Here is a 144,179-nt window from a genome sequence, read left to right as displayed (position 1 = left end):
AAACATGTGAATGATTAAGTGACTCAGTATCGTAAATACGATAATTTCCGATTTTTCTTAAATGCAAAAATTACTCATACTATTTATAAAAATTTCAGTACATTCAGATTTCTTCTTAGAGTACCTCTTTCGAGTGTTCTTTTAAGATTCTGTGAGATATATAATCTTAGTCTGTTTATTGTTTAATGTCAGTTTATTTTTTCGACAAATATTTGGGTTTCCCTGAAAATACAAGAAAATTCTTTCTAGTACATAACACTATGAAGACTCTGAGAAATTTCTTTTGCTAGTGCTTCAGGATGTATTGTATACAAGACTTATAAATTCAATAAATCAGATTATAAATCATAACAAAAAAAATCTTTCAGCATTTTTTATAAAAATGTAAAAGCTTCACAATATAATTTTTGAATAAAAGTAATTATTACTGACCTATAAATGTAAATATGATTACGATTTAGTTATAATGAATTGAATTAACATATAAAGAATGAATAAGGATTATTAGTTTATAAGGATAAAGCAATCTTTAAATAGAAAGAAAAACATAAGTTGAGGTCAAAAAACGAAAATATTGCGTCATATTTAATTCTTAGATAAAATCGATATAGTAGGATGGGGTCACCAAATACGCAAGGTTGATATCTCGAACATTACAGCCCATAAGTCTGTATTCACATTCGTTTCAAATGATTACAATTCAGTGAGACATCAATGCACTTCAATTATACTAAATAATGAGCCTTATGCCCTAGACACACTAACGACTTAAGCCGAGAGACGACTTAGTGGAAAATGATGGAAATGTAGTTTAATCATTATTTCTAATATAATTACACTAAGCCGTCTCTCGGCTAATCCTCAAGTCTGTCAAGGCCTTTAGGATTAGTATTTTATAAGATGTTTCAAAAGCAATAAAAGAGGCTAGAAGTCCAAGTTCCTAAATAATGTATGTATTCCCCGGGTTTCTCGTGAGTTCTCCCCTCCAAATTGATGTTTTTTTAAATTCCAGCTGTAGTTAATATCATCTATAATTTTTTTTAACATATTTTATCAAAGAAAGAACATATTAGCAACATTACATAAAGTTTGTGGAGATCATTACTAAAAATTGTCATAAAAGGCATAAAATATGAACGCAAATATAATTGCTGGAGGGGAATTCTGTAGCAGTATGACAATGTCGTATGACAAATTTAAACTTTTTTTTTTTTGGGTAAATTCAGGAAAACTGCTCGAATATGCGATTTATATCATTCATTAAAAGCTTGATAGAGCTTTATTCGATGGGCATCAGTTCATTATTTAAATCATCATTTAAATATTGAAAAAAAATCAGGCATCATTTAAATATTGTCGTGCTTCAAAATTTCACCACGAAAATTTGTTATATGACATTCTCAGGCTGTTACAGAATTCCCCTACTGGACGCAAGAACTTCAAAACCCATAAAGATCCCTGAGCAAATCTGAATACATACAATTTAACAATCTACTTTGTATAATTATAGGGTAAGTGTACCAAATTCCGGCCAGCTTGCAATTCCGGCCACATATTTATTCTTCAAATTTCCATGAATTTTTAGTTTTTGCATATTATAGAGATTATACTATGCAATAAAATAACAAAAAATGTAACTTCGATAAACAAGAAGATGTTAAAAGAACTTTGGAAGGATTCCAGAAGGGCAAGGAACTATAAGAATGAAGGTGGCCGAAATAGGCCACCAAAGCTATGTCTACATTTTTATTAATTTTAAAATGGATTTAAAATGATTTTGGAGAAAATGAAGACGATAAACTGTCTACACGGTTCCAAGTAACACTCCTTAAAAAAATTAACAAAAAAATCAATTTATATGAAGAATGTTACCTTTTGAATTTGTGACTTTGGCGCTTACATGCAACTATGCCGAAATTTGGCACACTTACCCTATGTCGAAACAAAGATTTACAATTTAATTCAGACATTTCCCTCAAAGAAAACATTTTTCATTCACCATTTGGGGAATTAAAGGTCCAATCTAGGGGAACGATTTCAAGTTTCTTACACATTCTAATTTTGAACACTTCATATTTTTAATAGCTAGTCTTAAGACACACATTTTTTGAAAAAAATAGATCAGATTTATTAAAAGAATATGAGAAGAATATGAAGTTATATGGGGACACTTTCGGTAATCGCCAGTGGAAATTTATTTCACCTCAAGAAGAAAAACAAATTTTCTGTCTTGCCCAGAGCTTTCGGTCCGGATGTGGACCTTCTTGAGTGGTCGACTAGACTATGTTTTTTGATTTCCTGAATTTGTGCTGACAATCCGATTATCGGAAGTGTTCCCATAGAATATCCATCACGCCAGCTCATTATCCAACAAGAATATGAAGTTATCGAAGCCAGAATGTACGCAGAGCCTGGCAGTCTTTCCTGACTTCTTCTAATAAAAAAAATACTAAAGTACCAATGGTGAAGGCTTCTTTGTAGCTTCAAAGAAAGTTTCTAAATCAAGCATTTACCTTGTTATATAAAACCTTATCAAAAATTTATGTAAAAGTTATGTATTCAGCTTCATGTCATTAAATCACAAGTAAGTTTATTCTATTTTTAGAGTTATACCTCTAAACTCTCAACATTCACAATGTTTGCTTTCTTGAACGAGTGTGCAAAAACAGGATTACACGAACGGCCTTACACAATATTAGTTTTCAAAATATACCCTTTAGTACCCAAAATGTTAGGCAAATGTGTGACAAAATGCCAAAATGCCCAAAGGCGATAGATTACAATACACATTCTCTTGCTCTATCGCTAGAGCGAGTTAGTCATAAAATGTATTATAAATTTTTCTTGGGAGAAAAGTGAAAAATCCCATCAAAGCGGTCACTTTAATGTTTAGGCGGTAAATTTGCTGACAATTTAAACTCGATAAATCATTGTATTAGATTATTTTAGAGATAGGTAATAAAGTGGAAATGAACTGTTTTTATTTAATCTTTGGAGGTTATTTTATGTTGTTTCTTTTACATGGTCAATTAACTTTTGAAGCGCAAAGAAATATATTATGAAAAAAATATGGATATTTAATTAAAAGTTTAGAAAACATTAGCAATCATACATGGGTTTTGTTGCGGAAATTAATTTTTTGGCATTTAACCGAAGAGTTTTCGTGAATTGCTTCACCTTGATTAGATTTTTCATGTGAATAGAAATCAATTAATCAATTTCACTCTCTGTTGTAGAATTTAGCCAGTAAAAAAAACTTTTCAGAAAAAATTTTGGAGATAGAAATCAATGTTATTGGAAAATTGTGTTGAAGCCACTCTGCAATTGGATGCATAAAATTGCAGCACTTGTTTGATACATTCTTGTTGTAAAGTTTGTAATTAAAGATTCGATTGCAAAACGTGGGAACTTCTTCACATTTTCTAGTCGTATCTATATGCGTTATTTGTTAATATATATATTTCATGTTTATGTGAATTATTTTGTGTCTTCTCCCATGTAGAGGCAGTGTGTTGGAAGCTCTTTGCAAAAGCTTCTGCTCCTCTCACAAATCCTCCAATACTTTAGCACATTTTATTATTTATTGTATTTGAAAATACAATACATCAGCAAAAATTGTTGATATGTGAACAAGGTCGTACTTATGCACAATTTAATTATTTTAATTGTTGGTAGCAGTACCTAAAACTTAATTAGCATAAATCAGATAATGCCTATTCCACTACCAAATTTGCACAATACGTACTTTTCATCTCGCCCAGAATTCATCTCGGCCTTTTTTTGCACCTTTTCCCATTTGCCCAATGATTTATTTGGAAATTTATGCTTCTAACTTCTTGAAAGACCAAATGATTCAAGAAAAAAAACTATGGCACAAAAGGCCATTCACAAAATAAATTTTTTTTGCACCATTTCTGCTGCTTTGTATTGTAATATGGCAAGAATATATAATAAAATTGCAAAAGACGCACAACAAACACGGATCTACTAAAAGACCAAGAAAATATCAGATGAAAAAAAATGTGTTCAATTTGCTACAACTAATTAATTACTGTGTATTTAATTTAACATTAATCAATGGTATTTTCTTTGATTATATATGAAAATTATTTAATAACGACAAAATTACTTCCTCTGTTATTACACTTTTTTTCCCTCCCAAATAACAATCCATGGAAATGCAATTTTCCATGTCTCTTTGCATTAAGAAAGCAGATGAAATGAAAATAATTTCACTCTCTATTGTCGCTTTTTAAAATCCCCCAACTTCACTTGGTGAAGCAACTTTCATCTGGAGTGAAATATTTTCAAGGCAGTTGCAATCTTGTTTGCAAAACTATTTTTTTTTTTGTAAAAATGCCGTCCACATAGCAGATAAATATTTTATGTGCAATAGCCATAATTTTCACATTTGTCAAATGTTTAGTAGACAAATTAAATAGTCTAAATGGATATTTAATGCATCGATGCCTCGTACCATGCTTTTATTATATCTGCAGATTAAAATTAATTCCCATGACGGTAAACCACAAATTTTGAATTTGTATATCATATATCCCAAATAACATGTTCTACAATAATATTCATTATAAATAACCTATGCAGTTTCGTAATTGAAAGTTTAGCAGAATGAAAGACAAAAAAAAAGACAATGGCACTCCAACTGTAGCTCAACATTGCGCAAGAGTTCAGGAATCACCGCATTTCCATACCCAAGATCCATGAAACAATAATTCTCATTATTGATGCAAAAGTGTCACCAAAAATAATCCAAATAGCGTTAAAATTTCACTCAAAAAAAAAACAAATAATAAAATTGACTTATTGAAACACTAGAAACTCACCAAATTCCTTAATCGCATTGTGATTCCTTAATTGAATTTTAATCCAAAGAAAGTTGTGCTCTTTTCTCTCCTTTGTTATTCAACAATCACAATGAAACTCAATTTATTACCAAACGTGCTCCTTAGGATTATATTAATTTTTCTTTCTCTGTCTCTTAGGAAAATAATGAAGATTGAAAAAAAAGGGAGAAAAAGACGAAGAACTTAAACTGTGGACACCATGCACAATGGCCACTTCTTTTAAGTGTTAGATCTTGTACTTTTCTTAAACTTAACAAACAAAAAAAAACTAACACGAAACTCTTCGAACAACTCCTCTAAGCTCCACAACTCCACTATGAATGTGAACAATGGTAAGTTCTTTCGCAAAATGACTCGCATGACCTGTCTGCAGTCGCTATATAACATTTTCTCTCTAAAAGTTATAAAGTAAGATCAACTGTGTATTATCCACCTTCCACCAAAGTTTAAAGCGCGGTGAGTTGGTATTATAACGCGCGGTTGATGGTAGATGTGCTCTTTTCTTTCAGTGTATACACCAGACATAAGTAAAGTGGCGGAATTCGTAGTATTTTTCATCATTTTCAATTGTATTATTCACTTTAAAAAAGCCTAACAGCAATTTATACCTGTTAGGGACCACCAATTTTGTAAACAATATCTTAATCTTCTGGAGATAATTTAATACGTATTTAATGACTTTTAAGAAGATTGCGGACTCTAGCGTTGATATTCATAAAATATTGTTTGTTTATTGCAGTATTGCAAAAAAAAAAACAATTTGCATGGATAATAGGATTTAATAGGCCTTATAAATTTCTCTGCTTAACGAATTATAATTCCAAAGATTGAACATATGCGTTTTGGTTAGTTGGTAGTGATGGAGTTAAGAAGACATTGATACGCTGTCTGGATCATAATGTTGACTCAGACAGAAAGAAAGTAAAAGTGACTTGAAGATCAGTGATAAGATCAGTCGCTCAAAACTCTACAACTAATGATGTAGTAGTCTTCCGTAGATAAATGCACATTGGATGGGGATAGGGGAAGTATTTCATGCTACGTACATACTCTGCCTTCGAACACTTCATATTTTTTCCACTAATTCCACTAATACATCTGATCTATCTACGGTATTGTATTTTAATTGCTTGTTCTAAGTCACATATTTTCTGAAAAAATAGGTCAGATTCATTAAAGGAATGTAAAGTGCTTGAAGCTACAATATGTGCGAAGCCTGAAAGACTTCCCTATAAGTTATGGTCCATTTCACAGAAATCTTCGATTTTTTATCACTAAATAATTTAGAAAAACTATAGAATTGGCAATATTTTCTGTATTGTTTAAATCAAATGTCTTCACTATCAGCAGCCTTTCATGTCCATCTCCGGCTTAGCATATTAAGGAACCTATCCAGCAAAATACAAATACACCTCTATCAGAACATTCACAAGCAATGTTCAAATAGTTTCATACAATGTTTATAAATTTTCACTAAACTAAGAAACAAAATAAAAAAAAAATCGAGCTACAAATTAATTAAACCTTTCAAGGACGAGACACTTTTTACGGACTAAAAATTAACAATAAAAATGAAATCGATGAACAAAATCAATGAAATGTCTTATATAACCTTGTAAAGTCCAAAAGAGTTTCATTCGGTGTATTTTTTGCCTCTATAAACGATAGGAACAGAGATAGCCAAAAAATTTAAGTAATTTTTCTGACAATACCAATTATTCTCGCTTTAACACTAAATCTACCGAACGTTTTTGCTCGTTTTTCGGTCAAATGACAAACGGCGGTAGGGTAGGATACTCAACAAATTTGTCTCGGAAAAGAGCAAAAAATTAAAATTTAAACTCTTAAAAATATATTACATGCATATTTTAAGAAATTTATAAAGTTTGATAGCGACATTGTACCGTTTAAATATGTGTTAATTTTAAATCGGTCAATTTGACCGGGTTTTGGTAGGTTTAGTGTTAATGGAAAATATTACTAATGAGTACTGCATTTTTTATTTCCAAAAAGGTTTTGCTTAAAAAAATTTGAAGTATAAAAAATATATAAAATCAATTATGAATTTCAGATCTAGCACTAATTTACGCTAATTAACGATAATTAATAACGATAATTATCGTTCTGACCATTGTGATGTCCATCTCGTCCAATTGTGATTACAGTGTAGTGAAAATTTGTATTGACCCCCCTTTCCCACTAGTTACTTGCATACCTGAAGAAGGAGCCATAAAGTTCCGAAACGTAGTTTGTGTAGTAATAAAGGAGGATAAGACCAGGTCAAAATCCGTGTTTCCTTTGTCCAAAGTTCAACTCTTGACCGATTCTCAAACAACATTCTTACCAAAATATTGGAATTTATTTAATTGTAAATAAATATGGCGTTTTTTCATTAACTCATGTTTTTCGATAAGGATAAGTGTTCAAATTTCGTATTCCAAATGGTACAGAATAGGGTGTCAATAGGTCCTGACACGAGTTCTTAAAATGTCAATAGATGTTCCTTCGCCCTATTTCTAAATTTTACATACATTGTAAGCCTTATACTGATATATCCAATAAATAAATTAATTCAAAAATAATCTTTGAAGATTTTTTATTTATTTTGAAAGAAAATACTTCAATTTCCTGGAGAAATCCAACTCTGGCAAAAACCAATACGAAATTACAATCACATACAAGAAGTACAGCAAGCTCCCATCAGTATCCAAACGATAGTGAAACTGTAGCTGGTGTAAAGTCGAATCGATCGTCTTTCATGAATATCAAATCAAAAGAAACTGAATATTCTTGCTGATGGTCGATGGTGGAGTCTCACACATTGTTGTGCTTGCTCGAAAAGTGGATCAATTGAAAGCAATATTAAAGATCACAGAGATCTCATTACAATGAGCAATAAAAAAAATTGTATGTGTTGCTAGTGAATTTGTGAGATGAGAATTAAAAATTTTTCTTTTCTATTTTATTATTATTGTAAGATAATTTGTATGGAGTGAAGAGAAAATTATTACAAATTTAATTTTTTACAATTCACTTTGCATTTATTTTGTTGAACAAGTTTGGATATGAAAAAGCACTTCTTAATTTTGTGAGAGTCACATACGTGATTTTTATGGGTTACCAGAATAATTCCATTGTAAGAGCCATTGAGATTATAATTTCAATTATTTCTTTTTTTTCTCTTTTTTGTGGGTTAATACAATTGGAGTAAAAGTTGAAAATTCATCTCACGAAAAATCATTTATGTGGGTATATTTTAACAACGAAAATTAAATTAGATGCTCATTTTAGGAATGTTTTCTTAGATGAGTTAGGTGTGTTTATTTATTAAAGCCCAGCAACTATATGCTGAAATTCAGTCAATGATCCCTGATCAAACTCATATTCCCAAGGTAGATATTCTGAACTTCTCTAAAACTGATTTTACCTAGGGGAAAAGCTCATAATTTTGTTCAGTTTCTTATTTTGGACACTTTGGGGATAAAATTGTACACTAAAAATAAATTGATTAAAATTATGGATTTTTAATCCAATATTTGATGAATAATGAATTCTATCTAAATATTTGTTCTTTTTGGAAGATTTTAACACTAAATACGTTAAAATTTGACTATGATTTGAGTTAAAATGGCTTTGTTGAAAATTCAGTGTGAGCAATTGCTTACGAGAAATATGACAGAACTTCGTGATTACTTCAGTCTTATTTAGCTGTGATGAAGTACTAACAATGGTTCTTCGCTTTTTTGAGTGATATTATTGAATACTCATTGAATATTGTGTTGATTCACGTTAGTGGTGATTTGTACATTTGATCTGAAGAGAGATTTGCCTTGTGAATTAGATTTTTCGTGTGAAAATGGGAATTTTTTTAAGACACTTACCAGTGAGGTGATACTCCTTATTTTGGACATGTATTTTTCTCACGAAATTTCGTGAAGTTTTAGCTTTTGTGATGACTAGGTTGGACAAATGCCCGGAGAAACAAAGGAGCATCATCCCTACGAAAGAGATGTAGCGAGAAATGCTTTGAAAGGCTCCCGGAAAGGTCAGGGAATGAGCGAATCCGCACGTACTTGGAGTACCGAAGTCAACTCACTTTAATGAATGATATGGAAAGTTTTCGGGCTTCTTGTGGCATTCTAAGTTTCCCTTACATAGACGAGAAGAGGACTTGGTAAGATTGGTTTATGAAATGAAGAACAATGGGCATCCTGTTGAGGCGGATTAGGTGTCCATATTTACAGCCAAGTTGTCCAAATTAATAACAAAGTTGTCCAAAATAAGAGTCAAATTCACCTTTACATATCAATTCATTTTTAAACGTATTTAAACAAATTTTAGTAAAAATAATACGATAAATAGCTGGCTAAGTTTCTAAACAACCCTTCTGAAAGAGAGGAACAAAAAAAGTCAATTAGTATTGAAAATCGATGCTTATAAGCAGACTGGGCAAAATTATGAGCCCTTACCCTATTTTACATTCTTTTAATTCTTAATTTTTACTAAAAATTAAGTCTCTAAGGAAGAGTAAAAGAAAATTCTCATTATTCGGAGGCATATGAACATTCGAAGAGAGAGTACTTGCCTCTAGTTCGCCCATACTCGACTGAAACGTAAACTTTCCGTAAACGAAATTGCGAACTGTTAGTCGCCTATGCGACTTGGGAAAAGAATTATATGTAATATTTTTTGACCTGCAGAGAAGACCACTTCTAGAACATAATGTATGATAGCGTTACCACAGGTATGTACATAATTGTTATTAAACACGAGGCTCCGATGGGTGAATAAACCGTTTTGCAAATATAAGGACCATCCAACCTCACAGGAAAAAAAAATTTGTTTGTTCGTAAATGTTTGTGTACCCCTACTGGGGATTTACAAAATGCTCGTAAATTATATAACCCACTAAAAAGTTTGTAAAAGTTTGTACTTTTAGCAAACATTGTTTGTGACATTATCTCTTGACGAACATTTTTTTTATCTTTCGCAAATATATGTATGTACATGTGTTCGTACATTTTTATTTATCTGGCACAACTTCACCACAAATGACAAAATTTTACAAATGTTTCTCTGAGTGTTTACGAATATTTAAGTTTATGAGAAAATACAAACTTTTACAAACTTTTTAGTAAGGTTATACGATTTAGGAATATTTCGTAAGTCTCTAATGGGAATTCACAAACATTTACGAAAAATTTCATGAAATTCTTCTTTTCTGTGATTAGTAAGCTTCATTAAATTTTCTGTTCATCGGGAAAAATAATCATGAAAAATGTAAAGTTGCCTAAAACTGCCCCAACTTTCCCTATATGAGAATGTAACAAGACATTTTGGAAGTTTAATTGTAGCTTCATCCAATTTCATTCTGAATCGACAAGAATTATAGTTTATAAAAGCTAAGACAAGCTTATCATAAGCTTTCTAGTTCATTCAATTGTCAATGCTGATGTAAACATAGTTCATTGATTAAATAATGAAAATATGAAAATATTCATATATGCAATAATTAATATATTGTTGTTTTTGATTTTTTTCCGGTTTCGTAGCAATATCTTCGTGTATTATTGATGCATTAGGTATGTACATAAATTCCCAATAAAGCCAGCAATAATAATTGGTTTGCTTATGGTGCAAAATGGAAACTATATAGTGGATGGAATCACGACATCATATGCAGTAATTCACTAAAATCAGTCAGTATGTAGGCACTTCTGCACAATGTTTGTCCTACTGTTCATCCATGCATGCCCAAATACTAAGCATAAACCTCACCTGAGTGATTTGCCTGGAATCCATTGGACAATGCAGTTATTTCTGCACCAGAAAGTGATAATGAAACTCACCTCGTTACCTGTCTTCAGAGTGCATCCATTTAAATACCCATTGCGTAATGGAGCACGTTGTTGCATAAAGTTATTATGATTTTTTTCTTTTCCAGGAAATCTATACTATTGAAGTAAAACTCTCTGCTTCTTACATATTTTTCCATCACGTCAGAACACCATTTCTTTTTGCACCACTGACTTTTCTAATTTGAAACATCTCCATTAAATATTTTTGATGGCTTCTTTTACTACTTGTGAGTGCATTTTGCAACAGTAACTGTCACCAACGATCGCAATCCTTTTGGGCTTAACACGAATGCTCTTCAAACACCACGAGTGCCATTATAAACAATTTTAATGGATATATAATTGAATTTTATGCATGGTATGAATTAAAATTCCAAACACAGACATTATGCGTGATTTTGGGTGGGTGTCATTCTGGGGTATTCCTGGGAAAATTAGCTTTGCGCAGCATGGAAAATAGAACAGCAAACAGCAGCTGCTATTATTTGGCAATCTAACTACTGCAATGCCATAATTAATTAATGTAATTTAATTAAAATGAATGAAAAATGCAAAAAGTATAATAGTAATTCGTAAAAATGTGTAGGAAATTTTATATTGTGACTCATTGTTTATCCACTTCAGTAAACCTTTCCATTTTTTTTTCTGACCACGATAAAAGTTCAACATACAAAAGAAAATAAATCCATATCCAAATGGTTGAAGCTATGAAGCTTAATAGCTCCAAGACTCTCGGGTGGAGACATTAAAGTTTATATACGGTATTGACGCGTAAAGCGGTCTTGTGTGCAATGTATAATCTATTGTGAACAAGCAAATTTTCACTTTCATTTAGCCTTGTCCATTCATAAAATATGTACCTATAACAATAAATATGTATTAGTATCTCTCAGTCACTACCAAGAGTATAATTATCGACAATGTGGCTTTTTTATTAATCCAGAGCAGGGCAAATATATCCCATGTGCACTGCACTTTATTTCCAATTTGAACTTGAGGTTGAAAAGAAAATTATTCCTCTGACAAATGCAATTTATGTTTTGGTCAAAAAGTTAAAATATAACAAGACTAAATATTTAAAAACACTTACTGCTGTATCTTTGACTTATAAGCAACATATTTAAAAAAATAAACTTTTAAATATCCTGTTCAAAATTTGTATAGGGGGAAATGGGGCAACTTTGAATTGAAGTAGATTTGAAATTGAGTCTTTTCTCCTATTTTTAAATGGAATTGAGCCCACTTACCAAATTAGCAAATTTGATAAGTAGTAAAATATTAACGGTAAATGGAAAATCAAGAAGCCATGAATCGTTTTGATACTTACCAAAATGGATTTTTTATTTACCAAAATTGAATTATTTTACTTACCAAATTTACTACAGTGCCCGCTCTCTAATCCGGATCGCTATAATCCGGACGAGTTATCGACGGTTACATTTAATATAATTTTGAGGTTATATAAGAAAGTGTGTTCAGCAAGGAAAATGAATTATCCTGTGATGTTTTTGTTTAATAAATGAGGTATATAGCATAGAATTCTCTAATTATGTCTTTTTAATCTTTTTTAAAACTTTTATTATAATTCTACAAAAAAAAAGCTTGTGTTATATTTGCGAGACGTTGAACAAATTCAAAAAATCCATCCGGATTACGAAGCGGACATCTGTAATATTGTCTCCCAATCATCCGGATTACAAAGCGGGCACTGTAATTTACTTACCAAAAATGATTTATTCTTTTAAAAATAATACTTTAAAACAAATTGCGTTTATAACGGTTTGAAAGAATTCCAAAAAAAATAAATAAATAAATTTTGAATAGGTTTTAAGTACTTTATTTATTTCTTATTTATTTTTAGATTCGTCACCCAATTATAGATACAATATGGGACTCTACAAATTTATGTATTCATCGATAAATCTACATTAAAATTATTTATAGATCGATTGGCTAACAATGAAGTGTGGACCGTATAAAAATGTAGCCCTATAAAAATAAAAAAAGTTACAAAATTTTGAAAAGTGTTTGAATAAAGTATTTAGAGTAAGTGTGCCAAATTCTGGCCAGCTTGCAATTTCGGCCACCTTTTTTGTTCCTCTAATTTCCATGAATTTTTAGTTTTTACGTTTTTGCATACTCTAAAGATTATACAATGCAAAAGAGTAACAAAAAATGTAGATTCGACAAACGAGATGACGTGAAAAAGATATTGGAAGAATTCCCGAAGGGCAAGGAACTATGAGAATGAAGGTGGCCGAAATAGGGCACCAAAGCTATGTCTATATTTTTATTCATTTCAAAAAGTATTAAGAATGATTTTAGAGTAAATAAAGACGGTAAACTCTTTACAAGGTTCCAAGCGACACACTTTCAGAAGAAAGAATAAAAAAAATCAATATGTATTTAAAATATTACATTTAAAACTTGAGACTTTGACGCTATGCCGAAATATACGTTCAAAAGTAATTAATTAGTTCTAAAAATAAAAGCAGTATTTTGGCGGGAATATAGTGAATGTAAAGGAAGGTTAATAAAAGACATCACTAGGGACTGTTTACTTATAAAGGGATCACCTAAGAGCAGAATAGATGTCTCTTATATGGGTGTTAGGCCTAAGGTTTAGTCTGGTAAATCCTAAATCCCAAAAGCTAAAATTCAGAACGTCAAAATTCAAAATTTTCAAAATCCTAAAAGGGTAGAAATCACACGGAAGATAATGTGTGGAATAATTTTCCATTACACAGATAATTTTCCTTTGCCTCCAGAAGACACGAGTGCAATCGTGGGAGTACAGTAGACTCTCTCAAATTCGGGCATTTGGGACTGAAATGTCAACCGAATTACCCAGCGAGCACCAAATGCTAACCGAATGCAATTCAGCTGAAAACATATGTATTTTCAGCTGAATTCTGCTAACCTTGAAACAAAATTGGCGATTCAGTGCCATTTCCATATATTTGGTTAGCACTTTTTGTTCGACAACTGCTGATCAGTCAGCAAATTTTTGCTAGTCGATTCAGCAAAAATATGCTGAAAACGCTACTTTTTTCAGCTAAGTGTGCTCGCTGGGTAGAGAGAAATTCGGGCAGCAAATTGTTTGAAATGCAACGATTTTTTGTTCATCTGCATACTCATATTGAGTTAACATGCTAATTACTATTATAAATTTCATAAAAACCTATTAATAATGCAAAATCACATCAAAGCTATGACATATCATGGCAAATTTGAGCATATTTGCTTCATTTCATAAACATATGAACTTGAAAAATGTAAACAAACTTTTTTCGAATTAAACTGCCGCCCGAATTAAAAAGTAGCCCGATCTTAAAAGAGCCGAATTAGCGAGAGTCTACTGTAGTTACGACGCTTAAAAATTCGGGACACAACCCGATTGAGCCATATGGCTCAACTCCTCTAATTTCTAAATAAATCAGTTAAGAAATTCAGACTTATAAATTGAATATTAAGGGTAAATAATTTATTAAGTTAAGAGTCTCACCTAATATTGAGAAATCAAAAAAAATCTTTTTATGATTTAGAATTGTCCTAGAACCGGGCTAAATATCCAGTCTGAAACTCTTGTTATCGTTTGTACTCTAAGTGGTTGTCACATTTAATTTCTATTTAATTATTACTCCACTGAGAGAAATCCGAAAAAGTTAAAATAACATTCAGGAAAAGTTTATTTTACCTTGCAGTATTGATCCGAAATCGGTGTAAATATTATGATTTTTAGGTGTATTATGGGTTAAAGTTACCCTTTTTCATGTTAATTTTAACCTTAAAAAAGTATTAAATTTAAATAAAAAAATATTGATATATTTTTACACCTTAAAAGTGTTAAAGTTATGAGGAAAAAATGTTAATCACCACACCCCCATTTTTTTTCTCAGTGTCTATCTTTGAGTTAGAGCAGTAAAATTAATAAACTTCTTTTCAAACTTAGAATTACTGCCTAAAAATGTCAGTCTTTAGAATGTTGAATTCTTAAAGCTTATAATCTGTAAATACGAATTGCAGAAGGTTTATTATACCGAGAGTTTAGATTAGCAAAGATAAATTAAAAAAATCAAGTGATGAGAATGTTTTTATCCATCTGAGGGATGAAGCACTATTCTACTAGTTCCTTTGCAATGTGAGCTGTCAGAATTATATTTCATCAAAATTAATCAGCAGCATTACAAGTAGGGTAAATTTTGTTGGGAAAGCTTTTCAGGCTTCAAAATATGAAGTGTTAGAAGCCAGAGTATGTGCAAAGCCTGACAGACTTCTCCTATCTAGGAAACTTCTGGAGAACTTTTGTGAATCTCATTGAAAACTATGCATTTTCGTCAATTTTGCATATTTCAGCACTTATGGGCACTTGTTTTAAAATGAATTTAAATTAAATGGCAGATGAAATAACTCATTAGAATATTAGAAGAGAGCATCTACCCTAATCCTTTTCAAGAAAATGTCTATAGATTAATAATATATTTTATTAAAATTAATTATTATTTAATTTCCTTATTTTAATATACACAGAAAAAAATATTTTGTAAAAATGTTCGTAAATGTTTGTGAATTCCTATGGGGGAGTTACAAAATGCTCGAGAAACGTATAACCCACAAAGAAGTTCGTAAAAGTTTGTACTTTTTTCACAAACATTGTTCGTAAACGTTCGGAAACACACAAACAATGTTCGTAAAATTTTGTAATTTGTTCGTAAATGTTCGTAAATGTTCATAAAATGTTCGACAGTAAAACAAACATTTACGAACAAATGACAAAATTTTACGAACATTTTTTGTGTGTTTACGAACATTTACGAACAAATGTTTGTAAAAATACAAAAAATGCTCGCCAAGTGATCATGTTACGAACAATGTTTGTGAAATAAGTACAAGCTTTTACGAACATGTTTATGGGTTAACCGATTCACGAGCATTTCGTAACTCCCCCATAGAAATTCACAAACATTTACGAACATTTTTACAAAATATTTTTTTCTGTGTATGGTAAAATTTTTTGTTAATTGATTACTTATAAAAATAATTCAAAATCGAGTCCTCATCCTCACCCCAAGAGATATATTTTAGAGGAATTTTGAAATTCTGAAGATTAAGAAATATGTCCTGGTGTTTATCAGTCTCTCAGTTAATGACAGTGTCTGTTATCACTCCTGAAATCAAACAACATTCTCCACCGAATATTTTCCTTTTAAGCTGCTACAGGGTACCATATAGCACCTCCATCCTGCTCCTGCATTTTTTTTCGTTTTTGAATAAATTTTAGAGGTAGTCTAGCCCAACATTTTAGTCATGATAGGAAGATTAGTCATTTTTAATTCAAAATCACAATTAAAGCACTTGGTAGTTGATTTATTTCTCAGAAATAACCGTAAATGCGGGTGGTTTTAAGCAGTCTTCACACCAGAGTTTTAGCCAAGTTCTTAAAGGTCTCATAATTCTCAAATTGCTTTTTGAGAACCTAATGGGTCATTTATCTTAATTAATCGAATTCTAAGATAAATTTTAACTAAGAATAGTGATTCATAAGAAATTCAAACCGTTAATCGGTCTTCAGGCTAGAGGTTTTGCCCAGTTCCCGAAGTTCTCATAATCCTAAATAGCAATCAAATGTCTTGCTTTTTGAGAGCCTTAAGAGCCTAATAGGTCATTCATCTTTAATAATCCAATACTAAGTTAAATTTTTTCAAAAAATCATGATTGATAAAAGTAGAGCAGTTAAGCCATATGGTTAAGCCTTAGGTCAGAAGCCCGTTTTACGGTCCGGGGGTGACTTTGCCTCCTGCTGTGCATAAGTTTATCTTTAATTATAGCGCCCAAGAATTATCTTTACCACCTTTTCCCATTGTACATGGTAGATCAAAAATCACTGAAGACAAACCATCCTTAAGTGCCAGAATTAAAGAAAAGCTTACGAACAGCAAGGAGGCAATGTCGCCCACATCTACGGTACCTTTTTATTAAAAAAAAGTCGCATTATTAAGCAAAGCTAATTCTTAAATCAGTTTCACGAAATGGTTAGTAAAGAGTTTATTCCAATAATGAAACTCTTTCTAAATAGGAGATTAAGAGTATCTCATTTAATACTCATTAAAAAACTAAAAGCTTAATTATTTCATCACAGAAGTACTCGATTTGGTGCTATGTGCAACACTTTTGGCTTAAAGAAGTCCTCCAGTTCCCCCAACTGTGATGTCACAGACGCCACACACGTGGAGAAATTTGAAATTTTTTATATCAAATTTGACATGCATCATCAGTGAGAGTGAAGGATTTTGTATGCACTCAGTGATTTGTGTTTCATGCCAAACAATCAATTTAACACCATTATTATTCGCCAAAGCTCTTCACGTGCATTCCATAGACGTGCTCGTACATTTTCCCCCATAGAGAGAATGCAATTGATGCGATGATTGGTTGTATTATATAATTTAAAGGTATTTAATAAAAGTAAAGAAAAAAAGTGATATCTCATCGAGCAAGTGCTTTTGAAGAAATGATTATATAAGGGCCCCTCCAGCTTCGTATATGCTTGACCACGAAATTCGAAATGCGATCTACGACACTCTCTTTTTCCCAAACATGAAGACCAAATGCGGTTCAGATTGCGACAGTTTACCATCCAGTTTCAATTGCAATATGTATATATACATTTGATATGAATTTCCAACTGGGAGACCTACGAAGAAGGAAACTCAATATTTTAACACACATTCCACTTTGGGAATCCATCGCCAGATTGACATTTGCAGTATGGTGAAATTTACCAATGCATCAAATGTATTTACGCTTAAAAGGATTTCTAGGCAGCAAAATAGTTATTTATCCATATTATCTCATACATATTATGCACCTCTTCTCACAGTGGAAAAAACATAAGAAATTCACTTTTAACATGAACACCAACAATTTTGACCTACGAAGGAATTTACTCGGGAGAATTATATAAAATTGCCCTGTAGATAAGTTGACTTACAATTTTATAAATATTGTAACTTTCTACACTTGAAGATTTTTCTGCAATCCAACACATTCAAGGAGACACGGGGGCTTTAAAAACAAGATTGATTATGAAAATTGAGTTACTTTCCATTGCTGCATCATGTAAATCCCATATAGCGACATCTTTTTGGATTACCAGAGAGCTCAACTAGGTCGTTAATTGACATTTCTCGATGCCGTATTTATCACAAAAGACTCAACTTTTCATGCTGTTGATATTTAGGAATGTTAATTTAAATCACTTGACTGCATTAAATTCACTCATCATGAGTTGAATATACGGCAAAAAAATATATTGGTCCACAAAAAAATATTGATCTCTCTTACACTTAAAAAAAATCTTCTGAGAAAGAAGTGTTAAAACAACTCTTCAAGTAAACATATTTAATATTAGGGGAAACTAGGGCAATATAGAACACGGGGTAGCACCGAATTTTCTGATTTTTTAAAAATATTAGAGATCAGAGGACGATATCTGTATTGATTCATAAAAACTACAGAGATGTTTGTCCATTGAACAAATGATCATCATAGTAGAACTAAAAATCATCATTCGGTGCTACCCCACCATGTTCGGTGATAACCCAGTTTCTTTTACACCCAAATTCAGAACATTAAAGTTCGTGATTTCGAAACTTGGATTAAAATTTATGAGTATAATATGAGGTTTAAAACTACAGTTAGTATTAAAGTATAACTCTTTGAGTGTTGAAACAAGCCTTGTGGCCAATTTTAATTGTCAAATTAATTTTAGTCCTTCTTATTTTAATCATGTCAATTTTTAACTTTCGCTCTTTGATGCAAGTGACGTGACCATAGTTCAAAGCCCCTTTCGGTCACCAGAAAAAAATTATTATTTGATGCTTCGTAAGTCGATGAATTTAGATAAAAAGACTCGAATTTTGATCTGGATTCTTCTCCTCTTTAATACTAGTACAGTAGAGTCTTGCAAATTCAAATGCTCGGGGGGTATTTTTGTCATTTCTCACCTCCCAAATTCGAACGATTTTTTCAAAACTAACAGAATTTATGTGAGATTAAATTGTATTTTGAATCAAATTCCCGTACTTTCTCACAGGCCTTAATGGTATCATACTTCCTTTTCATTTTATACGATCACAATGTATGTAAACATTCAGGAAGAACCACGTAAATATGACTTTCATTCATCCAGAATACGAATTTTTTAACATAACCCCACAATTGACATTTTGAATCCAAACGTCGCGTCGTTCGAATTTGAGAGATTCAGATTTGAGAGACTCCACTGTACAACGTTTAGAAGTTTGTTTGTTGGACCTTGTACATCTGAGGGAAGAGCCATCGAGCTCCGAAGCGTTGCACTAGTAATAAAGGCGGAGAAGAATCTAGGTCAATATCTGTGTCTTTCTAACTGGTTTTATATACTTATTCTAGGTTATGCCATAGATACCAAGGGGTAGATAACTATGCCGCTCACGATTCACTCGAGTGCCGATCTGTCTATTTCTTCCAAAAATGGTGCAGATGTGCAACCCCTGGCCATATTGTACCGATCTATATATCTCTTAGCAAAATAGTGCCGATATTCCGATCTTTAGGTCCTAATTGGCACTATTTTGCCGATCGCCGCTCACGGTTTACTCTGAGAGTCATTTATTCACCCCTTGCTAAATCACTTACGACTTAAACCAAGAGACGACTTGATGGAAAATGATGAAAAAGAAGTTTGACCATTATGTCGAATATAATTACGCTAAGCCGACTCTCAGCTAATCTTCAAGTCTGTCAAGGTCAGGGGGTAGATAACTGTGTCGCTCACGGTTCCTTCGACTGCCGAATTTTGCCATGAACGTACCGATCTGTCGTTTTCGTAGAAAAATAGTGCCAATCTGTTTATTTTTAGCTCCAGGTTGCCGTTTACGGTTCACTCTAAGAGCCACTTATTCACCCCTTGGTCAAGGCCCTCACATTTAGACCTAAACAATGAATAGTAAAGGTGACCGCTGTCAGGCCTCTTTATTAGGCCCATTATGCAAAAGTATATGGTACATCATATGGTTTGAGATCAGTAACAAAGACAATCAGATCCAGTGCCCCATAGACCAGTTGGTGGAGCATTCGCCTAGACAGCGAAAAGCCCCCTGTTCAAGCCTGAGTAAAGGCAACAATTTTTATAATGTCTCTATTTGGGTGAAATTGCTGGAGTTGGGAATCACTGATTCTGATAGTCGCCTCTTTGTGCAAAAACATAAAAGCTCTTAGGCTTACGTACCAAGCGAGCAGAAGTCTGTTCAAAAACACTCACAATAAATGTATATCAACCAACTTTTTTCGAATTTAACTGCAGCCAGAATTAAAATGTAGCTCACTCTTAAAATGAAACCGAATTAGCGACAGTCTACTGTATTCTAGCCTAACTTTTAGACTTAGATCTATTCTTAGGTGTAACAATAAAACTCATGTAGTTTTACTGGTAAGCCTCATTTTTCTCAGTGTGGATATCAAGCAATAAAATGCAGATTTCTTCAATTAATACTGATGTTCAAATTTTTCAGAAAAATTAAAATATCAACTAATTTAAATTTGATTCTTATTTCAAGGTTCACGGAAAGAAGATGTTATCTTTTTCACATCTAATTATAATTTGTTATGAGACTTAAATTTTATAATAGTGTGAAGATGTTACATATCGAATATCTCATTCTTATACTATTCTTAGTTGATTTAAAACCATGTTACTCTAATAAATCTCACACTAACCCTTAAAGGGGAACCATTTTTGGTAAAGACATATTTTTAAATATTAAATATGTAGAGAAAATTAAATTAAATTTTAATTTGAGTAACATTTAATTTTTTTCTTATTCATTTTATTCTTACCGTATAAATTTACATTTTATTGGCCAAATTTTATCCCTCCTTAACCTTAACCTTAAACTTAACTCTAAAAAAAAGGCCAAGTCTTCACTTTGCTTATTAAATTTTCATCGTAAGACAATATCAACGTTCAAACTGACTATTTAAGGAGCCGAGAATACAACATTTGGGTATAAATCCCTGTTAAATTTACATTTACAAAAAAAATCATCTTGAGAACATCTCTCAAAATTCCCGGATAGTAGTGCTTCCTCCTCTCAAACGGGTTCTTTAGGTTTAAAGTACAAGCAATAAAATATGAATGAAACTATTTTCAACTTTTCAGAAAACTCCATGATATTAAATGATACTAATAACCCCATGAAAAGCTCTGTAGCAAACTTTACTAGATATAACTTTTCATAAAAGTTCCATATGGAAAACTTAGACTATGTGTTAAAATGTATATATCAAAATTTTGGATGTAACTTTGATATGCTACATAGGAAGAAGCCCCTTATGTCGTACATTTAATGCCATAAACGACAAGATGAAAGACTGGAGAAAGATTTTGGAATATATAAAGTCCTTAATGGGGAACGACTAGTGAATTACTAAGACTTGATCTGCATTGAAAGGATATTGAAGGAACGTACCGGCATTTTATTTCAATCTCAATTTCTTGTCACATTTGATAGCATGTAGTAAATCATTCCAATTTTGTGTGAATGGTTCTATAGAGACGAATAAATTGTTCACACTGAACCATTTCGGAGTTTGCAAAGTGCTGAGAGCCTATAAATGAACAGATTATGTAAATTGGTCCAATTGTAGTTAGAAGAATTCAAAGTATTTCAATTAAATCAAACGAATGTACTGCCAAAAATGAGTTGAAAATATCGGGAATGAAAGAAAGAGCAACATTGTACATATGTTTTGAAGGTTGGGAAATTTAAAATGAATGTTAACTGAATTCCCGTGATATACGCACAATCTTGTTGGTAAAAATAATTAGGTAATTAAATGGTTGAAAAATAACGAGCACGCAAAATTTATAATTTAGCTATTTAGCATAGTCATTAACATATTTTCTTTCTGAATTATTCTCAAGCAAGACCATAAAAAGTCTGAAAAAATTCCTTTAAGCAGTCATTTATGCAATTTGTCAGATGAAAATTGAAATTTATGAGCTGTTAATTGAAAACAATTTGTAAGTAAAATATTTCCAATATGGCAATTTTTACTTTTCTCTCAAAATCCAAAAAAAAACTATTATTGGAATATAGGAGAATAGTTATAATGACTTTGAATTTTTCATAAAATTTTAGCTCTGGGTATTGCAATGGAAACTAATTTATTTTCCCTATTAAAAATAAAAGTAGCTTAAAAAAATTAATATAATTAAATGGATCAGTCAAATAAAAAATTGCGTTAGTAAAAACCAAACTCAGTCAGGAAGAAATAATTCTCTTTGAATAAAATGTTAAAAATCAATTTCGATTTTCCGATTTTTTACAGAATTAGTTTTGGTAAATATACAACTAGTTTATAAATTTTTAATTTTTCCTTCATTAGTAATATTGCACTACTTACCAATTTTCATTTTTACTGACAATTTTTACCAAAATTCAGAATTCTGTCAGGGTGACACAAAATTAAAATTTCATTCAGTAAAAATATAAACTTTTGGTAAACTAAAGTTTTAGCAACAAAAAACCCTACAATAAAAATAATAATAATAACAATTTATTTAACCCTTGCTAACTTGTGCTTTGGGTAAAAAACCTTACAAGTAGTTCTTTAGAAAAAATTGATTTTTTGAGAAAACAAAATCATTATTACTTTAAATTTGGCAAAAATTTGTTTTATTATGCTACCCTTTTGAAAGTTCTAAAATAAGTACTACTCAAATTTGTTTTTCTACTGACTTTTTTAAATTATTTACTAACCATTAGGTTTTCAAATGACGACCAAATTTTTTACTTATCAAATTTCAATAAAAATCCTGACCTAAGTAAAGTGCTCATAATTTTGGACAGTTTGAGGTAAACTTGGACACTAAAAATAAAATGATTAAAATTATGGAATTTTCTTCTAAAATATTTGATGAATAATGTATTCTATCAAAATATTTGTCCTTTTTGGAAGATTTTAACACTAAATTCGTTAAATTTTGTACATGATTGGAGTTAAAATGCTTTATTGAAACTTCAGTGTGAGCAGTTGCATACGAGAAATATGACAGAACTTTATGTTTATACTTCAGTCTTATAGTGAAGTACTTACAATATTTCCTCTTTATTTTTAAGTGATATTGTTAAATATTCATTTACTATTATGTTGATTCATGTTAATAGTGATGTGTAAATTTGACCTGAAGTGCTATTTGCTTTGTGAATTAAGTCTTTCGTGTGAAAAGCGAAATTTTCTAACAGATTCAACAGATACTTTAAACAGGTTTTTTTCTTGAAATTTTGTAAAGTTTTAGCTTATATGATGACTAGTAGATTGTTGTCTATAGAAGTAAAGGAGCATTATCTCTACGAATGAGATGTAGTGAGAAAAGCCTTAAAAGGGTCCCGGATAAGCCAGGACTTGGAGTACCGAAGTCAACTCTCATAAATGAATGATATAAAAAGTTTCCAGACTTCTTATGACATTCTACAATTCCTTCTCGTTGAAAGAAAGAAAACTTGATAAGATAGGTTCTAGAAATGGCGAATAATGGGCATCCTATTCAGCCGGTTTCGCTGTCCAAAATTACAACCAGAGTGTCCAAAATTACAAGCAAGGTGTCTAAAATTAGAGTCAAATTTCTTCTCTGCATATCAAATCATTTTTAAATGCATTAGAACTAATTTTAGTAAAAACAAAGATGAAAAACAGCTTGTCAAGTTCCTAAACAAACCCTTCGTAAAACAGAGTATCAAAAAATTCAATTTGTATTGAAAATATTGCACATCAAACTTAGGACATGGATGCTTATAAGCACCCTATACAAAATTATGAGTACTTCCCTTGGCCATATATTCTGGCTCTTAATAAAGGACTTGCACCTCATGATTCGTCCAGATACGGTACTCTCCACTAACTGCAGGGTTCACTGGGCCAAACAACCGTCTCAGAATTCATCTCTCGAAGAGCAGTAGCTATTTCTCATCAGCTCGTATCATTCATTAGCTCTACCTCTAAACCCTTAGGTACAATGGACCTTTGCTATGTGCTTATATTATCATCTTTGATCACATAGAAACGTATTAAGAACGGAATATTGATGATTATTAGTAATTGTATCGGGATATATTTTTTACAATGTATAAAAAAATAAATAGAAAAATAATAAAATTAAGTGAAATGCCACTTTGGTAATCTGCATAGATCATTTAAAAGTAAAATTTTCGATAAATCATATTTATAACTCAAAGATTAATTCACCTTTTACCTAAAGACTGGTTAGACTTCTTCAAAAACTATTATTAAAACGTATGAAAGAAAAATTAATTTATTCCCAAGGGGAGATATTAGGGTCGGAAGTGGTGTACAGCTCGAAATGAAGTGCTTGGAAGTCTTTGGAAGTGGGAGTGCTCGAAAATAAAGTCTTTTTGGTTGAAAAAGTTTGTTGAGATTTAGCAAGTTCGGTTATGATAATGAAATAGAGTAAAAAATGCTAAAATTTATTATAACTTAAATTTGTGTTGTAATTTCTCCGAGGAAATATTCAGTTGACGGCTATAAATTTATTTATAAAGAAGAAAATTTATAGATAACAATTGAAGAGATTATTGATTTTGGAAAACAAAATTGAACTTTAGAAAAGCTTGGATGTGTTTAAAAACTCGATACATGGCTGCCACATTTTTTCACTGAAAAGAATAAGGGGAGCTGTAGGAACGGTATCAACTGTTTTACGGGATATTATGGTACTTTTTCGTGGTAATCCTTAACCAAGAACCTCTCTATCCAATTCCAGAGTACAGGATTTGTCGGATCCCGCGCCGTGGTTAAACGGGTATGATTGGGTTACCAGCAATGACCTTAAAAATATCTAACTTATCTAACCGCTATCCTGTCGTATGATCTATTTTTTAGAGTAACATTTTCAAATGTGACAAGAAACTTTTAGCCGATAAAAAAATCTTTTGGAAAATAAATATTTTTGATGCGATATTAAATTAATTTTTTTTTAAATGTATAAATAATATTTTGGATTACATGCCACTTATTTGCAAAAAAAAATCATTGTTACTACCTGGGGTGACATTATAGCTTCTTTTCGATAGTATCGACTGTCGATTCTAAAAAGTTTAAACGGTAGCTGTACTTTTTCTAGCTAATGCAAATATTTACAAACAGTTGCTTTCGATACTATCGGTACTATCGATTCGATAGTATCGAAAAATTAATCATTCCACCCCTAATTTCTCGAATATAACTTTGTCAAGAAATGTTTGGCCGACACTGTACTTTTGAAGTGCTAAATTATTTGTTGCACCCGTACTTTTGGTCTCTTTCAGACTTTTCAACGCAGTTTCAATAAATTAGAAAAGATAATACTTTTTTAGAGACTCTCTTTTCCAAAAGTAGCTTCACAGGTCTCTTGAAAAATCCATAGAAGGAATTCTTTTGGTACACCTTCGTAAAATACAGATAATAATAAAATTTGTTAATGCAAGAATATCTGTAGCTAGAAATTTAAAATATAAGCAAAATATTAAAAAGAAATATGCGTAAAAATAAATTTCTTGTGATCTTTTTAAGTTTACTTAATTAAATTTTTCATAATAATAAATAAATTTTATTGATCCCTAAGTATGTGAAGTGCATGAAGTGTAAGAAGTACTGGAAGTATTGCAGTATTTTCAGGAGTCTTCCGAAATGATGGAAGTGTAAAGGGCTCTTTCATATAAATTGTGGAAGTGTCTGAAATTGGTGTACACATTTTTACCCTAATATCTCCCCCTTGTTTATTCCTTAAATACATTTAGAAATTCTATCCAAATGAGTTCAAATAATTTCTTACCAAAAAAGTTGAAGAGCTCAAGAGCTTTTAAATGTATGACAAATGGAATATCAAAATCTTTAACGATTTCGTAGATACTTAAATCGCTGAAATTCGTAAGTACAACACTGAAAAGTTTGTAAAGAATCTCAGTTAAAAAAAAAATAAAAGAATCTGTATGGATGTGGAATCATTTACATTCAGTAAAGTAATTCCTTCTGTATTAATATGAAACCAATAGTTTTTAACTTTTGCTAAAATGACGCGAAAATTTACTCGAGAAAAGTTTTCGAATAAAATGCACAATTAGTAAAGTTGAGTCTTTCGAAGGAAGCATATTATACTACTTTTAAATACCTTCGTCTGAAACTCACTGATAAATTCTTCTATCGACTCACTAGAACTTTCCAAACTCGTCTCCAAATTCTCCCTTGAAGTTGAGCAGTGCGAAAAATTTTCTGAATATTAAACACAATGTAAAATTTCATATAATATTTGTGGCAAAGGAAAGCAGATAAAGTACGTGTGGTGATAAATGGGAAATCCTGAACAGACAACTTCGTTCTAGGAATTTATTGCAAAGCATTTTACCTTCCAGTAAATCACTATGTATCACATTAAATCGATTTTATTGAGTTCCATCTGGTTTCATGCTCAATTTCACATGAAACCCATAAAAATACTGAGAAGTGTTTGGAGAAAAAGAAGTTAATATAAGCGCTAAATGTCTGCAAATGACGAACCAATTACGACTAATTTCCACTTTCTGTGATCTTTACGCTTTCATGAAAAATTTTCCGGTCAATTATTAAAAGATGAGCTAAAACTGTGCGTAAATACCACAGTAACACCGAGGATCAGCCTATAGCTTTTGAGCTATGGGCAAAAGTTCTTCCAGAATTCTTTCATTATAGATGATTGAGGATGTGAAACAAAACAAAAAAAAGCAGGAAACATGAAAGAATGAAAAGGATGATACCAGGTGAAATATTTCTCAAATTAATTGGGCATTATATCAACGAAAATAAGTTACGAAGCACAATGAAAAGTTTTAGAAAATGAAAGCACCCAAGAAGAAGGTACGATACAAAATTCATTTGGAACTTCCTAGACGGAGCTTTTGCATAACTCTTCGCTTCTGTTTATTGAATTCGCTGCCTTTTTGCACACTCCCCATCGAGAGCTCTTGTTGGTGTTATAATAAATTTATCTCAATGTGGACTCTTTAATGCGGTTTAACAGCCAAAGAAGTGCCATCAAAGTGGCCCAACATACAAACGAAATAATCCACTTTCCTCTCATTTCGCACCTGCTCTTTCGAATTGTTTTTATATGAGTATATTTCTTAACTGCAAATTTTTCTTTCACATTTTTATCTTTCGTCAGTGATTTTATTGCTCCAACTGACTTTGTAGCCTCATAAAGAGCTCTGATTTTATTGAAATTTAATCGATTTTTCAATTAGTTACTCCTTAAATTTAGCTGTTTCTTTGGTTATCAAATCTTCTGAATAAGATGCTTAATAGGTAACAGGGGGAAGTGGAATACTTTTGAATTACAGAAGCTTTGAAATTGGGCTTTTTTCACCTATTTTTAAATGAAATTGAGCCTTATCATAATGTAATTTAGCTTCATAATTGGTTTGCGGAGCTAAATTATATCGTGATAAGGCCCAGTTCACTTAAAAGTATGATAAAATCCCAATTACAAAGCTGTCCCACTTACCCTATATCAGATAATGTAAGTCAAAAATGATCATGAATTCCACAGTGTAACTATTGATATATTTTGTTTAAAACAATTGTTTTCAAAAATTCGTATAAATTGATTTCTTCGTTTTTTGTTTGTTATTCAGGCATATTTTAAGCAGTTAGGTGTTTCGAATTCAAATATTTTTCTGGATTAAAAACTTAATGGCACCGTATCAATTGGAAATAAATAAATTAAAAAAAAAGGTAAACAAATCAGTTTGGTAAATAAAAATGTTAATTAAGTAAAAAAATTAATACAATGCAGCATAAAAAAACTAAAAAGCCGTAATAAAATTTAGATTTGGTCAGCAAAAAATTAAAATAGATCAGCAATTTTGTATTTTTCTATTTCACTGCGCTCAGCCGAAAACTAAGAAAAACATAAAACCAAAATTGACCAAATTGAATTTTTTACTCATTAAATTAAACTGATCAATAGGTATCTATTATGTTAATTTTTAATTTTTTACCATTTATATTTTTTTTTCTCAGTAAATTTAATTTTTTACTGATCAAGATTTCTTTTTACTGAGCATATTTTATATTTACAAAACCAAACTATTTGTTTTTACTAACCATTCCGAAATATTTTCTGTTCAACTTTAGTTTTCCGCTGACCATTTAGAATACGGTACTGTTTTTTTTTTTGCTAAATTTTTGTTACTTAAACTGAAAAAAATTTAAAATTAAATCAATTAAAAACAATAGACAAAAACTGTTTATTTTTATGCATTTTCATGTTGGGTTATTTATTAAATAATAAAAATATAATAAAATCACAATATAATACCCGGGACGTATGGAAAGAAGAAATGTTCTGATCAAAGAAACTTTTTTTTTTAATTTTCCACTAAAGCTTAAAAAATATGAAGGTTAAATAAATAAAAAAAATGAATTAACTCAAATACTGGTACATAATCGATTCATTACCGATTTGAAACTTATATGCAGCTGAGTTGGAAATTTCAATGACTTTCAAAGAAATTCAAATTGGACCAAATTGGTTCAGGAATAAGCCTTCTAGATTTCAACATTAGCCTTCACAACTTAAATTTCGAAATTATATTTGGGTTATATAAGGTCAAGTAAAAAGTCCTGAGCATTTTTCGCAGGGTTTCTTTAATGAGCAATTTGTCACGATATAAAAATCGCATCGGGTGATAATAAACGGTGTTATGAAGGTAATAATACCCTTAAAAAATTTCTTTGGCAATTTTTTGTTTGGTGAATCCAGTTGTATATATTAAAGCTTTAAAAAATTAAGATAAAGTAAGAGAAAATTCTATATGTTCTTCAATATAACAATAAAAAGGAGAAGGGAAGGATAAAAAATTGTGCTCTTAACCCATTCAGTCAATGTATCAGAAATACTTAAGATAGAATGTTCATATTTTGGAATTAATTTCCTACAGATTAATAGATGAGTTTTATGAAAAAAATGTATTTCCTTCTCTATCGGACTATTTTACCAAAGTAATTGAAGAACTAAAGTTATTAAAAATCCATTCCCGATAGCAATTCGGATAAAAATTGACCAGGAATAAATCATCTAAAATCACTCAATTTGCGTATGATGTATAATCCCATGGAAAGGAATGGGTTACAGTATCTACCCGTTATATATATACAGTACATACCCATTATATACGATACAGTATCTTCCCGTCAAGTAATTTCGTGAGATATCTTTAAGATTTCTGCAGAAAATATCTAGACCTCTGCCGAAAATCTGCCGATAAATCTGTAGATATTCCTACGAATTTTTGGGCTTGGGACAAAATTCGTCAGAAATTTTTGCAGATTTTCTGACGAATCCTGGTGCATACTCTGACAAATTTCTGTAGATTTTTTTCTACTTTCCAGACTTTCCAGAGATAGCTGTGTCTGAATAGATTGAATATTTTTCACTGAAGTTTGCAAAATTCAATAGAGTGATTCTTGGTGATTTCACAGTGTTTATATAAAATAAAGAATTCTGCGACGTCGTGTTATAAGTAGAGAATAGTGAAGTAAAAACTTTAAGTAAAGTGTCGACATAAATTTCGTGTTTTTGTATTATTCCATGGGCGATTTTTAAGAAATTAGTATTTTTGCTCGAATCTTTTTACTCATCTAAAATGTTTGATCGGTAATGCTTGTTAAGCAGAGCATACCATTTTCTTTCTATGCAGATTTCCTATGCAGAAATTCTGCCGAGAATCTGCAGATTTTTGGAAAAATTTCTACCGAAAATCTACAGATTTTCTCTGAATGTACTAGAATATACCGTTAGAATTCAAAAAACCTTCGAGTAAAATCGACAGGTAAAGCAATGATTTGACGGGTTATCAGTGTCACACAGATTGTCGAAAACAAACTTTACAATGCAATGTCGAAAAAGAACTTTTTGGGTCAAATTGATGTCTGCGATTCTTTGCTGAAATGTAACGAAATCGATCCATTTTGACTCATTTATCAGAAGAAAAATAGATACTTTATAAAAACAAAACTTCTATAAGTCTTTAATGCATATTTAAAAGGCTTATAACGAAAAAGATGAGAAATTTGTGTTCAAGTTCATGTAGAAGCTCATCCTTAAGCCCCTTAAGGTTGCGTCGTTCTTCTCTTAGTAGTCTCACAGTGACAGAACCAAGATCACTATAAGGAGAATATGAGAATTTCAGTTCTTTAACGACTAGACACACTTACGACTTAAGCCGAGAGTCTACTTAACATAATTATAATAAAATAATGATCAGTAGGGGTATTCCATAACAGTCTGACAATGTCATATGACAAATTCATTTTTTTTTATGTGGTAAATTCGGAAGAACTAATTAAAAATCCGACTTATATCAGTTACTGAGAGCTTCACAGAGCTGTTTACAGCGGTGGCAGCCAAAATCCCGAAAGCCAAAATCCCGAAAGCCAGGATCCCGAAAAGGCCAAAATCCCGAAAGCCAAAATCCCGAGAGCAAAAATGCCGAATGTTCAAAATCCTGATAGGGATGAGATTATGTGGAGAAAAATGTTTAGAATAATTTCCCAAGACACAGAAGATTTCCCTTTGCCTCCAGCAAGCGCGGGTACAATCGTTGGAGTAGCTATGATACTTTTAAGAATTCGGGATTTTGGCTTTCGGGATTTTGGCCCATTCAGGTTTTTGGCTTTCGGGATTTTGGCGTTCGGAATTTTGACCGGGACCTGTTTACAGTGGCCATTAAATTATCACTGGGTTTTAATAATGTCTTACTGAAGAATATACCATGAAAATTTGTAATGTGACATTGTCAGACTGTTACAGAATTCCTCTACAGATTACATTTCCATTACTTTCTGACTAATCCGTCTCTCGGATTAAGCCGAGAAACGGCTTAGGTAATGGGAAACTGATGGGAATTTAGTCAAATCATTATTTTGATTTTAATTACGTTAAGCTGTCTCTCGAGTTAAGTCGTGAATGTATAAAGGATATTACTTGGGAAATTCTAGAAGGCTTTATTTAAAAAAAATGCTTCTTGGGTATGTTTTTCCATTTAACTTCTATTTAGGTAACAAATTGGCTAGTTTTCAGAATAATTGCTTTCTCTTTGAACTCAAGTAATAAAATGAGGCGTGGCCTATTTTGTATTGGGCTGGGTGTTTCAAACTACTCCTTAATTATTAAAATGTTGTGCTTCAGTGATGTATAAATATCGAACTATTAAATATACATAATTTTAAAAATAAAAAGTTTAATTAACTGTAATGTACTGGGCGTGGTCTAAAGTTATTCATAAACTGAAACAGACTAGGAAGAGTAAATAACAAATCCATGTAGAAAAAAATGCTCTATTTCAGTTATTTTGAAAATTATTATGTTGCATTAATATCTAAAATAAATAGTAGTAAACTTTAAAATCAATCAGAATTGAATTATCTTTTCTTGTGTTTTACAATTAAGTAACTGCAATAGTCGAACAATGTAAGAAGAGCATTCACACTTGCGCCAGCTATTTGTCTCGCAAAATGCCACTCGCAATTGAATTTGCCTCATTAGCAGTACTTGTTACATGAATGAAAAGTGCGTGTCTCAAATTAATTTTTGCCGCAAGAAAATGCACATTGAGGGAAAGAAGTTATAGAGAGGAAAAAAAAGCTCGGAGGAGAACAATCAACAAGCCAAAAATATCCAGCATGAATACCTAAAGAGGGATTATATAACATCAAATTGATAATAATTACAGAGGGAGGAAATGTTACAAGAATACCACACTTTAATACGGAACCACTTTACATTTATTTTTAATTTGAACGAAATTAAATTCAAGTAAATTTTCTACTTCCACTCTGTGTCACGGAGAAAAGTGCCAAGGAAGAATATATAAAAAAAGAGAGTATGTGCTGGAGGGGAAAAAGCTTTCCTAACGATTTTTCACTCCAATATTCGTCTCTGATGACGATGCTTTCGTGTCGTTCTCCACCAGACATAATCGTAATTTTCTCTGGATTAAATTAAAATAAGGAACTCCCTCATTTAATGAGATGATTGCGATAAGTAATTCTTTTTTTTTTTGTGCATACTCATCTCACCTGCTCACCTATTTCTTTATTTATTTTTTTAATACTTTTTTTTGGTTACTGTCTGGGAAAATTTTGAGCATTTCGGAGTTTCTCCCTTGGCAGCAATTAATTTGCTAAATATCTCTTAATTATTCATAAGCATGCAAAAATTGCATCGTCATATTCTCTTCCATTACTGTCGTAAATTCATGCTGGGAAAGACAATCTGTCTCTAAGGTTACATTGCACCACAACATTGTGACATTTAAGTTCACACGTAAATAAACAGTAAAAAAGAGAAATATTACTTATTCCATTCACAAAGTTCATTTCTATTTCCAGCATTGTCCGTTACTTTCCCATAAATTTTAAACTGTCCGTTGCTCTAAAAAACCACATTTTTTTTTAAAATGAATTTTGGCGCTAGTGTCGCCCAAATGTCAAAATAAATGTCAAATGTCAGTGAGAAAAATATTTTTCCTGTCGCAGCATCGCACTCCAAAAAACTTTCATTTTATTCACATTTCTCCCCAATCATTTAAGTTTTTTCCACTGTAAAGTGCTAAAATACCGTCCAATGTTCCTTTTTCATATGTTTTTCGCATAAATTCTTAGCGTTTTATATGTGTAAAGTGCAAATATATATTTGTAGAAATTTCGCGAGATGAAAATGTACGACTGAACCTAACACATGCGTCGAAATTCCAATTGAGAGTGGCGCGTAAATTGAATTGGTTGATTTTTCCGTTCAAGTTCTCGTAGAATTCAGTAGTGTTTGTGACCGCCTGGCGATTTGTTTACAACTTTTTTTCTTCTTCTGCACACCACAAAAAGTCATCAAAATTTACACGGTTCCATATCAATTAGCGGCAATTTATATACCTTTTGAATTTGTGCCGTGAGTGCCATTGAGATTCACAAGAGTGACACTATGAGAGATTAATCAAATTTTCCAAGTTTCCCCGAGCAACTTTGTGATACAATTTAATTGAATTTTCTGACGATGCCATCACCGTCAACCACAACATCACCTATGGAGGATTTTCCTGGTAATTGAAATTCAATTTTCAATCTCGAGGACTCCCATGAGACTCTTGAGATTTCCAAAGGACAAAAGGCGCGCAAAGACTCAAATTACAATATATAGGTATACCATGCAATAAATCAACATAAAGCTGTCGGCTCTCATGTGGATTTACTGTTTGGTGAAAATATTTGAAGAATTCCGAAAGACAAATATTTGCTAATGATGCTTAAATAGCGATTAGATAAATTCGTAACTCACTATGCTTTCAATTAACACAGAACCGTTGCATAGAATTACGTTCACAATTATTCAGACTGTGAATATTGATTATCAAGTTCACAAGCACAAAAGACAACAATATCAAAGCGAATCGGAGACGAATTATCAATCAATTAGGCTGCACTATGAAGTTTTCTCTCAATCTCTTTGCCCTAACTCGTGCAATTCATTATGCAATAAATCTGTTTACAGCACAAAAATGTAAAGAAAAGTTTCGAACAATGCTAAGTCATTTGCAATACTCTCGTTTTCTGTATTAATGATTCGTATTGAAGCTAGATTCCGAAACTTTCCTCGGATGTTTTATTAAGACTCAAGGGAGATAACCTCCTTCCGGGTGCGTTAGTGGTGTTTCTCTTTTAAGGACACGAAAAAACACACAGGATTCTTTGCCAAAGCTTTCGGCGCTGGAGTGCGCCTTCCTCAGTGGCTAAAAAGGAGGGAAAATTGTTTTATTGGAGACTGTCATGAATACATTTCTTTGTTGTTTTTCAAAATTCACTCAAACTGTGATAGTGTCTCTGGAAATTGTCTTGAAATTATCTCCACCAAGGGAACCTCACTTGAAAAAACTGTACAAAATTTATGAAAAAAAAGAAAAGTTTTTGGAAAGAAAAAGAAAAAAAAGAAAAAAACAAGAAAGAAGAGCAAAGGAAAAAATGAGAAAATGTTTAAAAATTTGCATTTTAATTTAAAATACTAAAAAGGAATCACAAGCCTAATCAATTCTTACTTGCTTAAGTATTTCTTTTATGTTGAAATTCACTGGTACAAGATTTTAAACACTTACACTCAATCCCGGGATTAAGCACATTTTCGGGACCGAAAAAACGCGCGAAATGAGATTACGCATCTAGAAAATTTGCATACCCGCAGGGGATTTCTTTATGAGTAAATCTTCCGTAGAACGATTTTCACCCGGATTAAGAGTAGTTCAAACAAAAAGATTCAACTGTTTAATAGAAACGCATTAACAAACAGTACTCTTTGGCCAGAGTTCTTCAATAAATGGTTAGAATATTTAAAAAATTTACCTTAATAAAAGAAAAGTTTTATTCTGAAAAAGTAGCAAAATGCTTTCAAATTTCCCGTGTCGCAAAATAGTATACATTCAGACGTATTTCAAAAATGATTTTATAAATTGACTACAAATGGTAGGCAAACTTGCATAATTGTATGTACATAATTCCGTCAGATGCATAATCCCAAAAGGACGGTATTATACCGGAACTGCGTGTATCTTCTAAATTCCAAGAAGAAATATCTGGATGATATTGGTGTCTGAGGACAAAATGTCCACTTTGGTAACATCTAAAACATATCCAGAAATGAAAAGTATAGATAGTTCTATTCTTGAGATATTCCCAAAAGAGTGGTTTCTGAAAGATCCAATAAATGGAAGAGAGTGCAAGGAAAATCGCAATCAATGACAAAGAGCTAAAATTCCAGTTTTTGGTCCTTATACACAAAATACGGAAAACTTTAAGATTGGAAAAGGACACGCTTGTAAACGAAGTACAATTCCAAACAAGTTTTTATAAAATAAATAAAAAAAAACAGCTAAAAAATGAAGCATTTCTTATAATAAAAAAAGAAAAAGAAGGAAACAAGAAAAGCAAAAAAAGGAAAAAAGAAAAAGAAAAAAGGAAAAAAAAGAAAAAAAGAAAGAAAAAAGATGTGTACAAATTTCTTGAAGTGATGTACCCTTGTAGATAGATGGCGCTAACAGGGATGAAGAGAACATGTAAAGTAGGCTTTGGTGAGTCTTGAGACAGCAGTTTGTTGAGTTTTTTTTTTTTTTTTGAGAGGATCAGAGGTGCATCCCGAGAGTGACCATGCGGAAGTCTACAATATACAGTAATGCCCTAGACAGACTAACGACTTAAACCATGAGGCGGCTTAACGTAATTACAATGAAAATGATAAAATTAGATTAGGGGGAGGTAGGGCTACTTTGAGCTGTGGGGCTATAATTGTTATACGACTTTTGCTTATTTCTAAATGAAGCTGGTACTTACAGTTATTTTGATTTGGATTCACAATTATTTTGTCTATCTAAATTACATCATGTTAAAACCTAGTTTCCTTTAGAAATATGCGAAAAATCGTATAACAATGTAGCCCCATCTCCCCCTACATTTCCATAAATTTCTGACTAATCCGTCTCTCAGCTTAAGCCAAGAAACAGCGTAGGTTGTGGAAACTAATGGAAATTCATTTAAATCATTATTTTGTCGGCTTAAGTCGTACGGGTCGTAGGGTAAGTGCTCATAATTTTGGACAGTTTATAAATTTGGACACTTTGAGGGTAAAATTGGACACTAAAAATAAATTGATTAAAATGATGGATTTTTATTCCAATATTTGATGAAAAATGAATTCTATCTAAATATTTGTTTTTTTTGGAAGATTTTGACACTAAATACGTTAAATTTTGAATATGATTTGAGTTGAAATTGCTTTGTTGAAAATTCAGTGTGAGCAATTGCTTACGAGAAATATGACAGAACTTCGTGGCTTACTTCAGTCTTATTTAGTTTTGGTGAAGTACTAACAAAGTTTGTTCGCTGTTTTTGAGTGATATTATTGAATATTCATTGAATATTGTGTTGATTCACGTTACTGATGATTTGTACATTTGACCTGAAGTGAGATTTGCCTTGTGAATTATATTTTTCGTGTGAAAAATGGGAAATTTTTTAAGACATTCACCAGTGAGGTGATGATTCTTATTTTGGACAGGTGTTTTTCTCATGAAATTTCGTGAAGTTTTAGCTTTTGTGATGACTAGGTTGGACAAATGCCTGGAGAAACAAAGGAGCATCATCTCTACGAAAGAGATGTAGCGAGAAATGCCTTGAAAGGCTCCCAGAAAGGTCAGGGAATGAGCGAATCTGCACGTACTTGGAGTATCGAAGTCAACTCACTTTAATGAATGATATGGAAAGTTTCCGGGCTTCTTGTGACATTCTACGTTTCCCTTACATGAACAGGAAGAGGACTTGGTAAGATTGGTTCATCAAATGAAGAACAATGGGCATCCTATTGAGGCGGATTTGCTGTCCAAATTTACAGCCAAGTTGGACAAATTAATAACCAAGTTGTCCAAAATAAGAGCCAAGGTCACCTCTACTTATCAATTCATTTTTAAACGTATTAAAACTAATGTTAATAAAAATAAGACGATAAATAGCTTGCTAAGTTTCTAAACAATCCTTCTGAAAAGAGAGTAACAAGAAATGTCAATTAGTATAGAAAATATCGCACTTCAAACTTGGAACTTCGATGCTTATAAGCAGACTGTCCAAAATTATAAGCACTTCCCCTACGTGTGTCTAGAACAGGGGTGTGCAAGAACCGTTTGAAACCGAATAAACATCAAAATAAGTTTGTTCTGGTAGTGTTTTCGCCATTGACGTACAAGGTTCATTTGACGTTTGTACGGTTTCAAACGGTTCTTGCACACGTCTGGTCTAGAGCATAACCCTCTGACTTTTTACGACAATAAAGCTTTAAATTTGTCATATGAGATTGTCATACTCTTACAGAATTCCTCTACAGGACGAGGTTACTGAGCTTAGATCCCCAAATCAACAATCATAATCACATTACAGTAGACTCTCGCAAATACGGCTCTTTTAAGATCGGGCTACTTTTTAATTCTGGCGGCAGTTTAATTCGAAAAAAGTTTGTTGACATTTTTCAAGTTTGATTATGATTAAAAAAAAATGAAGCAACTATGCTTAAATTTGCCTTGGGTTGTCTTAGCTATGACGTGATTTTGCATTTTTAAAAGGTCTTCATGAAATTTACAATAAATATGAGTATGTGAAATTAATTTGAATATGGAGATGGTATGAAAGATAGCGGCTAAATCAGGCTATAATCCACGCTTAGCTGGTCAGACGGGTTGTGCATTGTGTATTCAAAAAATTCGAACACGTTCTTATAATGACTGGCATATCCAACCTGAGAAACAGTTTTTCACCGTTTTGCTCTTGAGGTTGGCCACCAACGCTAAGACGGCGGTGGACGTTGAAAACTACACGGAATCTCATTGAAACGAAACTGTACTTCGAAAGCATTGTTGATGAATAAATTTATCTATCTATCTAAGTTCAGGTCAAAATCCGTGTTCTCTTTGCGTGATAAAAGTAAAAGGATCAAATTGATCCAAATTTGATCCATCCTTCGCAAAAGAATCAATTTGATCCTTTTATTTTTACCAGTGTTATCGAAAGTTCAACTCTTGACCGATTCCTAGGCATGAACCCCAATATTATCATTGAACGAATAATTCATATCATGAGATATTTTCAATATGCACAACATTTATTTCTATATCTGTCACCCAATCTCAATGTTTTCCCAAACGCATACCTTTTGCCCAAATAAACTTTCTTAACAAATCTACAACTTTTTTTCGGAACGGAAGGGGTAACATTTAAGTGAACGCATAGAAACAAAATTAATTTATAATTTGTTTCAAATGTATTTTCTAAACATCTGTTACAATATTGTAGTTTTTATGCGGTGTTCAAACGAGTTCTGACCGCAATACATTAGATTGTAGCAGCATTTCAAATGCATTGGACGCGAGATCATACAATTAACACAAGTAATTCATTTAGCCACCCACACGTGATATAAAATAGTGGCGTCTGTTGTACGCGACATAGGATTTCTTTCTTACCTTCCCACCTTTTTTGCCGTAACATGGAACAGCACAAAAAAAAGTTAGTCTCAATTCTGTGTCAGGGTTTAGCATTATTCATTTCATCCATAGACCTTACTTGGTTTAAAGGTGCCCCAAGAGAGAAGCGGATGTAGAGTTGATGTATGTTTTTAAATAAACTTCATTTCAGTCGAAAGCTTAACCAAATAAACCATTGCATCAGAAATGTGGTAAAATATAAAAATTTTTGCTTGATGCAAAATACTGAATATATGCACATTGAATAATTTAGAACCACTAATTGGATAGGAGTTTGTGTATTTAATCAACGAAATTTTTCATTTGATTAAAGTTGCTCATAATGACGGTACTTCAACATTGCACTGTGCAATTTGCCTTTAATATTACATAAGTACGTACAAAGTGTGGGTACATTAAACCAAAAGGATCTGCAATATACAGGGAAAATGTTTTAGTATAAAATTCTTTGATGCTATTAAAAGTAATTAAGAGGATTATAAATTCTCATGCGAAATGCAGTAATTGAGAGATGATGAATGAAATTGAAATTTTGAAAACTAGAAATGGCAATACGGTACATAAATAACTTCAAATTAGCAATAATGGTGCTATAAACCCATTAAATGCAAATCACATTAAAGACTTATATAAATTTAAAAGTGAACCAATAAAAGATACAGGAAGACGCGAGACAGATAGTGTGAAAGTTATCTCATTCCTAATTGAGCACATTTGATTACTTTTTGATAAGCTCGTAATGTTATCACTAATTCAATATTTATTTATTGTGCCAAAGGCCTTTAATATGCAAAACAAGGTTTTAATATGCAAAATATTTGAAATATCATTTATAAATAGATAGATGTTATATACTCAAACCTAACGAGTGGGCAGGTGGGGCATTTTAATTCAAAATAAATTGGATTTTAAGACTTATTTACAAAAAACACGATAAACAATAAACTTTACGTAACTAACATTTGAGTTTAGGGTTTAAAAATAATTACAATAATTAATAAATCTTAATAAGTTTATAGCAAAGAAATTATTTTGAACTGAATTACTGGAATTAGGGGAGAGCAGGATATTTTGACTACGAATTTTTTCTACGCTGAGACGACACACACCTATATAACCATTTAGGAATTTCAAAATTGATAAATAATATCCTATTTTTTTTTACAATGTAATTTATTTTACGAATTTCTGTGTGATTTACATTTCAATGCTAATTCTAATAGTTTCCAGCCTAAGCTGTTCTCTATTTTATTTTTATTTTTATTCTTAATTGTTCTATAATAGTGTATTGTGTATATTTAGGGAGTAATATCCTATTATTATCAGTATAATGCAAAAGATTTATTTATAAACTTTCGTCTAATTTGAAATATTCCCAAAACGTACGACTGCATTCAATGTATATTAGATATTATAGAGGAATGTAGGCAGGCTTCGCACGTGTGAGCATTCGAACAAAGCGAATTTTCTCTTTATTTCCAAAGAGTAGGTTCCGCATTTCTTAGCCATAAGTTAAGTATTCATGAACCTTATCTTCATTGTAAAAATAGGCAGCCAAGCCCTTCTTTCCTAGGTGCTAGGATCACAAATAGAAAATTGGCCCAAAATGGGTAATTTTGATGACGCACATTTCATTTGATTTCTCATAGTTAAACTCAATTCTAAAAAAATCACTTACACAGTGGATGAAGAGTATACTTGAGATGATATTTACGTAATAATTTTTTTCCATCAGAGGGAAAATATTTCCACGGTGGCGGAAAATTCGCAAGTACTACACTGTGTGTGGTTTCAAACACTGAATGTGTGACCGTTCACACATCCATTAGACAACTCCAGCTTGAAAATCATAACCTCACTAAAGCCTCATAAGCCACAGTGAGACATTCGTGGTCATTTCCACTTCTACAGGCGTATAGTGTCCTTCCCAACTCCATGAGACGACGGTTATTGACAGTGTGAACCATGTGAACATGGTCATAGTCGATTTTTCGATATCAATTTGGAAGAAAAAATAGTGCTCCAGAAAATGTGAAAAAATGTGTTTTAAAGATCTTCTTTTAGTGCAGTGATAGTTTCCGTGGGTTTACGGGGGTATAGTATATCAATCGGAAAATAATTTTTAATTGTAGATAACATTTATTTCGAGAAAAAAAGCAATGACGAACCCAAACCCCCATCGTGTGAACGCTGCCCCCGGGGGCAAGAATCGCACAAATCGTCATATTTTTTTTTCATTTTCCTGTCCAGGAAAAACCAACAATTCTGTGATAGTGAACTAGTCATCTATAGAAACCTAAAAGATCAGAGAACTTTTTGGTGTAGTGCATTTCACTGCCCATTTTACAGTTTAGTCAGAAACAAGTCCTGAATATGAAGCACAAAAAAATGTGCGAAGGCTGCCTACATTCCCCTAGATATTATCAATATTATAAATGTAACAGTATACATAAGGTTCTTTTAGGCCGAGCTATATAATTCCATTTAGAAAGTCTTGAATCACCTATAATTTTAGTTGAGATTTTTTACAATCGCAATTTTCTTCAGACTTTTGATAAAAAATATGGCAAAACGTCCCAGCTTTGCGGAATGCTCGAACTCACAAGATTGAGCTCTCCGTGAATTAGTTTCAGCATTTCAATTCATAAATTACAAAAGGGATTTCAAAATCGAAAAATGGTAAAGAAATGATCATAATAGAATGTTCTGGCATGAGTTACAAGCATACGGATAAACAAAAAAATTTAAAAATAGAAAGATAAATCATTTACGGATATTTAACGGATTTCGAGATCTTTCTAACAAATCCAAATTTAACCAAATCGGTTAAAAAGTAGGCCCTCTAGAGTGATTAAAATTTGACCCTCAAAAAATCTAGACGGCGATTTTTTTAGGTCCTAGGAATAGCTTGACGAAATGTCAACCTGTATGACATTTAAAACATATCTAAAAATACAAAAATTGTAGGAATCGTTTTTGAAGTAAACCGAAAAAACGTGCTTTTAGAAGGATGAAAGGGGGTGGGTGTAAGAAAAAATGCCTGAAGATGTTTTTTTATTGAGGGTCACCGAAGATTGGAAGTTAATATCTCTTACCGTTTAAGTTGCATGCAGGACGGTAACAAAGTTGAAATTAAGTCGATTATATAAATAAATGCTCTCTTTGAGTTCGAACAGTAAAAATAATCTTTAAAACTTCTTTGTTAAATATTCTAAGCTCTTTTAATACGAATTCATCATTTTTGGTTACAGGAAACTACCCCTTTTGTCGGTTCAAGACATAAAAACATATTATTAAAACTAATTTAATTCAGATAATATTAATTCAAATAACGTCTTGAAATCAATAAAAATAATTTTTTAATTAGTGAATTTAAATATAACACTGATATACAATGCAAAATTGATTAGAAATTACTTAAGGCACTTAATAGTCTTAATTTTCCTTTTCATAAATTAATAAAAATATATTACTATATCTTATTATCATAAATTAATAATTTTATGTGTAATTTTCCAAACTTTATTTTATTTGACTAAAATGGCTAAAGGACTATTCAGTTCTTTTACATAAATCTAATACATTGATAAATTACAGTTCAGTGATTAAGTACAATCAAAAATATTGCAAAGTTTTATCGTTATACAGTTTTATAAATTACATTTTTGTACATAAAGAAGCATTGTAAAATTATTTTTAAAATTATTAGAACCGTATAGGGGAAAGCTTTAAAAGCCTAAGTTTTAGTTTTAGTATTATATTTTATTCCATTAAAGTCACAAATATTATATAATTTAAGTTAAATGTTCCAATTTTAGTTTAATTACTTTATCATCATTTTGCTTAATGAACGATATAGTCAGATTAGCAATGCAGTGAATAGAGCTACCAAACGTTAGAATTTACAAAATTTAAATATGCTAAAACTGGTTTTGCTGTTAGATCACTGTGTTAGGCAATATGCGGCAGTTATCGATAAATTTAGAATGAAGTTTTTCGAGTAAGGAGTCGACCGTTTGTACGTTTGGCAGTTGATACTTCGAACGCTTCATATATTTCCTGTATTCTTTTAACAAAACTGATTTATTTTTTTTCATCAAATGTGTCACTTGAGTTATTAAAATAAATTGTCATTTATTTATATATACAGCCAGAGTCTGTACGAAGCCTGAAATCTTTCCCCTATTAATGAAAAATTGTCGGTAAAGTTTTGCATAATTACTGCAATCGTATGTTGTTAAAAAAAAAAATATGACACCTTAGCGAACTGGGTTAGGCCTGTAGTCTGAAAATCGTACAGCATGAAGGTGTTACCCCATATTTTCAAAGAGATAAAAAACACACAACAATTAAAACTGCCTTTCTCTCCTCTATTTCAAATAAATACACAGAAATAATAAAGAAAGGGTAATGACATATTTCGTATAAAGCATTCAAAGAATGTTATATTTTTCTAATATTAAATCGGACTAAATAAAAATCCAGTCTCTGTAATGTTGCTCAACATAAATGATGTCGCCCACATGGAATAAAAAAGAGAAAAGTTCATGGGAAAAAGCATTTAAAGTGCAAATGACGAATTTCTCTCTGAAGAATGTCATTTTCCGGGTAATGTGGACATTTTTAATTGCATAGAGTGATAGAGAGTATAATTGAGGAGTTTTACATTTCCTTTTCTGACTACATGGAGAAATGGAAATGGTGAAAAGTGTGGGTATAAAATTGATGAAATCTTTCTCTCATGTGGTTTACAGAATATCACAGTGTCCGACAAACGGACAGTATGTCCAATTTAAGTGATATGTCCGGAAATACGACAACTCCACAGGGCAATCGCCCACGAATGGACGTTGCGTGTGTTATCGACACTCATCAAACTGAGAGTCTGCAGCATCGGAAGTCAGCACTGGAAGAAATTAAGCAAGCATGTTCACTCGTAAATGCAAATTTGCAGCATATTCAGGTTTGAACTCGCATGACTCTGTTGTTTCAAACACTGCCTCGTGTCACACATGTTTCTTTATAATTGTAGTTTGAAAAATTGGATTTTGGCGAGACAAATGTCTTGGACACCTTCTACAATGCTGACGTTGCTGTAGTTGACTTGAGTATTCAAATCCAGCAGAGTGCTCTATCTTATCATCTGGGAGTTCGCGAGAGTTTTGGTATGAAAGAGAATATACTCATGTACAATGACACACAAACTGAATCTACTTTGCGTCTTAAGGTAATAGTTCTGAAAGTTTATAATTTTCAAATTTGATTTTAACACTCATTGGATCATTATGGCAAATTACAGAACATTAGGGAAATAAAAATTCAAAGCGTTATTACAATATTTATAATATTTCAGTCTCATTCGCTTGATTTTTTGGTACTTTGGCATTAGGAACGCGAAACGATATCTCTCTTGGAAGAGTGTTTTGTTCAGTAAACCCCTTATAACTTTCTCTCCCGAATTATACGCATAAGTGTTAATCACTGTTAAAAGATTTAAAATAACTTTCAAAATTTCGCTGCATTTACTCAAGTTACAGAAGTGGCTTTTTAAAGGAGAGTTATTTTTATGAGAGTTCTTTTATAAAAAGGTACCATTTTAGGATGTGATTCTTTAATAGGGATCCCAGATGACGTTTCATTATTGCTTGCAGGGGCCCATCAAGAATAATAAAAAGTGAAGCTATTTTTCACTTTTTCTTGTAAAAATTTTTCAGATACTGCACCTCGCCTTAAACAAATTTTCTCGTAGTTCTTGTATTATTTCGGCAAACAATATGAAATATGTATTTTTAGATAGCTTTTAATGCACGATTTCGAAATATATCAGACTGATAAGTCAATTCTCTTTAGGAAAAAACTTGCCAATAGTCTTCAGTGCCTCTATGCAAAAACGTATAGAAAAATGAATTGTCGAGAGGCCCCTGATTGCTTGTGCACAAATCTTTGTAACTCATTCAGATTACGGACTTTTGCTCCCATTTGCCTGGAAATGAACTAATTTGCAAAATTTCGTAGTTCGAAATACAGAGGAAACTGGGTTTGAAGTAAACATGGGGTAATTGTAAGCATTGCGATTTTTTGAATTAAATATTAGGATTCAGAGGACGAGACCTATATATGAATTCATATAGATACTAGGGATTCTTGTCCACTGAAGAAATGGTTGATATAAGAGTAAGTACCGTAGACGTACAAGTCTGTGTTTATAAATACTCCATGTTTAATACTGTCATACATCCCCTATCAATCGTATTAGGTAAAAGTTTATTTTTCATATTTAAATCCTTAGAACGTATTCAATAATTAAATGCTTGCTACTTGCTACAATTCCGATTTTCAACAAAACGAAATGTTACTTAAGGAGGGAATGTCAATTAAAAGGCCAAAACTTAGCTGTTTTTCGCGATTTTTTTGGAAGAGAAGGAAACAACGAAGATTCTTGAAAATTTTGGTATAGGGTAAGTGTGCCAAATTCCGGTCAGCTTGCAATTTCGGCCACCATTTTTGTTCCTCGAATTTCTATGAACTTTTAGATTTTATGTACTCTAAAGATTATACAATGCAAAAGAATAACAAAAAATGTAGCTTCGACAAACAAGATGACGTGAAAAAGACATTGGAAGAATTCCCGAAGGGCAAGGAACTATAAGAATGAAGGTGGCCGAAATAGGGCACCAAAGCTATGTCTATATTTTTATTCATTTTAAAATGTACTTAGAATGATTTTAGAGTAAATAAAGACGATAAACTGTCCACGGTTTTAAGTAACACTCTTTAAGTAGAAGGAATGAAAAAATCAATTTCTTTTAAACATATTACATTTCAAACATGAGACTTTGGCGTTTGCATGCAACTATGCCGAAATTTGGCACACTTACAATATGTTTATATTTATTTAGAGTATTTAAATTTTTTTCTCGAAGAAAAAATTACAAAACGGCAGACTAATGCATAGTCCAATAGAGAGCCTCGTCGCAGTATTCCCTTCTTTACGAGAAATCTGCGGCTCGTAATTTTTGGCTGAGAAAAAAATCTAAAAAAAAGTCAATTTTCATTGGTGTATTTCATAGTTAATCTAAGAAACCCCGAAGAAAATCCTGAAATCAGAACTTTTTTCCAAGTTTTTTTTTAAGTGCATTTTTCGGACAAAATTTTGACTTTCATATGCTGTAAAAAATCGAAAAATAGGATTTCAATAATTCTTTTAGTTCTTCTAAAAGAGAATTTAATGCTGAAGAGAATAAGCTTTTGTTGATTTCATTTGGTCCCTTTGATCTATAAGTTTTTTTCTTCATCTTTCCTGCAAATTCGATAAAATTTTGAAAATGAAAAGTGGAGAAAACACGCTCCAAAGTTTTGGATGTGCGCTCGAGCACATGCAAATCTGCTCGGTGCTTATTTGCTTTCGTCTTTTTATTTTCGAAAATACTTCAAAAAGCTTCTGAAACATTTATGGTAGGGTCGGAGGAACGTCTGTTCGACAGGGAACCCCTATTGACACTTTTGTCAAAATGTTGAAAACAATTTAATATATCTAGTAAAATATAAGTAATATAATGTTTTTTTTCTGTGATATACCTTTAACTATAAACAGAGATTTTCAAATTTCGTATCCAAAATGGTACAGAGTAGGGTGTCAATAGGTGCTGACACGAGTTCTTAAAGTGTCAATAGACGTTCCTTTCACCCTACAAAATTTACGGTGAAAATGGGGTGTTCAATGATGGCGTGAATTGTGTGCGAAGATGGAAACTTGATTGATCTATCGCACAAATCGCCATTAATTTTTTCATTTTCCTCTGGATGAAAATCTAAGGATTTCCTGGGATTTTGTGGAGTGGGATTATGAACCTTATAAGTAAGATATTTTTTTGGCATAGTTGGAGAATCCATACGGTTTGCATGGTAGTCAGAAAAAATCACTGAACTTGAACATCATATTTGTGTGCGAACGTTCAAAGCCTCCCCCTACTTACATAGTTTATCTATCAATTTAAACAATTAAAAAAATATAGTCCACTTTTGACCTTAAAGATTGTTAAAAAAAAACGCTCAATACAATTCATTTTCAAGCACACAATAATTTTTGTCGGTTATTTGCCTGTTTTTAAGTAATTAAAAATGGTTTAAACTTATCTAGAATTTCAAACCCTTTCTAACGAATCCAAGCTTGTCCAATACAAACTCTTTTTTGCGATTTTGGGATTTTAATGCATTTAGAAAGAAAATTTAATAAATTTTCAAATAATGTATGTTATTAAATTTTAGTTTTCGAACTAGCTATATCAAAAGTTTCTTCAAAATATTAAACCACAGAGTACCAAATCTGGTGCAAAAAAGCTTCAATTATACATCAGTAAAGCTCTTTCGTTATTTTTCGAACAAACACGATGATACAACCCAAAAAAAAATTTCGAAGATTCCTTAAAAACCACTGTTTAGAATCAATTATTAAATTTAATTTACTTCCTGCCCGAAACTCCTGAAAAATCTAGTTTTTATGTTTATTTGTACTATGTTTATGTTTGTATAGCTCGGTAAATTGGAATTGAGATCCTACACCCATATTAATATTTTCCATATTTTAATAATACATGGGAAATTTTAAACATTTTCACAAATGTCCCCTGGACTTGTTTAATATCTTCTAATTATTCAGAAGCATGCACAATTGCATCATCTTAATCTCACACAAAGTTACAGAGTCATGCTGGAAGAGACTTAACTTTGTGAATTTCACATGTGTCCAAGGAATAAATGTTATGTACCATCTCTGACACTTCCTTCTGAATTTTCATTATCACTTCCACACTTTATATGAAAAGTCTTTAAATTCTGTTCACCACAAATTTAAAATGAATTACATTGTAATAGTTATCAGGGTTAGTTATTCAGTTGTTCTAAATTGCCAAACATCCGATGAGTGTTATGGAGAAATATTATTTTATTTTGTAAGATGTGATACCTATGGCAATATTTGAATTTGTCATTTTATATGGTTGTCAACCTTTATGAAATAGATTTCCTGTGGAACATACACCTTCTTGTCGTACAAATTGCTAGAGGGTGAGGGTTCCAATTCACCTGGCTTGTGCATTGTGACAAATCCAACAAGCGGAAAATTCACCGAAGACCCCCAAGACCCTAAGCAATCTCTTGTGCAGAGATTAAAGAAATTGCTGCAGGATGTGGAGATTCAGTCAAAGGCACATATGAGAGAGAAATTTCTAACTGATTTGAGGGTAGCACGAGAACAATATGCTGGCAATGGGGAAGAGTTGGCAAAAGTTCTGCACAACATGAGGAAGAGACTGGATGATCCAAATGTAGTATCTGGTGAAGTTGTTCACAGTTTTATGTGTTCTCTGCGAGACATTCAGGATTACGATGCTATGGTGCAGCTGGTGAATGACTTGAAGACGGTGCCTAACAAGCAGAAGTACATAAATACAGGTAATATGAGCTGTTTATATGCTTTTGCTCTGAATCGTCGGAATAAGGAGGGGGATCGTGAGAAAGCATTGAAGACGTGCGTTAAAGCATTGGAGAAGAAGGAGAATCACTTCCCAGATATGTTATGTCTATGTGGACGTATCTATAAGGATAAATTTGTTGAATCCAGCCATACTGATATTGATAGTTTGAGAAATGCTATTAAATGGTACAGACGAAGTTTCGAAGTGCAACCTAATGAATATGCGGGAATAAATTTGGCAACCTTACTCGTGATTGATGGCAAGGACTTTTCAAATACCGAAGAACTTCAGCATATTGGGGTGGTTCTCAACAATTTAATTGGTAAGAAGGGAAGTTTGCCCTCCCTCACTGAGTACTGGGATGTTGCCACCTTCTTCGAGATATCAGTATTAGCTGAAGACTACGCCAAAGCTATTCAAGCAGCTGAATGCATGTTCAAGTTGAAACCTCCAAATTGGTACTTAAAATCAACGATTGGCAATATAGCCCTTATTGATCGCTTCCGGAAGAAATCCGAAAACTGTGACTCGAGTCTCGAGCAGCAAATCTTCAAATTTTGGATGGAATTTTTCATTGAAGCCACAAATGTGGAAGCAAATGAAAACATTCGTTTTCCTATACTCATTCTCGAGCCACAGAAAATCTACATGCCCAGCTATTTAATTGTTAATATGGGAGCTGAGGAAAAATCACTTCAAATAATTAATATATGCCTGGCACATTCAAAAGGTACATGTAAGAAGGTACATGACTTTTTGTTTACTGCCAATCAAATTAAATCTGTCAGCCTGTACAAAAGAGATGAGCGCTGTGCATATTTGTACGTACATCACAATTCAGACGACTTCCAAATTTACCTCCCATCTGTACCATGTCGCCAGAGATTCTATGAAATGGTGTTGGAAATGACAGCTGATCAGGAAGTCTTTGTAGATTTGTCATTGGATACCAATCAGATCAAAGTAAGTTGTCATTGCTTTAACATTATGTGTTGATGCAGAAACTGCTCTTTGATTTCTCATTTAGAAAATGAACTATTCCCAACTTCATTCATTGGGATAGCTGAAGAATTTGTGTCATAAGAATTAAATTACCTTGCTAAATTTATACACGAATTACCATATTTGAAATTTTCGTATTACGAAGTATGTGGGATAATTTATGTCTTTCAAGCGTCTTACCTGGAATCCAACATTTCCTGTATAATTTTTACACTAAAGTTAAAGAATAGTTTGTAATAAATCGGCTCGAATGACTAAAAATGTCTTGATTACACTATCACTAAGAATATCAGCAACTCTTTGTTCCTTTGTTTGTTCCTTTCTTGTCACAAGACTGGAATGACACTGGAAGGCACTGGAAAACCAAAATGGCTGTCACACTTTCAGTCAAAATCTAATACGGCGAAATTGGCGAAACATTATTTTTTGAATTTCTAACGACTCTTTTGCCGATGGCATATCATTCGTTTCATTTTTAATCCCGGAAAACTCGAATACAGAAAACAATTTTCATTGAAAAAATCAAATTGAATTTTCTGCATCAGCAAAATTAAAGTTTACAAACTTTCTTGTATTTTAACCCAAAATTGCACCTTTCAGTACGAGTATGATTTGGATGATCAAAATAAAAGGATCCAATTAGGAAAGGGCACTTACGGTGTTGTATACGCAGCTCGTGATCTCAATACTCAAGTTCGTATTGCGATTAAGGAAGTCCCTGAGAAATTCTCACACGATGTCCAACCCTTGCATGAAGAGATCAAACTTCACAGTCAACTGAGGCACAGGAATATCGTGCAGTATTTGGGATCAGTATCCGAAGATAATTTCTTCAAGATATTCATGGAACAAGTTCCTGGAGGTTCACTCTCTGCGCTGTTGCGATCTAAGTGGGGTCCACTCAAAGACAATGAGTCCACTATTGCATTTTACTCAAAACAAATTCTCGAGGGTCTCAAGTACCTTCATGATCAGAAGATAGTCCATCGTGATATTAAAGGAGACAATGTCCTAGTCAACACGTACAGTGGGGTGGTCAAGATATCTGACTTTGGGACATCGAAACGCCTAGCAGGAATCAATCCTGTAACAGAAACCTTCACAGGAACTCTCCAGTATATGGCACCTGAGGTCATTGATCAAGGTGTTCGAGGTTATGGACCGGCCGCTGATGTATGGTCTTTTGGTTGCACAACTGTGGAAATGGCTACAGGAAAGCCGCCATTCATTGAACTAGGATCACCTCAAGCGGCCATGTTTAAAGTTGGATTCTACAAAAAACATCCAGAGATACCAGAAGAATTGTCATCAATGGCTAAGAAATTCATCTTGAGGTGCTTCGAGATTGATGTGCAAAAGCGTGCAACCGCAGCTCAACTTCTGGAGGATCCTTTTCTCTCAGAGTAAGTTGTGAATTCAGTATTGTAGCATAATACCTTGTGTATGGTAGAAAATTCAATATGGTAGAAATGACAGATATTTTCCACCATATTGAATACTGAGAATTTCTATAAACTGCAATGATTCATGATATTCGTGGGTGACCTTGTGACTTGGTAATCAATCCTGGAGAGATAGGGTCTTAATCTGTGTTTTCGTTTATCTAAAACTAGGGTCGCCTTGTTGTCTTGAAACATATAATTTACCTAATAGCTTTGCAGGCTAGGGTCTCGATTATCGTTACTCGTTCGTATTAGCTAACCATCCCATTTATCATTGTCCGATATATCAACATGACTTGACACCTAGAAACGAATTCCTTACAGGGACAAAACACACTACTTGCATGTCATGCAATATATTTACGTCAGTTAGTTGCCTTAGATAGATTTAAGATAGATTTAAATTGGGGTCAGCAGGCGGCGTCCATCCTTCTCATGCTGCTTCAGCTCCACTCCCGACTCCATCCTCAGCTCAAGCCCCCAAACTCGTGTCCACGCTAACCTGTCCGCTGCATCCAGGTCTCCGATTGGGCCCCTTATGCATCCCCTCTTATATTAGTCCCTAAATCAAGGGTGTTGTGAATTGAGCCAGCCAGTCTTACGGATAAACTGTATTAGACTAGCCGGTTTCAATTTTGGGAGGTCATTCCAGTCTAGCACCACTTTTCCAAGTAGCGCTCGCCTGGTGTTGTAAAGGCTGGGACAGTCACATACATAATGTAGGACCGTTTCCTCAGCGTTGTCACAACCTCTACAGGTTGGATTAGACTCAACACCCAATCTGTTGAGGTGTTTGTTTAGACAGTGTCCAGTGAGAAGATCCGCTAATTGCCGCGCTTTGCAGCGGTTACTGCTTACCAGGTACTCCGTCCTTTTCCTGTCCACAAGTGGCATGAACAGTCTGGACACGCGACAATTGCTTGTAGCCGTCCAGACTGCTTGGTGTTGTGCAAGTAAATTCTCCCCAATGATGGTTTTCTTCATTTGGGGCGACACTCCCCCGGCAGGCTCGGGACCGATGAATTCGGTCTTCGCTCCTGGTACTGCGAGGCGGTCAGCCTCTTCATTACCCGCAATACCACAGTGCCCAGGTACCCAATGTAGACCGATCTCACGGTTAAGTGAGACCGTTTCTAACATTTCCCGGCACTCGAGCACCAGCGAAGAGCGGGACTTGTTTCCCGATATGGAGAGCAAAGCAGCTTTGCTATCAGAAAATATGTTAATTTTCCTTCCAGAAACCCCAGATTCAGTCAAAGTCTGAACCCCAATTAGGATTGCTGTGACCTCGGCCTGGAATACAGTAGTATACCGGCCAAGTGGCACTGACCCACCAATTCCGAGTTCCGGACAGTGGTACCCGGCTCCAGAGGGGCCGTCCAAACATGAGCCGTCTGTGAAGAGTGCAACCGCACCGGGTTCATTGATGTCCCCTTCCCGGCCTCTCCACTCAGCTCTCGTGTTTAGCACAGTTTTTAGATTCTTTTGAGGGAGTCTATCCTCAACCACAGCAGCCGACAGTTGTGCGCCGTGTACCCCCGCTTCTACAATGCGGTTTCCAACTAAACTAGTGGTAAATCTTTCTAGGGTTCGACCTAGTTTAAACTCTCTCATCGCTCTAGCCAGAACCGTAGAGTTGACCTTATCGAAGGCTCCCTAAATGTCCAGGAAAGCAACGAGAGCAATTTCTTTGTTGCTAAGCGATTTCTCGATACGGCTTACCAATTGATGGAGAGCCGATTCTGTTGACTTTCCTCTTTGATAGGCATGTTGCATAGGATTTAACGGATTCTTCACAAGAATCCGACTCCTAATATACCTATCACAGAACTTCTCCAGGGTTTTAGCAAGAACGATGTCAGACTAATAGGTCTAAAGGATTTAGGGTCCTCGTAATTGCTTTTACCTGGTTTTGGAATAAGTACTACTCGCGCTCGCCTCCAAGTGTGCGGTACATACCTGATGACAAGACACGCCCTAAAAAGGTAATAAAGTTATTTGAGAACTTGACTTTTCCTTTCCGAATTGCTAATGTGAAGGAGTTTTCCATTGATTTGCTCTGGAGGTTGGTCAACAACGCTAAGACGGCGACAGCCGCAAGGGGAATAGAAATTGTTTGAATTAAGATGAGTAAGAAAGTGTTATACTACATCGGTACCCTTATTGAACCGCTATTCTTCGTATCAGATAATTGATTAAAGATTACCAGTAACGCACTGTGCTAGATCTTCTACCAATTTGCCAAATTGTTGCTAATCGAAAAATCTTAATGTTCCAGCAAACATCGTAAAGCCGTTCGTACTCCTGCTCCAAATGTAACAGAATTCTCCAGAAGTGTTTCAGTTCCAGCTGAACGTCTTGTGTCAAAGAGTGTCTCACCTCACAACAGTCAATCGTGTGCTACACCAACAACACCTGAACTAGAGTAAGTATTCTAATGAGTACTAATTATCTTGCTTTTACTATCAGGGAGAGTGCATCGTTTCTTTTGGATTTTTTTTATTTTCATCAATTTTTTCTGAAAGTTTCTTCTGATGTGTGGGATAAATGTTGTGCTTTCAATTAACACAAAAACCAGACGAAAACAAACTATAGTTCTTAAATGATTACACTGATTCTAGATCATAAAAAATCCCTTACAAAAAGGCCCGTGTCTATCTCTTCTTGTTCTACTGTATAAATGGTGTATATTTGTATATTCAGTAGCTGTTTGTCGTCGACAAAAACATCACCGTCGAAGACTCCACTTCACAATCACTTGGCTCCTATTCAAATTTCATTGGCGACAACCAGTTTAAGGTAACAGAACATTGAAAAACCATCAATGCTATGAAAGATTGTACAGAGAAAACAATTCGGCATTTAAAGACAGACATTATTCCTGTAATCACTTTTTCAACAGTACTAACAAAACAAAACTATGTCTTTTCAAATTTTATCTTTTTGCCCTTCAAATTAATAAATTTTTAGTGTTTATTGTTGGCATCTTTGATGTGCTGCAATTTTGAGATGAATAACACTGGAGTGCTGAGAAAACACATAACTTATTCGCAATACTCTATCTTTACTTCTAGTAGCATCTCGAGTCCCACAATTGAACTCGAAACTGAAACTGATTCTAGTTCATTCAGTTCAAATAGAAGGTGCTCTGGGGGACTTTTGTCACCTGAGGTATGTTGACATTAACAAACTTCTTGTATATGGTACTTTTCTACAAAGCAATAACCTTTTGCAGGTGGAACTGTCTGGATCGTCTACGAAGAGTGTATCAGGAGAAACGAGTGAATGTGATGGATTTTATATGCTGAAGAAGGATTCACAGAGAAGAACAACTTTATCAAAAGTATTGAGCAATGATGAAGAGAAAATATGCGACGTATGGATGGACAAACTTGTTAGTCAACACAAAGCACAAATCGTGATAAATAAGGTAAGTTATTATTTTATAAAGTTGAGAAAGATCTGATTATCTTGAACTCAAAGAATTTCTTTCATTTTCTATAAACAGATAAGTAATAAAATAAAAGATTTTCAATTTTTTGTCAAATTATGGAAAATTCATTTGAATAAGTGTGGAAACCGGTGAGCGTCGTGTAAGAAGAAGCAAAGAATATTCTCAAATTCTTCCCAAAGAGAGAGAAAAATTGCTAAAATTTTAAAAATAAGTAGAAAATTAAGTGCAGTGCCCCAAATCCCATGCCCTGTGAACAAAAAAAAACCCTTTGACAAAGCAAGAAAAGACTAAAAATTTGACCACTGAGGAAGGCTTGGAGTCCGAGCCGAAAGCTTTGGGAAGAATTTGAGAATTTTCTTTGCTTCTTCTTACCCGACGCTCACCGGTTTCCACACCTATTGAATTAATCGTCGGAAATTACCAAAAAAGAAAATTCATTTCAATTTAAAATATTCAACAGATGTATTTCTGAAAATAAACATGATAGTATCACTGAAACAATGTAAATTTGATATTAAAATTCAATCATAGACTTCTAATGTATTTTTCTTTTAGAAAAGTAGAAAATACTTCAAAAGAATGGCATAAGATTCAAGCTGTGCGAAATTTTCGAAATTCTCGAACGTCTTATTTACCAGATACAGTCCAATTCAGGGAAAAGCATATTTTTTACGAGTTTAAACGAAAAAAGATATAGTCAAGTGTACTAAACCGGGCGCTTCGCTATCTGGGTCGTTTATGACTAATCCAAATTTATTTTTAATTCCGTAATATATAGTCACTTCACTACAGTAATATAATATAAATATTCATGTTTGAGAAAAAGCAAAAATAATATTTTTATCCATTAAATAAGTGTGTGTAATCGACTGATTTCTATCTTGTGCCAGCTGGGTTCTTCACTTAAAATTTTCTAGCCATGATATTTTCGCTAATCTTGGTTTTTAGCTAAGTTCCATAATTCCATAACAATTTAAGTTCCATAAAATACTTCGCGTCAGAATATGAAATTTTGATTTTGCAAATATTTGACAGCTTGAAATTTTGATCTTGATCTTGGTCTCAGAATTGAGGCCAATATCTCCAAAGTTTTTCTTTTCCACCCACCGCCACCTCTCATCCCCTTAAAACCAAGTTTTTCGGTTTTTTCGGAAAATTCACCATTGTTAATTATTGAATGTCAAAGGTCAACAATTTTGGTGGGCCCATTTTTCAATCGATTATGTTAAAATTCGACTTTTTGGACAGGTATTGAAATTTCGAACCCGGCTGAAGTACCGATTTTTTTTTGATTTTCAAGTGCATTTGTGATTTATGAATCAATTTGATCTCTAATAGACTATTAAGCACCAGAAGATCATGCGAAAACTAATTCATAGATACAAGGGGGAGATATTAGAGTCAGAAGTGGTGTACAGGTGAAAATGAAGTGCTTGGAAGTATTTGGAAGTGGGAGTGCTCAAATATAGAGGTTTTTTGTCTAATTACGTATTTTTCAGACTACGATATTTTAGTTAAGACTATTTAATTCGGGCGGCAAACTGAAAAGATTTGTTGAAATTTTTAAGTTCGATTATGACAATAAATGGAGCAAATATACTCAAATGTATTATAGCTTAATTGTGTTGTAAATACTCAGTTGAATAATAATTTTCCTTAATTTTTAGAGGAATTTCAAATTCATGTAATGGTTCGCAAATAGTGATATAGCTATTGCAGTTAACTTTGAATAAATTTGATATAATTTTTTTTCTAATTTATCGTAAATGTATAAGGATAATTGCATAAATTCGTTGGACCTTTTCTCGAATGTTGTCAATTGGTGTCCCATAGGTCACCTCCACGATTTTTGTTCACCTTTTTGCATATACTTCAAAGGTTTTATTGTATTACATCTCTTCAATGCCAAAAGTATTCGTCGAAAAAGTCGATTTATGCTTTTAAGGACTTTTACCAAATGAAGGACGAAAAGATGTGTTTGTAATATTTTATATTAGACTAATTTTGGAAAGGTCTAATAACAATTGAAAAAAAATGGTAAAATGTTGGAAAACAATAATTATATCACGCTATTTAGAAAAGCTTGGATGTGTTTAAAAGCTCGTTACATGTGTGCCACATTCTTTCACTGAATGGAATAAGGGAAACTTTATGAATGTTGCCATTTTTCTCCTGATAAGGTACCAGCGATCGTCAGTATTCCTCGGATCGAAAGGCTATCCCGCGTAGTGGGATCCCGAAATAAAATGTATTTTTGAAAATTATTCGCTGCTTTTTAGCAATGATTTTTAACATAATGCATTATGTTAGTTCATATTTAATCTACAGAACCAATTTTCTATTCCAGTTTCTAATAAAATTGTTATTAATTGCCTCATTTGTTAAACCACTGTATCAGAGTCTTAGCCAGAAATACGACAATCATCACTTTCTTAAAATTTCACATGAAAATTCATGAGAATATGAGAAATTATATTTATTTAAAATGATTTACAAAACTGTATTAATTAAAAAAAAATAATACTTAGTGATTCTAATTTCACTATCAGTGCACCTTTTTATTTATGTCGACAAGAAAAATGGAAAATAAAATATTTTTTTTTACGAACAAATACGTTCTGTTTCACTTGTGCCTCGGATCGGCACGCTTAGTTCGTGGAAAATTGCACTCAGAAAGAACTATTTACCAGTGAGAATTTCATTAAGTTATACAATTTTAGAAGTGTTCTTGTGAATATACAGTACATAGTGTAAGGGCCCAAATAGACTCAGGCTGATCCTCGAGAATATTTAGTCTGTAAAACTTGGCAATAAAGGATTAGGTAATGGAAATTTATAAAAAGGAACTCTAACTGGATGTTCCTAAGCCCTAAGTGTATGACAGTTTAAGATAAATCTTTACTGACAAATTTACAGGCTAAATATTCTCGAGGATCAGCCTGAGTCTATTTGGGCCCTAAGGGTGACTAAAAAGCTTCACTGAAGCCTTGTAGAGTGATTTGGATGCCAAGAAAGCAGAAGAATCCTCAACAAAAACGTCTGCCGATCCATGGCTCACCCCTCTTCCGATCCGCGGAACACACTGTATCCTTGCATTTAAATTTAAACCGATATATTAGTAATTTTTAGTAAGAAAAATACCAAATAGTATTTTGGCTCTCATATTTTCAGCTAAATATGGAGCATGTCTCTTAACATTCCGATCCGTGGTACACTTCCCTTATATTGCGAGGAAGAACCTTTTCTGGATCGATTGTTGACAGGTGATGAGAAATTGATCTAATAATAATAGCGAAAAAGTTCCATAAAAAATAACCAAGCTTCCCACCCGGCAAATTCTGCAGAATTCTGCAGAAATTCGTCAGATTTGAATTACTAACTGCCGAAAAATCAGCAGAATTTCTGCAGAATTTTGTTCTAAGGTGGATCCGATCGTTGTATGAAAATTCTGCAGAATTTTCTGCAGAATTTCTATAGAAAATTTTAAAATTATCGGCAGAATTTCTTTAGAGTATTTAGATGATTTCTACATTTCTTCTACCCTTTCTAATGTTTCTAAACATTATTTTAACTACATAAAAATATGTATTTCAATTTATTTAAAATTCAATTTTTATTCAACAATTTTACGTGAATACTCTCTTTTTTACAATATTATTATAATGTTATAATACAATATTACTAAATCAGCCATAATAGAAAAAAACGAAGGGGAAGGAAATGGTTAGAAAACACGAAAGAAATTCGCGATGCTCACGAATTCGCACGACTATCCCGAAGCCACACGAAGTATCCGATTGAATGACAAGAAACGTTAAAATTTCAAAAGTGCAGAATTGCAGATCGAAGTTTTGCTGGGTTATTGCAAAAATTGATTAGTAAATCATCAAAAACCGTTTCGTTTAATTTTAAAGAATTTTAAAACAGAGTGAGAATCAAGCTTAATTGAAAGTTAAGATACGCATGAAGTGCTGAATTAGTTGTTGCACTTATAGTACTTTTAGACTCTTTGCAGACTTTTCAGCACAGTTTCAATAATTGCAAAATTTTTTTCAGCATTCTCTAGAAATAACTGAAAAATAATTCTTAATTTTTGCAGTCCCATTTGGAACTTATGCTAAGGGCACTAAGGTCCTACATAATTGAGCAAAACAGGGAATTTCTTGAGAATGCCATCAGTCAGTTGAAAAAGAATCTGGACTTCGATTCCACCGCAATAGACCACCTTCATCTAGCTCTATATTCCTTTCAAGTAAGTCTAATACGCTAGTGCTTTTCTAGTAAAGATGGGTACGCTATAGACTTTCAAAACCTTTAGGATGCTGTAATTAGTGTCTTGAGATCACACAGCATAAAGCCTCATTGGATGTTTGCCCTGGACAATCTTGTTAAGAGCGCTGTTCAGGAGGGAATAACTGTGCTCTCTCCGGAACTTGGGGCTAATTTGGCTGGTCAAATTGATGCAGGAGATGACGATGATGGTGAGGATATGTCAACATCTGGTGCTAGTACAGTAAATTCAACCAAAATGAAGCCTTCCAAGATGTCCGGAGACAAGAAATTCCTCATTGAGGAATACAATCAAATGAAAGCGGAGAATATGCGCCTAATGCATGGGCTAATTGAATCTCAGAAAGCTTTTCAGGCATTCTTGAAGAGTGCTACAGAGGAGCACCATGTAAATTTGGAAGTTATGAAGAACTTCATGGGGCAACTGAACAGTACAATATCTCTCTTTGAGAGGAGCACATCACAGGGCTACTCGAGTGATATCAGTGAAAATGGACGTCAGATTAAGGTGACAACAGATGATCCACCGACTCCTAATGACACCGACTGCAAAAGACTTACGCATAGAAGTTGCCTACACAATAAGAATGACTACTCTAGATCTATAAGCACAATGTCCAATCGTCGGATTAATTTTTCAAATTCAGTCGTTGATGCTCCAAAAATGGACAGCAGACTCAATGATTGGCTCGTGAGCAACAACATTGATCAGCAATCGAGGAATATAATCCATGGGGAAGAATTCGCATATGAGGACTTTGTCTTTGGACTACAGAAAGATGATCTTCGGCGATTGGGATTAAGGTAATTATATATTTTTTCATGTATTTATTTTACATTTGATGATATTTTTCACCTCTTTAATTTGGTTCTTTTTGGCGCTTTTCTTTAACAATGAATTAATCTCAATTTTCCGGTGATCATTCTGATTAGATAAAATTTGATTCTTAAGAATTTGCGTGACTAAATGTTTATATCGCAATTTTAGTCTCGCAATATTTTTATCGTGCGAATTCATTTGAGTATTTTGCAAAGCATTCTTCCACTGTCTCTTTCGTTTTGACAGCTTACAGCTTCATAATCGGTTGAAACCGGTTTACAAAAAATTCAAAAATCGTAAAATAAAACCTTAAATGTAACACATGCAATTAGATTTCAGATTAAAAAAAAATAATTGTCAGCTCTTGACATATTCATTATCGGTTCATAAGCGTTTGGAATTAGTTCAGGTATATCAGAAATTTCGAGACCTTCCTGACGAACCAAAACTTGTTCAAATCGGTTGATAAATACGATAAATACGCTGTATCTAAAATGTTTAACCTTTTACTAAAACCATGTTGTTTGGGATTGCTCGAATTTTTAATTTTTGGACAAGTTTTAGAGATAAAGGCGGACATTTCGTCCTCAGACGAAAATACCGTTGAATCATTCTTAATAACGGTTTTTCACGATCAAAGATTAAAAAAACACTAGAGAGCGCATTTATCAAGCGAATGGGGTCATGTTTGGGCTCGTTGGAAAGGCCTTGGAATTTCCTATAAAACTGAACAGGTTTCAATCGGTTTTGAACTAGTAATGAACCGGTTTATAACCGATGAAAAATTTTAATCTGAAAATCAATCCTATTACTTTTAAAACAATTTTGGCGGATCTTTTGAATGATTTTTGAATCAGTTCAAATCAATTGAGAACCGGTAAACGGTAAATGATGCGAAAATACTTTTGCGGTATAGCATCTAAGTGACGAGTTTGAGCATTTCGCAAAGCCTGGGATAATTTGCCACCCCTTTTCAAATATCTTTAATAAATTAGACCAATTTTTTCAGGAAATTTATGACCTATGACTAGCTATTAAAATATATTTCCATATATATATTGTGCAAAGCCTGGAAGCCTTCCCCTATTGACAATTAAATGCTTATTTTTTAAGCAAAAAATATGAAGTTTAAATATTTTAGTGCAATATTTTTGATTCCGGATAAGAAGTCAAAAATTGCCCTTTAACGCAATAACGGCTAAAGCCTAAATAAATCTAAATAAAGACTATATAAAGCCTTTATTTTCACGAGCCATATTATAAAACGATTTAGCATCAACTCAACTAATCGGTGGCATTTTTCCAAAGAAATGGAATAAAATATTTTTAAAACACCTTCCATTGTTGATGTTTGTTTAATGATATATGTTTGCCAACAGTAGCGTACCTAAGTAGCAGGAGTACAGTAGCGGGAGGGGCGGCCCGCCCAGGGCGCGAGCCCCCAGGGGCGCCGATGTTCCTTTTTTTAGACAACTGAAGCCTGACCCTTTACTCTTGCCATGTTGAAGTAAAAAAGATTTTAATAAAATAGACTCCGAGGCTTTCTATGGAGTGCCCCTCTAGTTCTTACAATGCCTTTTGTCTTTATAATCTACCAAAATTTGTGTTGACACTTTTAATTTCCTCAGAGACTTTCTAGGGCGCTTCTCTATTTTCTTAAAATGCGTTCTGTCTTTATAATTTTTCAAAATTTCGTGTTGAAATTTAAAAAAAAAACTTTAAATGTTTTCAAAAACTTTCTGGGGCGCCCTCTGGTTCTTAAATTGTATTTTGTACTTATAATCTACCAAAAAAACTTTTAACAATTTCCACATGAAACATTCTAGGGCGCTCCTCTAGTTCTTAAAATGCATTTTGTCCTTATCTATCAAAATTTCGCATTGAAGTAAAGAAAAAGCTTTTTTAATTTCCTCACTTTCTGGAGCGTCCAATTGTTTTAAAGGCTTTCTTGGCGCCCATAAAACACTCAAAATGCCTTTCGTTCTTATATTTTTGCATGATTTCATGTTGAAGTAAAAAGTAACACTTTAAATTCCTTCAGGTGCTTTTTAAGGGCGCCTAATTTCTTACAGAGTTTTCTTGGCGCTTCTCTTGCTCCTAAAATGCATTTTGTCCTTATATTTTTTGAAGATTTCGAGTTGAAATTTAAAAAAAAAAAATACTTTAAAATATTAAATTAAAATTGTTCTGAAAATACGCACAGCTCTAGTATAAGATGGTTCAGATTGTGCATAAAACTCGTACTTCTCAGATATTATGCATAAAATCTGCATAGATCAAACATAAAATGGATTATATTGTGCTGAAAATGCGCACAGCTGTCGTATTAGTCTTGAATTCCTAACAGATAATAAAGAATTCTAATTTTTCTTTTTTTTTGACCATAATTCGTCACTTTAAAAATAATTTGATATGTCACTTTAGCCCAAAAAAAATCTATACTTGTCATAATAATTCTAGGTGTTGACACGAGAGGGGATCGAACACTATTAAAATTTTGACAAATTCGAGTTTCAAAAAAAAGTCTTAAAATCTGAAAACAATTAAAAAAGTGTTCTATTTTTGTCCATAGCTCTTGTTTTATAGAAAAATGGGAGGGAGGGATGGATAAAAATTAAGTTCATAGTAATGATGCAATGGTCAACTTATGAAAAATCCTGGAAAATGACAAATTTCATGTCCAAAAAAGTAGAGACAGACGGATGTATTCACAGATTTGAAATTTATTATTTATTATAAGATTATTTTTGTAAGATAACATAAAAACTTGTCTCAATTAATAAGATTAGACGTAAATGTAAATACCAAAATAGTTTCTAGCATTTTATTTTCTCCTTTAAATAATTCTTATTATCCTTATTAAGAAACTTAATTTAAACAGAATAATCTCGTTTAAAAAAAAACACTTTTTCTCAGTCAACTTTACTAACTTAAAAGAGCTATTATAATTAGAAAATAATTTTCCATCCCTTATAAAACATTTAATTTAAAAAATAACTTTTTTTTTACATTTTCTATCAAATTCATAATTTTTACTACATTCTTCCTTTGCTAATAAAAAAAAGTACATAAAAATGCATCTGTTTTACCCGAAACAAATATAGGTCAGATATTCTAAAGAATCTCATCTACTAACTATCCACTTAACAAAGAATAATGAAGACAAGAAATTTTGTATTCGACCTTCACAGTATCGTCTCACTTTGTTGTTCAAATAATTCTTGCATATAGTAAAATACTAAAAAAAGACTTCAATAAACGTCTAAAGTGTTACATTGCTCAATAAGTGCAAACCACAGACGGTAATTAAATTCGTGTGTAACTGTCATCATAAAATTACTGTTAATTATCACATTGCGCTGTTTGTTAATTTTTGTTGTATACATTTAATATGTGCTGTACTGATATTTTGTTCTATAGAAATATCCAATGTTTCTCGAAATTAATTGTTTCCATCCGCAAAATATTTCATAAGTTTATGCAGTTAAAATGCAATGCAACAGGAACTAGTTTGACCATTGCATAAATGACTTCATTATGTTGAGAGAGTTGAGGAAATATTAATTGAATGTGAGTGCCATAGGAATGTTTAACATGCACGAAAGAGAATTTTCTGTCAGAGTAATATTGTGAATATCATTTAGAATACTTAGCAGTCTAATTATCTACGGGCTCTACGGGATGTTCGTAAAATTGAGTGCTTGTCATTATTAAAATTTATTAAACAGAAGTAGTACATGAAATGTTTTACAAGAAGTTTGTCTGTTAACATGGTTTTATGTTCGAGAAATGAAGCTCGATGTCATCAGTTGGATTACAAACTGTATATACTCTCTGCATTTCCTTTGTATCTGAATATGGTGCATCGTGCAGATACAAAGGAAATGCAGATAGCACAGTTGATAATCCGGTTATCATACGATGTGTAATGCAATTGATATTGAAAGTTCAGCTTCCTTTGATTTTGTCCTTTTGATTAAATGAAGCACACAAAAATTATTATAAAAATTTATTTGGTTTTTTTTAGTTTAGTTTAGATAGTTTAGATTAATTGTTAGAAAAAAAAGAATTTTCCATGGAAAAGCAAGATTTTTTTTATCTATCTGCTACTTTTACTTTGTAGCCATAATCAGCTACTGAAAAGCTAAAGATATGAATAGAATTTCGTCTAAACATTATTGGCGAAAAGATATGACAAAGCGTCCCAGCCTTGTCAGGCTGCTCGAACTTACGAGATAGAGCTATCAGTAAATTATCTTTTTGCATGATTTTAAAGTTGTATACCGGTTTACTAACGATTAAATTCATTCACAAATCAAAAAACAATTCTGAACTAGAAAATTGGTTAAGAAGTGTGTATTTTAGAATGTTCCTAACATTAGTAACATGCTCACACGCAAAGAAAAAACAATATTCGAAGAAAATAAATCACTTACGATTATACTTGACTAATTCTGAGACTCATATAAGCTAGATTAGAAATTTCAAGACCTTTCTCAATAATCCAAAATGGCGAATTTTCCGGTCATATATTTGGATGAAATGTTTGCCTGTGGTACCTCCAAAACGAAAAGTTTGGGTCAATTTTGAGAAAAAACATGGTTTTAGCGTAGTTTAAGGGAGGATTAGGGAAAAGGAAAAAAGATCGTCCGAGATAATGTCCACTTATGGGGGGTCATCGAAGATCGGAAGTCGATATCTCTTACCGTTTGATCTCTAGCTCGGGTCAAACTTAAGCTCAAGTAAAAAAATAATTTCTGAAAAAAATTATTCAGAAATCGGTATTTAACCGAATCATTACCGATGAAGACCGACGCAGCCCGAATCAGAATTTCAATACCTTTCCAAAAAATCCAAATTCAACCATAGCGATTGAAAAATGGGCCCTCCAAAATGATTGATATTCAATAATTCAAAATGGCGAATTTTTCGGTCATAGGGGAAACTGGGGCACCACCAAACACGGGGTACCACCAAACACTAATTTTTATTTCTAAACTAGTTGGACTATCTCGACCATTCCTTCAGTGGACAAGCATCCTTATAGTACCTATAAACTCCTGTAGATCTTATCCTCTGAAGTCGAATATCCGATTAAAAAATCGCAGTGTTTGGTGGTACCCCGTGTTTGGTGGTGCCCCAGTTTTCCCTAGGTATGTTTGGACGAAATGTTCGCTTGGATTACTTCTAGAACATATCCGAAAATCTTTGAAAAAGCTTGGGCCATTTTGAGAAAACCAAAAAACATGGTTTTATAGTAGATGGAGGGGAGTGAGGAAAAAAGGAAATAAAACGTCTGGAGATAATATTTTTTTATTAGGGGTCATCGATAAGACCGGAAATTGATATCTTTTACCGTGTAAGCTCCAGAGCGAAGACTAGTGAAAAAAGCGATTTATAATAAGTGTTCTCTCTCTTGAATTCGAGCAGTAAAATGTACCACACTGTAGTTTTACTGGATTATCCGTGAAAAAATAAGCATAAAAATGTGATTTTTAGTATCTTTTTAGGGTCCGAAAATTCAAATAAAACATTTAGAGATATCAGGCTATTTCACGAGAAAATTCTCTACGATTCTAGTGATTAGATTAATGTTTGCATTCTCAAAAGCTTTTCATATTAGACTTGAACTTAATTTTAATTTGAATTTGATTTGAAAATCGATATTAACCATTGAACCATAAGTACTTTAGGAAAAAATATGTCACTACTTTTTTTGTATATTAAAGAAACAGACGTTATAGGGCTAATAAGTACATGCAGAGACTTTTTTCTAAGAACAATTCTGGATAAAATTTAAAAAAAAAATTAAATTAAAATGTTAATAAATTTTTCATCGTTACGCTCCTTGGAAATTACAAAGGGCTAACTGGGCTAAATCATTTTGAGTTATTTTTCAAGAGCTGAACGATTCAAATTGAAAGCAATCAAAAAAAGAATAAAATTGAATTGAATAGAATTTATTTTTATCTCATTTTTAACCTTCCTTTGATGCATTATGCATCCACCGCAGTCTCAATGTTGATTGCAACCTCCAGGACCAAAAAATGGTAATGTCCTTTCTCTGGCTAAATGTTTCGGATGTTTTACATTTAATTAGGACTAGATCAGTCAAAAAGAGAGAGTAAGATTGCGAAACTAATTAATTATCCGTCCGGAAATTTTCTAAGAACCTGATTTCTTAACTTTTCTCATAAGTTCCATCAATTTTGAAGAATATCTCTTACAAAAAATAGTGACTTTTATTATCTTAAGATTTATTTAATTCTCTTTTAAGTACATTCAAATTTCAAAATCGTTAAGAACTGAGTTTAGACATCTTTGTAATTTTCAGGAAGTGATTTAAAATGGTTAACCCTTTAAGGACGATAAGTCACTGTTGTCCCAAAAATGAAATTTTTGCTCTCGTCCTAACTTTATTGTTATTATTGATATTTTTTGTACACTTTATTGACATCGTCTAGTAGTGTTTCTACTTTTACTTTTGAGTATACTTCGGATATTATAAAAATCGACTTTAGAATTCGAGATAACTTGTAGAAGTTTGAGCTTCATTTGAAAGATTAATTTTCAATTTTTAAAGCATTAAAATCTATTTATAAACTAGGTAAAGGAATTATTATTATTAAAAACAAGAGATATTATACAGACAGACATTTCGTTCGTAAATGAAAATACCATTGAATCATTCCTCATAGCGGTTTTCAAGGGCAAAGGTTAAAAAGGCTTTAGAGAGCGTATTTTGGGCTCATTTTTAAATATTTTGGATTCATTGGAAAGGTCTTGGAAGTCCAAATCGGTTCCAATTGGTTCTAAAACGGTTCAAAACCTAATTATTATTAACTATTTCTTATCTGAAAATCAATTTTATTACTCTTAAGCTATTTTCGGCGATCTTTTGAGTAATTTATGAATAGGTTGAGAACCGGTAAACGATAAATGATCCTAAAGTACTTTTGAGATATATCATCTGAGTCACGAGTTCGAACACTTCGTAAAGCCTGGGACGTTTTGACACCCCTTTTTTCAAATGCATATTCTTTGGGAAGCGAACTTTGTTTTTATTTAAAGTTATTTAATGTTGCAAACGTGGTTTTTTTTATATCATTATTAAAAAAAAACACTGTGTCAGAAAAATGGGTCAATATTGAAATGTGTGAAATTTATTCTTCTTGATCTATTTTTGCACTAACCAAAAAATATTGAAAATACAATGAAAAAAATTCTTTTGCAGAATTGGGGTAGAAGTAAAGATTTGGAGTGCCCTGATGAATCACAGAGGAGCTCATACAAACATCACAGAAGAAGGAGCAGTTGTTGGTACAAATTGCATTGAGAATGCAAATCAAAGCAGGGATTTGCACTTTGATGGCCTTAAAGTGTCCAAGTCGAGTTCCAACTCCAACTGCAACAGCTTCGATTCTGATGATTACGAATCTTGCAATGGGGTTGATGAGAAGAGTGACTTGTAACCTTTGCTGCTTCTGGTATTCTTCCCAATTTTGCTATTTTCACCAGTTAACTTGCCATTTTCCCTGCAAAAGAACGCCTTTAACCCAGTGCCATTTTTTTTCGTGTAAATTTATACTCAAGTGTATAACAAATACTTTATTATACAACTACAATTTGAATTGCTGAAACAGCACAAAATGTAACAGATATGTGATGAAAAATAAGAAAAGAATCATGAACGTGATGTGCCTTGAGATGATTAACTTACAAAGTTATATTTTTGTAATTTAGATAATAGAATCGAATAGAAAGTGAAGAAACAGAAACATCACATATTGAATTTGTAAACATTTAGAATTGTACAAGAACAAAATGTACTAAAGCCTAACACTATTATTCGTCTACTGTAAAATGTTGATACAAAAGAAAAACGAATTTTCATTGGTTAAAAACCTCATTAAGAAAAAAGTATAAGTACCTATACTAAAAAAATGTAAATTGTAAAAATAATGTGTTATAATATATGAAAAATATTAATTGAAAGACTGTGTTTCAATTCACGTACATTTAATTATTTTTTTCAATTAAATACACGATTGAAGGAGATTATTGTTAAGAGAGTGATTCATTAAAAAAAGGGGAGTTAAAATTAATACGGTGCTAATAAATTTGCGAGATGATCTGGATTTCTTTGGTGCTCTTTCACTTTCCAAGGAGAATCTTTCGGGTGGCGCCGAAACTCTGTCCGGACTGTGTGGCTCCCCTGTTCGTTCCAGCCTGAAGACCAATGATGTTCTCTCCAGCACGCAGCTGTTCGTCGGAGAATTCTCTGCGATTCTCCTCCGAGGGTCGTGGACCAAGGAAGGGTCCCTTCCATTCTGGGTGTCTGTAAGTCTGTCAACGAAAAATAAAACGGTACTAAGAAACAAGCAGATTTAATTCTTAAACACTATTAACTAATTTACAGGATATCAATGTACAATTGTGTTTTTAATAAATAATAATCTCGATTTGATTCATATCAATATCTTAAAATTAAGATTAACGAAAAACTTTGAAAACTCAAATTTCAACCAAATCTTTCTTAAAAATGTTGAATTGACCTTTGAAAACCGATTTCTATTCCCTTATTATAATCTATAATTTTAAAATGTATCATTTCCATATCTTTTCCAAAAAACAATAAAATTGCAAAATAAATAATGAAAATAATGGAAATTATTTTCAATCTTTGAATTCCCAAAATGAAATGTCAAAGATTTAAATTAAAATGTCAAAAATATTTTTTTTAAGGAATTTAAAGAAAACTTGAAGGATTCTCTCTTAAATTTGAAGAAAAAGAAATCTTAAGAGGTTACTTAACGTTGAAGATAATATTTTTTGGAAAAAAATTCTACCAAAAATACATTTTTTCAAAAATTCTTCTTTCAAATACGAATTTAACTCATGTTCTAGCACCTAATATTTGTTTTTCCTTTTCACTTTAAATAATCTTCTCCACGGAATAGTTAGATATTTAAAAAAAAAAATTATTAAAATTCAATTTCCAACGGTTGAGTTTTTAAGTTTTAAAATAGAGACTTTTTATGTTTGAGTTTTTGAATTGAACAATTTTTTGTTAAATCAAAAGAAATTGCAAAAAGTAACGCTATTTCTCTTAGTTTCTCTTACTCAAATAAATTTTTAAATTATTTAAAATATTTGGCACTTCAAAATTATTTTTCTTTATCAAGAATGCAAATCAACCTTTAATAATTGATTTAAAAAATTTACGTATAAACATTTAATGAAGAATTGTTTGGTAAAATCTAACAAATTAGAAAATCTATAACTTTTTGATAGCTTAATATTTTGAATATAAATATTTCTTTGTACCATTCTTTATTTTGTTTTGACAATAACACTAAGCAAATGTTTAAAAAAAAACTTCTCTTTAAATTAATCAATATAAAAAAATAACGATTTTAATTTTAAAAATTGTTAAAAAAAATTGAATAAAAAAGTTTCAAAACTAATAAAATGAGATTTCAAAGCTTTATAATGCAATTTCATGGGTCCTCGAATAAATAAAATTTGCAGAAAATAAAATAATAATAATAATATTATTTATGTCCAATTAAGAAGTTAGGAATGTATGTACCGTAATCATTTAATAATAATCGAATAACCGAAAAGATTGTATCATATATTTTATTTTATATACTAATACGTTATGTTTTTAGTTTACTTTTTTTTTATTCCACCTTACGTATAAGGTCTTATTGGCTTATAACCCATTAAAGACTGCGGACTTATAATAGCCAATTTTAAGGCTCTCTTAAGGCCTACAAGGAGCATGGGAAACGCGACCCCGCCGAGCCACTTCCAATGGCTTGTCCACCCTCCTAGGCTCTTGCTTAGCAAGATTCCAGAAGACGGGGACTCACAGAAAGCCCTTCCCTCGGTGCGCCGAGGGAGGTACTCTCCTGTCGTAGAGACAAATATTGCATCTAGAGTTGCACTGAAACTCAGAGCCCCAGTCCCCAGAACATACTGAGCCCCGGAACGGACCGACAGACAGTCACGCCACAGGTTACTCCAAGAAGGCCATAAAGCCTTAATCTCAAGACTACAACATTATACTGTTACATTTAAGAAAATTTCCAATTTTTTATAAGGGGTTCAGACGATTTTACATTTATACAAATAGCAATAAGGAATAGCAATAGGAACATCAAATAAAAATCAACTTAAGAGTGTTTTATACTGACGCGTGCATGACGAAATCATATGAAAGTACTGGAAGCAGGAGGGGAAGGGAATCTCGAATTAAAAAAGTGAAACCATGTCACAAATTTGGCGTCCTCTCCGCTTTGGTGACGAGTGACTGAGTGTGAGAGGAGGGATACGATTTTATACTAGACGAGCTATTTATTGGAACAAATTCATTACTAATATTGGGTATCTTTTTGTTCCTCCTAGAAGGTACAAATTTGTTACAAAAATGTTCGGTGTCCGTGGACAAGATACATTTAGAACAAATTCGTTACTAATATTAGGTATCTTTTTAAGTCTCGTAAAATGAACAAGATTATGCGGATTATGCCAAAAATTATGGTGTCCGTGGACGAGCTAGTTTTTGGAACAAGTATGTGCCGAAATTGTTTACCGTGTATTTCTTTGGAATCTAGGGCAGTGTTTTTAGTTTACTATTCCTGAAAAATTATACGTATTTTAGATTAGGGGTTGTATAGTAACCAAGTTCCTAAATCCCAAATGCCTCGAAATTATAATTTAGGAGAGATTTTGCTGTTTTTTTTTTCAATCTAATGGTTATTTTTGTAATATTTAAGTTGGAAATAAAACAACACGAAAAATCAAAAAATTTGAATTTTTGTACTTCCTTAGTCAATTTTAAATGATCGTGTAGGGTAAAGTGTATAATTTGGAATTAGTGTTACAAGTTGGACAATTCGCCGGTACAAGTTGGACATGGCTTTTTTCTTGATAAATACAGTACAAAGTTTGTTTTTAAGCACAAGGAACCAAATTATAAAACTAAAGCATTAAAAATATACAAATAAAAATGAAGTATTAAATTTATCAAGACGAAAAGCCCTGTCCAAATTGTACCATTGTCCAACTTGTACCACTGTCCAACTTGTACCACTTTACCCTAAGTGAAAAATGTTCAAAAAGTCTACAGATTTTAAGGATTCAGTTCCAATTTGCTCTGGCTATAATTTCTTTCTCCTCAAAAGAATTCTAAAATTAAACGTTTGTCTGTTGATTTAATATTGCTGATAAATTTACCACATTTATCCTGTCAATGTTTTTCTATGTATTCCCGAAAACTACATAATGTCTCTTGGAATAAATTGACTATATTATCTATCAGGCTAGAATTACGATTTTTATAAATAATGTAATTTCTTTTTTTGCCTATTGATTACCTTGAAAAAAACTTGTACCTCAAATTCAATACGATCAGCGATTGGATCCAATTTCTAGAAACGCTTGTAGTCTTTGTAGGAAGGGAGAGCCTGCATGTGTGAGACTCGGTGGATTATTCTTTGTTTATTTAAATAAATGTGACAAAAGCATTAATCAAATTATTTTATAGCGAGTATACTAGGCGCTATAAACAATTTCAAAATAATTTTTTGAGACTCAGAAATAATGCCTTAACCCTTTAAGGACGATTGGAACACTGGTGCTCCATAAAGAAAATTATTTTTCCTGACTACCTAAAGTAATTTTTTCCTTATGTTTGTACGTAATTACAAAATAGAAGGTTGAAGGAATCTAGGATATTTTTTGGAAGTCTACAGCTATCTGCTATTATAGTAAATTGTTAAGCTCAAAAATGACGAATTTTTAAATTCTCATAATGAAAATTAATTTTAAATATTTTTTATACTTCCAATTTTTTTTAAACAAAAAAGTTTTGGGAAAGGAAACTACAATTAAACATTATATTTTTCATTAGATTGAAAATTATCATTCATTAGTATTGTTAGAAAAATTACTTAAATTTTTGGGCTATTTTTGTCCCTATCGTTCATAGACACAAAAAATACACCAAATCAGACTCTGTTGGCTTTTAGAAGGCCAGATATAAGAAATTTTACTGGTTTTGTTCATTGGTTTCATTTTCATTGCTGATTTTCGGTCCGCGAAAACGGTCTCGTCGTCAAAGAGTTAAAGTCAAAACAAAAAAAATGTCTCACATGCCGGTTCTCCCCTAATTATGGCCAATCACTTTTAAATTATTTTTTTTTTATAATTCATTAAGCAAATTTTCAATTGTCATATTGGTCAAACTTGGAATAAACCAATAATATTTAATTGAAATTATTAGAGGTAACTTTTGATGTTTTAGCCGCAAAGAGAAGCGCCTCGTGTCCAGCTATAATTGCGATAATAACCAATGGACACAGTTAATAATAATTTCTTTGTAATAAACCAAAAATTCTTTACGTAATATCAGCTGAAGTGTGTCTAAGTCAAGTTGTAATTTTAGAGATCATTCCCTGCAGCAACACGCGCATAAAATATCATAAACTTCCCCCGTAAAAAAAAAGTTTTGCTTCACTTACTGCACGTCCAACGGCAAAGATGGTTTGGGTGACGAGAGCGATATTCTTGCGGTCCCACAAATCCGTGGTCTGGAAAAGATCCACATCAGCTAAGCCGTATTTGATGCATGCTTGCTGGAATCTGCAAATGAAAGGAAATGAAAAAAAAATTGAAGATGATTTTATGAGTGAGAAAAATTCCGAGGGAAGGGAATAACGAGCTCTTATTCCGAGTACTCGAGGCGCATAAAACTGATGCTGCACGCACAAGTGGCGCAGATTTGCTTGCCTTTATACCCATTTCTGTAGCCAGCATCGAGTGCTGTTGTGGTGAGCAATTCTGTGCCACGAAATACCAGGCGCGCACATTTTCCCGCATCACCAAGTGTGACAAACCCGACATTTGCCTTAGATTCCCTGGCGCGCATTCTTCCAAATGCCACAGCCGCAGTCACATGTGGCTGCTTCAGGCACTGCTGCGGTCCCAGAAGCTACCCAGATGCAGCCAAGAGTAGCATAGGCGGTTCACAGATAACCATCGCAATTTCTCGTATGACTTGCTAAAACGCCCCCTTAATCAATGCTAATACTGAGATAAGCATCAGCTGGATAGGCGTGTAAAATCTTAGGACGCATAATAAATCATCATAAAACAACGATAAAGATCTGAATGAGTTTTCACTGACATGATTAAGAAGAAAGTGCTCTAAATTTGCATTAAAAGTTTTTTTTACGAATTTGAAATAATTAAATTTTTATTGTACGAACATGAAGAATTTCTCTGCATTGTTTATAAAAAAAGTGATTTAAAATAGAATGTTTTTTTCTTCTTCAAATTACCCCTGTTGATTGAAAACTGTTTTTTACTGCTTTTATGATTATTAATTATTATTAAAAGTTAAACATCAGATTCGAAATTAAATTCATCCATGTGAAAAAAAAACCCAAACTGTAAATATGTTTAAACAATTTACATCCAAATTAATAGATTAAATGGAAATAGTAAATAGAATGAAAATTATAGGACATATAGCTATATTCCTGCTCACCTATTAAATGATTTTAATTACATAATAAGAACTTCTATACAAGTCTTTTAATTTTAATAAATGACTTTCGAGAAATGATCACATTGGTATGTGACCCTAGTACTCCGAAACAAATGTTTAACCATTGTATTGTAAGTGCAAGAATATTTGCAACAAAAATATTTTGCCATTTGCAAACTAGTCGTGAAAGGGTTTATATTGTGTTTTGCCTCTTCTTGCTAAACTTTAAACCGAAAAATTCAAATGGAAGATAACCATACAATAAATAACGCAATGAGTTTTCATGTGGATCATTTATTTGTTAGCAAACAAAGTATGGAGTTCTAATAAAAATTCGGATTTCTTTTCTAATGATATCCTGATTCTTAAAGTTCTACTAAAGTTAAACCTAAGATTGTGGATAACAATTTTTAGCCAGAACAAAAATTCTAGTTCTAAAGCACTTCATGAAGAGATATTTTAACAGTTAATTCGTTAATTTGTAAACACTAGTATTTACTTTAAAATTCACATTTCGCTTTATATAGTGAGTTTCTAAGTAAATTCTGCTGAATTTAATTTTACTATAAACTACCGTTCGGATTTTTATGTTAGAAGGATTGAGAGAGAATGGGCTCTCAAAGTATGTAACTAGATGCCACATCAAGAGATCCAAGTACACGTTCTTCTTCTTTGACATTCTAGACCGGACTGCCTCTGTGGGCTAGGCTCTCCAACTTATAGGTACAGTAACAAAGACCCAGAAGGCAATGACACCGCAGCGGCTTAGAAGCGGCCCAGGAATGGATTCAAATACTAACATTTATAACAAACAGGATTTTTGCAAACGTATACAATTCATTAGGAATAGGTTTGCAATTTATTATTTAAACGACTTAAGTTTATTAAAAAACAAAAAACCAAACTTCATTGACTTCTGTCCAATATAGTTAAACCCGTTCTCAGACCCGAATGATTTGTCATAAAAGCGTCCTTAGTATTAGATCGTGAGTTACGCCTTCGGCAGGGGTATCACAGAGAGGTTTAGCAATGAAAGTTTGTTCATATTGGTCCTTCGTAGGGAATAAATCATTAAAAGGAATGCTGGGGGTTCTATAGAAACTTTTGGCGGCCAAGGTGCTCATACACGTGCTTGCCTTAAGAGCTCGTCCCTTATCATTTATCTTCAACTACGAAGGCAGTCAAAATTCCGAATGCCAAAATCCCGAAAGGGCCAAAATCTCGAAAGCAAAAATCTCGAAAGCCAAAATCCCGAATGTTCAAAATCCTGAAAGAGATGAAATTATATGGAGGATAATGTGTATAATAATTTCCCAAGACACAGAAAATTTCCCTTTGACTCCAACAAGCCAGGGTGCAATTGTGGGAGTAGCTATGACGACAGTTTTAAGATTTCGGAATTTTGGCTTTCGGGATTTTCCCTTTTGGGATTTCAACCGGGAACCTTATCTAAATCTAATGAAATCTATTCTAATTTAAACTATTCATAAAAATTATTTTTGAAATTGAAATAAATTTGTAATCAAAATCCTGGTTATCTTTTAATCCTACAACCCCAATTTTTGCTAAAGTAAACTGTATCAAATTGCGACGAAGTTGCATGTAAGCGTCAAAATCTTAAGTTCAAAATGTAGCACTTTAATTAGAAATTAATTTATTTCTTTTTAAGGACTGTTGCTTAAAACCTTGTAATGTAGATAGCTTATCGTCTTTCGTTTATCCAAAATCATTCTTAAAACATTTTAAAAATGGTTTAAAATATAAACATAGCTTTGAGTAATATTTCGGCCACTTTCATTCTCAAGTTTCCTTGTCTTTCCGGATTTCTTCCAAAATCTTTTTCACAATATCTCATTTGTCGAAGCGATATTTTTTGTTTTTTTGCCTTGCAAAATATTTAGAGTATGCAAAAACTAAAATGCATGGAAATTTGGTAAATGAAATTGGTAAAAGAAATGGCCGAAATTGTAAGCCGACCGAAATTTTGTATACAGTAATCCGAACACCTAAAAGTACGAAAATTCTGTATCAAGTCCCTTTATTTATCTTAAAATTTATTAATTATTGATTCCCATTTTCATGATTTACAAAATAATTGATTAAATAGCCTCCTTTTGCGTATGTAACAACTTATCTTTTTATTTAGTAACTTTAGTGTCTTTAAACTTTAGCAATCTTTAGTAAAATTTCATAATTGTTTTTAATGATTTTCTAGTAACCGTAAACCTGCTGGATATATATAGAAAATTATAAAATCATAGGGGGTAACGCGTTACCTTCGGACGATTTATACTTCGAATCATTATTTTTTTTATGTTTAAAAATGAATTTGGCCCATTATAATATTATATTTTAATTTTTTAATAGCTAGTCCAGTATCCCAAATTTCAGAAAAAAAGCTATGGATGAAATCCATAAGAAACACATAGAAAAAATTTGTAATTTTAAAGCTTATTGATTGGTAAGGTAATAGTCATCTGTCAGCTATCTTTTGTCTATTTTCTGATTTCCCAGCAAGTTAAATCTTAACAAAGATAAAATTAAAATTGCAGAACAATTAAATAATTTTTTGAACTATAAACCGAGAAATTCTTAATGTTATAAAGATGTTTAATTCATATGCTTTATCTGCTATGAATTATTAACCCATTGATTTTCCAATTGCAAAATGAATCGCCTAACCTGTAGTTACAATTATTAAATAAGTTTATGAGATAATTCTAAAAAAGAAAAGTAAATTAAAAACGAACAAGTCATAGAAAATCCCAAAAGTAATGGTTATCACTAACAATAACTCATTACATGACACTAATCCTACAAAATTGAACTTATAAGTCCTAGTTAATCCAAACTTATAACAAACTATCTGTTAAGTCAGCTTATTTTCTCATTCAATTCAGTCTCAATCCCACAGAGAGTATTCCTACAAGTTCTATTCCTACCCTTGCGATGGTATAAAAAATATTCATTGGGGTGTAAATTGCAAAATACAAAAAAGAAATCAGTACGAGGAGTACCAGGCTGTGAATCGCGAATTGCGCCACCCCCGATTGCGATAGCGAGGGAGCGAAATGACTCCAGTAACTTCTGAAAGCCTCGTAAAGTTGTGGACAAGACCTCAAGGTCTTGAAGTTGGCAAGCTCCTGCAAATTCATCTCGTATTGATTCCTGTTGCCTCTCTGCTAAAATTCACTACTCGCTTGACATACGGTCGCCCCATACGGCCACATCCCTTTCGATTAATCCAAAGAGGAGACATGGGAGCAGGTGAGGTGCACACATGCCCCGCAACTGTAGTGTCAGTGCTGTCCGTGACATCAATCTGACAGGCATAGCAGCAAGTGCTCTACCAGGCGCCAAGAAGAGACTCGAGGCAAATCTGTTGAAAACCACGCGATAGGGCAATGAACGCTACTGCCGTGGCAGGTTAACACTTGGAAGACTGAAGTCGGAAAAAAACCCTCCTTTGTCTTTTGTTCAAAATCATATTGAAAATTTAAGTTCTATCATAAGGGCATTTAATACCGTAACCGGATCATTTTTAATCCTTAAAGAACGTTCTAAAGTCTATTATGCTGACAAAATTCAAAGTGTTATAATAAATGAAAGAAATAATAAGAGATGATGTTCAAAAATAATTAGAAATAAATGGAGCACATTTGAATTGGGGAAATATGGGCATTTATTTCTTTAATTTAATTTAGTTAATTTGATTTTTAAATAGAACCGGATTTTACCATAATATTATTAGTTCCACGAACCAATTGTGAAGCTAATTCTAATTTATTTGGAAGACAATTTCAAAAATTTTCAAAAGGTAGTAGAGATTGGAGACAAGTTTGACGAGTCTAAAATTACAATATTCTGTATATTCCAAAAATCAACCAAGGCTACAAAATTTTACCGTAGATAGCTTTCAAAAAACACCTTGGTACTACGTTTTAAAAGATTCAATTAGGAAATATAAAAAAATAAGAAAGAAATAAAAATTATATTGAAATTTTGAGACTGGTTTTTGGAATAGGGTAAGTGTGCCAAATTTCGGCATAGTTGCATGTAATCGTCAAAGTCTTAAGTTTGAAATATTTTAAATTCAAATTGATTTTTTTTTTATTCTTTCTTCTGAAAGAGTGTTGCTTGGAACCTTGTAAAGAGTTTACCGTCTTTATTTACTCTAAAATCATTCTTAATACATTTTAAAATGAATAAAAATATAGACATAGCTTTGGTGCCCTATTTCGGTCACCTTCATTCTCATAGTTCCTTGCCCTTCGGGAATTCTTTCAATGTCTTTTTCACGTCATCTCGTTTGTCGAATCTACATTTTTTGTTATTCTTTTGCATTGTATAATCTCTAGAGTACGTAAAATCTAAAAGTTCATGAAAATTCGAGGAACAAAAAAGGTGGCCGAAATTGCAAGCTGGCCGGAATTTGGCACACTTACCCTATGTATATTCATGAGAGCAAATTTTAATATTGATCAAGTTAATTAAAAGCATTGATCATTCGTTATAATTATGGTACGTAGAGTGCTAAATTTCATATAAGAATTTACTGGTCTGATTTTTATCAGATTTTTGGCTAATTTAGCCAAAGTTCTCATGGGTACTTAAGAGCCCAAGCAGCAATTTTTTTCTTAAAATAGTCTTATAGAATTCCCTAAGTAAAGCACTATAGAACTGAAGACCTATCTATTTACTTATAACGCTCTTGCTTCCATCATTGAGATTACTATAAGTCAAGTGGCGCACTCTTAAGGTTCAAGAGTTGCTATAGGAATTTCCACAGAAAATTTTCAATTTAATTCTTTTAAAAGTGCACTGTGTTATCACACTTGCACATTAAAATTTTAATGTGATTCACATTAATTGTCGCTTGTGAGCGTCCAAATATGTTATTTGTGTCTTTGAGTCACTTAATATTTAGGATTTTTCTATTTATTGATAAAGAAGTGGACTTGGCCTGCAAAAATAAGTTTAAATTTACCTAAAGCATAAATATTTTTCACATTAAAAAATTAAAGAGAAAATCGCATTAATTTTTCGCATTAATGCTATAAATCAATTTATATCACACTTTGCGGGCCAAGTCTACCTTTTTATCAACAAATAGATCAAATTTTGAATATAAAATGATTCAAACACACAAATTACACACTTGGACTCTCACCAGCGACAATTAATGTGAATCATATTAAAATTTTAATGTGCAAGTGTGATAACACAGTAATACTTGGTTCTATAAAGCAGCTATTTTGCTTCTTGGGAGTCTTTTTTAATTGAAAAATAGTTTTTCGGTTCTTCCGAATCGGTCAAAGAAGGGTTAACTTGGCGCGATTGTTGTAACACGCGAGGCATGTTGCTTGTTTCTGCTGCCTGGTTACATCGTCCAATCTTTATGCTAAGAAATTTAAATTATCCGAGGACGACAAACAAAAGGGAGCTAGTTTGCACAGGTTTGCGTCTAAATTAGTCAACAAGACGGCAGCGGGTGGCATTAGAGAGACCGTTGAGATTCCCACGACGCGGATTTTGCCGGGGACCCTCCCTTGGCATCTCTCAGGAGAAATGGCACTCTCCCTACCTTCTAGCTTCCCGCCATGCTTCCACATTGTATACTCAAACTGTGACCGAAGCACCAGGGGAAGGAGAAATCAAACGGATGCCTTTTGCTACATGGATGGAATAGGCGGGGGAACAGAGTGGCCGGCAATGGAGGAGCGCCAGAGTGTTTGGGGCAATTGGAGCTCACGCGTATGTACAGAAAATGGTGATCCATTGTGCTCCAAGTATAGCAGGCGCTCAGAAGCGAGCCACACACTGCTTGAATGCTGTAAATATAATTAAAATTTTGCCGCTACTCACTGACTGATATTGTCCATCATTTTGTAATCACCGCCGGACGTATTAATCCGCTGGATAATTCCAGGCGACAGTCTGTTCATGAGCCTGCACAGAATAACACCATCGCGAAGGACATCCTCATAGAGGACTCCTTGGGGGAAACGTTCACCCAAAACTGTCTCAATCCAATGTTGGGCTTCAGCTTCCTGAGAGGGCTCTCGCTTGCCAGCAACCTGCAAAGAATAGAAAGAAAACTTAGATACTTCCTGCCAAGGAGGTGTGTCGTCCTCATTAATTAAGTCGTTGTTTGTTGATGGCAAATTTAGTTGAATTAATCAAATTTATTGGACCGCGTTGAACTCCAAGAATAATTTTTTGGCAGAAGCCTCATCGACGCATTCAATCAAAATACAAAAGCTGCACAATTTCTTCGACAAACTTATTTCTGTACTTCAGCAAAAAATACTATACATCATTCTAAATTTATCGTGGAGTAATCGCCTAAAATACATATTATGCCAGAGGAAAAGTGGGTTCACAGTTGGAGCCACTTGGGATTTTGAAAGTGCCTCTCCCTCTGGGTGGATGTCAAAGAAAATGGAGTCGGTCCCAAATGTAGACACCAAGTACCAGGCTAGAAAAAGGCAATAGCACAAACTGAAGTTCATTCTCTTCACCAAAAAAGCCAGCCCCACTGTATCCCCATCACTTTCCTCCCGCCACTTTACTCAAGCATTCCAACGAAAGCACCGAAAGTTCCATAGCACCAGGCGTCTACACGTTGTAGCTCCAGCTTCTTTTGGACTTTAACAGCCGTTCCATTCAAGCCATGTGACGACATATTCATTCATAATTTTCGAAGCTTTTTTTACATCAACCATTTCCTCCGCACTACACTCACTACACAACTTCAAAGTAGGGCAGTGGCATGGGTCTTGGCCAGTATTACACTTCTAGCCGTTTCAGAGAAATCTCAATTATTTTTTTTATCAAAAATACATATAGGGTAAGTGTGCCAAATTTCGGCATTGTTGCATTCAAGCGTCAAAGTCTCAAGTTTGAGATGTAATATTTTAAATACAAATTGATTTTTTTTATTCTTTCTTTTGTAAGAGTGTTGCTGGGACCCTTGTAAAGAGTTTACCGTCTTTATTTACTCTAAAATCACTCTTAATATATTTTAAAATAAATAAAAATATAGACATAGCTTTAGTGCCCTATTTCGGCCACCTTCATTCTCATAGTTCCTTGCCCTTCGGGAATTCTTCCAATATCTTTTTCACGTCATCTCGTTTGTCGAAGCTACATTTTTTGTTATTCTTTTTCATTGTATCTCTAGAGTATGTAAAAACTAAAAGTTCATGGAAATTCGAGGAACAAAAAAGGTGGCCGAAATTGCAAGCTGGCCGGAATTTGGCACACTTACCCTAGCAATATTTCGGTCAGCATTTTAGTAAATTTGTTAAACCAAAATCAAATTTTGTAGAGAAAGGTTTCCCAGACACTCTGGCTTCAAACACTTTATGTTTTTCAAATAAATTAATTAAATGAATATGAGAAAAATATGTAGTTTTCGAAGTCAGAGTGTTTTCGAAGCCTTAAAGCCTTCTCTTAAGTACAGTTTAGAAAAATCCATAATTTTTAATGCTTAAGAAAAAAAATAAAAAGTTATGCAGGATTCTGGAGCAATTTCTTTTTAATTCATGAATTTTCTATCTTTAAATGAAACATAAATATTTATTTATGTTCCATTATTAATTAATTAATTTTAATAATTAATTTTATTTGAGTTTGAATATTTAGGGTCACAGGAATACCTATTGGTACTTTAAGAACTTGTGTTATGCACAATTTGAAATATGAAATTTTGAATTATGTATCCTTTAAGAAAAGGTAGGGGATACTGAGGCAGAAAGTCACAAATCGTAAAATTCAAAATTCAATATCTTCCAAGGAAAAAAAAATAGCGGCTCAAATTATTTTCTATAGATAGCCTGCGTAGACCTACTTCAATGTCGTAAGTTTGTTAGAATTCGAACAAGAAATTTAGAAAATAAAAAAAATATCGAAATTTTTAGCCCTATTTTTGAAATATTTTCCTTGCAGAAGATAACAATTATTACCTACTTATTTTCCAAAATTGATGCACTGGTGAATATTTTCTAAATAATTTAGACTTTTTGAATACGAATCCGCTATCTGTTTTAGAATTTCACAAAAGTTCTTCTCTCCAAAAATCCTTTTATTAAAAATTACCACTTGGGGTAAAAAGTAACAAAATGTATAGAGCAAAAAGTAGCTAATAATTTTTAAAAATTCATTTTGTTTGGAGCATCAATACGGTATTAACCTGACGATCCGAGTAACACTGCCGATCGCTGGTACTCTTCCTTTATATTCAAAACCAATTAACCAAAATTATATAACTTTTTTTTTATTTACTTGGCTACATAACGTATTTTCGATTTGTAAATAATGAAATATTATTAGCAAAGATAAAATTGAGAAGTTATAGGGGAAAGTGGTCTGCCCTTGAATTTAAACACTTTTTTTCTCTTATTTTCAAAAGCAAAAATTCTATTTTGTTAATCGAAGTTAATAGAAAATAGTTAGTTGTATTTACTATAGTTCAGACAATAGGGTTTTTGCTTTGGAAAATAATAGAAAAATTTAAATATTCAAAGGCTGCCGCATTCAAAGACTTTCCCCTAAATCTTTTCATTTTTTTTACTGATCAAATGAATTTTTTTATTCACCAAAATTTAACTGACCCTATTTTTTCCGAAATGTTCTTAGAACTATGGAGATGAAAACAAAATCAAAATAAACCTGGACATTGGCTGTAATTGACTAACTAGGCCCAATTTGTCAGATGTGGAGAATTTTGCATAATTAAAACAATTTTATTCATAAGAATCCTAGCCAAAATTTTATTTCCGTTAACCGAAAACCTGTACCAAACTGTAAGCAATTGTATCCTTAGTGTAGCCACACACCATTCCTCTACCCTATAGTACTTCAGTTCGGTAGTGTTTGGATTGGACTGCTCACGGTCTTTGAATTTGTTTATACTTCGCACAAATTAATCATTGACCGTTTTGTAGTGACTTTTTTCACACTTTTTAATGGATTTCACGCCCACACCCATCATCAAGTAGATTCATTAACAACATAAACCATCTTTTTTTTTTAGATCATTGCAAAATATTGGTTGAATTCGCGTGATGATCCTGAAAAAGTAGAGCAGACAAATAAGATGCAAGAATTAATTGAAACCACGGCTTTATCGGCAATGTGCTGCCAAAAAGATGTGAATTAATCACATAAAAGCACTTTATAGCAAGAATGATTTTAAAATTCTCACGAAGTTGTACATTTATTATCTCAGACAAGAGTATGACGCAATTTTATGGGCAACATTTTTGGAATCCTCGCGAAAATTCGGCGAATTGAGTGATTTTGCTACAATTTAATTTCATCAATCGTTAGAAGACATAGTAATTAAAAAAAAACAGAACAGACATACAATTCAATAACGTCATCGTGGAAATATTGCCATCAGCTCCATATGGTTCAATACGTAACTGAAACATTTGAGTAAACTCAACTCTGCTTGTAATGAAATTTAATGCTAAACATTGTCATATATATTTCATTAAACTGTAAGCAAAGATTTTTATAGCGTGATTTTAATTTGTATTGTAATAGATAATATTTTGAAAATCTTTCAACAAAGCGCGCCTCTTGATACATTGATCTTTCTGAATTAAAGAAAATTCTGGCACAATTTCTGCACATTTTTTTTTAATTCAAGGAATTTGTTTGATTTTTCCTAATAGCCTTAATTGAATATAAAAATTTTTGGCAGAATATTCCCAATTCTTTAACTTAGTTATTAACAAATAAATTGATTGAAATTTGTTGAAAGTCCAACTATATTAATTCTTAGGATTCTTACCATTCTTACATTTATTACCCATTCAATAACCTAATAGTTTTGTGAAATTTTAATTATACAAAATTTAGTAGCTTTTAACTATTTTTTGTTTAAAAATTATTTGCAAAATTATTCCAATACGAAATAAAACTTAAAATCATGGTTAGCATTAACAAAACTCGTAAAGTTAATCAACTATGCAAAAATCACTAATTTAGTTTGTCTTTTCTTTGCATCTACGAGTTTTTCCTTGACGAAAGATTTTCAAAAATATTAAAAAGTGTCAAAGAGAAACACTGCGTGCAATGTAATTATGTAGAAACGATTATAAATATTTAGACATTTAGAGAAAAATGAATTAGGAAAGAGCTTTTTTTTTAATCAGACTACAGATTTAGTGAAAAATTTATTTATTTTCTTTAGGTTTAGAATTTTAGAATTTTATTTATTAATGCCCAGGTTATATAAATAACATTTAGAACTATAAATTTTATTATAGGTTAAGTTATAATGCGTTTTTTACTTATTTTATTTGATAGGACGTGCCATTTAAAATAGGTCTACGTCTACGAGCTGGGCAGTTGAGTAATAGATGGAAAGGATACAGAAAGGAAGATATTTGTTCATAAACAATTAACCAAAAACGTAGGGTAAAGTTGTATAAGTTGGAAAATGGTACAATATCTTGATGAATTTAGTAGGGGAGACCGGGGTACAATTAGCCAGGGGCAGAAGTAGACAGTGGATTTTTCTCGGTTCCCTTAAAATGTACCTTGAGCAAAGTATTTTTTAATGAAAGTAGGAACACATCCCCATATTCCCAGAAATATTTATAAGTCTGATCCTGTTATCCTACAATTTAGAAGCATTTTTATAAAATGGGTATAAAACTGTAGTTTTGATGTTTCAGTTTTTGGACCAGCATTTGGTTTTCTGAGTTTGTAGTCAAGATTTCATAGTTTTACCTCGTTTCTGGTTTCATAAGCCTAATTAAAAAATATTTTTCACTTGGATAATAATTATCCAATTTTTTATATAAGATGAAAAACACTAAAACAGCCCTCGGGGCAGTTGTAGCTACTCTTCCGTGGCCGGATAAAACTATCAATGATTTTTCACTAATACATGGATAATTGTTAGATGAAAGAGTACTATTGATATTCCAAGCAATATTGCCATTCGGATGAAAAATTTGTGAAATAGATTTTTTCAGGATATTTTCATTAATTTTGCCGCAATTACAAAAATGTCATAAAAAAAGTCGGCTAAAGTCTTTTTCATTAGGTTTAAGTTACATATTTAGTATCAGTGGGCTTCAGTGGATCAAGTGAAATAACACTTGGTATTTCCAGTTTTAAAATTTCGTCTGGAAAACTGGTGGCAAATAGCACCCCGAAAGTGGCTAAATCTACCCAGGCCGGGGCAGGTGTAGCCAATGTGTCATACTTTTTTCATTGTCCTCTCTAGAAAAAGCCAAGGATTTGAGAGCTCTGAACTATACGGTTTTATACAGCCAATATCTTAATGTTACTTATGAAACATAAAAACATTAGACAAACTTTATCATTTTTTCACAAATCATGCGCGAAAAAAAAGCTTCATTTGCTGGCTAATTCTACCCCTGTCTCCCCTACTTCATTTTTATTTGTATATTTTTAATGCTTTAGTTTTATAATTAGGTTCGTTGTGCTTAAAAAAAATAGTACTGTATTTATCAAGAAAAAATCCCTGTCCAACTTGTACCGGCGTATTGTCCAACTTGTAACATTATGTACAACTTGTATCGCTTTACCCTATACATTTTTTTTTAAATTTACAGATTGCCCTTTTCGAATTGTTGGCTGCATCAGATTAATCAGTATTTTGTTAAAAACGGTCAGTAAAAATAAATATAAAATAATAATAAAATAAATAATTATAATAAGAAAAATAAAAAGTGTTCGAAACAAGATTGTGTGCGATGCCTGAAAGCTTTTTCCTACTTTTTCTTTTTTATCGTTGTTGTTATAATAACACTGATACAACAACTATGAGTTTCCCAATTTCTGATATGCATTTCATACAATGCTAATTAAAGAAAATGAAAAGTAGTAGCCGACCTTGACCTAATGGAATTTATCCGGAAAATATATAAGCTTAACACGAAATATTCTTAATAAGGAGAATCATCAAGAGATGTTTGATGTTTAGGATACAAATAAAGAAACCTGTAGGGGAATTCTGTAATTTTCGTGGCATTGTCACGCGTGAGTTCGAAACCTGACAATGCCATTCGAGCTTTTTTTGGCATATCATATGAGTTCGAAAATTCAATTCATTGAATTTTTAATGAAATCCTATTACTTGGTGATTTTATGAAAATACAGTCCGTCTTTGTTGATTTGTTTAACAAAATTCATTTTCATTTGAATTGTCAGAAATCTCAAATATGTGACTTTTGACAATGTCATGTGAGCTGAAATGACAATGTCACGGCTACAGAATCGCATTTTCGAAAGAGCTTTGACATTGCCAGAGCGTTACAGAATTCCCCTCCTGGAATCCAATCCTAAAGTAATGGTAAACGCGCTACTTTCGGTCGACTCAAACTTCGAAGATCTAATGTTTTTTCAATATGTTTGACCTATTAAAATATTAATATTAGGTGAGATTCTTAATAATAAAAAAGAGCCATAATGAATCAATTCCATAACAACAGAAAAAATTAAGTTATCCGAAACTTCAGTCGTCCGAAGGTAAGGCGCTTTCCCCTATACTTATCAATGACTGGCAGATCTAGTCTCATAAGTAAGTACACTTTTTTAAGAGAAATAGGATAAATTCAGTACATTTAGTAGATCAATCAGACTTATTCATGGTTATTTTCTTGATTAAAATCGTACTTGGTATACTGAAATTATTGAAAAATTGCTATTTCTCCTAAACATGTAAAGCTAACTAGAGCTATAGGGGAAATCGCGCTATCTTCGGACGACTCAAGCTTCGGACAATTCATTTTTTTCTCTATGTTCCTTATGGATTTCACCTAAAGGATTTTCTGAAAATTTGAGGCATTGGACTAGCTATTAAAGTATAATATTATAATGAGCCAAATTCATTTATAACACATTGAAAAAATTATTTGTGCGATGCATAAATCGTCCGAAGGTAGCGCGCTTTCCCCTAATTCATGACTAAAACTAAAAGCACTATAGAATTGCACCCTTGGATGAAGAGGTTCGGTGTTTTACTTTTTAAGAACTACCTTACGCTTTAACTATAAATTTAATTTGAGAAAAACTTTAATAAGCTCCGGCACACCTTTTAAATCAGGAAAATTTCATGGTCAAAACTCACATCCCTTTCATTCATAAAAGCTTTGCATATCTGTGCTATTCTTTCATACTCTTAATTTTAGTTCAGTCCAATTTTGAGAACGAAAGTATAGGATAGACTTATACAAATCTTTTGAGAAAGAAAGGGACGCGAATTTTGATTTCATGAAATTGTACTGACCTAAAAGATGCGCCGAAAGCAAAAATATCACGATGAAAATTTATCTAGAATTTTTATACACTATTTTATACGATAAAGCGAAAATAAAAATAAATTTAGAAAAGACAAAAAAAAACTTAATTATGGCTTTTCTTTACCGAAACCTTTACAAAATACCAGGTTATATCCGTGTAATGTGCAAGTAGAGGCCTAATATTATAATTGCTAACTGTTAATGCTCTAGATTTAGGCTGGACAATGTCCAAAGCCCGAGCTTTACCCTCAAGTGTAAAATGTTCTTTTAGTCTATGCAATTATAGTAAAAGTATCATTATGGTACTGGAAGCCGAGCAGTGAAGAAATAAACCAAATTACTTAGAGAAAGTTGAGGTGTTTTTCTTACGGCGCATCAGGACATCTCATCCGAGTAGGGGAAAGTACTCCCACCTCGAACGTTCATGCCTTCGAATAATGTAAATTTTCTTTTAGTTTTCCTAAGAGACTTACACATTTCTATAAAATATTACTTGGCTTATCATTAATTGTTGATAATTCCGTGATAAGTTAGTGCAAATCTCTTACGAATAACAAAAGAAATTCACATTCACGGCATGAACGTTCGAAGGGACAGCACCTTCCCCTATATTTTACGAAAACTTTATTGATTGAAATTCAGAAATATAGGATAAGTGTGCCAAATTCCGGCCAGATTGCAATTTCGGCCACCTTTTTTGTTCCTTGAATTTCCATGAACTTTTAGATTTTACGTACTCTAGAGATTATACAATGCAAAAGAATTACAAAAAATGTAGATTCGATAAACGAGATGACGCGAAAAAGATATTGGAAGAATAGGAAGATATTGGAATTGGAGAATGAAGGTGGCCGAAATAGGGCACCAAAGCTATGTCTATATTTTTATTTATTTTAAAATGTATTAAGAATAATTATATATAAATAAAGCCGGTAAACTCTTTACAAGGGTTCAAGCAACACTCTTTAAGAAGAAAGAATTAAAAAAATCAATTTGAATTTAAAATATTACATTTCAAACTTGAGACTTTGACGCTTGCATGCAACTATGCCGAAATTTGGCACACTTAACCTATATCATAAAGAATTATTGGGTAGAAGACAAAGCTGTCTTCTTCAAAACTCGATCTTCCGCCTGACCTTTTTAAAAACTTTTATTCTAGTTACCAATATCTTAAAATAGAAAAACCAATTATGAAAAAATACCCTTAATAATGAAATTGTAAAAAAACTTAAGCTAGATGCATAAGCCCATAAAAGGTAATAGACCTTTCTTTCTAAGATCCCAATTACAACAAATGATTCCAAAGGCCATAGTATTACTATTCTGTGTAATGTTTTCCTATTGAATGACAAGTGTTATGTATAGAAGTAACAAATCACTTTTTCACAAGTTCAAGGTTCCCACGTAATACAGCTGTTTAATGCCATGACATTGATCATAATGTTGTAAAAGAGCTATTTGCACTCAAAAAAACAAACAGTTTAAGTAAATTCTAAAAACTCTGGCACCTAACATTTCAATATGAAAATATATTTTTGCAACAGGCATCTTTATTAATAGCCTGTCATATGAGTTGCCCAATAATTGATATGAATAAAGCCAGGTATATTCAAGGGGGTTTCTTATAAATTGAGCAAATTTGTCTACAATTATTGAGTTATTAAATTATGCCTATGAGAAATTTGTAATGGGCTATTTTCTGACTATTGACCCACCCACGTAAATTTATCAGTCGCACTTCTTCACTCCAACACAATCTCTGTCCCGTTGATAGCGATGAGAGGGAGTTAATCTCTTCAGCAACATTTTCCCAATATCCACTCGCGCCGATTTTCGCCGACAAGTCTTTCCGTCCGCTCCTGTATTTTTGGTCTAATTAACTTTAAATTCAGTATTTTGAAACATTTCTTGTCAGTCGAAAGTTTGCGGCTTTTCGTGAAAGACGACATCTCAAGCATCAATCTTCGCACAGATCAAGTGCTCAATTAATTATTTTCCCAACATTTCTTAATTACATAAATTCTCTGTGAAAATGGCGGTAAGTAGCATTTTTCCCCATTTTTTTTTGTGTTCCATAAATTGGGATTTGGTGAATTTTTTGCACACCTATTTTTCATTTGTATAATCTTGGAGGAAAAGCTTACACAATCTACATGGATTTCTCTTTGACCACCAAAAAAATGTTGTGTGCAAAATTATTAAACAGAAATGAAGTTTACCAGAAAAAAAATCGCACAAAACCGATTAATTTTTTATTAGAGAGAAATAGTGAATGAAATTGAAAATTAGACATATTAAATTTTGATCAAAATGTTTATGGAAACATCGAAGAGATGTGAAAAGGAATGAAAAGCTCCTGGCAAAGTCTCAGTCTCTGTTTAATTTCAAGTACCATCACAAATGGTACAAATAGAAAATTTTCATTTAGAATTGACCGTGGATGTTCTTGACGCCACATACGTTTCTTCTCTAGTGTTTATACATTTGGATCAGTGCTAAAATTTATATTCCACAAGCCATAATCTCTCGGACAGAAGAGCACACATAGTATAAATATATGTTCACATAGCATTTCTTCTCTATTTCTTGAACTAAATCATATCCGAAAATAACAGTGCTTAACTCCCCAATGCTTGACGTGATTTGGACTGTGAGAAAAGATCTATCCGTGCGGGTGGTGGCCCCCAGAAAAGTTCAAGAGATGAGGATTTAATGTCTGTCGTATCAACTATTTTAAGACGATGATCGCATATATAAACATTGATACAATTTTTTCCCCATCCAATGCTTCCAGCCACGCAACAAGGAACAAGAAGCTGAAGTTCTCACTTGGATTGGAGAAGTTCTTGGCGAGAAGATATCTGGAGACTATGAGAATGTCCTCCGCGATGGAGTTGTCCTATGCAAATTGATCAATAAAATTGTTCCTGGAGCCGTAAAGAAAATCCAGGAGCGTGGAACCAATTTCCAATTGATGGAAAATATCCAGAGGTAACCCTAGATATACTTTTGCAAATATTCCATTCTGAATATCGAATTGTTTCCTAGATTCCAGGCTGCCATTAAGAAATATGGCGTACCTGAGGAAGAGATCTTCCAAACGGCTGATTTATTCGAACGTCGAAATATTCCCCAAGTTACCCTATGCCTCTACTCTCTAGGCCGAATTGTAAGAATACTTCTAATCTGAAACCTTCTCAAACATACAACCTAATCCATAAAAAATCCTCTGACTTAGACACAACTGCACCCTGAGTACAATGGCCCAAGATTAGGACCAAAGATGGCAGAGAAGAATGAACGTACCTTCACTGAGGAGCAACTTAGGGCTCACGAGGGCCAGCTGAACCTGCAGATGGGCTACAACAAAGGTGCCTCTCAGTCTGGTCATGGTGGTTTCGGCAATACCCGCCATATGTAGAAAAAATTACCCAATAACGATTGTATCACAAATGATTTCTTGTCTTTCTCATGCACAATTTGTAAGTTTATGATCGGAAAAAAATTGACCTAGGTAATTGCGCTTTTCTATTTTACACAAAAACCTATTTCACAAACCATTCATGTTATAAATGATGATAATTGAATGCACAATAAACTGCATTTGATGCTACATCGATGAGGAAATCTTTACTAACGATTTTATGTATAAATGGGCTCGGCAGGAAAAGTTAACCAATACTCTGGGTTCTACTATTGTGAAATTTCCCGTGAGGATCTGTTTGGAAGTCACAGCTCTTGTATTTGAAAAAGAAATCTGAGGGGTCTCGAACTTAGGATCTGATCAGTGGCTGGGAAATTATTCTGCTCAATTTTATATAAAGTACAGATATGAAGCATATGATATATTTAATTAGAATTGTGGAAATTTAGTTAGGGGGAAACTGGGGCACCACCAAACACGGGATACCACCAAACACTGCGATTTTTTAATAGGATATTGGATATCAGAGGATAAGACCGATAGGAATTTATAGGTACTATAGGGATGCTTGTCCACTGAAGCAATGATCGAGATAGTCCAAGTAGTTTAGAAATAAAAATTAGTGTTTGGTGCTACCTCGTGTTTGGTGATACCCCAGTTTCCCCTAAGCTACAAATTAAAGGAGATGACCTCTATACGTATGCCTTATTTCCTTTCTTTGGTAAAGAATTTCTGTGTTTTCCAATCCTAGAACTATATAATGAATACCACTCTACTACATAATAAATTTGAATGATAAAATCCAACAAAAAATCTTTTAAAAAAAATCGAATCTATGAATCTATACGGGCATTAATTTAAGGTTTATTTTCAAAATTTAATTCGTAAACCCGTTAAATTTTTTTGAAATAATTTAAGCATTGCAACATTAAATCTGTAACTATCTGTTTTTAAAGTTTCTATCTGAATATTTGTTAAATTAAAACTATAAAAAAAATTGACTAGCTTTATATAAATATTATAGATTAAAATTTTAACATTAGACTTCTCTAAAAAGTTCACTCTTGCATTTCAAAAAGGAAATAGTTCATACATATTTCAAACTTTTAGTAACTTTTAGAATCTTAATGTTTTTAAAGGGTAAATGGATTGTTTCAAATTCAGTATTGATTTTTTTTTATTTTTGTCAAATTCTAAGCTTATTATTTTAAAAGTATGGTTTATTCCTTCGTGGTTAAATAATTTTATTATTTAATTTTGTGCTTAAATTTCAAATCGTAGGATTTCAGGTAATTTTTTAATTGTTTTTTGTTGTTCTTTTTCACTTCATGAGATAAAAAGCCAAATAAGATTTTATTGGGATAAAATTTTAGTCGTTTCTTGGGTATGTACCTATTTAAATAAATTAAAATTCTTCATAGGGGAAAGTGCTCTCCCTTCGAACATTCATGCCTTCGAATAATGTGAATTTCTTTTATTATTCGTAAGAGATTTACACCATTACACTAAATTAACACGGAATTGTCAACAATTGATGATAAGCTAACTAATATTTAAAAGAAATGTGTAAGTCTCTTAGGACAATTAAAAGAAAATTCACATTATTCGAAGGCATGAACGTTCTTTCCCCTATATTTTACGAAAATTTTATTGATTGAAAATCAGAAATTACTGAAAATTAATGATTAATAATTAAGTAAGTTCAACAATAATTAAGAAATTAATTATTACTGAAAACTATCAGTAATATTTATAAAATTAAAAATTTGTCATCAGTTAAGTATTAATTATTTCATCGGAAAATTCTACAAAAGTTTTTTTTTGTAATCAAATTGCACTTATCAAGTTAATTTTATCTGAAATTTATTGAAAATCTTATAACATAAAGATGAATTATTCAATATGATTACCTATCTATTTTTATTTTCGTCGTGAAAATCCTATATGTTTAAAAAAAAGTACTTATCACTTAATGTTAAGAGCCTCAGTGAATCAGTTGATAGAGTAGTGTCTATTACTGTAAAGTTTCGGGTTCGAAACCCTTCACATGCAGATTTTTCAGCAGCCGTATCGAATTAGTCCAGTGAATAATTGAAAAGTAATGCCCAATGCATTGACAATGAACCGCCAAGCAAAAGAAGTTGGTACAGAAACGAGTTCGATATAATGAGATCTCAGGTAATATTTGCTTTTAAAATAATTGCATCATTTACAATAAAACTAACTTAAAATTTTAAACTAATTATTATAACTCGATCCACGTCTAATTAAGTATTAGTATCATAAGATTTTAGGTTCATCCTGGTTCTTCACTAGCTATAAATTTGAATGCATCAAAGCTCTTGCCAATCACAGAATCAAATTTCAAATTTTATTTAATTTTATTAAGGGATTATCGTAATTACCAAAATGATTCCCCAACAGTGGGAAAATTTTTCGTAAATTTGTTTTTGAATTTGCCATTAGGGACCATTAGGTTCATTAGGACCATTAATTCTCGTAAATCGTATAATCCAGTGAAAAATTCGTAAAAATTTGTATTTTTTAACACCTAACAAAATGACAAAATTCTACGAACACTTTGCTGTATTTTTTACGTTCATTTACAAACAGATGTTTGCGAAAGAACAAAAAATACTCCTCAAGTTATCATGTTACGAACAATGTTTTACTAACTTCTTAGTGGGTTATATGATTTACAAGCATATCATAAGTCCCTAGTAGGTATCCGCAAATATTTCCGAACAATTTGCGAAATATTTTTTTCTGTGTAGATAATCAAATGCAACATTTTTTTATAAAATCTTGAATTGCATGTAGATTATATTAAAATCTACAAATCTTTTGACAGGGTTTTTTCTACGGAAAGTGGTAATCACTTAAGACCTATAAGGGAAAGTGCCCATGCTTTACACGGTCCCAAGCTTTAAAATTACTAAATTTTCCCTATGTTCCTGAAAAATATGACTCCGCAATATATTTTAAAAACAGGATACTTTCCCCTAGTTTTTAAAATATGGGTGCAATAAGTAATATTTATTGAAAAACATAGGAAAAATTTAGTCATTTTAAAGTTTGAGACCGTGTAAAGCATGGGAACTTTCCCCTACATATTTATGTAAGTATATTAAATATTTATACTCATAAAATATCATGAATACAGTCAAGTGTGCTAATCCGGGCGCTTCGCTATCTGGATAGTTTATGACTAATCTACTTAAAATAATATTTTTATTTTTATTTTCGTAATATAGTCACTACAGTAACATAATATAACTATTCAATTTTGAGAAAATGCAAAAATAATATTTTTATCCATTAAATAAGTTAGTGTAATCGACTCATTTCAATCTTGTACCAGCTGGGTTCTTCACTAAAAATTTTCTAGCAGTGATATTTGATAGAAAACATTTATTGTTTTTTTTTTCCTTGCGAAAAAAACTATTTTAAATCCAAAGGTTTAATTAAAAGTGAATTAGCGAAAAGGCGATCCAGTTAGTGCATGCTGACTTATTTCAGTATTATCATTATTTTATAGATTTTCTTTAATATTTTTGATAATTTTTTATATATTATGTATTTGAATGAAACAGTGAATAATTCTATGAATTTAGAAGAAGTAAAAAATAATTTCATCAGTCCAAAAACAAGCGTTTAAGGAGCACTCTTCGGAAAAAGATCCAGTTACCCCACCTTACTATAAAGGTAAGGTTCTCTAAAATCTTTCTTTAGCAACAAAGTTCTCAAAGCTCAAGTCAATCAGAAAATGTGATAAGATTAAATTATTTTATAGCAAGCGCCTGGCAAGTTGGCCTTTTTATATGGAGCTATTTGAAGCCAATTCTTAAATTGATCTCGGACTCAGCTCACAGTGCTCCGAGGAAAAAAAATTATTTAAACAAAAATTTAGTATATTTACCCCTCCATACGGAAAGGTATCTTATAATACGGAAAAACTTCTCACTTTTTAAATATTTAGCATAACGGTAGCGAGTGCAAAATAATTCCCATATAAATTTAAATCGAAGTATGAGAAAGTGACTTCAAATTTCAACTTGCCAGGGGGTTGTTTTATAGGATTAAACATAATACTTATTTAGACGTGAATTTATGCTGAATTCTTAAGGTGCCATCGTTTCAGCACCAAAGGGCTCAACTTTGAATCACATCTATGTTAAGTAAGGAAAGTTTAACGAATTCTTTTCTATTATGAAGACATTGCCAATTGAACTTGATATATGAAATTCCCCCTCATCCCACTTAAAGCTTATCCAGTTAGACTTTAGACTGCTCATTGTTTAATGTATTGTAAGTTACAAATGGCTAAACAGCGAGAGAATGCTGTATTTTGCGTGCAATCTTTGGACATGCAGAAAGTTGCGTAATATGAAAGAACGCACTGTAATTATAATCGCGGTAGTGACTAACCCAAGTATATTAGATACTGATATGTAAAATAAAGAATTATATGGCCATTATACTATAGATTTCTGTGTTCAACAGCAGATACCTTGCGCAAGCCCCGCGGCAAATTTGATGGATGCTCGAATGACTTAGTAAACATCAATATAATAATTTTTTTATTACAATATCTATTTTCTCGGTAAAATAATGAGAGAAAAAACGATTAATTTCCACATTGAGTGTCTTAAAACACGATGAATTGTAAATGCAAATTCGAATCGCTTGGATGCAAAGCTGATGCTGCATTTTTGTTGTTAGCTTCAGCGTTAATTGACCATTTCGAATATAAATTTTCTTAAAAAAAAAAACAGTACTTAACCATATAGAATTATAGCGAAATGAAGCATCACCAGTTTTATGAGCAATATTTTTTGGTGAATAGAGTGTTCAACATTTGTATGATTTTCTTTTCTTTTTTTCTCAAGATTTCTCGATCGATTCGCTTTCTTTTTGCATGTTTTAGTTATTTGAGATAAGCAAAGAGAGAAAACTTCATGCCATCCAACTCACACCGGGTTAAACAAGAATCAAGTCGGAACAAGAGATTGTGGAAATTTTCTTAATTGCAATAATTATGTTTAGCTAATAGTACACTTATGATGAATATTGCTTGGTCTTTTTTCTTCTCTTGAGACAGAAGTCATCGGAACAGGTTAAAATGTGGCGCAATTCATGGATCTTAAGATTTTGTCCTTGATTATCGATTGGGATTTTTTGGATTTTAACCCAAGTTTCTTGTAATGCAAAATATTTTTATTTCTTTATTGAGCGAATTTCTGAAAACGAGTTCTATTTCAATTGCCAATTGAACTTATAACTTTATTATTAGTTTTTTTTAAGGTTACACCGCCAAGGTTATTGCCACAATTATCCAATTAATTGAAAGATGCGAAAAAGAGGCATGATTGGTGGATGATAAACATTTTTAGGGTGGCGCCTAATAAGTAACAATTACCAATAATTGACCACGACTAATTGTGTCTTGTTGCAAATTGCAAGTTTAACATCAATATAACCCCCCGTGAGACTTTTTAGTGGATGCATTTTTTAGCTGAGCTTTTTGCATTCACTTTTGTCTGGCGCTCAAACTCTAAAGTTGCTGTCCCCGATTTCCTCGATATTATTGAAATATATATACATATCCCCCCAATCCACAGTGGAACTGCACATTGCAAATCGATTGCATTTTCAAACTTGTTGCACATTTTACTATAAATGTTACAAATAGTCAAGAAAAATAATCAAGCATTTTTGCGATGTATTGGAGATTGGCACACACCGAAAAACTAGAAGTCACCACTTGACCACGATAAAGTTGGATACCTGTTCGTGGTGTTGGGGCTTATGGCTCATAAGTTGATGAAAAAAAATTGAAAATGTTGTCTTACTACCTACTATAGAAATGTATGTTGTATACAGATATAGAGGAGACATTATATAATGGATTCCTAGTAAATTTACTCGTCAGACGTTTGCAGGCATCGGTGTCGAGAAGACAAAAATTTTTTTAGTCAATTGCATTTGCGGAAATTAAGTAACAAATCTTCTTGGTGGAAGAAGCAAAGGTGAGGTGATCGAGAGATTAAGAACGAAAAATTCTATCTTTAGACCCAGTGAAAATGCTTTGGAATGTGATCTGTACGTTGTTATTTCTATCTATCGGGACCTCAACTGGATATATCACACAGAAACGTAAGTTTGCTCAATTAACTCTTTAACGATCAATGGATCGTTAGTTATCATGTGCCATTATCGATTAGAAGTAGGTTCTAAACAACGCAAATTTTAGGGATGTCACGCCAAAAAACCCTTCTTTCTCCGTTTCATCTTGTCTCTTCCTCAAACTCTAAGCAAAACGTAATAGAACCATAAATTTTTAAATACTCCTTTACCTTAAGCTCTAGCTAAAAGATAAAGCGATCTTTAGACAAGAGATTTAGCCCGATTCCCGAAGGTCTTGAAATTCTAAATAACATGCAATTTTAAGGATATTTTGAAAACATAATGGATCATGGATTGTAGAACCCCAATATTCAGTTTGAAGTCATTTTTTTAAGAACTTGCATAATAAGAAATTAGACAAGTTAAGTCTAAAAATAGTTTTAAAATTTATGGTTAAATTTTATGTCTGAAGGAAGAGTGATAAAAATGAAAAGGACACCGGAAATCCTTTCAAATCCTTTATTGAGGCCCGCGACCTCAATAGGGATAAGCGGTTGAAAATGAATGAATGAATAATCCTTTTATATTTACCCATGGAGCATCCGTTCAGCAAAGCACAAGTTTTTAAATTATATCACCCAATATCGTATCTGCATTTTAAAAACTTTAAAAAGAAGCGTTTCTTCTTAATTTAACCATTTTATTTTCAAATAAAACTCTAAGAAAGACTCAGAACACAAGTGAGAATTATGAACAATACAAATGTAGTGATTATGTAATACGGTAATCAGACGTAAGGTTTAGCCGTACATGGTTTATCACCTGTAATTTTTTAGAAGCAAGAATTTTAGAAAACTGTGGTTTAGACTTAAATATTAAGGATAAGTCATCCATAAGATTTTAAAAATTAATAAAATTTCTTGTTGTTTCGAATTCCGAGATATTCGGCGACTGGGTTAAACCTTCAGTCTAAAACATATATTAGATGAGATCATATATTCTGTCAGTAGAAGAGGTAAAAAGTTTGGAGTGGCATATCACAGCTCCTGATGAACATAATTGGATGAGTGAACTATTGTTGGAAAGCTTGGTTCATTAGCTTTCAGAATCTGGTATATGTAATTGGCTATGGGTAAATCATGGTCATCCAGAACCATTTATGTCGAAGAAGACACTTTTTGCAGCGTCATTTTTGACCATCTACTGCTGGGACCAGGAGTGACCCACAATTCTCGCACTTGGACTGTTCGTTAGAGGAACTCAAAGGGTATAATTTGTGGAAGAAACTTTTTTTGGACATCTTACTTTTTTTTATTCATCGACTTTTGCAAGAATTTTAACATTTTACACGCAAGGAAAAAATTACAAAAATCCTAAAAGAGTGGTTTCTGGAGGGGAAGGATAGACGTGGGGATGAAATTGATATGATATTTGGATTCCTTGGATCAACTTATGGGGGAGTACTTAGAACATTCCAAGTCGATATCTTCATTAGTTTGTCCAGAAAATGAGATAGAAGGATTTCTGTCATTTTTTTCTATGCGTGTAAAATGTTAAAATTCTTGCAAAAGTGGATGAATAAAAAAAAGTAAGATGTCCAAAAAAAAAGTTTCTCCCACAAATTATACCCTTTGAGTTCCTCTAACGAACAGTCCAAGTGCGAGAATTGTGGGTCACTCCTGGTCCCAGCAGTAGATGGTCAAAAAAAGACGTTGCAAAAAGTGTCTTCTTCGACATAAATGGTTCTGGATGACCATGATTTACCCATAGCCAATTACATATACCAGATTCTGAAAGCTAATGAGCCAAGCTTTCCAACAATAGTTCACTCATCCAATTATGTTCATCAGGAGCTGAGATATACCACTCCAAACTTTTTACCTCTTCTACTGACAGAATATATGATCTCATCTAATATAACAAACTGGAAAATAATAACAAACACTTTTTAAATACCGCATGTAAATGAGACATTAAGTTAGCAAACTTAGTGAAGTCGTTTATTCGAAAGATTATGGTTCTATTCTCAATAGTTAAGTATGTTGCATCTATATGCTTTAAGCGAGTCATAGCTATTACTAAGTAAGAGAGAAGCAAAAATAATTATAATCTGAGGAATAATATAGATAAAAATGGCCCAAAGTATATCTCAATAAAAAATATTATACTCTTCGCAAGGAATACTCAATCAAGACAGAATTATGAAGTTACAGTAGCAGGTGATGGAAACGACGAATTCTCGGTATAATTTTTATTGGTTTTATTAAACTTTTATTTTACATCTCATGTTTTACACGTATTTTTAGGGCAACCGCACATCAAGTATTATATTATTTTACTTCCTGTGGTTTACCTCCAATAAATCATTTTGTTGCATAATTTTATAACCGACTAGGTATTTAAATTACAGAATCGAATTATTTTAATATTCCTTTTACGTATACACTGAGATAATTTATTTTTTGTAGTTTTATATGCGATTCTATATGATTTCCTTAGATAGGCTCTTCCTTTAGCGATCCTTAGACACATATTTAAAATGTGCATAAAAAATTACAAATATTCATATTTTAATAAAATTAAACCTGTTAAAAAAGAACGAGAATAAATTATCCTAATGCACTATATAGACAATTTATGGAATCCTAGATATAATATAGGTACATATATCCCGACTATTTTAATACAATAAAAGTTTAAAAGAAAATTCTTACAAAATTCAATTATTCTTTGATATTGTCATAGTTCGTCACATGGACAAACTGCCCGCTGTGGTCGAAAAACGTGTTACAAAACAAAAATTGAATAATCTCGGTCATCGAGCAACCGATAAGTTTATCTACAAAAAGAACTCTATAGGAGGAAGTGGGGCATCTTTGAAAGTGGGACACTTTTGAAACTGGGATTTTTCACCTATTTTTAAATAAAATTGAGCCTTATCTTGATATAATTTAGCGTACAAACAGATTCAGAAGCTAAATTCGATTTAAAATTAGGTGAAAAATCCCAATTTCAAAGGTGTCCCACTAACCGGTTCGATTTCTAAGATGACCCACTTCCCCCTAATTCTTTCTGAAATTTGTCTTGATAAATTTTGTACTTATTTGTATATTTTTAATGCTTTAGTTTTATAATTTGGTTCCTTGTGCTTAAACACAAATTTTGTACTATATTTATCAAGAAAAAGCCATGTCCAACTTGTACCGGCGAATTGTCCAACTTATAACACTAATTCCAAATTATATCACTTTACCCTATGTTTGTGTTTTACGGCGTTATCACACTTGCACATTAAAATTTTAATGTGATTCACATTAATTGTCGCTTGTGAGTGTCCAAATATGTTATTTGTGTTTTTGAGTCACTTAATATTTAGGGTTTTTCTATTTATTGATAAAGAAGTGGACTTGGCCTGCAAAAATAAGTTTAAATTTACCTAAAGCATAAATATTTTTCACATTAAAAAATTAAAGAGAAAATCGCATTAATTTTTCGCATTAATGCTATAAATCAATTTAATATCAAATTTTGCGGGCCAAGTCTACCTTTTTATTAACAAATAGATCAAATTTTGAATATAAAATGATTCAAACACACAAATTACACATTTGGACTCTCACAAGCGACAATTAATGTGACTCATATTAAAATTTTAATGTGCAAGTGTGATAACACAGTTAGTCTGTTTTAGCAGCTATTTAGTCATAAAGCAAGAACTTTGTCTCAGATTCTTTTCATTATTAATCGTCTCAGAAAATACCGGAAGATCAAGAATCTCTATCCAAGTATTTAATTAGCATGACATTGCAATTTCTTGCAATAAATTAAAAACCTGATTTCGGCGGACCAACGATTCCATTCCATTATAATATATATTTCAATTGTATAATTGTCTGGTTCAAGATTACGATTACATGATCATGAAAGGGTTAAATGTTCTCAACAAGGTTTAAGTTAAATGACCCATCATTACTCATATTTGTTTTTCACTTTTATTTAAGCGTCTTTCCTGAAAACGTGCCCCATTCAGACGGTATCGGAAGAGGAATTCACAAAATGTTCCACGGAGGACATTCAGAGACTCTTTCAGCACTTGTACACTGGGATTGAAGGTCTCGAAGATGTGGTTGTTGATCCACTAAAAATAAACCGCATCAAAGTATTACAAGGTGCTGGTCCTGTGAGTTTAAATGCGTCCTTGTCAAAGGTCACCGTGACGGGATTTAGACACACAAAAGTCACTGAAAGCAAGTAATAATTTATGACTCTATGCTGTGCATGCGACACGTGCTGTACAGATGAGTTCATCCATGTAAACAAAAAAATTCTTATGTTTTTGAAACAGGGTCAATCCCAAGGATTTCAGTTGGGAGACCAAATTCTTCCTCCCAAAGGTTCGCATTGAAGGTGTTTACACGATGCAGGGCAGAATCCTTATTATACCCCTCAATGGCCGGGGAAAGTGCTGGCTAGAGCCTGTTAACATGAACATCCACATGTACACCAGGACGAGACTGATTGAGAGGGATGGCTTTGTGTTCTACAATGTGACAGGAACAAGGGTGGAATACGATATCAGTGGCCTAAGATTGCGCTTTGACAATCTCTTTGACGGAGTCAAAGCTCTGGGTAAATAAACATCATAAAATAAATTTTCATCATAAGTCAGCATTTAATTTTAGACACAAATCTACGCAACAATTGTTCCATTACTCATCACAAGTCGATCACATATCGTTAACTTTTCCTCCGAACACCCAAGTCCCCCATCAATTGAATTATTACTAACATTTACATCCTCTGCTGAATGATATAATTTCTCTATAAGTGATTGTTGCATTTATGATATGTGAAATATGTAAAGTGCATTTCCTAAATAGATCAGAAAAATTGCAATGCAAATTTTTTTTTTGCTCTTTCTCGCATACTGCATCATATTTTCGTTATGCAGATACACTAAAGATTTCCCTTGTCACTCACTGGCAACAAAAAAAAGTAGTATAATTTAAGTGGAAGAAAAATGCAATTGCAGATGAAGTCGCAAGTTGTTCCGAATACTCGACGGTCCGTAGATATTTCTCATTAAATGCGGGAAACCATATGATCACATGCAACACTTGGCAAGTGCTCGTGTTTTCTCCATGATCACTACCTTCCATGTCCATTTGATTTATTCTGTGCAGCTTAATTAAAATTCATGTTGGGCATAGCGAATTAACGCAACTAAATTAAAAATAATTATAATTTGTTTCCACTCAGATCACTCTTGTAGCTGTAATCCTCATCAATTACTTTGTATTCAACCGATACATTGAAATATTCAAAATATATATACTCCTACAATGTATAATTATATCAGAATCTAAAATAAACCATTGAAATCATAAGAGATTATATTTGTTGCAGATCTTGGTTTAGGATTCAGACTTAAGCGATCTTTAAGCTAGAGGCTAGAGGTGTATGGTGCTATTTCAATGAAGATTTAAAAGAGGAAATATTTCTCCTCAACACTTTTTTAGCACATGGCTGTACTAATGTATTTCTGAGTAAACGACTTGTTCGGGCTTTTTCCTGTCGTGGCTGTTTGATGATTTTAGAAAACGTCGGAGGGCGGATAAAACAGTCATGACAGCAACCAAGACATAGAAAAGTCAATAATGCAGAAACACTTGAGAACAGTAATGTTATTTAAAAAAAAAATTTACAGGAGGAAAATTTCCTCTTTTGATTTTTCGTTGAAATAGTAGGGTAAAGTGGTACAAGTTGGACAATTGTACAAGTTGGAGAGAGCTTTTTTTTCTTGATAAATTTAGTACTTCATTTTTATTTGTATATTTTTAATGCTTTAGTTTTATAATTTAGTTCTTTGTGCTTAAAAACAAATTTTGTACTGTATTTATCAAGAAAAAAGCCATGTCCAACTTGTACCGGCGAATTGTCCAACTTGTATCACTTTACCCTACCATAATACCAGTCCCCGATAGTCTCGATGTGCACTAATAATCTTTAGACTAAATAAGTTTAAACAATTCTAGTGATTTTTATTAAACCTGGTATATCAATATTAGCCCTAAGATACCAATCTAAATTAGGATTTCCTGAAAAAGAGCCAGTTTACATTTTTTTTTGTAAATAAATCAAAACATTCAAATAAGAGGAAGCCCAACATCTTTGAATTGAGGTACCTTTAAAATAAAAGTTTTACTTTAATTTTTAAATAGAACTGGAACTAATTATGATATTTTTTAGAGCTACAAATCAATTATGAAGCTAAATTACATTAAATTTCAAAGGTGCCCCAATTCAAAAGCACCCTACTTCTCCCTAAGCTTTAAGTCTGAAGCTCGCTTTACTGCTCAATATCTTATATAAGGAAAACTTTAATAATAACGTTAAAAAAAAAATAACAAAAATAACATTTACTTTTCAATTTACTCATTGTAATATTGTTTACGTTTTTTAGTCAAAGAAGTACTGCACATAAATTCAAAGATCTTTATCTCAATAAGAATAAATCTTGAACTGTTAATGCAATTTCACATTCTAATATGATTTATCTATGTAGTGATTTGTATATTGAACTTAATGCAAATATCTAATTAGCTAAAAACCTAAAAAAGTGGAAATTGATCCAAAACTAATTAAAACTTTAATAAGAGCGCTAATAACCATCAATTTAAAAAGAAAACTGTTGAAAAAACTGGAATATAACCTTGCCTGATGTGAATTGATAACTTTTTTAAACTTTTAATTAATTGTATTCTTTAAGCTACGTGATTAAAAATTCATATTAACTACAGAAAATGCAGCTATCATTTCAATTTTTTAATTTTTCATTCATTAATTTTTCATTAATTTTTCAACAGTAAATAGGCTGAAAGGAACAACTATTGACACCTTAAGAAGTCCTGTCAAGACCTATTAACACGCTACACTGTACCATTTGGACTACGAAATTTGAACATATATTCTTATAAGTAAACGTAAATTAAGGAAAGAAAGTTATCTTATTTACATTTTATCTGATACTTTAAAAATAAATTTCAAGATATTGACAAAAGTGTCAATATGGGTTCCCTATATGTGAGGTTTCCTCGTCCCTACTACCGAAAAGAAATTATCATGTCACCCCTACTTTGACTTGATTGAAAATCATGCAATATTTAATTTCATGTAATAACTAATTTCAAAATAGTTTTTTTTAAGTTTTAAAATAAAAAAAAGCTTAAGTAAAAAAGACTTTAAAATTTTCGAATTTTATTTTACATAATCTAGCTTAAAGCCTGCATTGAACAGTCAAAATTTCAAAGTTAAGGCTAAACCGAATATTTAATAAAAAATAAACTAAAAACTAAAATAAAAGGAGTATTTGTATGTGCCCCAATTTTAAATTTCATATCAATCTTAAAATCTTAATAACCTTATGCTACTTTTAAATAGTAAAGCTACCTCCAAACATGTCTTCTAGTTTAAGTCTCAATCTTAATTTCGGAAATTATAATAAGGATTTTAAATTCTCGTTCTTAAATTCTCTAACTTCTAAATAGCAAATAGACCTACTGATAATTACAATCTGAAGTATAAATTGGCCTTATCCAAATTAAATAAAATATGATTTTTTGAAAAGGTAACCAATGTCAAAAATTTGTGCCATTTTTTCGTTATTACCGCGTATACCATTACTGTATATAATCAAATTAGAACACTTGATCGGCGACTTCTGAGGATTCTGTAATTGATTCTATTAATCAAAACCTTTCAAGTAATTTTTAAAAAAATATATGTTTCTATTCCCAATTTCTTCTAACCCCTTGAGTTTGTACAAAATTATGGTTTATTTTCACCCTATTAAAGTTAAACCATCTCATTAAATGTCAGGTCTACAGAAGTTTTGAAGTTTTATAATATTCTAGTCAATATTATAGTCACCAACTAATTAACTTTCTAGTTTAACTTTAAGTTCTTAAATCGGTACCTTTTGCACTGGATTGACTAAGGATAGTAAGATTAACCCAAGTCAGTACTCTTTTGAGCAACAATAAGGTGTTTTTCGGACTAGAGATATAGCCCAATTCCCAAAAAACTCAAAATCCTAAGTAGTCACCAATGTTATTGCGTTTCCAGAATCCAACAGGTTATTTGTCTTTAATAATCCAATCCGAAGTTAACTTTTTCCAAAAGATCTAGATTGACAAGAAGTTAGAGTAGTTTAGCCACATGGTTAACTTTAGGTCTGAAGCCCGTATAAGTCAAAAATAGACTAGGACAAAGCGCGCTACTTTCAGACCACTCAATATTCGAACAAATTATTTTTTTCAATATGTTTTTAATGATTTTGATCCAATATTAAATTATAATTTAGTAGCTAGACCAATTCTTCAAATTTCCTGTAAAAGCTGTAAAAGTTGTCCGAAGGTTCAGTCGTCCTACCGCGCTTCCCCTGAATGTGTAAATATTACGTTTTTATGTATTGTCTACATATTTCATCTAAAATTTATGCAATTATACTCAAAATATGTAATATATTTGTCTCATTTAATAATTTAGTTATAAAGTGTTCTTTTCCCATGGATCCTTCAAGGTTTTCCGGATTTCTCGACGGTCCTGAAAACTGTCCCGGGTTATAGGGGTTCCCACGAGTTCTTGAATATTTTACGAAATCTCGAGAATTCCCGGTTTCATTATATATTACTTTCCGGTGGCAGCCAAAATCCCGAAAGCCAAAATTCCGAACGCCAAAATCCCGAAAAGGCCAAAATCCCGAAAGCCAAAATCCCGAATATTCAAAATCGTGAAAGGGATGAAATTATATGGAAGAAAATGTTTAAAATAATTTTCCAAGATACAGAAGATTTCCCTTTGCCTCCAACAAGCACGAGTACAATCGTGGGAGTAGCTATGACACTTTTAAGAATTCGGGATTTTGGCTTTCGGGATTTTGGCCCATTCGGGATTTTGATCGGGATCCATTACTTTCATATTTATAAATTATAAAGGCAGTCGCGAATAAGATTAACTCTTTCGCGTCTTTAGGGTCATATATGACCCGGGGAAAAAAGTTTCTTTTTGGCTATTTACATTAATTGAAATCTAACTGGAGTCTTGAGAAAATGAGCCAAGAATCTTACATCCTTCTATTATGATGTCGTGCACGAACAGATAGATTTCAATTAATGTAAATACCCAAGAAAACTTTTTTCCCCGAGTCATGACATTACCCTAAAGACGCGAATAAGATTAAACCAATAATCTGTAGTCCGCATTAGAAGAATAACATGATAACAATCATGAGATAACTCTTATTTTTTTTTCTTACAGAGGACAGTACAAATGCCTATCTGAATGAAAATTGGCGTCCTGTCAATGAGGGCCTTAAACCAGTTATCGCCAAAACCGTAGAGGATATCCTTCTGAGAATGATGAAGAAGATCTTTGACAATATTCCCGCCAATTTCTTCGTGTCTGATATACCAAAACCCAGTGAACTGTACAGTCGGAAGAATAACTAAAGCGAGACATTCCAACTGCAAATGCGTTAATAAAATGTGTAAATAAGGTGAAGAGCTATGTACATTCCAATGTTAATGAATTAAGAGCCTAGTCTAGACTACAAACAATATATATGTGTGAAATTAATTAAAATTACAGAAAAAAAAACTGTTTCTATTTCCCTCTTGACCATCTAATATTGCTAGAGCTTGAAAAAGATGCAGAAACGATCATAGAAAATATTGCTTGAATGTCAATATCTCACCCAGACCTTGGAAAACCCAATAAAATATCAACATAAATTCTCGGTAATTAACCATGTGTTAAATATTTTGTCAAATATTGCATGAAGCATCAATGTGGAGACATTACCCAGAAAAAATTGGAACCTTGTCAAGACTTGGAATTGTTTTTCTTGAACGCTTTTCGCGTAAACAAGTATGACTCCTACGGCGGTATATATATTTCCTTTTCGAACAAAGAAAATGCTTCATCATGGGGAGCTTTCAAACAAACACTTAACCCTTTTCAATTATCACAAATTTGAATTTGACAAACTGATTCTTTTTTTTTCAAGGAAAATACCGCCGAATACCATATATCTTTCAGTACAAAAGAATTTTAATTACCTGCCACAGTGGACGTCCAGGCATTTTCACAAATTTTCTTTTCAAAATTTATACTTCACAGCAAAATATTAAATTTAAAAGAAGTTACGGAGATAGTAGCGAATCACCGTAAATTCAAACTGGAATTCTCGTTGAAATTGATTTTCAAAAAAAAGATTCACAATTCACTAAGCACTTTTTGGCGATCGCAATTTTTCAATGCGCAAGAAAAAATTTCAACAATAAATTACTCAACTTGATCTAACGCGCAAGAATTTCCCGAGAGGATTTTCACCGTTTCCTTTGGATGATGCGATGTTTGTGAATGATGAAATTGAAATACCTGTTTTTGGGTCAATGCGAACTTTTATATAGGCGTCCGTCTAATCATGAACCTCCTCTCCACGTTTAGTCTTTTCAAGATGATTTTATAAGATCTCTATCTGTATGGTTTGTTATACTTATACAAGTATTCAGAGTAACTGCCCAAGGGGGTACTATACATATATGAAAATGTCTGGGTAATTGTGGATTTTTCTTTTGCGGTTTCAGCTTATTCTTTGTATTTTAAATAACTCCTTTGAGTACGTGAAAGATTCAATACTCATCTCATTTTCTTTTCGCAAATTTCACTCTTTCGATAGTGGTTGCGGGAAAAGAGACTATAACACTATTGAAAAGTCTCTAAAATAAATTAAAAGAAAAAGAAATAGAATGAAAGATCCATAAAAAAGGTGAACATTTAGCAAATGAATGAATAAATGAAATGATATTGGGTGCATGCCTTATGAACATATAAAGTGATTGTGGAATAATTTAATCGAATCTTATTTGCTAATATAATAATTGCAGAGAAATAATTAATTATGCAAAATTGCTCTTGCATAAAAAATAGAAATTTTTCTCTTTACATGATTGTGGAAAATATTTTTTAAAAAAAAATCATTTTCTCAAAGTCCATCTTAATCATTTATATGCATTACTATGGGCATTATTCTCCACTTTCAGCATGATGTTGCATTGGAACAAGATCAGAATCATGAATCACACTGTTGAATTATTTTCCATGTTTGTAACTAACTGATTTAACTCGGTATGAGTAACATGTTTTAATTTTAGCCACCCAAAATATCTTATACACACGCAACGGAGGGATTTTTTCACTCAAATAATCTTATATTTTCCACCACTCACATGTATTTATTTTACCAGAAATATCTCAGAAGAGGACACGTGAAAAATATCGAAGGCAAATGTCGAGGAATTTTCTAGATACCATCTATCATGTGTCAAAAAAAACCAAATACTAAATTGTAATATCAAAAAATCGCTTGTAAAACATTACAATATTACTTGCAATAGAAAGAATAATAATAATTTTTATATTATGTCTGCAGCAGTTCATTGAACTATAGAATTATTTATACTTTATTTTGTCACCTTGAAGTAGAAATATATTCAAACTATTTAATTTGTAAATAATGTCGCAAAATTGCCAACGAAAACAATTCCATTATTAGAGTAAAAAATAATCTGCTTATTTTTAAGTCTGTATCACAATAAACACAAAATTTAACGTTTATTGAAAAGAAAACGTTAAAAATTACCCAAGTAGCAAAATGTAGTTCTCACGCCGCAACGTAAGTAGGGGAGACTGGGGCAAAAAGTCACAACTAGAAAATTTCATAATTCAATATCCTCCAAGATAAAAGAGATAACGGCTTAAATTTTTTTCCATAGATAGCCTCCAATAACCTTCTTCAATGTAGGTTTCTTAGAATTAGAACAAGGAATTTAGAAAATAAAAAATGTCGAAAGTTTTAGCCCTATTTTTGAAATAGTTTCCTTGCAGAAAATATCAATAATTACCTACTTATTTTTCAATATTGCTGCACTTGGTGAATATTTCCTAAATGATTTGGATTTTTTGAACACGAAGCCGCTATCTATACTCTAGAATTTTACAAAGATTCTTTTCTCTTGAAATCCTTTTATTAAAAACGACCACTTGGGGTAAAATGTAACAAAAATCGAAACAATTTTTGATATCTCACAGCGAAAAGAAATGTCATTGCCATGTTTCGTTGCTTGTTTTTATTGGTCAAAAGATTTACAGTCTCTTATGTGTTTTTCTTTCGCTTTTGTCCTCTATAATTTTGCCCCAAAAATTGAACTTATCGGTAGCCGAGATAATTCAATTTTTGTTTTGGAAGACGTCTTTTGACCACAGCGGGTAATTTGTCCATGTGACGGACTACGACACTATCAAAGAATGATTAAATTTTATAAAAATTTTCTTTTCAACCTTTGTTTTAAATAACGTAGTCGAGTATAAGCGGTCATATCAGGACTTGCGTACTTTCGCAGCGTTATTGTGGGAAAAAATCTTTTTATACTAAAACGACAAAATCGGACATATGGCATAATCTGAGCAAAAAAATACCTTTGTACGAAATATAGATATAAATGTTCTACACAATTATGCCGAAATAATCATCAAAATCGGTTGAACAAGAGTCGAGATAAATGAGTTTACGTAATATGAAAATTCTACTTTCGATTATGCCCCTTGCGTTGAGCCTACGACGTTTTAATGTCATAGAAAGTCGTTGCGCTTTGCGAGATTTTTAGTTTGCGCCCTCATTCTTCAAAATCGGTCAAATAGAACCGGAGATATGGCGTTAGGTTTTTCCCGTTTTCCTTAAAGATTTTCCACAATTTTTGAATCTTAACACATTATTTTTTTTTTATAAATGATCTGTTCAAATTTTAAGATTAAGCAAAAAGATTTTTTTGTAAAGTAAAACGGATAAAATGGAATAATTCAGAATATTTTATAATTTGAAATTTTGACTTTCTCATTTTTTTCTAAATGAGGGTGCCATTTCCCATTGCTCCCTGATGTTCGTTAGATTTTTTTCTTTAATTGTAGCATTTAAGGAAGATCTTCTTCAATCAGGTATGTCGAGTCGGTGCTGGAATTAAAGAAAAACTTACAAATAGTAGAAGGGCAAAATCTTCCCAATTATTAGTATTTATACCGGGTACATAATTACAATAAAATATTTTAGGAGGATCAGTGATAACGATGAGAAACGCAGGGTTTGATTTTTGAGTTATACTGGCTTCACACATGAGGCATAGCCATATGATTTAGCTTCTCTAATTTCCAAACCCGTAACTATTTTGTTGGTTCTTCTAAATTTGATGAATCGTTTGCCCTTAATATTCCATACCCCGTCAATTTTTTTACAAAAAATGTCTTACCTATGATAAATTAAAGACACTAAGCCATAAAGGTTAGGTCTGAAGTTTGTATAAATAAGTCAAACAGCATTGTGCGAACTCTGTGTATCTTGTCACTAACCCACCTAGTATTCTTAATAACTTAAATACTTATCCCGGTCGGTCCATTGGGTCCATTGATATTGAAAAGGGGATCAAATTGAAGTAATTCGCATTTGAAAGATTCCAGTTTGATGGATCACACTGAGAAACTGAGCTATATCATAATCTAATTGAGTTTCTCAATCTGTTTGTGCAGCTAAATTATATCAGAATATGGCTAAATTTTATTTAAAAATAGGTGAAAAATTTCAATTTCAAAGGTACCCCACTTTCAAAGGTGCCCCACTTCCCTCTACTGCCCAGATCTCCATTTGGGCCCCTTAATCCCCAATTAGGAAAAGAGTCTAAAAAAGTACTATAATAGTTTAATCTTGAATAATTATTAAAACTAGTAAAGATACTAAAGATACAATCATACCTTGCTCATTTATTACAAAGTCTTGTTAGTCATAATACCTTTATAATAAAGAACAAACGATGCCCTAAGGACCAAATATACTCAGGCTAATTCTATAGCCTGTAAAATCGACAGTAAAAATTAAAATTGGTAAATAAAATTTATGCAAAGGACCTTTAATCGATGATCCTATAAGCCGTTAGTGTATGTCAGTTTGGGATAAATATTTACTGCCAAATTTTACAGGCTGAATATTCCTTAACCCTTTAAGGCCGATTGGAACACCGGTGTCCCATAAAGAAAATAATTTTTCCTGACTATCTAAAATTATTTTTTTCTTATGTCTGTTACATAATTGTAAAGTAGCAGGTTGAAGGAATCTAGAATATTTTTTGCAAGTCTCTAGCTATTTCATAATTGATTTTATTTACTTTTTATACATCCAATTTTTTTTTAAGCAAAACCCTTTTGGCAATAAAAACTACAATATTCATACGTAATATTTTTTCATTAAAGCGAAATATATTATTCATTGGTACAGGCAGAAAAATTACTTAAATTTTTGGGCTATGTTTGTCCCTATCGGACATTGAAGCACAAAATATACCGAATCAGACTCTGTGGGACTTTTCAAAGTTAGATGTAAGACTTCTCATTGATTATGTTTCTCAGTCTAATTTTTATTGTTGATTTTCAGTCCGTAAAAAGTGTCTTGTCGTTAAAGCGCTAAGAGTCAGCCTGAGTCTCTTTGGATCCTAAAAGGCATTTGACAAAGTACCAGTGTCCCACATTATGTCATATTATGTCATCTTAAATAAATTCGTGATTGAGAATCTCAATATAGAATACACGATCAATTCAATACTTCAGTTTTACTGCTCGAACTCCACAGAGAGAGCAATCTACATAATTCCTCGATTTTGAGTAAGCCCCTAAATGAAAAAAATAACACCTAATGTTGGAAATCTGAAGTTTCAGTTTTGACATCACGTTGTTTGCCCATCCGTTCGTACGAACTTTTGACATTAAAAGTTAAAGGTTAAAAAGGCTCTAGTTAGCGTGTTTATCAATCAAATGATATCATATTTGGACTCTTTGGACCGGTCTTGGAATTCTTACAAACCTCAATCGATTCCAAACGGTTGGGAACCGGTTATGAACTGGTTATGAACCGATAAGTAATTTTTAATTTTTGTCTGAAAATAAATTCTATTTCGGGGAATCTTTTGAGTTATTTATGAATCGGTTCAAATTGGTTAAGAACCGGTAGACGGTAAATGTGAGTGTGCTTTTAAGGTATGGCATCTAAGCTACAAGTTCGAGCATTCCGCAAAGTATAGGATGTCTTGCCACCCCATTTCCCATTAACAAAATACCGCGATATTGAAGATTGTCAATTTAGGTGACACTAAATGGAGCATATGGCACTTAAGTGGTGTCCCAACTTTGTGTTTGCCATAACACATATCATTTTATGAGAGTATTTATCCCGATTTCATTTTTATAATATAAATTAAAATCTGCGCTTCATTAAAATAGTTTTAAAATGTAAAAACGTTGGTTTATCACTAAGAACAATGCTGTTAAATACGGAGAAATGAGCATTAAAACAAATATCAAATATATCTTTATTAGTTCTGAATTTATATCTTCTTAAGCATGAAAAATGAAATGTATCTCTCTTTCTTTTGAATGCTTTCAAACTAAAATATTTTATGGGATTAAATATAATTAATTGCATGTGGATAATACTATCAGATAAGAATTCTCAATGTAATTATCTGAAGAATTTTATAAAATTTCTCTGAAGAAAGCAATCTTTAATTATATTTACATCACACGATTAGTATAGAATATTCTCTCTTGTTTATTGTAAAAACATCATTTGGAGGATGTTATCTCAATCTGAGGCCAAGAATCAAATATATCACCAGAAAGAAATGTGTGACGTTGAATATATGCTTTTTATTTTTCAACAGATTCACGAATTGGTAGGCGCGAAACAAGTTGATATTGATCAAAAGCGATTAGCGAAAAGAAGAAAATTAGTTTTATGCTTGATTGAAATGTTTCTTCTCCAACTCTAATGTTTCACATTACTGTGAAATATATTAATGGGATGGAAAACTCGCAACGTGCAATTAAGTTGTAATACAGACGTCTTGATGTTGTTTGCATTAGAATTGCCTTATAAGTAGCTATTTGGACTGATTTACCTTTTCACTAAATCAGTTGACATTAGTCATTGGCTTTTTGTCTTGTTATTCAGTTTGGGGGGAAAGCGCGAAAAGTACGTCACAATGCCCATCTGATTCTGTGAATGTCTTTCACTCAAGTGTTTTATCATCACTAGCTCCACACCATTGGAGATTCCTCTGGTGAGCCAGCTTTTATTTTTAACTAATGCCAGAGCTATTTATAGGTCATAAAGATTTTTGTTGATTTTTCAGTTAATTACCACCCATGCATACATAGAAATTTCGGACACGAACGTATAACGCGAATGTAAAAGTCGTTCCAATGTAAAAGTCATGAAACATCCCCTTTAGACTATTCCAAGTGAATTTCATTGGAACAAGAGATGAAAAGTACTTGGTCGTCCATCTGAGCTTTTTAGTATGATGGGAGCTTTCTGCTCCTGTTACAAATTTTGCTTTACATGGACGAAGGATTCCCACTTCTGAATTTGTAGTAACTGTACCGGAAAGGGAAGTTTCTGGCTTCTTGAAGCCTTGTCCACGTTGCTGAGGAAATTTCTTTTGTAGCCAACAAGTATGCAACCATACATACATAGCCTAACACATACACTTTAAATGCTCATGGTACTCTGTAGCCAATAAGAATGATTTTACACACGCCAGTGGAAAAAATTTAGTAAAATAAGTCTGGCATTTAAGTTACGTTGCTTTATGCCACACACCCGGCGCTCATAAGAATTTTCAAATTGTCGGAATTCCACAAATTTTTACACACAACAAACCCCATTCAATGCTATTCGTCGTCTTGCAAACTTTAAGCGGCACTTTAAGCAGAGTTGAAATGATTTACTTTTAAAACGGGGCTTTAAAGAGCACGGGGTATTTCTTTTTTTGGGATTGATTGAAAAATACCAAATACCAAAAATTCTTCAAATGGCTTGACATTGAGAGATTGAATTTTCGTTTTTAGAATTTGGAAAATTTATTTGGACGGAATTTTAGGATGTAGGAAGTTGGTGCAAAAAAATAAGGCATTTGTATTTCTCATTCGTTCCATTCATAATGCCACTTCTTTCCCATTTGATAGTTGACGCGTGCCCGTGCTCTTGTACCCAAAAGAATAAATTGATTGTCAATACGTCGCGCGCATAACTGATAAGGTAGCACCTTCCCGCGCTCCCGGTAGCCCCGCTTGGCGGGGAGCCGGGCTCACGATAACATGTTCCATGTTGCACCTCGACTCCACCGGAGTGCACTGCTCTTATGGCCGCCTGATGAAAACCGAACGAGTCGATGGTTTTCGCCATTGAATATTGCCATTGATTATCGACGGCCATGATTGGCTTTAAAAATCGGTTCCGGGTGGCCATTCAATACTATCATCAGTGATATTAGCCTCAGGTGGCCCTGAGAAAAGCACAATGTACTCGCATTCGGTATGAGGCAATATTTGTTCTAGTTATCGATACGCCAAGACGATGTCAGATGAAATTGGATGGAGCATTAGGAGAGCAGAACCCACCATACGGATTTGGGGCCATCTCTTAATTTCTGCTTCAATATCTTCACTCTTTGGATAGTTTGGAATATTCCAACTTACTTATCAGATAATCTTACAAAGCCACTTCAAGAATTCCAAACTCCCCTAATTACAGAACCCTCAAAATCAATTGCCATTTGTCATGAAATCACTAACTGGGGGTTCCCTTATCTGGGCTTTCAATAAAAACCAACAAAAAACTGAGTAAATAAATATTGGAAATTTTTTTCAAACATGCTTCCCTGGTAGAAATGTTGTTTGTATTTGCCTCATAACTTTTGGTATTCTAGTTTAAATATTTTACAACTTTTATTTGTTGCACCAACATGACTAGAAAATGACTAACCTTGCTCCCTACAGTCAAATAACCATTACTTTTGTCATATTCACCAGAATCTGTAGTATTGATTAAAGTCTCAAAGGCTGGTTATAAAAGTTGGGTGTACAATACAACATGATATTAAATGGCTTTTACAACATTACAATCTCTCTCACCCAAAGTTGAAATGAACAAAAGCCTGTTGGTAGCTTCTGATACTTCTGCTAGCCTGTTTCATGTTGAGAAATTGACCTGCACAATGTTTTATTTCTCCTAATGATTGTTATAAAAGTTGTTTTTGGTAAAGAATACCCAACTTTGCTCAATGTTACTATCCCCATCTGAATTATTTACAAAATCCTGATTAGAATTACATAATGCGATATAGGCTTATAAGATGGTGATGTTAGAAAGGATATCCCAATAGGCGCAAAATCTCTATTATCGTTATTTTCCATAAGGCTATGTTTAAACCTTTTTTTTTTGCACTAATATGGTAGCATCGCAGTGACCGTAGGTAGAGCTTAGTCGTATTAGAAAGTTGTTAGTAGGTGGCATTCTCTGCATCCATTCATCAATCAGACTAAAACTCTTCCTAGGCGACCAGAAGTGAACCTACTCTATCTTGCCATTCTGTGGCATTAGAAATTTTTAGCAAAGGTAGCGTTGAGATCTAGCCATTCGTTTTTCTCTACTCAAAAACGAATTTGCCAAAAAAAAGCTATCAAATTGGTTTTCATTTTGACAAATTGAACTTCAAGATTGCTAATTCTGATGTAAAATCTATAGAGGGCTATATATAGTTTTAGTATCAGTTCTTACTTTTTTGGGGGTAATGTTTTTAAGTATCAGCAGTCTCGGCCGTATAGTAAGGTACTGGAGCAACGAGGATGGAAGATGATTTGAAGGAATTTGAAAATCATCATATAGAGCAAAACTGCGTCCAAGACTAGGGGAACATGAGCTGTTGGTATGCTACTTTCCCAAGTAGCGGAACTTTCATCGATGACAAGTTGGAAAGTAAAAACCGTCCTCACTGTTCTGTTACTTGGTATCCGGATGGCAGCACACGCAGAAATGCTTTTGGCCTACTGCGATTGCGTCATCTGAATTTCATGTGTACATGGAAATATGTTAAAATGTGTGTATTGTATTTGGAGTAGGAACATTGTGACGCAACTAGGACATCAGAACGGAATATCTGGCATTTATCCTACGGGGTACACCCCCTAGGGCTACAATCCTATCTACGGTATTCCTGTACTATTGGAGGCTCTTGAGTAAGAAAATTTTAATAACTATTATAATCGATAAGAGCAGAACGTATGCATTGCATTATTTCATAATTTTCAATGGAAATTTGCCATACCTGAAGACAAATATAGGAAGAACGTATCCTGGATGTCGGTAATTAAAGCATATCGTGCCATCTCATTCTGGCGCACGTATGTAAAGGGGTAGAAAAGGTTCTGTCCCATTTCGCATGTATGGGAAAATCATATGGGATGAAAGGAGTCACACATGCGAGTTTGTTAGCATAAGTTTCATATGGCTGAATTTCACATGTATATGGCATCCCAAATTTCTAAGCTTTTGCGCGGGAAAGCTCCTGTGGCTCCAGTTCCCATCAATTTCTATGTCCCGCTAGACACTCCTCGATTCTGCAATCCTGTTGAAATATCCACATGTTCAATTTCTAAGCCCACATATGTGAAATTTGGATTTGACAACATGCATGTGTGGAAAAATTTTCCTGTGAGAACCTCTTCCTTCTCCAAAATAAAAAAGAAGCAACCTTCTCTCACAGTGCTCATTATCCGAAACCCGCCCCCGTCTTTGTCGCTGCGCGAAGACAGAAAGTGGTCTATTTTGCGTTCAATGATGGTCCCCGCTTTCAGTATAACCCAACCCAATACATCCCTTCTTTGGTGGATTTACCAGAAAAGGCAGAAAGTTGTATTTGGGCACCTGGCTATATGGGTAACATCACGTGCTTCAGAACTTGCTATATTCTCACGTGTTGTGTAAAATCATTTAGCACAGCGATGGTACAAACAGAAAATTTATGTTCTTTACTATTGTATTTAAAACTGTTGCCAGAATAGGGCATCAGAAGTTCCCCTAACAGACTTGGCATGTCATTTCCTTTCTCAGTAGATTACTTCTCCTCCTGAACTCATTCCCCTTTTTCACATTCATGTCCTCTATCAGTTGTCACGCTAGTAGCAAATCTCTATGAGCTATTCGGAAATAAAAGCGGAAAAAAAACGCTAAATTTTCACATTTAGTGGCAACAGAAATTAGTGTTGTCAACCATAGGCAATTACACCTGATTGCAGGTATTAAAATGTTATTATAAAAGACATTGTAAATGTCATTGAAATAACTTATAAATCTACCGCTACTCATTTCTGTAAGCCTAGTACATGTGAACCGGTTGAAGATCATTCCCTCATTTATGTACTGAGGCATTTTCCAATAGAAAGTGGGGGAGACCCATACAGTGCTGTACAACTCAATTTCAACTCCAACAATCCATAAGCTTATTTGCAATTCAACTTTTGTACTTTTGCCATATGTGTTTGGTCAACAAATTGCTAGCCATTACTGTAGTAGCAGGCGTCACGAAGCTGGAAGGCCAGATGGGTGTTGCTGATACTTCTGTTTGCCTAGTACAAATGAGCGAATTGAAGACTTCCACACGCGCCAGATTTGTGATATATATTTTATAAGTATGGCTCCACCTTCTTTGTGTTATCGTGGTTTCGCTCTTTGTGTCGAAGTCAGAGACCTTCACTTAAAATCAACAGACGTCGGCGAAATCTTAGCGGGATGCAGCTCCGGATATAGCAACGACCCAGACACAGTGGCAATTTTGCATCCTTCGCACAATCAACGCGAAATCAATAAATGAAGCAGAGGGTGAAATATCTGAGTGGGAGTGTCACCATGCCCAAATATTATCATGTTGATTTTTTTTTCATATTGTATACCCCCAATTCAATTTAATTTTGTGCTATTTAATCAACATACAAACGTGAGAATGCTACAAACATTATATGTAGCCATACTACTGTATACATTTGTATACAACAAATACAAGTAATATGATTGTGCAATTATATTTAGCGATAAATTCGAGGGGTTTATATAAGTTAATTTTTAATAAATCATGTCCCATTTATGATTTAAATTCAAAAAAATCTATTAACGTTAACTGAGAAGCAAAAAGAAAGGTTTACTTTAAGTAAAATCCTTGCTCCAAATAAATACATTTGTTCTTCTATGAAATACAATTAATTTTTTAAAAGACGTTAGGGGGATGTAGGGCACCTCTGAAATTTCACCTATTTTTTTTAATAAATTCGTGCCGTATCGTGAGAAGTTTAAGTTAGGGTAAAGTGATATAATTTGGAATTAGTGTTACAAGTTTGGACAATTCGCCGGTACAAGTTGGGCATGGCTTTTTTCTTGACAAATACAGTACAAAATTTGTTTTTAAGCACAAGGAACCAAATTATAAAACTAAAACATTAAAAATACACAAAAATGAAGTACAAAATTTATCAAGACAAAAAGCCCTGTCCAAATTGTACCATTCATTGTCCAACTTGTACCACTTTACCCTAATTGGGAAGTTAAATTACATGATATGGCTCAGTTCCATTTAAACAAAGGAGAAACATCCCAATTTCAAAGCTGCCCCACATTCAAAGGTGCCCGACTGCCCCCTACTTTCCTAATATTACTGAAAATAGGATTTTTTTTTTAATATCCCATATAACAAAATCAGGTCATCATGATGTAATATGTGGTCTTTATTACGTAAGAACTTGGACAAAAATCTTTGTGATGCTAGTCCGATTTCCAGAAAATTAAAAAAAAAACCTCCACGTACGTAATTACGTAAAATTCGGAGAAGTCACTGCAATATGAATACGGTAAGGACGACGTAGTAAAATCCTTGATATCCTTCCTCATTAAGTGAAGTTTACTGTTCCTCTAAAGGAAAATTTATACTTATACTAACCATGTCCAAAGGGTTAATTGTATTGTAGAAATAATGACGTGCTCATAAGATTCTCACATCAATTCCCAAGAGGAAAAAAGCTTCCTTGTAGACCCAAAACTTCGACAAGTTTTGACTTTTAAAGCAGCTTTAAGAGGTTTATAATGAGAATTTTGATAAGAAATTCCTATAGGAGCTCTTAAGCCCCTTCAGAGTGAGAGTTAGTACTCTCAGTGGAAGAACTAAGAACGCTAGTGCAAAATTTTCTTTCAGGAGCGGAATAATAATTTTTCGACACTGTCGAATCAATAGTGTCGATAAATCTATATCTGGTAGAGGTAGATTAAGTGAATGTCGACTTTTTACGCATTGTTGGGCCATTCATTGTAATGTCCAACGCACAATAACTTTTGTTTGCAAACATGTTTTCAGAATTTCCTATAACAGAGAAGGAGATGACTAGATCTTTGTTTCATTCACTCTCATTGAAATGTCAAAAACATGTTTACAAAACAAAAGTTATTGTGCGTTTACGTCCAACACACAATAACTTTTGTTTGTAAACATGTTTTCAGAATTTTCAATAAGAATGAGCGAGATGGCTAGATCTATATCTCACTTACTCTCATTGAAATGTCAAACACATGTTTACTAAACAAAAGTTATTGTGCGTTGGGCATTACTCTCATTAAAATGTCAAAAACATGTTTACAAAACAAAAGTTATTGTGAACTGGGCATAACATTTTTAAAAAAAGGAATGTGACTGAATGTGACTATGATTTTTCAGAATCAACAGTTGATAGTATCGAAAATAAGTTATCATGTCAACCGAGGTTTCAATTTCGACCTATTTGTGTTTAATTTCGGCCAAGCAACTAAATTAATTGAAATTATGGATTTGATATTAGAATAGTCAATGAAATATTTTCTTTTAAAAAATTTTTTTTTAGAATGTAATAATAAATAGATAAATTTTGGGTATAACTTAAATTAAAATGGTGTTATATTAACTTCGGTGTGGAAGTAGTCTCACAAAAAATGTGACAGATCGCTGGTGGTGCTAGCAAGTCTAGTACGGTGACCGCTTTGTTATTCGGATGATTGGGAAAAAAAATGACAGATGTCCGCTGCGTTAACCGATAAAAAGTTATCACAGAATAATTTATTTTCATTACTTTGCTGACCATACATACATAACCTCAAAATTATTTTAAATGTAACCGTCGAGAACTCGTCCAGATTACTCCAATCCGTTAAAGATTTTTTTATTTTAAAATGTAATTTTTTTTAAATGTTCAACAAACTTCACGGTAATAACTCGACTCCTTTATTTTTAAGGTTACTCCTGAAGACTTTTTAAACCTTTAAATGCAGAATACTTTCAAAAGGTTTGATTGAAATAGGTAAAATGATATACAGAACCATATATTTTAATATTTAATTTTTGTGGGATTTCTGTTTATTTGAAAAATTAAAAAAAATGCCTATTATTAGTACTAAATAGTAACAAGGGCATACTTCAACCTGGAACTTCACGAGTTAATAGACCCCTGAACAATGAATTCATACAATGAAGTAGAAGAAACAAAATAAATATTATATTTTGCTACAAAACAATTATATTAGGGAGTGTAGAAATAATATGATAAAAAGTTATTCCAGCATACAAAAAAAATGAGAGATAGTAATGGTATTGGAATTAATATTTTTAGCTTTTTTGTAAATATCAATATCAAATGCATATGTATTTATTGCAAGGTTTCAAAATCCTCTTCATAACGAAAGTTTTTTAGTTCGGAAATCAGAAATTTAATCAATGACTACAGCAATCACTCGTGAATATCTAAAGGTGTTTACCGATTCTATCACGTTAATTTGTAATGAAAAAAATTATTACCTTCAGAAAAATCGTTGAAGATTAGCAAAGCTGAAAATGATTACACTAACATCAAAATATCGGAAATTTAAAATTACAGGTATATAAACTGCACACAAAATTTATAATTGAGTTGTGTTTTCTGTAATTTTAGAAGCACGATATATTTTTTCATTGAGTTATTATATATTTATAATTTTTTGTTATAATCTCAAATCCCATATTTCGTGTTTTCATGCAGTTTTTTGTGATATGCAACCTTACAGAGCATTTAAAAATCTTCTGTTTTTATTCAATCAAATCACAAGTTTTCCTTTATTAGTAATATTTTTAGAAATTAAGTTACCAAAATCAAACAATTTGTCTGAAAGAATTTTATTTACTTATCTGGGATTAATTAATCAAAAAAGATTGTCGAGAATCTCATCTAAAAATAAAAAGCTCATTAATTCTTGGAAATACCATCCTCTTTAGAGATGTTTTGGTATAATCATCTCCATGAGGAATAACCCCGTAATTGATTTTCTTATTTTGTCTTAGGAATGTTTCTTAAGATCATGGCTATTACTAAGGTCAGTAATCTACCAAAATAATAAACAAATGTATAAGAAACATGCAAAGTAAAATTCGCTACACAGAATGCTGAATACCCCGAGTTGTAATTCAATTTGAGATAATTTAATAAATAATTACAAAATGTAAATTCAATATAGCACACAAATTATACACAAACTACTTTAAAAAAAAACTTATTTCATGTCTTTTAGTTTCAATTGATCTTTAACTGTTTTAGGTTCATTGTAAATTTCAAGACATTTCAGATGAAACAAACTTTATCTAAATCGGAAAAGATATTAGCAGAACAGTTTCAAATATTACTTTGTAAAAGAAACGTGGCTAATTTTATATTTAAAAAAAACAGCAAAACTTTAATAGATTCTAATTTCTTGACCGAAGATTTGAAAAATAATATATCGCTGCAGTTTGGGCGCTAGATTGATGAAAATGGTCAGTTACCAATTTTTGAATGTATTGTATTGTATTGTATTGTATTTATTTTCATCTTGAGACATCATCCACCCCCATGCGTCCATCGCCGTCTTAGCGTCGATTACCAACCTCCAGAGTAAAACGATGGAAAAACTCCTTCACTGGTTGTATAAGCCATATTAACAAATGTAGGGTACATTGTTTTTTTTTTTTGGGAGATGTCAACAAGAGACAAAGGCCAGGCTGGTTCAGCCGTTTGGCGTATTTAAATTAAATTAAATAAGTAAAAATATATACAATTATAAATATAAAAATATAAATAAATAATAATTAAATTATACAAACGAGAGGTGTGGATTATACTAAATAATATTATATAATAAATATGCGAAAAAATACTATATAGGAGATAAAAAACACACTACCTAAAATTAATATCGAAACCAGTGAGGGGAGCATGCAACGGTGCAGAAGGGACAGCCAGACCACGCCCACAGTCGGACAACCCCCAAATCCCTCAGTCAGAGCGACGCCAACCCAGTACCACTCCCCAGACGCCGCATCAGTGGCGCCCCGGAGACCATCCACCCCCAGAGAGGCAATCACGCTCCCAGACTGTACACTGCGGGGAAAGAACCCAGAGAAGCCGGGGAAGAAACCACCATTAGCTTGGGAGCATGACTATGCTCCCCGCGCGGAACACAGTCAAACCTGTTCAAGGTAGCAGGCCCCGTGCAAAAGACCCACCAAGAGACGTCCAGGCCAGTAGACAAGACGGCGCCACTCAGCAGAGCAGAACAAGGGGCACCCCATAAAGAATGAGCCAGCTATCCCATTGATCACACGTAGACGGATTTCATCAACTCTTCAACCCTTTCCAAGTCAGCAGCAAAGAGCCAGGATCTGACCCTGCCACCAACAAATGGTTAAAAATATTGGATTTTTACGAATATTAAAATAGTGAAATATTATTGATAAAAAGTAAATTTAAAAAAAAAATAAGCATCTTGATATCTCGCAGATATGATTTTGAGACTTTCCTAATCAATTTTATATTTTATATTGTTCAAAATAGATCATTTTTTTGATCACAAATGGTTTTTCCTTAAGAATTATCGGCGGTACTTTCGGGAGAAAACAGCACCCGTTTTTGTTTAAAAAGCCTTGGAAAAAAGCTCAAGTGTCAATTAAGTCGACAATGAAGGTTTAAATGAAAATAGAATATTGCTAAAGCCATTGTGAGGAGACCTCGAACTCAGGGCAGACCTAGGACAAGGTGGCTGAATCAAATTCAGGAATTTATTTTGGAGCGCCTTGAGATCGAACCCGAATATCTTCATGAAGTGGTGGAGGATCGACAGGCGTGGGCTGCTAGCCTGGATATTCTAGGCCCGTGACCCCAATACGGATAAGGGATTGAAAATGATGATAATGATAAATAGCATACATTAAGGCGTGGCGTATTTCAAAAATGATTTCAAAAATCGGCATCTAATGATAGGCAAACGTGCATAATCCTGGGATCTAGTGTACAGCACAGATAATCTTATGCTCTGAAAATTAAATTAAAAAGGGTGAAAAAGCGTTCCAGGCTTTGCGAAATACTCAAATTCGTGACTTAGAAGCTATACCTCAAAATCATTTACTGTTTAGGGTAGAGTCAGCCCTTTCGGCCATGTAAGCACTTTCGGCGACCTAAAATAAAATTACATTGTAAGGCAAGTATGAGTTCATTTAGAACAGGAAAATGGGTCTAATTTCGTGACCTCTAATCTAACGAATCAGAAAACCATATTTGATTTTGTATCGACTTGATTAATTCTAAGTTATTGAAAGAAATTCTCGACAAGGAAAACAATCACTAAAAAAAACATGGGATTCTTAAGGAACTTGTTACTGTTAAGAGAAATTGTTTTGCATTATTTCATATTTTTGATGAAAATATTTGATGTTATTCAATGAAAGTCCGTTTCTTAATTAACTATATTTTATTGTGATATCATCCTTAATAAGATTTTCTAAGAAATTAAATGAAAATCGGATGTGGGTAAAAGAGCTTACTTTTTTCGGCTGTGTAAGTACTTTTGGCCATTCATTTTCCCATACATTTTACACGCGGCGCACCTCACGGTTTTCAGTAAAAACAATCGTGACTTTTGACTGATTTTTACATCAAATAGAAAATGTGCAAAAAGTCGTTTAAAATACTCTAATAATCACATAAAATTGGTTTTAAATAAGAATTTCTTCTGTTATTTTATTAAAATTCTATTGGAAACAAGTGGCCAAAAGTGCTTACAAAGTGGTCAAAAGTACTGAAACATGCATAGTTGCATAAAATGCATTTTTCACTAAAATATCCAAAAAATTTTGGGAATTCTCTTGGATTTTTAGGAAGAAACGACTTTAAGGTATCTTTGTACAAGATTTCATTTTATTTAAATAAAGATTATAAAAATTACAAGCACATGAAACCTTAAAGTGACCAAAAGTACTTACTCCACCCTACCGGTGCTAAATCGATATAAACGGAATCATAAAGCACTCAAAAGATCCCCCAAATGTTTTAAGAGTAATAGAATTTATTTTCGGACAAAAATTGCTTATCGATTCATAACCGAATTAGAATCGATTGGAACCGATTTATACAACAGTTGTTGGGCTTTATCCTCTTTGACTAACTCATCCTTGAATTGATTGTGAGTTAGATGAATTTTGCTTCCCCCGGAAGGGTTTACGTTCTTCTTCGAACTCTTTTTTAATCTTAAGGACGAGAGGGTAAAAAATTCGGGGTCCAAAAAATCACTTTTTCTGACTTTTTAGAGCACAACATAGCTTTAGAAAGCCGTTAGGAAACATTTTTTGGGACACCGATGTCCTTATAATCCTTAAAGGGGCTCTTAAACGCGCTTATACGTATTCTCACGCTCACATAGGAAAAATTTGAAATGTTCGAAGCCAGAGAATGTGCGAAACCTGAAAGCCTTTCCCTAGTTCAAAAATTTTAGTAGTTGAAGCTGCAAGCCTCTGGGTTGTTTGTTAACATCAACTTAGTTTTTGCAATCCCGAAAGCAAATTGCCATTAAGAATATAACGCATTTTACAATTATTTACAAAGTTCAACAGAAGTACTTAGAATATTCTTTCTTATTACACCAACAAAGGCATTCCATAGCGGACTTTTAGAGTTCATTACCATTTTATTGTTAGTTGTTTGGTGAGACAGAGCATACAAATCACGCGGCAAGAAAAAGTATAAGTATTATCATAGGATTCCCATACACTCTCAAGACAGAAATTGGGAAAAGAAGAGGTGGATGCGACTGGGAATATTTTCGTGTGGCAGTTGGATTCCGCACCTTTAAGTCACATTACACTGTTTCACCTGAATCATTCACCATTGGTGAGTCGTACTTGATATATTGTAGTGGCAGCTTTTATTGTGGAAATCAGTGAAGTGACTCTTCTTAAAAAAAATTATATCTATCAAATCTTTCGTGTAAGTTGCAAAATCTATAATTATTAGATACACTATAAGGCCCTAATTTGTGCTTTCAATCGAAAAATTTACGTGTTTGTGCTAAAAAGTTCATGGTCAATACTGTAAGATGTGATTTCGAATGAATAATCTCTTAAGACAAATCCATTATATTATAAATAGTGGAAGATTCCTTCAATCATCATTTCCATTTATTCAAGTACATTCTTAGTAAATATGGGATTTCCCATTAAAATGTTTGTAGGTATTCAGAAAAAAAATATTATGAATAACTTTATGCAGATCCAATCTTCAATAAAATACCACGTATACAGAGTTTCTGCTCTCGAAGAGAACTTGTTCAACTCTTTCGGGGGACTTTCATTGCGAGACAACGCCGAAAAAATTGCTGAAATTTCTATTATGTAAGACATTGTGAAATACCAAAAATTTCAGTGTTGTAAGATATAAAATCAGAGGTCAAATGGAAATGTCCAAACTTTGGAAATGGAGGAATATTTATGAAGAAGTGATTTCAAGAAGAGCTTTTTTCGTTTACTTAATGAACATTTAATTCATAAAGACCTAAAAAAGTTTCTATGGCACATTCAATGATCAATTGAGCGACGAACAGCAATTTTAACAGTAATGTCTTACGGCAGTCTTTTTTTGGAAAGATTGTAAATTATCATTTAGTGTACGAAATAACGTGAAAGTTGATGATTCAAATAAATATTATTAAAGTTCATTATATCTTATGGATTAATAGAAAATAAAACACGTTCATTTTTTTAGATTGGCTTAAATAATAAAGATTCTTTCGACATGATACCTTTAGTTTAAAAAAAATGCTAACAATTTGATATTTTTCATAAATGGAATGTTCCATCACTGAGAGAAATCCGAAAATAGATAGATAGATATTTTATTTCCAATCTGTAACTTGGTTGCGTCTGCCGCCGTCTTACCATTACCGGGCTCACCAGGTATACGACAGAAACCCTGGATCATAGACCGTATATGCCACTCATACAATCGAGTAGTTTGCTGATTACAAAATTAATGCTAATTAATATAATATATATGAAGTAATAATAATAAGTAATATATATAATATATTATATATGAAGTTAAAATAACATTCCGGAAGTGTTAATTTCACCCTGCAGTATTGATCCAAAATCGGTGTAAATATTACCCCTTTTAGGTGTATTAGGAGTTTAAGTTACCCTTTTTCATGCTAATTTTACTCTTAAAAAATTGTAAAATTAACATTAAAAAATGTTGATATATTTTTACACCTAAAAATTGTTAAAGTTATGAGGAAAAAAAGTTAATCGCACCCTCTTTTTATTCAAAGTGATAAAGCTCTTTTTCAAATGTGAAATTCTTCAAACAAACTTTAATTTTAATTTCAGAAGATGAGGAATTGATTGGTAATCATGGTCAATAAAAAAGAGTAAAGTATAATAAAAGAGACAAATATTGAAATAGGAAAAAGTGTCCAGTGTCCATGCTTCATACGATCCAGAGCTTCGTAATAACTAAATTTTTAATAATGTTTCTCAATAAATTGCGGAGTCATATTGATTGACAAACATACGAAAAATTTAAAAAATTACGAAGCTTAGGATCATACGAAGCATGGGTACTTTCCCCTAAACCGTTATTCTAGGCTTTATATTTCACTTTAATTTGGATTACTGATTAATAGTCAATTTTGTTATAAAAATCAAATCTTATAAGTTTACACCTATCTGTTAATTAACTCAAAACATAAAATTAAGCGACCACCCAATCTTGTAGCGTTCAATTAGTAAAATTTATAAATAGAAAAGTTATATAATATACGGACGTAGTTTTAGTGTGAAAAAAATTATATACAGGAAGAAAACATGAGATATTCGACATTTTAAGTCAAATTCACTAGGAATTGTTGGAAAATCAAGTCGAATTCACTTGTTCTAAAATAATACGACAACAAAGGATGAAATGGGGTAATTGGGTACGATTTTCTATAAGGAATTGTCATATTTTCTCATCCTTAGTGGAATTATTATCTCCACTTAGTGGAAATTGATGGAAATGTAGTTTAACCATTATTTATAATATAATTACGCTAAGCCGTCTCTCGACTAATCCTCAAGTCTGTCAAAACCCTAACAGTTACATTTATAACGATAATACATTTTTTTATTAAGTTAAAATTACTTTAGTACGCAGTCATTGTTTTATTAACCTTTTTTCTGAAGATTTGAAATTTGAGCACAATCCCAATTTCGTAGCTGTCGTCAGTCTTGTTGGAAAAATCAGAGCAAAAGCAACGAAATTTATTTGTGCGAAATTTCTCAATTATAAATTCAATAAAAATATACCGATCTAAAGTATTCTGATTGAAGTAAATTAATTTTACTAAAAGGTGAACGAGTATATAGATATTGTTTTACTTTGCGGCAGTTTTAAAAACAAAAACAACAAAAAGATTTTCATAAAAGAATTCTATTTTCTCACCTATGCCTTGCCTAAACGTTTTTAGACCAGGTTTTCGATTTTTTGATAAAACGGTAAGGGGTTAGTCTATCGATTTATTTGGTCCAAAATTATTTTGTCTAGATTTTGCAAGTCCCTTAATGAAAACCAATTAGTAAAACCATATTAAGTATTCTGTGTTGATTTCATCCAGAAATATTGAGAATTACGGTTTTTAGGGCCTAAACTAAAAAAGAGATAAATAAAAAACGGATGTTTGAGCCTTTAAGGTTATAATTACCCTAGAAAATATTATCTCACTAGGGGAAACTGGGGCACCACCAAACACGGGGTACCACCAAACACTGCGATTTTTTAATCGGATATTCTACTTTAGAGGATAAGACCTATCGGAATTTATAGGCACTATAGGGATGTTTGTACACTGAAGGAATGGTCGAGATAGTCCAAGTAGTTTAGAAATAAAAATTAGTGTTTGGTGCTACCCCGTGTTTGGTGGTGCCCCAGTTTCCCCTAATCTTTTTTGTATATTAACCCATTCAGTCAATGTACCAGAAATACTTGAGACAGAATGTTCATATTTTGGGATTAGTTTCCTACAGACTAATAGATAAATTTTTTGAAAAGGATTTTTTTTACCTATTATGGGGGCGCGGGGAGCCCGTGTCAAACACACGTCTTAATGGGCACTGAATTTAAATTCTGTGCATCATTTCATTATAAACTCTATTGCTTTAGATAGAGTAACTATCCAAGAAAACAAATTGGCAATTAGAAATGAAATCAGGAAAGAGGAAAGAGGCCAATTTTAACAAATTCGGCGGGATGTCGTATTTTCCGTCCGCCATTTTGAGCAAAAATTTTGCATGACCTTCCGCGAAGCGAAAAAAGAACAACAAAATGCATTTCTATCTCTGTCGGACTATTTTTCCCAAGTAATTGAAGAACTAAAGTTACTAAAAATCCATTCCCGACAGCAATTCGGATAAAAATTGCCCAGGAATAAATAATCTAAAATCACTCAATTTGCGTATGATGTATAATACCATGGTAAGGAATGGGTTAAAGACAACGTTAGATAGTTAAAAAAAAAGCTCTTTAAATGTTAATTCACACAATTTAAATATTACTAAACAAAACTGTTTTTTTTTAATGTATTTTTTGATGAAAAATAATAATAATAAAATTAAAAACTGGTAGAATACAAAGTGCAAAGTAGAATTATAAACCCATAAATCACAATTATTACCACACTTCATCTCTACTAATGACGCGAATTTCTTGAACAATCGGAAAAAGAGCACTAAAACTTTGCAACAGGTTTAATGTTTGGTCTTTTTCTCGTGTTTTCTTGTTAACTAATTACTAACACCTTGTAAAATTAATTGCGTTGCGTACTTTTAAAAAAAGCAAAGGTGACCTAAAGCAAAAAACGTAATTAAAAGAAAATCATTCTTTTTTTAAATCTTTGCAGAGGTTTACTATGATTATTCTTGGAGTTGATTGGAGTTGCCCAGTGGTCCAGACAATCACACTCTTAGGAGCTACTGGCGTCGCATCGGTCATCTTCCTCGTGAACTTGTACTGTTACTTCACGTGCGGCCAGTGCACATCGAAAGCAAGAATGGAGGGCAAGACCGTGATAGTAACTGGAGCAAATAGTGGCATTGGCAAGGAGACTGTCCGAGACCTTGCCAAACGTGGATGTCGTGTGATAATGGCATGCAGAAATTTGGATACGGCAAAGGCCGTTCAAGAGGAAATAATCAAAAGTACTGGCAACAACAGTATCATCCTCAAAAAATTGGATCTGAGCTCTCAGGAATCAATCAGGGCTTTTGCAGCTGATATCATCAAGACAGAGCCCAAATTGCACGTTCTGGTTCACAATGCTGGTGTTGCATTGGCAATTCGTGGAGCAAAGAGTGTCGATGGTGTTGAATTAACTATGGCTACTAATCACTATGGACCCTTCCTCCTAACTCACCTCTTGATCGATCTGCTGAAGAACACAGCTCCTGCCCGGATAGTCGTTGTGGCATCGGAACTATACAAACTCGCCAGTGTCAATCTCAATAATCTCAATCCCTTAAATACCAAACCAGCTGCCTACCTGTATTACGTGTCCAAGTACGCCAATATCTATTTCACGCGTGAATTGGCACGGAGGCTCGAGGGAACAGGTGTCACGGCCAATTGCCTCCATCCGGGCTTGGTGGACAGTGGCATTTGGCGCAACGTTCCCTTTCCACTCAACTATCCCGTGAAGCTCATCACTCGCGGTTTCTTCAAGACACTCGAACAGGGGGCCCAGACAACAATTCACCTCACAGTTTCCGATGAACTCAAGGGAGTCAACGGAAAGTACTACATGGACTGCAAGGAAGCCACACTTAACAGGGCAGCTCAGGATATGGAAAAGGCACGGAAATTGTGGGAAGAGTCCGCAAAAATTGTGAAACTCACAAAAGACGACCCGAAAATCTAATTATGCAAATTTCCTTTTACTTCACCATGATATTTTCTTATTGAATATGATTTTTTACCATCATAGTTGTTGTTTTTTTATTTGGAAGTTGCTAAATTTTTCCTTGGCCTGCAGTTTTTATTCATCACTTAATCAACAATCCAAGATCATTTGCACAATTTGTGGCAAACATTTGGAGGATTTGTTAATCGGTGATTTCAAATTAGATTTTTTGGTAAGTATTGTATGATCTTTACTTAGAATAAATACTCATGGGGTTTTTTGCAATTTGCTTTTAAGGAGTGACAACAAACTCAGAATATCAAAAGAATAAAATAATCAATTTAAATTCATAAAACTTTAAAAGATAATTTAGAAATAATTATCTTTTCTTGCATTTACACACTTTATTAATTATTAAATCATTTTTTAAATATCATTTTAAAAATTAAAAATATCGATAAATTCAATAAAATAAAAGAGTCCTTAAGGTTTTTTTAGCTAACGAAAGCTACGATTCTTTTGTTTTTAATTTATATAGTACTTTTAATTTTATTGATTTACGGTGCTATCACACTAGGATTTTTCACGTTTTAATTTTAAATTCAATTGAGCCAATTGAGCATTAAGATTTCTAGAATTTACTTGAAAATTCTTACAGTCAGGACACATTTTGCAAGAAATTTGCTCACTGGACTATCTCCGAATCCATTTTTTTTTTTCGAAAATTGACACTATCTTACCAATTTACTATTATGGGATGATTTACCATCAATTAAAAATAAACCATAATGGACCTAAGCCTTATTTCGTGATAGGGAGTGTATCCGGCGTTCGCCAGTGGGAAAAGTGGTCACCCTAAGAGGAAAACACTTTTCTGGTCTTGCCCAGAGCTTTCGGTCCCAATATGGACCTTCTTCAGTGGCTGAAAGGGCATCAAAATTTATTTTGCAACATTTTCTTGTTTTTACAAAGGTCATTTTTAGACAACTTCAACACTCACTCAACTAAATTGTGTTTTCGCAGCTTTTCTCAGGGATCGGTCGATCAGTTCTCAGGGACCAACAAAAATTGGCGTTTCTTTGGTTTGGCGAAGCAATTTTTGAGTATCTCAGATTTTGCAATGAAATTTTCGGATACGGATTACGCGATCCGATTTCTGAGATTCTCGGATGTTATACAATGCAATTTATAGATTTTTCCGAAATTCACGAAGCAATTTTTAAGTTTTTCGAGTTTCGTGATGCGTTTATGGCCGTTTCGAGTTTTGCGATGCAATTAAAGAGTTTATCGAGCGATGTACTTCTTCGGGGTTTTTCGGGTTTCGCAATGCATTTTTTGTGTTTAGCTATGCAATTATTGAGTTACTTGGGTTTCTTGATGCAATTTTTGAGTTTTTCGAGTTATGCGATGTAGTTTCTGGAATTTCACAATGCAATTTTTGAGTTTTTCGAGCTTCGCAGAGCAATTCTTGTGTTTCTCCAGTTTCGTGATGTGTGGAATTTCGGGTTTTGCGATACAGTTTTTGAGTTTCTCGGATTTCACAATGCAATTATTCAGTTTCTCGAGTTTGACGAAGTAGTTTTGGGGTTTTTCGCTGGGTTTTCGGGTTTCGCTATGCAATTTTTGGGTTTCGCGGAACACTTTTTGGGTTACTTGGATTTCGCGATGCAATTATTGGGTTTTTCGAGTTTCGCGATGCAATTTTCAAGTTTTTCGGTATTTGTGATGCTTTTTTTTGTTTCTCTGGTTTTTCAATGCAATTTTTGGGCTTCTTAGATTTCACGAAGAATTTCTCGGGCATTTGATAGAATTTCTTAACATGAATCACCCTGACACTTCAAGATAATTTTCTTAAGTTTCTCTCTGTCTTTTAATTTCTCTTGTTTCGTTGTTTTTTCCTTTAGGGGAAAGGCTCATAATTTTGTCCAGTTTCTTATTTTGGACACTTTGAGGATAACATTGGACATTAAAAATAAATTGATTAAAATGATGGATTTTTATTCCAATATTTGATGAATAATGAATTCTATCTAAATATTTGTTCTTTTTGGAAGATTTTAACACTAAATACGTTAAATTTTGAATATGATTTGAGTTAAAATTGCTTTGTTGAAAATTCAGTGTGAGCAATTGCTTACGAGAAATATGACAGAACTTCGTGTTTACTTCAGTCTTATTTAGCTGTGGTGAACTACTAACAATGTTTCTTCGGTTTTTTGAGTGATATTATTGAATATTCATTGAATATTGTGTTGATTCACGTTAATGGTGATTTGTACATTTGATCTGAAGTGAGATTTGCCTTGGGAATTACGTTTTTCGTGTGAAAAATGAGAAATTTTCTAAGCATTCACCAGTGAGGTGATGGCTCTTATTTTGGACAGGTGTTTTTCTCACGAAATTTCGTGAAGTTTTAGCTTTTGTGATGACTAGGTTGGACAAATGCCAGGAGAAACAAAGGAGCATCATCTCTACGAAAGAGATGTAGCGAGAAATGCCCTGAAAGGCTCCCGGAAAGGTCAGGGATTGAGCGAATCCGCACGTACTTGGAGTATCGAAGTCAACTCACTTTAATGAATGAAATGGAAAGTTTCCGGGCTTCTGTGATACTCTACGTTTCCCTTACATGAACAGGAAGAGGACTTGGTAAGATTGGTTCATCAAATGAAGAACAATGGGCATCCTGTTGAGGCGGATTAGCTGTCCAAATTTACAGCCAAGTTGGACAAATTAATAAACAAGTTGTCCAAAATAAGAGCCAAAGTCACCTCTACATATCAATTCATTTTTAAACGTATTAAAACTAATTTTAATAAAAATAAGACGATAAATAGCTTGCCAAGTTTCTAAACAACCCCTCTGAAAAGAGAGTAACAAAAAAAGTCAATTAGTATCGAAAATATCTCACTTCAAACTTGGAAATTCGATGCTTATAAGCAGACTGTCCAAAATTATAAGCAATTACCCTATTCTGTGTTTTTGTGTTAGGTCAATTTCTTAGATTTATTTGGCTTATTGATAATATCTAAGATTCCTTCTATCTTTTTTGTGATTCTCACGTTTCGCAAAACTTTTCTTCAATTTATTCATTAACTTTTTATGTTTCTCCTTAATAGTGATATTCTTTCCGAATTTCTCAATATTTTATGGATCTTCGTGTTTTCGAAAACTTTTTGTGAATTTTTTTGCGAGATTCTCGAATTTGAAGATTTGCTTGAATTTCTCGAATTTCCTAAAATATTTTTGGACATCTGCCATGGATTTATCCACATGACTCGCCCCTTGTTTATCTTATTTTATTATTCATAATTTATTTGCACTTCAATTAAGATGAAAGCTCCTTTCTTTCATCTAAGCCATTATCAAATTTTTTTTACACATTACAGTGAAAGATTATTGCAAGATTCCCTTGCAATAAAACAAACTTTGAAATTTGATGACAAAAACAAGAAATAAGAGAAAGAGATTTACCACAAAAACATACTCCGTACCGGACAAAACATGCAAAACTATTTTTAGAAACGTTAAATTTGGAAATGTTTTCATATTTAGCAATCCTGCATGCAATTATCTCAATTATTTATTTCGCATAAATCCGTTTTACTTTGTTTACTTTCACTTTTGGATTTTGGAAGAAAACTATGACCACTGGAAATGACCTCTGAAGATTTTGCAAGCCTTCGACCCAAATTTTATTCAACATCCACCTGTTGGCTTTCTAATCTTGTATTCTAAGATCTTTCACAAAAACTGTGCCAAAAATTTAATAATAACCTCCCATAAATATTAACAAAAACATTTTTGGCTCATCATCTTAATATTCGGATTTTTTCTTCTTTTAATTTGCGAAAGATATGTTGCATTTTTAGGAAAAGAAATTCGTCGTCAAAATTAAATTCTACAGTTTATTATTTTTTTGCTTCAACCTGTTTTAATGAAACTCTTTAACCCATTTCGTACCAAATAAAAACAACTGAATTAACTGAGGTTTTTAAAACATCGTCGAGTGATTTATTTACCATTTAATGTTCCTGTAGCAATCATCATTCTGAAATAATGCGGTAACAGTACAACTCAATACTCTTGGTGAATCGTCAACAATTAAATAAATATTATTCGACCATTTATCAACAAATGGAGATTATAAATATTACTTTCACTTTTGGTATTATCTCTTAAGTACCTGGAGTTGATCTTCAGTTGACCTTTAGCCCAGATTTGCAATTACGGCGAAAGTGAATTCATTTGTTGTAGACTGTCCTCCTAAATCTTTAGTGCGAACCTTTCCGGCCTTCAACACGGACCCTACTGCATTCAAAATAAGATCACTGTAAGGCTGAAGATTCACATGTCGAAGCATTTTGGTGGCGCAGAGGAGCATGGCTGTTGGATTAGCCACATTCTTGCCCACGGCTTCTGAAAAGGTGTGTCGTGCACCCTAAAATAATTTTAAAAAAAAAGGAATTGCAATGCTGCAAAGTAAAAGGACAACTTGCACAGTTATTAAGGCGCAGACATATCGACCGTCGAAGATTAGGAATGCAACTGAAATTTTAATTTGTAAAGTCCAAATTCTTATAACAATGCAAAATTTTCTCTTATTTTTTAATCAGTTTAATTAAAAATTATTAAGAGAAATTTACATTGTGTATAACACTTTATTCGATTTCGAAATGTTCGGAAAACAAATCATGGAGTGAAAAAAACTGATAGCCATTCAATACTCAATCTAATTTGTAAAAAAAACACATTTCGGGATTTTCGAAAGCCAAAATCCTGAAAGAACCAAAAATTCCGAATAGGCTAAAACCTCGAATAAGTCAAATTCCTGAAAAGCCAAAATCCCGAAATACCAAAAACCTGAATGAACGAAAATCCCAATAAAACCAAAATTTCGAAAAAACCTAAATTCTGAATGGGCCAAAGTCCCAAATAAGCCAAAATCCTAAAAAGCTAAACCTCGGAATAGCTAAAATCCCGAGTAAACGAAAATTCCAAAAAACATTCCGTATAGATCGATATTTTTTTATTCTTCCTGTATTTAATCTTTCAGGATTAACTTCCCATAGAAGTGCAGAATTCCTTTGTATTTAGCCTGGATGGCTGCAACTTCTTCAGAAGGCTTTCCCGCTGTTGCCTTCCTCATTATTTCCCTTTGCAGTAACTGCAAGCACTAGTACTTGATGGTATAGGCTTTTATTTACTTCTTGAGTTCCGCGTATCTTTTTTGGAATTCCTTGTGGGTCCCTCAGAACTTTTTTACTTCGTTACTACACAAATATCCAGAATTCTGAATGGATCAATCAAAATTCTTAAGGACCAAAATCTCAAAAACTCTGAAAAGCCAAAACCCGGAATAATCCAAAATCCCGAATAAACGAAAATCCCAAGAAAACCAAAATCTCGAATAGAGGGAAGTGGGGCACCTTTGAAATTGGGATTTTTCACCTATTTTTTAATAAATTGATCATTATCGTGATATAATTTAGTTTCTCAATCTGTTTGTGCAGCTAAATTATATCACGATAAGGCTCAATTTTATTTAACAATAGGTTGAAAATCCCAATTTCAAAGGTGCCACCACATTTCCCCCTAAGCGAAAATTACGAATAATCTAAAATCCCAAATAAGAAAAATCCTGAAAAGCCAAACTCTTACAAAACCAAACCCCTGAAATTCCGAAAGCCAAAATTGAGAATAACTAAAATCCTGAATAGCTAAAATCTGGCATGACCCAAAAACACAAATACGCCACAATTCTGAATAACCAAAATGCGAAATAGGTAAAAACCCAAAAAGCCAAAATCCCGAATGGGTCAAAAACCCGAATAGCCAAAATCCGCAACCCCCAAAATCATGTATAAGTGATAATCTCAAATAATCCAAATCCTGAATTGACAAAGTCCTGAAAATCCAAAACTCCAAAAAGAAAAGGAATAGCTAAAGTCTTAAATAAGCCAAAATCCCGAATTAGCTAAATTCCCAAAAAGCCAAAATCCCGACGAGCCAAAATCTCGAATGAACGAAAATCCTAAGAAAACCAAAGACTCTAATAAGCCGAAGTCCCGAATGAACCAAAATTCTGAAAAGCCAAAATCCGGAATAGCCAAAAAAATCCCCAGTGAGCCAATATCCTGAATAAGCTACAATCCCAAAAAAGTCAAAATAACGAATGGACGAGTATTATAGGATAAAAAACCAAAATCTCGAACAGTCTGAAATCTTGAAAAGCTGAAATTCTGCAAGGCCAAAATGAGGAATAGCTAAAGTCTTAAATAAGCTAAAATCCCGAATTGGCCAAAATCCAGAGTGACCCAAAATCCCAAATAAGCCACAATTCCGAAAAATGAAAATCCGAAATAGGTAAAATTCCGAAAAGTCAAAAACCCGAATAGTCAAAATTCCTAATGGACCAAGATCCCGAATAGCTAAGATTCTTTGTGGGCCAAAATCCGGAATGGGCCAAAACAAAACCCAGTATAAGCCGAAATCTCGACAAAAGTCTGAATATCCAAAATCTCAAATGAGTCAATATCCTGAAGGATCCAAAATCCCTAATAGTCAAAATTCGGAATAAACCAAAATCCCAAATGGACCAAAATTCAGAATAGGCCTAAATCCTGGATAGCGCAAATCCCGAATAAATTAAAATCCAGAGTAGAAAATCCAGAATCTTTCCGTACAGAAGTAGATCTTGAAAAATTCGAAAATCTATTTGAAGATCCAAAAGAGACTTTCTTACTTCTTAATACTTTCGCAAGGTGGCGGAAGTTACATCCTGTCACGGTCTTCACATTGTTGTGAGGATAAAAACAGAACAACGACGTTTACTTTTCTTGCCCCAGTATTTAATCACTCCATTATCACTGAGTAACCCTTTTGCCAGCTTTTTAGTGTGATATTTGATAAATTTTCCCCACTTTGTTCGAAAATTTAGTAAGAAAATTCGAAATTGAATTTGAATTCTTCGATCATTAACGACTTTTTGTGCAAATAAAGTTCCATTTACCTTCTATCCAAGACACTATTGGAGAATCAAAATCTACTTGTGTTTAGGCTCATTGTGTAATTTCGGGAATTCTGTAACGCTTTGGAAATGTCATATGACAAATTGGGTTAGAATCTTTGGAGAGCTTTTTCGAAAATGCGATTTTGTAGCCGTGACATTGCCTCCTCCATTTTCTGGCATTTCAAATGACAATGAATTTTATTGAACAAATTAACCAAGATGCACTGTATTTTCATTTTCATAAAATCATCAAGGAATTTCATTAAAAAATCAATGAATTGCATTTTCGGACAAAAAAGCTCGATTGATATTGTCATTTTTCGAACTCACGCGTGACAATGCCACGAAAATTACAGAATTCCCTTACTGGTTTCATGATTTTCCCAAAATATTCGCGTTAAACGTATCTGCGATATTCGCAAAAATCACAAAACGATCATCACAATATTAGGAAATTAATTTTAATCGATTTTTGATTATATGTCCTGAAATCAAAGATTTTTTTAGGTTAGGTTACCTTAAAAGTTGTAGTCAATTTTATGAAATAGAAATATTCACATCTATTATTTCTATCTTGTCTTATCAAAATCGGTCTGACAGAATCGAAAATGATTCGCAATCATTCGATTACGAACTTGAAACTTTAGGAAAAGCTGTAGATAATTCTTGAATCTTTCATAATCAAATTTGTCCAAATCAGACCAAAAATTTTTGAAAATTTTTGGAATCTAATTTTTAAAAATTAAAAATTTGTTTTTTTTAATAATATTTTGTATTAGAAAAATTTAGTAATTTTCCTAATCTCGAGTTAATTTTTGTTTTTAAAAATCAAGGCCGATTTTTGAAATTTGGGGAAATGAAAAAATCGAAGGAGACATTTTGACGGTCAATATGCTTGCACCTTTAAGTTGACTTACCGGCTCAAAGACAACATGTTCAGCTGAATAGGAAGCTCCGGCTACAACTCCAGCTCCTCCCACGAGTCCAGACGCGATATTGTCCAGGATGTTTCCGTAGAGATTCGGAGTGACCATCACGTCGAACTGATGAGGATTTGAGACCATTTGCATCGTTGTATTGTCCACAATCATCTTCTCAAACTGAATCCTAGGGTAGAGCTTGGACATTTCCTCGCAGCTCCTGAGGAAAAGTCCATCGCCCAGCTTCATGATGTTCGCCTTGTGGACGCAAGTGACCTTCTTGCGATTGTTCTTTGTGGCATAGTCAAAGGCGAACTTTGCAATTCTCAGAGATTTCTTTGCTGTGATAATCTTGAGACATTCCACAACTCCAGGAACAGATTCATGTTCCAGAGCTGAATACTCTCCCTCAGTCTGCTCCCGGATAATTGTGCAGTCGATATTTTGGTGTCGGCTCTGGACTCCTGGGAGACTCTTCACGTGAACAACATTGGCATAGAGATCTAGGTCATTGCGGAGTTTCATGTTGAGCGTCTGCAGCTCGCCAGTTCGGCTGTAATCTGGCGTTCCCAGGATTCCCTTCAGGCAGATCTTGTTCTTACTAATTGACCCCGTTACATTCTCCAACGGAGCACTCAGCAGAGGATTGACCTCAGACAGGAAGAAGGTCTCAAAGTCCACTGGCACATCGGCTGCCTTGAACACCTCCTGGACGGAATACATCAATTCCGGTCCGACTCCGTCTCCAGGGATCATGGTGCATTTTATGCGCCCCTCCGGTTTGGCCACTGGAGTCGCCTGGAAATGCAATTAATTTTCTAGTGATTCAGAAGCTGACGATATGGCACAATCAGTACTCACGTTGGCAGCTGCAGTTGTTGTATGAATAGCTCTTGAGGCCTAGAAAAATCCAAAGAGAACAAGAAAAAAATCTGTGAGAACAACCTTGCAGTATAACCTTAAACTCTTACATAAACCTATTTAGCGTATTTTTCCAAAAGACACACGATTTTGCACAGAATTCTCACCTGATACAGAGGACGAAGCATTAATCTATTGACAAAAGCCATTTCTGAAGATTTTCACCACTATTTTCACTGGTAATTTCTGTTTTTGCGCGGAGTCGCGATTTAAATGATTTTTTCTCCTGACAGCTGCAGCACGTGAAAGTGTGAGTGTGTGAGTACAGAGTCGAATTGGGCTTTCCCTTCTTAAAATTAACTCTTAATTTAAGAGATAAAGTTTTCTAATAGGAAACCAATTCTCAAAGTCTTCTTATTGGCTTTTTACCTTATTTCTTTGATTCTATCCATATTAAGCAGAATATCGGATGATTTAAATATAAAAAAAGCCACTCGTCTTTTTTGTAATCCATGAACATTATGAATTTATCTAGGCGCTTAAATTCTATGAACTTTTTTTTAAATTGATAAAAATTGTATATTTTGACGTCTCAGTTTTCCTCTTTGTGTTTTATATCAGCTATATAATAATCAAAACCTTTCTATCCAAGCGCCTGGCAAGTTGGCCTTTTTATATGGAGCTATTTGAAGCCAATTTCTAAACTGATCTCGGACTTAGCTCACAGTGCTCCGAGGAAAAAAATTATTTAAACAAAAATTTAGTATGTTTATCCCTCCATACGGAAAGGTATTCTATAATACGGAAAAACTTCTCACTTTCACTTTTTAAATATTTAGCATAACGGTAGCGAGTGCAAAAAAATACCATATAAATTTAAATCGAAGAAATTTATTTTTTCAAATATTGAGAATTACGGTTTTTAGGGCCGATTTTCGATTTTTTGAAAAAACTGTAAGGGGTTAGCCTATCGATTTTTTTGATCAAAATTTTTTTGTCGAGATTTTGCAAATTCCGCAATGGAAATCAATTGGTAGGACCATTTCAAGTATTCTTTGTGAATTTCATCCAGAAATATTGAGAATTACGGTTTTTAGGGCCGATTTTCGATTTTTTGAAAAAACTGTAAGGGGTTAGCCTATCGATTTTTTTGATCAAAATTTTTTTGTCGAGATTTTGCAAATTCCGCAATGGAAATCAATTGGTAGGACCATTTCAAGTATTCTTTGTGAATTTCATCCAGAAATATTGAGAATTACGGTTTTTAGGGCCGATTTTCGATTTTTTGAAAAAACTGTAAGGGGTTAGCCTATCGATTTTTTTGATCAAAATTTTTTTGTCGAGATTTTGCAAATTCCGCAATGGAAATCAATTGGTAGGACCATTTCAAGTATTCTTTGTGAATTTCATCCAGAAATATTGAGAATTACGGTTTTTAGGGCCGATTTTCGATTTTTTGAAAAAACTGTTAGCCTATCGATTTTTTTGGTCAAAAAATTTTTTGTCGAGATTTTGCAAATTCCGCAATGGAAATCAATTGGTAGGACCATTTCAAGTATTCTTTGTGAATTTCATCCAGAAATATTGAGAATTACGGTTTTTAGGGCCGATTTTCGATTTTTTGAAAAAACTGTAAGGGGTTAGCCTATCGATTTTTTTGATCAAAATTTTTTTGTCGAGATTTTGCAAATTCCGCAATGGAAATCAATTGGTAGGACCATTTCAAGTATTCTTTGTGAATTTCATCCAGAAATATTGAGAATTACGGTTTTTAGGGCCGATTTTCGATTTTTTGAAAAAACTGTAAGGGGTTAGCCTATCGATTTTTTTGATCAAAATTTTTTTGTCGAGATTTTGCAAATTCCGCAATGGAAATCAATTGGTAGGACCATTTCAAGTATTCTTTGTGAATTTCATCCAGAAATATTGAGAATTACGGTTTTTAGGGCCGATTTTCGATTTTTTGAAAAAACTGTAAGGGGTTAGCCTATCGATTTTTTTGATCAAAATTTTTTTGTCGAGATTTTGCAAATTCCGCAATGGAAATCAATTGGTAGGACCATTTCAAGTATTCTTTGTGAATTTCATCCAGAAATATTGAGAATTACGGTTTTTAGGGCCGATTTTCGATTTTTTGAAAAAACTGTAAGAAGCCTATCGATTTTTTTGGTCAAAAAATTTTTTGTCGAGATTTTGCAAATTCCGCAATGGAAATCAATTGGTAGGACCATTTCAAGTATTCTTTGTGAATTTCATCCAGAAATATTGAGAATTACGGTTTTTAGGGCCGATTTTCGATTTTTTGAAAAAACTGTAAGGGGTTAGCCTATCGATTTTTTTGATCAAAATTTTTTTGTCGAGATTTTGCAAATTCCGCAATGGAAATCAATTGGTAGGACCATTTCAAGTATTCTTTGTGAATTTCATCCAGAAATATTGAGAATTACGGTTTTTAGGGCCGATTTTCGATTTTTTGAAAAAACTGTAAGGGGTTAGCCTATCGATTTTTTTGATCAAAATTTTTTTGTCGAGATTTTGCAAATTCCGCAATGGAAATCAATTGGTAGGACCATTTCAAGTATTCTTTGTGAATTTCATCCAGAAATATTGAGAATTACGGTTTTTAGGGCCGATTTTCGATTTTTTGAAAAAACTGTAAGGGGTTAGCCTATCGATTTTTTTGGTCAAAAAATTTTTTGTCGAGATTTTGCAAATTCCGCAATGGAAATCAATTGGTAGGACCATTTCAAGTATTCTTTGTGAATTTCATCCAGAAATATTGAGAATTACGGTTTTTAGGGCCGATTTTCGATTTTTTGAAAAAACTGTTAAGGGGTTAAGGATCATTTTTTGTCGAAAAATTCCGCAATTTTTAGGACCATTTCAAGGTTAGCCTATCGATTTTTTTGATCAAAATTTTTTTGTCGAGATTTTGCAAATTCCGCAATGGAAATCAATTGGTAGGACCATTTCAAGTATTCTTTGTGAATTTCATCCAGAAATATTGAGAATTACGGTTTTTAGGGCCGATTTTCGATTTTTTGAAAAAACTGTAAGGGGTTAGCCTATCGATTTTTTTGATCAAAATTTTTTTGTCGAGATTTTGCAAATTCCGCAATGGAAATCAATTGGTAGGACCATTTCAAGTATTCTTTGTGAATTTCATCCAGAAATATTGAGAATTACGGTTTTTAGGGCCGATTTTCGATTTTTTGAAAAAACTGTAAGGGGTTAGCCTATCGATTTTTTTGGTCAAAAAATTTTTTGTCGAGATTTTGCAAATTCCGCAATGGAAATCAATTGGTAGGACCATTTCAAGTATTCTTTGTGAATTTCATCCAGAAATATTGAGAATTACGGTTTTTAGGGCCGATTTTCGATTTTTTGAAAAAACTGTGTAGCCTATCGATTTTTTTGATCAAAAAATTTTTTGTCGAGATTTTGCAAATTCCGCAATGGAAATCAATTGGTAGGACCATTTCAAGTATTCTTTGTGAATTTCATCCAGAAATATTGAGAATTACGGTTTTTAGGGCCGATTTTCGATTTTTTGAAAAAACTGTAAGGGGTTAGCCAATCGATTTTTTTGATAAAAATTTTTTTGTCGAGATTTTGCAAATTCCGCAATGGAAATCAATTGGTAGGACCATTTCAAGTATTCTTTGTGAATTTCATCCAGAAATATTGAGAATTACGGTTTTTAGGGCCGATTTTCGATTTTTTGAAAAAACTGTAAGGGGTTAGCCTATCGATTTTTTTGATCAAAATTTTTTGTCGAGATTTTGCAAATTCCGCAATGGAAATCAATTGGTAGGACCATTTCAAGTATTCTTTGTGAATTTCATCCAGAAATATTGAGAATTACGGTTTTTAGGGCCGATTTTCGATTTTTTGAAAAAACTGTAAGGGGTTAGCCTATCGATTTTTTTGATCAAAATTTTTTTGTCGAGATTTTGCAAATTCCGCAATGGAAATAAATTGGTAGGACCATTTCAAGTATTCTTTGTGAATTTCATCCAGAAATATTGAGAATTACGGTTTTTAGGGCCGATTTTCGATTTTTTGAAAAAACTGTTAGCCTATCGATTTTTTTGGTCAAAAAATTTTTTGTCGAGATTTTGCAAATTCCGCAATGGAAATCAATTGGTAGGACCATTTCAAGTATTCTTTGTGAATTTCATCCAGAAATATTGAGAATTACGGTTTTTAGGGCCGATTTTCGATTTTTTGAAAAAACTGTAAGGGGTTAGCCTATCGATTTTTTTGATCAAAATTTTTTTGTCGAGATTTTGCAAATTCCGCAATGGAAATCAATTGGTAGGACCATTTCAAGTATTCTTTGTGAATTTCATCCAGAAATATTGAGAATTACGGTTTTTAGGGCCGATTTTCGATTTTTTGAAAAAACTGTAAGGGGTTAGCCTATCGATTTTTTTGATCAAAATTTTTTTGTCGAGATTTTGCAAATTCCGCAATGGAAATCAATTGGTAGGACCATTTCAAGTATTCTTTGTGAATTTCATCCAGAAATATTGAGAATTACGGTTTTTAGGGCCGATTTTCGATTTTTTGAAAAAACTGTAAGGGGTTAGCCTATCGATTTTTTTGATCAAAATTTTTTTGTCGAGATTTTGCAAATTCCGCAATGGAAATCAATTGGTAGGACCATTTCAAGTATTCTTTGTGAATTTCATCCAGAAATATTGAGAATTACGGTTTTTAGGGCCGATTTTCGATTTTTTGAAAAAACTGTAAGGGGTCAGCCTATCGATTTTTTTGATCAAAATTTTTTTGTCGAGATTTTGCAAATTCCGCAATGGAAATCAATTGGTAGGACCATTTCAAGTATTCTTTGTGAATTTCATCCAGAAATATTGAGAATTACGGTTTTTAGGGCCGATTTTCGATTTTTTGAAAAAACTGTAAGGGGTTAGCCTATCGATTTTTTTGATCAAAATTTTTTTGTCGAGATTTTGCAAATTCCGCAATGGAAATCAATTGGTAGGACCATTTCAAGTATTCTTTGTGAATTTCATCCAGAAATATTGAGAATTACGGTTTTTAGGGCCGATTTTCGATTTTTTGAAAAAACTGTTAGCCTATCGATTTTTTTGGTCAAAAAATTTTTTGTCGAGATTTTGCAAATTCCGCAATGGAAATCAATTGGTAGGACCATTTCAAGTATTCTTTGTGAATTTCATCCAGAAATATTGAGAATTACGGTTTTTAGGGCCGATTTTCGATTTTTTGAAAAAACTGTTAGCCTATCGATTTTTTTGGTCAAAAAATTTTTTGTCGAGATTTTGCAAATTCCGCAATGGAAATCAATTGGTAGGACCATTTCAAGTATTCTTTGTGAATTTCATCCAGAAATATTGAGAATTACGGTTTTTAGGGCCGATTTTCGATTTTTTGAAAAAACTGTTAGCCTATCGATTTTTTTGGTCAAAAAATTTTTTGTCGAGATTTTGCAAATTCCGCAATGGAAATCAATTGGTAGGACCATTTCAAGTATTCTTTGTGAATTTCATCCAGAAATATTGAGAATTACGGTTTTTAGGGCCGATTTTCGATTTTTTGAAAAAACTGTAAGGGGTTAGCCTATCGATTTTTTTTATCAAAATTTTTTTGTCGAGATTTTGCAAATTCCGCAATGGAAATCAATTGGTAGGACCATTTCAAGTATTCTTTGTGAATTTCATCCAGAAATATTGAGAATTACGGTTTTTAGGGCCGATTTTCGATTTTTTGAGAAAACTGTTAGCCTATCGATTTTTTTGGTCAAAAAATTTTTTGTCGAGATTTTGCAAATTCCGCAATGGAAATCAATTGGTAGGACCATTTCAAGTATTCTTTGTGAATTTCATCCAGAAATATTGAGAATTACGGTTTTTAGGGCCGATTTTCGATTTTTTGAAAAAACTGTTAGGCTATCGATTTTTTTGGTCAAAAAATTTTTTGTCGAGATTTTGCAAATTCCGCAATGGAAATCAATTGGTAGGACCATTTCAAGTATTCTTTGTGAATTTCATCCAGAAATATTGAGAATTACGGTTTTTAGGGCCGATTTTCGATTTTTTGAAAAAACTGTAAGGGGTTAGCCTATCGATTTTTTTGATCAAAATTTTTTTGTCGAGATTTTGCAAATTCCGCAATGGAAATCAATTGGTAGGACCATTTCAAGTATTCTTTGTGAATTTCATCCAGAAATATTGAGAATTACGGTTTTTAGGGCCGATTTTCGATTTTTTGAAAAAACTGTTAGCCTATCGATTTTTTTGGTCAAAAAATTTTTTGTCGAGATTTTGCAAATTCCGCAATGGAAATCAATTGGTAGGACCATTTCAAGTATTCTTTGTGAATTTCATCCAGAAATATTGAGAATTACGGTTTTTAGGGCCGATTTTCGATTTTTTGAAAAAACTGTTAGCCTATCGATTTTTTTGGTCAAAAAATTTTTTGTCGAGATTTTGCAAATTCCGCAATGGAAATCAATTGGTAGGACCATTTCAAGTATTCTTTGTGAATTTCATCCAGAAATATTGAGAATTACGGTTTTTAGGGCCGATTTTCGATTTTTTGAAAAAACTGTTAGCCTATCGATTTTTTTGGTCAAAAAATTTTTTGTCGAGATTTTGCAAATTCCGCAATGGAAATCAATTGGTAGGACCATTTCAAGTATTCTTTGTGAATTTCATCCAGAAATATTGAGAATTACGGTTTTTAGGGCCGATTTTCGATTTTTTGAAAAAACTGTAAGGGGTTAGCCTATCGATTTTTTTGATCAAAATTTTTTTGTCGAGATTTTGCAAATTCCGCAATGGAAATCAATTGGTAGGACCATTTCAAGTATTCTTTGTGAATTTCATCCAGAAATATTGAGAATTACGGTTTTTAGGGCCGATTTTCGATTTTTTGAAAAAACTGTAAGGGGTTAGCCTATCGATTTTTTTGATCAAAAATTTTTTTGTCGAGATTTTGCAAATTCCGCAATGGAAATCAATTGGTAGGACCATTTCAAGTATTCTTTGTGAATTTCATCCAGAAATATTGAGAATTACGGTTTTTAGGGCCGATTTTCGATTTTTTGAAAAAACTGTTAGCCTATCGATTTTTTTGGTCAAAAAATTTTTTGTCGAGATTTTGCAAATTCCGCAATGGAAATCAATTGGTAGGACCATTTCAAGTATTCTTTGTGAATTTCATCCAGAAATATTGAGAATTACGGTTTTTAGGGCCGATTTTCGATTTTTTGAAAAAACTGTTAGGCTATCGATTTTTTTGGTCAAAAAATTTTTTGTCGAGATTTTGCAAATTCCGCAATGGAAATCAATTGGTAGGACCATTTCAAGTATTCTTTGTGAATTTCATCCAGAAATATTGAGAATTACGGTTTTTAGGGCCGATTTTCGATTTTTTGAA

General features: G+C 32.8%; 7 protein-coding genes across 14 annotated transcripts in view; 4 read left to right on the top strand and 3 right to left on the bottom strand.

Annotated features, from left to right (window-relative positions):
• LOC129799558 (uncharacterized) overlaps positions 1–5,287 on the bottom strand; it is a 20,109-nt gene extending 14,822 nt beyond the window's left edge. Inside the window, exon 1 of the mRNA XM_055843576.1 lies at positions 4,845–5,287. Within this exon, the coding sequence (XP_055699551.1) occupies positions 4,845–4,862 (18 nt within the window). The 5' untranslated portion in view covers positions 4,863–5,287. The remainder of the gene's footprint in view (positions 1–4,844) is intronic.
• Positions 5,288–32,302: 27,015 nt separating this feature from the next.
• On the top strand, positions 32,303–66,348 carry LOC129799546 (mitogen-activated protein kinase kinase kinase 15). Of its 6 annotated transcripts, none has more exons than XM_055843522.1 (12): positions 32,303–32,898; positions 42,624–42,832; positions 42,902–43,096; positions 46,890–48,308; positions 48,948–49,750; positions 52,068–52,214; positions 52,496–52,588; positions 52,867–52,960; positions 53,025–53,219; positions 57,343–57,495; positions 57,562–58,337; positions 65,588–66,348. In XM_055843522.1, the coding sequence occupies exons 1-12, from the start codon at positions 32,853–32,855 to the stop codon at positions 65,823–65,825; spliced, it is 4,368 nt and encodes a 1,455-aa protein (XP_055699497.1). In that variant the 5' UTR covers positions 32,303–32,852; the 3' UTR covers positions 65,826–66,348. The 6 variants fall into 6 exon arrangements, with proteins under 6 accessions (XP_055699497.1, XP_055699496.1, XP_055699495.1 ...); XM_055843521.1 differs by having other exon boundaries at positions 52,864–52,960; XM_055843520.1 differs by having other exon boundaries at positions 52,493–52,588.
• On the bottom strand, positions 65,947–105,250 carry LOC129799582 (muscle-specific protein 20-like). The gene is made up of 4 exons (XM_055843607.1): positions 104,872–105,250; positions 77,777–77,988; positions 70,884–71,004; positions 65,947–66,699 (listed from the first exon to the last, which is right to left on the bottom strand). The coding sequence occupies exons 1-4, from the start codon at positions 104,893–104,895 to the stop codon at positions 66,508–66,510; spliced, it is 549 nt and encodes a 182-aa protein (XP_055699582.1). The 5' UTR covers positions 104,896–105,250; the 3' UTR covers positions 65,947–66,507.
• LOC129799586 (myophilin) lies at positions 86,863–88,816 on the top strand. Its single transcript, XM_055843611.1, has 4 exons — positions 86,863–87,241; positions 87,998–88,194; positions 88,252–88,372; positions 88,442–88,816. Exons 1-4 carry the CDS (start codon positions 87,236–87,238, stop codon positions 88,622–88,624), a joined length of 507 nt encoding a protein of 168 aa, XP_055699586.1. The 5' UTR covers positions 86,863–87,235; the 3' UTR covers positions 88,625–88,816.
• On the top strand, positions 94,555–104,423 carry LOC129799580 (protein takeout-like). The gene is made up of 4 exons (XM_055843604.1): positions 94,555–94,783; positions 98,755–99,004; positions 99,099–99,382; positions 104,072–104,423. The coding sequence occupies exons 1-4, from the start codon at positions 94,711–94,713 to the stop codon at positions 104,260–104,262; spliced, it is 798 nt and encodes a 265-aa protein (XP_055699579.1). The 5' UTR covers positions 94,555–94,710; the 3' UTR covers positions 104,263–104,423.
• Positions 105,251–113,910: 8,660 nt separating the features above from the next.
• Positions 113,911–128,048, top strand: LOC129799574 (retinol dehydrogenase 12). Of its 3 annotated transcripts, none has more exons than XM_055843599.1 (2): positions 113,911–113,932; positions 126,972–128,048. In XM_055843599.1, the coding sequence occupies exon 2, from the start codon at positions 126,981–126,983 to the stop codon at positions 127,983–127,985; it is 1,005 nt and encodes a 334-aa protein (XP_055699574.1). In that variant the 5' UTR covers positions 113,911–113,932; positions 126,972–126,980; the 3' UTR covers positions 127,986–128,048. The 3 variants fall into 3 exon arrangements, with proteins under 3 accessions (XP_055699574.1, XP_055699573.1, XP_055699571.1); XM_055843598.1 differs by lacking the exon at positions 113,911–113,932 and adding an exon at positions 114,915–114,991; XM_055843596.1 differs by lacking the exon at positions 113,911–113,932 and adding an exon at positions 122,735–123,028.
• Positions 128,049–131,945: 3,897 nt separating this feature from the next.
• On the bottom strand, positions 131,946–137,076 carry LOC129799572 (isocitrate dehydrogenase [NAD] subunit beta, mitochondrial). The gene is made up of 4 exons (XM_055843594.1): positions 136,925–137,076; positions 136,758–136,796; positions 135,894–136,694; positions 131,946–132,405 (listed from the first exon to the last, which is right to left on the bottom strand). Exons 1-4 carry the CDS (start codon positions 136,964–136,966, stop codon positions 132,175–132,177), a joined length of 1,113 nt encoding a protein of 370 aa, XP_055699569.1. The 5' UTR covers positions 136,967–137,076; the 3' UTR covers positions 131,946–132,174.
• Between the last annotated feature and the right edge of the window lie 7,103 nt (positions 137,077–144,179).

This window comes from Phlebotomus papatasi, chromosome 1 (genome assembly GCF_024763615.1).
Source record: "Phlebotomus papatasi isolate M1 chromosome 1, Ppap_2.1, whole genome shotgun sequence".
Classification (NCBI taxonomy): Eukaryota; Metazoa; Arthropoda; class Insecta; order Diptera; family Psychodidae; genus Phlebotomus; species Phlebotomus papatasi.
The sequence above is the reverse complement of the archived record's forward strand: the minus strand, read 5'-3'. Positions and strand labels throughout refer to the sequence as shown.

Coding starts and splice junctions, on each gene's coding strand:
- LOC129799582 (XM_055843607.1), bottom strand. CDS start 104,895: ATGCCTGGACGTCCACTGTGGCAG. Junction 71,005..77,776: donor ATGATGGACAATATCAGTCA/GTGAGTAGCGGC, acceptor TTTCATTTGCAG/ATTCCAGCAAGCATGCATCA. Junction 66,700..70,883: donor TCTTTGCCGTTGGACGTGCA/GTAAGTGAAGCA, acceptor TTTCGTTGACAG/ACTTACAGACACCCAGAATG.
- LOC129799586 (XM_055843611.1), top strand. Junction 88,195..88,251: donor TTGATGGAAAATATCCAGAG/GTAACCCTAGAT, acceptor ATTGTTTCCTAG/ATTCCAGGCTGCCATTAAGA. Junction 88,373..88,441: donor TCTACTCTCTAGGCCGAATT/GTAAGAATACTT, acceptor CCTCTGACTTAG/ACACAACTGCACCCTGAGTA.
- LOC129799580 (XM_055843604.1), top strand. CDS start 94,711: ATGCTTTGGAATGTGATCTGTACGTTGTTATTTCTATCTATCGGGACC. Junction 94,784..98,754: donor TGGATATATCACACAGAAAC/GTAAGTTTGCTC, acceptor CTTTTATTTAAG/CGTCTTTCCTGAAAACGTGC. Junction 99,005..99,098: donor ACAAAAGTCACTGAAAGCAA/GTAATAATTTAT, acceptor TTTTTGAAACAG/GGTCAATCCCAAGGATTTCA.
- LOC129799574 (XM_055843599.1), top strand. CDS start 126,981: ATGATTATTCTTGGAGTTGATTGGAGTTGCCCAGTGGTCCAGACAATC.
- LOC129799546 (XM_055843519.1), top strand. CDS start 32,853: ATGCCATCACCGTCAACCACAACATCACCTATGGAGGATTTTCCTG. Junction 42,833..42,901: donor CAAATTTGCAGCATATTCAG/GTTTGAACTCGC, acceptor TTATAATTGTAG/TTTGAAAAATTGGATTTTGG. Junction 48,309..48,947: donor TGGATACCAATCAGATCAAA/GTAAGTTGTCAT, acceptor TGCACCTTTCAG/TACGAGTATGATTTGGATGA.
- LOC129799572 (XM_055843594.1), bottom strand. CDS start 136,966: ATGGCTTTTGTCAATAGATTAATGCTTCGTCCTCTGTATCAG. Junction 136,695..136,757: donor CAACAACTGCAGCTGCCAAC/GTGAGTACTGAT, acceptor TTGCATTTCCAG/GCGACTCCAGTGGCCAAACC. Junction 132,406..135,893: donor AACATGTTGTCTTTGAGCCG/GTAAGTCAACTT, acceptor AAATTATTTTAG/GGTGCACGACACACCTTTTC.